Source organism: Brassica napus, chromosome C6, assembly GCF_020379485.1.
Source record: "Brassica napus cultivar Da-Ae chromosome C6, Da-Ae, whole genome shotgun sequence".
Classification (NCBI taxonomy): Eukaryota; Viridiplantae; Streptophyta; class Magnoliopsida; order Brassicales; family Brassicaceae; genus Brassica; species Brassica napus.
The window spans coordinates 35,626,879-35,770,204 of record NC_063449.1 but is presented as its reverse complement, the minus strand read 5'-3'; the positions used below and the strand labels follow the sequence as shown (position 1 = coordinate 35,770,204).

General features: G+C 35.0%; 14 protein-coding genes, 1 long non-coding RNA gene and 3 pseudogenes across 17 annotated transcripts in view; 9 read left to right on the top strand and 9 right to left on the bottom strand.

Moving 5' to 3' along the window:
- Window positions 1-875: 875 nt before the first annotated feature.
- On the bottom strand, window positions 876-1,791 carry LOC125588597. Its single transcript, XR_007324712.1, has 2 exons — window positions 1,224-1,791; window positions 876-1,152 (listed from the first exon to the last, which is right to left on the bottom strand). It is a non-coding gene; the product is annotated as an uncharacterized LOC125588597 (long non-coding RNA).
- Window positions 1,792-19,934: 18,143 nt separating this feature from the next.
- LOC106397323 (peroxidase 12-like) lies at window positions 19,935-23,022 on the top strand. The gene is made up of 3 exons (XM_013837909.2): window positions 19,935-20,297; window positions 21,891-22,085; window positions 22,189-23,022. The coding sequence occupies exons 1-3, from the start codon at window positions 19,950-19,952 to the stop codon at window positions 22,804-22,806; spliced, it is 1,161 nt and encodes a 386-aa protein (XP_013693363.1). The 5' UTR covers window positions 19,935-19,949; the 3' UTR covers window positions 22,807-23,022.
- A 2,175-nt stretch (window positions 23,023-25,197) lies between these two features.
- LOC106398695 lies at window positions 25,198-25,968 on the top strand (annotated as a pseudogene).
- Window positions 25,969-28,862: 2,894 nt separating this feature from the next.
- LOC111210754 lies at window positions 28,863-33,007 on the bottom strand. The gene is made up of 2 exons (XM_022711325.2): window positions 31,399-33,007; window positions 28,863-31,326 (listed from the first exon to the last, which is right to left on the bottom strand). Exons 1-2 carry the CDS (start codon window positions 31,987-31,989, stop codon window positions 31,207-31,209), a joined length of 711 nt encoding a protein of 236 aa, XP_022567046.1. The 5' UTR covers window positions 31,990-33,007; the 3' UTR covers window positions 28,863-31,206.
- Window positions 33,008-33,549: 542 nt separating this feature from the next.
- Window positions 33,550-40,179, bottom strand: LOC106401240 (type IV inositol polyphosphate 5-phosphatase 3). Its single transcript, XM_013841711.3, has 10 exons — window positions 40,155-40,179; window positions 37,071-37,123; window positions 36,848-36,983; window positions 36,639-36,749; window positions 36,242-36,314; window positions 35,769-35,873; window positions 34,807-35,668; window positions 34,428-34,612; window positions 34,240-34,348; window positions 33,550-34,160 (listed from the first exon to the last, which is right to left on the bottom strand). Exons 1-10 carry the CDS (start codon window positions 40,162-40,164, stop codon window positions 33,816-33,818), a joined length of 1,989 nt encoding a protein of 662 aa, XP_013697165.1. The 5' UTR covers window positions 40,165-40,179; the 3' UTR covers window positions 33,550-33,815.
- An 8,819-nt stretch (window positions 40,180-48,998) lies between these two features.
- On the bottom strand, window positions 48,999-50,517 carry LOC106397371 (F-box/kelch-repeat protein At4g39560). The gene has a single exon (XM_013837959.3). The coding sequence runs from the start codon at window positions 50,320-50,322 to the stop codon at window positions 49,132-49,134; it is 1,191 nt and encodes a 396-aa protein (XP_013693413.1). The 5' UTR covers window positions 50,323-50,517; the 3' UTR covers window positions 48,999-49,131.
- A 2,681-nt stretch (window positions 50,518-53,198) lies between these two features.
- Window positions 53,199-66,180, bottom strand: LOC106400939 (type IV inositol polyphosphate 5-phosphatase 3). 3 transcript variants are annotated; one of them, XM_048760095.1, is made up of 11 exons: window positions 66,009-66,180; window positions 58,941-58,980; window positions 56,358-56,410; window positions 56,141-56,276; window positions 55,932-56,042; window positions 55,536-55,608; window positions 55,312-55,416; window positions 54,349-55,210; window positions 53,970-54,154; window positions 53,782-53,890; window positions 53,199-53,702 (listed from the first exon to the last, which is right to left on the bottom strand). In XM_048760095.1, exons 2-11 carry the CDS (start codon window positions 58,948-58,950, stop codon window positions 53,358-53,360), a joined length of 1,989 nt encoding a protein of 662 aa, XP_048616052.1. In that variant the 5' UTR covers window positions 58,951-58,980; window positions 66,009-66,180; the 3' UTR covers window positions 53,199-53,357. The 3 variants fall into 3 exon arrangements, with proteins under 3 accessions (XP_048616052.1, XP_048616053.1, XP_013696799.1); XM_048760096.1 differs by lacking the exon at window positions 58,941-58,980 and having other exon boundaries at window positions 66,009-66,025; XM_013841345.3 differs by lacking the exons at window positions 58,941-58,980; window positions 66,009-66,180 and adding an exon at window positions 56,503-56,559.
- Window positions 66,181-70,679: 4,499 nt separating this feature from the next.
- Window positions 70,680-73,116, top strand: LOC111208458. The gene is made up of 8 exons (XM_048759880.1): window positions 70,680-70,856; window positions 70,975-71,239; window positions 71,321-71,420; window positions 71,889-72,048; window positions 72,140-72,336; window positions 72,432-72,555; window positions 72,641-72,850; window positions 72,940-73,116. Exons 1-8 carry the CDS (start codon window positions 70,680-70,682, stop codon window positions 73,114-73,116), a joined length of 1,410 nt encoding a protein of 469 aa, XP_048615837.1.
- LOC125588504 lies at window positions 72,994-80,866 on the top strand (annotated as a pseudogene).
- A 6,153-nt stretch (window positions 80,867-87,019) lies between these two features.
- On the top strand, window positions 87,020-87,607 carry LOC106432277. The gene has a single exon (XM_013873121.2). The coding sequence runs from the start codon at window positions 87,020-87,022 to the stop codon at window positions 87,605-87,607; it is 588 nt and encodes a 195-aa protein (XP_013728575.2).
- A 7,314-nt stretch (window positions 87,608-94,921) lies between these two features.
- On the bottom strand, window positions 94,922-97,925 carry LOC106432291 (polyadenylate-binding protein 5-like). The gene is made up of 7 exons (XM_013873129.2): window positions 97,424-97,925; window positions 96,459-97,228; window positions 96,296-96,373; window positions 96,109-96,198; window positions 95,726-96,025; window positions 95,427-95,636; window positions 94,922-95,340 (listed from the first exon to the last, which is right to left on the bottom strand). Exons 1-7 carry the CDS (start codon window positions 97,740-97,742, stop codon window positions 95,110-95,112), a joined length of 1,998 nt encoding a protein of 665 aa, XP_013728583.1. The 5' UTR covers window positions 97,743-97,925; the 3' UTR covers window positions 94,922-95,109.
- Window positions 97,926-98,898: 973 nt separating this feature from the next.
- LOC106353749 lies at window positions 98,899-100,321 on the bottom strand. Its single transcript, XM_013793541.3, has 2 exons — window positions 99,879-100,321; window positions 98,899-99,333 (listed from the first exon to the last, which is right to left on the bottom strand). The coding sequence occupies exons 1-2, from the start codon at window positions 100,260-100,262 to the stop codon at window positions 99,124-99,126; spliced, it is 594 nt and encodes a 197-aa protein (XP_013648995.1). The 5' UTR covers window positions 100,263-100,321; the 3' UTR covers window positions 98,899-99,123.
- A 180-nt stretch (window positions 100,322-100,501) lies between these two features.
- LOC106432298 (cleavage stimulating factor 64) lies at window positions 100,502-103,684 on the top strand. Its single transcript, XM_013873136.3, has 11 exons — window positions 100,502-100,738; window positions 100,815-100,893; window positions 100,978-101,152; window positions 101,244-101,277; window positions 101,361-101,578; window positions 101,688-101,765; window positions 101,846-101,881; window positions 101,981-102,373; window positions 102,743-102,925; window positions 103,015-103,174; window positions 103,285-103,684. The coding sequence occupies exons 1-10, from the start codon at window positions 100,705-100,707 to the stop codon at window positions 103,165-103,167; spliced, it is 1,383 nt and encodes a 460-aa protein (XP_013728590.1). The 5' UTR covers window positions 100,502-100,704; the 3' UTR covers window positions 103,168-103,174; window positions 103,285-103,684.
- A 924-nt stretch (window positions 103,685-104,608) lies between these two features.
- LOC106432301 (exocyst complex component SEC6) lies at window positions 104,609-111,647 on the top strand. Its single transcript, XM_013873140.3, has 25 exons — window positions 104,609-104,977; window positions 105,065-105,103; window positions 105,184-105,272; window positions 105,348-105,438; window positions 105,523-105,612; window positions 105,705-105,775; window positions 106,034-106,126; window positions 106,533-106,559; window positions 106,911-107,018; window positions 107,205-107,337; window positions 107,429-107,473; window positions 107,837-107,892; window positions 107,984-108,092; window positions 108,427-108,567; window positions 108,666-108,845; window positions 109,300-109,383; window positions 109,473-109,559; window positions 109,726-109,770; window positions 109,928-110,006; window positions 110,314-110,383; window positions 110,468-110,555; window positions 110,647-110,736; window positions 110,819-110,935; window positions 111,079-111,141; window positions 111,279-111,647. Exons 1-25 carry the CDS (start codon window positions 104,849-104,851, stop codon window positions 111,408-111,410), a joined length of 2,256 nt encoding a protein of 751 aa, XP_013728594.1. The 5' UTR covers window positions 104,609-104,848; the 3' UTR covers window positions 111,411-111,647.
- Window positions 111,648-132,391: 20,744 nt separating this feature from the next.
- Window positions 132,392-136,061, top strand: LOC106432272 (somatic embryogenesis receptor kinase 1). Its single transcript, XM_013873118.3, has 11 exons — window positions 132,392-132,819; window positions 133,360-133,492; window positions 133,582-133,653; window positions 133,741-133,884; window positions 133,985-134,056; window positions 134,138-134,209; window positions 134,288-134,400; window positions 134,484-134,615; window positions 134,690-135,031; window positions 135,103-135,497; window positions 135,566-136,061. Exons 1-11 carry the CDS (start codon window positions 132,744-132,746, stop codon window positions 135,878-135,880), a joined length of 1,866 nt encoding a protein of 621 aa, XP_013728572.1. The 5' UTR covers window positions 132,392-132,743; the 3' UTR covers window positions 135,881-136,061.
- A 322-nt stretch (window positions 136,062-136,383) lies between these two features.
- LOC106432270 (angio-associated migratory cell protein-like) lies at window positions 136,384-138,526 on the top strand. The gene is made up of 8 exons (XM_048760094.1): window positions 136,384-136,709; window positions 136,807-136,866; window positions 136,959-137,000; window positions 137,068-137,333; window positions 137,406-137,637; window positions 137,710-137,825; window positions 137,901-138,059; window positions 138,160-138,526. The coding sequence occupies exons 1-8, from the start codon at window positions 136,604-136,606 to the stop codon at window positions 138,397-138,399; spliced, it is 1,221 nt and encodes a 406-aa protein (XP_048616051.1). The 5' UTR covers window positions 136,384-136,603; the 3' UTR covers window positions 138,400-138,526.
- A 194-nt stretch (window positions 138,527-138,720) lies between these two features.
- Window positions 138,721-140,831, bottom strand: LOC106432288 (annotated as a pseudogene).
- Window positions 140,832-142,010: 1,179 nt separating this feature from the next.
- BNACNNG07780D overlaps window positions 142,011-143,326 on the bottom strand; it is a 1,831-nt gene continuing 515 nt past the window's right edge. The window contains exons 1-3 of the mRNA XM_022711711.2: window positions 143,211-143,326; window positions 142,653-142,726; window positions 142,011-142,548 (exon numbers count right to left, since the gene is read on the bottom strand). The exon at window positions 143,211-143,326 is cut by the window's right edge and continues 515 nt beyond it. Coding sequence (XP_022567432.1) covers window positions 142,191-142,548; window positions 142,653-142,681 — 387 coding nt within the window. The 5' untranslated portion in view covers window positions 142,682-142,726; window positions 143,211-143,326 and the 3' untranslated portion in view covers window positions 142,011-142,190. The remainder of the gene's footprint in view (window positions 142,549-142,652; window positions 142,727-143,210) is intronic.

Sequence of the window (143,326 nt, the reverse complement as noted above, 5' to 3'; positions counted from 1 at the left end):
ACATTTAAACTAAGTTTTGTGTTTGAATTTGGTGAAAGTTGACTTTTTGAATCATTTTCTTCCATTTCTAAGTACATTGCAAAAAAAAAATCTTAAACCACAAGTAAAAAAAAAAACAGATTTCACATGTAAACTAAGTTTTGCATTGCTCGTGGAATGAGAAGCAATAATAATCAAGTGCTTTGTTCTTTTATAAATTATACAAATTTTGCAAATGCATATGTTTCAATTATTAAAGTCTCATGAAATAATATTTAACAAAGTGAAAAGTAGACAAAACAATACCTTGACATGAAAATTTAAGTTTGTGAATCTTGTGAGTTGTAAATAACAGACGGCGATATTTTATCAACCGAATTTTTAACAGTTTAATATGAGTTTTAACCGGTTTAACTTTATTTAGGTTTTGGCATTAATCCAACCCGAATTGGTGTCCGGTTTGCGGTTAAACCCAGTTCATCTTTTTTGGAGCGTTTTTAATTTTCGTTGGATTCGTGCTATGGATAAGTGCCACTCGTTTTGTGGGTTCGTGCCCTTCGAGCGTCGTTGGTTTTGGGGGGGGTGTTGTTCATCGAATTGGAGTCTTGGCGGTTCGCACTAGTAAAAAAAAACCTACAGCCATGTTTTTTTCGTGGCTATGAACCAAATTTCGTAGCTATATGACGGATAAGCCACAAAATGCTACGAAAACAAAAACGTGAGTATACGATCGTTGTAAATTTCGGCCGTATCAAAATCGTAGAAAAGAAGCCACGATTTTATTATGAAAATTTTCTGAAATAGTCACGATTAAATTCGTACCAATTTTGCTACGAAACGGAACATGGCAAATTAGTGGGTATTTCAAAAAAAATTATTAAAAAAAAATTCAGAAAAAAAAACAAAATTAATTTTTGTTTTTAAATTATTATTATTATATATATTACACAAAATACACAAATACATCGTCATCTATACGGGTACAGAGGAATGTCACCGTCGGCTTCAGCACCTCCACCTCCGTAGCTTCCGTGCTTCACCACCATCTCCGTTGCGTTTCCTTCGTCACACCACCAGATCCGGCATGTCTGTTCCGTCACGATACCACCTCCAGCGCGTTTCCTCCGTCACGCCACCACCTCCGACGTGTCTGCTTCTTCTCAGATCTGTAAACTAAACAAAGAAAAACAATTAGAAATAGCTTAAGAGATGCAGAGAAAGAGATTAGAAGAGGAGTGAAACACCTTGCTTCTTCACAAACGATGAATAAAGAGGATGAAACACAGAGTCATGAAATCGGCTTTGTCTCTACGACAATGGCGACTAATGCTAACGACGGCATGTGTGAATGGAGGTAGAGTAGGGATAGACATGGAGATGAATGGAGATTGAGCAAATGATATAAGTTGAGATTGAGAAGAAGAGGAGAAAAAGAGTAGATGAGGAGCAGAAGATGGAGTACGTGAGGAGAAGAAAGAATAATCTTAGTCAAAAACAAAGAAAGAGGAGATGAGACGATGGAGCTTGTGAGGGGAGAAGGGAAGAAAAAGTTAAAACAAAACCAAATCAATCTGATCCGTTGGATCTAATATTATCAATGGTTAGGAACAGAAAACGGTGAACCACACTATTCCAAAATGAACCAATAAGAAATCAGCACTCTATTTCTTTAATAGTTTATTATTAGATTCCATAGTTTAGGATTATATTTATGTTTTTGTTGTATGTTTTGATTTCAATAGAATTGCAACTTAGATATATTAGAATTTGGGTTTGATAATTAAAAGTTTAAAGTTGAAAGTTTATATTAATGATTAAAGGTTTGGAGTTAAGAAAATAAGTAATGAGGTATATATTTATTGTATGAGTTTAAAATTTTAAAAGAATAAATTGAAAATATAAACTTGAAAAGTTCTAATAGAATTGGGGTTAGGTTTGGGTTAAGGGTAACACAACTTGATTTAATATAATTTATAAAGTTATTTAATTAGTATTGTTTTATGATATAAGGTTAATATTTTTTTATATAAGGTTAATTTGAAGTGTTAGGTTTAAGGTTTTGAGTAAATTTGAAAATAAGGTTTTAAAATTTTAGATTAGTAGTTTATGTTTAAGTTTTGGTGTTTGGATTTTATGATTTGGGTATAAGGTTTAGGGTTATAGTGTATGGTTTGGAAAATAGTGTTTGAAATATAAATTTAAGTTTTGGAATTAATTTTTTAAAAATATTAAATTTAATGTTTTGAGGTTATAGAATGAAAATTTTATGATTTTTTTGTTTAACTTTAAAAACATTAGATTTAATGTTTAGATTAGTTATTTAGGATATAAAGATTATACATAGAGTTTAGATTTAAAATTTAGGATTATATTTTAAAAAATATTGAATTTGAATTAAACTTTAAGATTTTAAGGTTATAGTATGAAAAGATTAGATTTTTAAGGTTTATTCTTAGAGTTTATGGGGTTAACAAATATTTAGGGTATAGGGTTTCATGTAGCCACAAATTTTTCGTGGCAAAATCGTGGCTATTCTGTAACACCAACGGAAAATTTCGTAGCAAAATCGTAACTATTCTGTATCCACGAATTATTTGTAGCAAAATCGTAGCTACTATGTTGCCACGTTTACATTCGTAGCAAAATTTGCTACGAAATTGATACTGTTTGCTACGAATAGCGTTTCGTAGCAAATTAGTGGCAAATTCGTGGTATTTTCGATTTTGCTACGAAATTTGTGTAGTAAATTCGTAGGTATGGCCATGATTTTTACTAGTGTCGTCTGTTGGAGCATCTTCGGTTTTCGCTGGATTCGTGCTAGGGATAAGCGTGGTTTTGTTGGGTTTGTGCCTTCGAGTGTTGTCGAAAATTAGGGTCCGTCTTAAAGTATTGTCGAAAGCCTATAATTCGTGTTTTTGGAGACTCTTAGTTTCTTAGCGCTTATACGTTTTTTGTTTCTTTCCTTTTAGATTTTATAGTTCAGATTTTTTTATTAGTCTGGATACAAATTAAACGGTTAAATTACTGATTGTTTTTGGTTCTATGTTTTTTTTTTTGGTAAAATTTTTGGTTCTATGTTTTTAACTGTTTTACCGTGGAACTAAGATTGGAAGTCTTACATATTGTTTTCACATTATGTAAACTTCAACATTCATTTTTTAATAATATTTACATTCTTAGCAAAAAAAAAAAAGTATCAAAAGTCATTTAGCGTTGAAAGCCAACTACTCCCTCCTGTCATTAGCACAAATTAAGCAGCCAAGAGAGCAGGCTTGGATCCATTGAAAAGTATTTTGTAATTTCAGTAGTGAATCTGATCATTTAATGTATGGGTTTTTAATTAAGCTGATCACTAAAACAAACTTATCTTCGAAATTTTCAAGAATTCAAGCACATTTATGGAGATGTACAAGCTTTTTCGACAATAAGAAAAATATATGTCAAAATTTTCTGACCGTAACGTATCTAATTAATACTAACAGGAAAGAGAGAGCAGAGGAACGTGGCAAACATAAACTAAGGGTCCAAATGGTGACCGCGGTTCGAACAATAAAAGCGGTGCGGAATTAAAGTGTGGTACGGTCCAACTGCGGTTCATACGGTTTGCAGAATAAGTGTGGTTTTGATAAAAAAAGTAGTGCGGTTTTGGTAAAAAAAAAATAGTGCGGTTTTAAATAAAATGTAGTGCGGTTTTGATAAAAAAAAAGATAAAATAAATATATTAATATTAAGACAAATAGAAATTATTATTTTTGTTTCATGATAATGTCATAGTAATTTTTAGTTTTGTCATTTAAATATTAAAATTTATTTGAAAAAAAAATTCAAGCTGTAAACGTCTATCACCTTCCATCTACAATTTTGTGACGAAAAAAAAAAAAAAGATTCAGTTTAATTATGAGTTCGGTTTGGGTTCAATTTAGTTTATTTGGATTTAAAAAGTTTTTTTTATCCAAAATCAATCCAAATTAATTTGGTTTTAGTTCGGTTTGGTTTGTGTTCGTTTTTTAACTGAGGCTTCTAGCTCTGGTGGTAAAGGGCTCACGGCTGTGAGTTCCGCCACCCGAGTTCGAATCCCGGCAACTTGAGAATTCACATGCGGAACCCGCCCGAGACCGAAGACCGTTTACGGTGATCCACATGGTGACTAGCGCATGTTAGGTCTTTGGTCGCTTCAGTCTCTAGTCTGGACCATTTCGGTAGAACACTCGGTTATCAAAAAAAAATAGCCGGTGTGTTTTATCATTAAAAGCATTTTTAAAGCATTTGGTTTAAGTTTGTTCAAAGCAAAAATAAATTGGTTTAAGATGTTCCAGAAAAAAAATTGGTTTCAGAAAAAAATAAAGAGTGACTTTTCATTAGAAGTTTAATTAAAATGAGAGCGATTTATAGTCGTATAGAGTTATTCATTAGATAGATGATGATGTTAAATTATTTAAAAACATTAAGGGGATGATTGGTTGAGGTTGTAGATACTCTGAACATCTAAAATTTAGTCTACAGCTATATATGTCAACCAATCGAGCTTTGCTTTCTTTAAAAAGTTCACAGCAAAAAAAATCTCTGCAAAATCAATATATGGCTGTGGAGAGCTTTATTTCCAGAACAAAAAATTAGTGTTTTACAAATCTACAGCAAAAAAAGCTACAGCAAATAAATCTACAGATTAAATTTTACAACAAAAAATATAAAGGTACATCACTTACCAATTATCCCCTAAGTTGAGCGCCGAATTTGAAATCCGCTAGGTAAATGGTGCTTGAACAAATATATACGTTTTTTAACCAAATGCATAGCTTTGAAAAACGCAAATACTCTTTTCTTGGTTTTCTAGAAAACCGCAAATAACAAAGCCAAATTTATGATTGGTGACTAAAAACGCATTAGAAAAAAATGCAGAAGAAAGGTTTTGAAAGGTGACCAAAAAACGAAAGAAAACACTGAATTCCTTATCATTTCCAAAAAAAATCACCATTCAGAACGAATAGTTTTTCCTTCGTGTTCCTCCCCGTTCTTTTTTTTTTGTAGAGAAATATAGAACAAAAGCGTTCCTTGTTAAATTTGATAAGAAACAAACATTCATTTTCATTTCTGCAATTTTATTCATATACGTTCCTTTCCTATTCGTTCTTCGTGTTCCCGAAAAGATCACCGGTCGGAGCCATTTATGTTAGCTGATTGGTAACATAAACATGGGCCCACCATAAAGTTACTGAAAAACGTCCCGCTTTAGAGAAAACGCAGTCACCATTCATTAGGCCTGAGACTTATTATCCGAGATCCGGATTCGATCCGAGATCCGCTCCGAAAATAGGATATCTGGAGTGCCCGGATCCGAATCCGGATAGTAAAATCTTGGATCCGTGCAAACCGAATCCAGATCCGGGTATCTTAATTTTTAGGTCCGGATATCCGGATCCGGATCCGTAGTTTTAAAATACATTAAATTTCTAAATTTTATTAATATTTATATTTGATATATTAATATTTATACATGAATTAATCTTATAATATTATGTTTTAGTTTTTACAATATTATAAACATATATAAATATATTTATAAATATTTAATTTATGTATTATATTAAAAAAATTAGTATTTTTTGTTAAAAAATATTTTTAATTATTTTGACGGATCCGGATCCGGATATCCGCGGATAATAGAATATCGAGACGGATATCCGAAACCCGGATATCCGGAAACCACGAATCTGGATCCGGAAATTAAATCCACGGATCCGGATCCGGATACTCTAAATTTCCCGGATATCCGGATCCGTCCCAGGACTACCATTCATTACCTAAAAGAGTCTCGAGCACATACAGATGTCAGTTTCTGAGAAACATACTTGTTTGGTGTACAATCCATGTGCTAACTTTCCATTGCATTTTTTCAAACTTCAATATCTTTCTTTTTTTTTTTCTTTTTTTTTAACTTCAATATCTTTGATCCTTTTTGGTTTATTTCTACTGTCCCGCAATCTCTGTGAAGTCCCAGTCGTCATAAACCATTTCCGATTTACTGACTCATCGACGCTGACATTATTTTCTAAGATGGACCAAGTATGTGTTGTCCATATTATTATGTGATCACAACTCTGGTTGAAATTTAGATTAGCTTCGTGATATATATGCTTGTCGCTGGTTGATAAATGATTACCAGTTAAACTACACCTCTTATCGTTACTAGGAAAATAATGTTATTAGATTAGCATTTTAGTTTTTACGAGTTGACTGTGTTTACCACGCCTTAACAAAAATAAGTCGAGTGATATTAGTTGTCGGTGATAGTATTTGTTGCCTTTGGATTCTACCTAGCTAAGACTTTTGTTGCGCTACGGCACGTAATCATCGCTCACTATTCTGGGTCTAGCTCGTTCATCACAATCAAAATGGCATGCCATAAGTCCATAACTCGTATATATACTTCGATACTACGTGCACATTAATCTTCAAATGAATAATAGCACACTATATGCGTTTTCTTATCAAGCTTTATATGTCATTGTATAAAATTGTTTTTTTTTCATACCAGATTCTAATCTTTATCTAATCATCTTAGCTTCATGAGTAGTTAGTCCATGTTCTTATAAAACTATCAGAAGGACTAAACCATCTTTATCTAAATATCGCACATGGATAGGATTTGAATTTGGGTTCAATAGCGCTGAAATAAGACCCTTCTTACCGGTTAGGTGCACACACATTATTATTTATAACATGTCACGTGACTGGGTAAATATCATATAGTTAAAGATTTACATATCCATTGTCAATAGTTTTCTTTTCTTAAAAATTTCATTGTCAATAGTTAACTTGATATATAAAACAAAATCTCCTCCCACCTCTCTGGAGCCGTAAAACTCTCTCATACGTTTCGAGCTTTCATGTGTAGATCGGCTGTGCAAGAGACCAGCGCCGGCGCTAAACTGCTGCACAGCCGGTCCACACATGAAAGCTCGAAACGGATGAGATAGAGTTTTACGTACCACTACGAGAAAACAACAAGGATTCTGAGGGAAAAAATCGTCGGAATTTCGTCGGAATATCGTTATTCCGACGACATACCGACGAAACAAATCGTCGGAAATAATTCCTCGGAATTTCTTCTTTCCTCGGAAATCCCTCGGAATTTTCCGACGGAATTCCGAGGAAACAAACTTCCGAGGAAATTCCGAGGATCACTAGTTTGTCGGAAATGTCCTCGGAATATACCGAGGGAGAACTTCGTCGGGATATTTCCTCGGACGTTCATCGATCGATGCGTTTTTGGACATATATACATCGATCGATAGGAATATACCGACGGACATATTCCTCGGAATATTCCGAGGGAAATGTCCCTCGGTATATACCGAGGGAACCGTTCCTCGGTATATTCCGAGGAACAGGTCCCTCGGTATATTCCGAACGTTTTTTTGTAAACAGATCGATCGATGGATTTATGTCCAAAAACGCATCGATCGCGTAAAAAATATAATTAATTTCCTCGGAATGTAAAAAATATTAATTTTTTTAAAAAAATAAAATTTCTGAAATTTAAATTCGAAAATATGAAATTAAAATTAAAATTGAAATCATATTAATTAATATTCAAAGTTTCACAAATAAAAATAAAACATTCCGAGTTTTTGGAAAAAATAAAAAAACTACGGGTCTGGCACGTCCGGGAACACCTCGTTCGGGTACATCCTCTGCATCATCTCCATCATTTGCTGGTTCAGCCTCCTCTGTGCCTCATAGCCCGCCTGTTGAGCCGCCATCTGGGTCTCCAACAAAGATATACGATCATCTTTGTCCTTCAACTGAGCCGTAAGTACTTCTGGATCAACAAAGGGCGGTGGTGCAGAAGAAGGAGGAACCGACCGGGTGCGACGACCCAAACCGACCAAACGTCCCTTCTTCTTTGGAACCGACTGAATAGAAAATAGCCAAATTTACAAATTTAAACCAAGAAATAAATGAATTGAACTTTAAAAAAAAAGAACTTACGGATTCAACGATTTCGTTGATTCGAAACCGGGACAAGTTGGTCGAAGCCGTCGAAGCGTCATCCTCGGTTTGAAGCTGAGACACTTCGTCTACCACCTGAGTTTGGACCAGGTCGACCACGTCCCTCACAAGACCGTCATCAATCTGGCCGGTCTTCTTGTTGGTATACGCCCTCCTCATTAGGGCGAGATCATCAACCGGCTCGCCATCATTTTCTTCCGCCTTGAAAAAAAACATAAATTAAAGAAACATTAGAAATTAGAAGAAATGCACAATAAATTAAAATTCTGAAACTTAAATAATTGAAGAAAAAGCGGTTGAACTTACCATGCGATCTCCCAGAGTGGCAATAGATTGAGCACCCAAGTTATGCTTGTAGATGCCCTTCCCTTTACGGTCTCTCCTGCGGTTGGTGGAGTTGGTGGAAGAAGTTTCTTTCGTCTCTTCCTTATCCCAATGCGCACACAACTCCTTCCAGACCGTGTCGTTCATCGACTTTGGGACCTTTTAATTAAAAAAAAAGAAAATAGTTTAATAAATTAAAAAATAGTTTAATAAATTAAAAATTGTTTAATAAATTAAATCGAATCTTATTGATTTCCCACTTCTTCTTCCACTCGTGGATCTGCTTCCTATAGTTGTCCATAACTTTATGGACGAAGTGGTGATAGATAAAGAGCGTCTCATCGGAATTCCAGTTGAACTCTTGCTGAAAAAAAAACACAATTAGTAGAAAATTTATATTAAAGATTAAAAATATAAGTAAAAAATTAGAATACTTACCGCAAACTGACGAAACCACAGAACCTGCTTGTCGGTAGGGAAGTGAGTGAAAGTCGGATGTCCACTGTCGAGGGCCGAGTACATCATACGGTTGATCCATGCGCTGATCCCGTTCCCGGATCGGTTGAACCTAATAAAAAGAATAAACGGTTAATAATGAATCCAAATTTAAAGAAAAAAATGTTTAATTACCATGTTTGACCCCGTCCATGTGGATACGGAGTGAGATACGGAAGATGGTCACGACCGGGCTGTTGAACCAACTCCGCAACACGCATCACTCCCGGAGGACCCGGAGGAACAGGAGCGGATGCAGCAGCGGGAGCGAGAGGAGCAGGAGCGGGTGCAGCAGAGGGAGATGTATGGTTGGAGCTGTGGGGCGAAGGAGAATCCTGAAAATGGCTGGAATCCCGAGACTGGCTTCCCGTACCACCACGACCACGACGCTGTCGAGGCCGGGTCTGATCATCATGAGACCTGTAAATTAAAAAAATATATTTAATAAATAGAGAAATATATAAATTAATTTTTTTTTTTTAAAATCCCAAATAATTTAATCACAAAAAAAGATTTATATATATTAAAAATATTTAATAAATATATAAAAATAGTTCTAATAAACAAAAAATAGTTTTAATAAATAAAAATAGTTTAATAATTACAAAAAATAGTTTTAATAATATATATATATTAAAAATATTTTTAAATCCCAAATAATAGTTTTTAATCACAAAAAAAGTTTTATAGATATTTAAAATGTTTTGTAAAATTCAAAAAATCGAATTTATATACAAATTTTTTTTGTAAAATCCAAAAAATCGAATTTATATAGAAAAATCGATTTGTAAAATACAAAAATCGATTTTATATACAAAAATCAATTTTATAAATACAAAAAAAATAAAAAAATTATAAAAAGATTCTAAATCAATTCAACAAAACAAATTATTCAACCAAATCATAATTCTAAACCTATTATACAACCAAATCACAATCCTAACCAATCACCCTAACAAAAATCTATCAAAACAACACAAAAACCTAACAAATAGAACCTAAGAGAGTGGGATAGGGTCCTTACATGATTTGTGTAAGAGAAGGGGGAGATCGCCGGAGATATCGTCGGATTTCAGGGGGAAATCGCCGGAGAGAAGAGAGGAGTCGCGCAGAGGAAGAAGAGAGAAATGGGGAAGAAGAAGGGGCTCGTGGTTATAAAACCTAGGGTCCGACGGACATTATCCGTCGGAATTCCGTCGGAATTCTAATTTCAATTTTCGCGAAATATTTGCCCGGTAAAATGAAAATATTCCGAGGAAATACCGAGGAACTAGTGTTTGGGGTTTCAAAACATCAATTTTTTTTGCCGTATTTCATTTCTTATACAATTGTAATGCATACCATTGAGGATTCTTTGTATAGATGAGCATAAACCATGAAATAACAAATTTCAAAACTAATTGAAAGTATTCCCTTTACCGTTCATTAAAAGGTATAAGTGTTTCTCTTATGTTGTGGGATTTCGTTCATACAATCGGAAAAGTGTTAATTATACGGTAAGGAACAAATATTTGACTTCATAATGAACGTAAGACACTTAATAAGGGTTGTATAGGTGTTATTCAAACCGCAAAACGTTGTTTTCGGTTTAAAACCCCTATTTCCTCGGATTATTCCGAGGGAACTCCGAGGAAACCCTCTTCTTCCTCGGAATTACCTCGGAATATTCCGAGGAAATTCCGAGGAACTAGTGTTTGGGGTTTCAATAGGTCAATTTTTTTTTATAAACGGATCGATCGATGTATATATATCCTAAAACGCATTGATTGATCACTAAGATGGACCGGACCGTAAGAATGTGATTGATCGATGAGATTATCCAATCGATCGATCGAGAATCTCAAGTGTTCCTCGGAATGTCCTCGGAAAATCTTGTAAGTTTTTTTATAAACGAATCGATCGATGGATATATGTCCAAAAACGCATCGATCGATCACTAAGATGCACCGGACCGTAAGAATGTGATCGATCGATGAGATTATCCCATCGATCGATCGAGAATCTCAAATGTTCCTCGGAATGTCCTCGGAAAATCTTGTAAGTTTTTTTATAAACGAATCGATCGATGGATATATGTCCAAAAACGCATCGATCGATCACTAAGATGGACCGGACCGTAAGAATGTGATCGATCGATGAGATTATCCCATCGATCGATCGAGAATCTCAAATGTTCCTCGGAATGTCCTCGGAAAATCTTGTAAGTTTTTTATAAACGGATCGATCGATGGATATATGTCCAAAAACGGATCGATCGATCACTAAGATGGACCAAAGCGTAAGAATGTGATCGATCGATCCGTATTTGTTCAAAAACGCATCGATCGATGCGTGTGCGGGAAACAGAATTATAAGGCAAAACCCGACCTTTTTTGGATCTAAACCTCAGAACTCTCATCCCCTCCGATTTCCCCTATAATTCGCCCCCCCCCCCCCTTTCTCTCTCTATAATCATCCGATTTGAACAATTTTGGGCTCTATTCCCCTGATTTTTCGAGCTCTACCTGATTCCTACACTCGTTTTCACCCTAAGACAGGTATACTCCGCGAATCTCCACATTCTGAAATCGTGTTCTTGAGCAATTTTTTGGGTTTTGTGAATTTCTTATTTCCGTGTTGATTCCTTGATCAAATATGCATGAAACAGATGTTTAAACATGGAATAGAACACAATTGTCTGTGATCAACGAGTTTGGAACAGGATTTGAGATGATTTAGGGATTGAGAATTTTTTCAATTTGGTTTTTTTTTATCACAACTCGATTTCGCCTTTCATTTTCATGTTGCTTTGAGTTCTTAATTGATTATAACCATGTTGAGAGCAATGATTCTATTTTGTAGAGAATGAAGCGCACGAAAACATCAGCAAAGAAGAACACACAAGAAGAGGGTTCGTCTCAGCGAGAGAAGCAAAGGCCAAAGAAGTGGGATAAGTCTGATACCACCCACTACAACAACATGAAGAAGGTAGCCGTTCCGGCTACACAACTAGCATGTCCTGAGACGATGACAATATTGGGAATCAAAGCAGACATTGAAGGGCTGTTCCAGAACATGGGTCTAGGCCAACTATGCAACCTCAACGAACCCACTTATCCGGAGTTGGTACGCCAGTTCATAGCATCCGCATACGTCAGCCGTCCCGATGATAGCCATCAGGAAGGTTTTCTGGCATTCGTAGTGCAGAAAGTATACTATGAGGTATCTTTCACAGACCTCTGCGGACTATTTGGATTGAGTGCAGGGGAGAGGACATCTGGTCTTTATTGGACTTCAGAGCTGTTGAACTTCTGGGAAACGATTGGCACAGGGGTTTATAGATCTTCTCAGGCAAAGGAGTCACTTATCCGGAGCCCAGTACTGAGATATGCCACACGCCTCATTGGCTCATTGCTATACGGGACAACCACAGCCGCATCAGTCACGCAATGGGAGTTGTGCCTCCTGTACCAAGGTGTGAGGCATTTGCTACCGGCATTTGGAAACTCTACATTCCCACCTGCTACTGCCTTCAACATGGGAGCGGTGCTGGCCGCAAACTTAGCAGGATACAAGGGGAAAGTAACCAAATCCAAGAGCAATGCATGTGGATTTGGTGCAGTGATTACTCGGATCCTTAGACATGTGGGTGTAGACTGCGAGAACCATCAGGTAGCACTGGACAGATCGAACAACATTGCTTGGAACTACCTGGATGTCATTTCTCTAGTAAGTAAGGAGTTCATAGCTGGTCCCCACTCGAGGATCGATCGGGATGGTCCTTACGTCTACGTATTCCAGGACCGAGCGAAGAAAACACTCTACTGCCACCTGCCTCAGATCGGCCTGACTGCTCTACTTTCAGAGGCTGCAGTTGAGTTCCTACCCCCTGCTACCGCACTAGTAGACAAGCCATCCTTCTTCACGCCAAAATATCAGACCAAAGGCAAGGCCGTGGTTGATGAAGAAGGAGAAGATGAGGCTGCACAAGCCATTCCAGATGATTCACAACCCCATCAGCTACTCCCATCAGACTCCAGCCAGTACAAGCTGCAAGAGCTTCCACCGAAACGCCACTTCGCGCCAGCAACAACATTGGAGAGATCAGAGCATAAAGACAAACAACGACATGCTACACAAGATCTGGGCTGCCATTTCACGTATCAGGCCGTGTCGTTGCCAAAAGGATGATGTAGTTCATCGGGACAACTCTCCATCCAGCTCTGGTTCGGGTTCGAGTGGTACACACAGGGTAAGAAAGAGGTCCAAGAGACCCAACGATGCAGGAACATCTGGAGCAGGAGACGAGGAGTAGGAGCTATCACCGGCCAGTATTGCCATTTGATTTCCGACCGCGCTATTTTATTTTCTTTTCTATTCTAACGTTTTATGGTCTTATTTTCTGTTAATTTTGAACTTAGTTTTTTTTTCTTAATTATGAGTTCGTATTTCTTTTACATGGTTTCTTCGTTTTATTTGGTTGTGTTTTGAGTAGTTTTTAATTCGTATTCAGCTTTGCCTTGCTAGATAAACCAAATAACTAATATCCGAGGAAAGAGGTTATATCAAGTGTTCCTCGGAATTTCCTCGGTATTTCTTAAAAAAAAAAAAAAAAAATCAATGGTAGTCTGTTTCCGAGTCATCATCACCAGATGAATCTGAATCTGGATCTTGGTGAAACTCTCCAATCACTGGTTCATCCTCTACGTGAACGACGGCTTCCTCTCCAAAGTCGGTTAAATCGACTACAAGGCCAACTCCAGCTAAATCTTCTGCTGCACTTAAGTTGCCGGATGTGCTTGGTTGTAGTGGGTCTTCCAGCTCAGAACTTCCCTGAACTCGGCCTCTCGGGTTGAGTCTTGTAACAGTAACCCATGGATCATCTCTGTTCCTTACCCGGGGGTACTTGATATAACAAACCTGTAACATTTAGAAAAATTATAAATTAATACACATGATGATGAATCATTCTGAATAATTAACATTTAATTACCTGATCGGCCTGAGAAGCAAGAATGAAAGGATCATAATATTGCAGCTTTCGCCTCGAATTTACTGATGTAACACCAAATGCATCTGTTCTCACACCTCGATCTGGAGTGTTGTCGTGCCAATCACAATAGAAAACAGTACAGCGCAATCCAACCATGCCCAAATACTTGATTTCCAAAATCTCATGTATGTGTCCGTAGTATACATCATCTCCTGATGCAGAACAAACGCCAGCATCATAAGTCGTACTCGAACGTCTCCTCTTCTGAGTTGTGAATGCATATCCTCGAGTACAAAATCTCGGATATGACTTCACAACAAAGTTTGGTCCAACGACCATCTCACGTATCCAATCGTCAAATGTTTCACCTCTGGCCAAACCAGCAGACACCTATTAATAGCACATATATATATGTTATATCAATAAATGTGAATTAGTATAAATATGTGATAAAATATATTTTAATTTGTTTAAAGCACTCACATAAGTAAACATCCATCCAGTAAATTCTCTCTGCTTCATTTCTTCTAGTTCGTCCTCTGTGGCGTATCTATACTCGAACCGCTTTTCTGCCATGAAAATCCTGTATATGATGACAATAATGTAATTAATTAAGATTTAAATTTCAACTTGTTAAAATAAAAATTTGTAAGCTCATTTATTTACCTCTCATATTGAAGAACGTCTTCGCAGTTGGTGAGCAAATATGTTTGCAAATGACTGCGCTCCTGCTCAGTAAGTCGACGGTCCTTTGGTTTTTCGCTAAGTCGTCCAACGTCTGTGAAAATGTCTGGAACCGTAACATGATATGTTGCCCGTTCGCCTCTATCATCATGCCGAGCAGGTCTTCTGTTTTTGGTCTGAACTTCTGCTGGAAAGTAGTACTCGGCAAAGTTTGAAGTTTCTTCATTGATCATCTGTGCGACTATAGAACCTTCCACCCTACTTAAATTTTTCACCATCTTCTTCAAATGGAACATATACCGCTCATACAGATACATCCATCTATACTGCACAGGACCACCAAGTTCCAATTCTCTTGCCAGGTGAATAACAAGATGCTCCATAACATCAAAAAATGAGGGAGGAAATATCTTCTCAAGGTTGCACTGAATCACGGCTATGTTAGTCTTCAAATTTTCAATACCTTCAAGAGTCACTGATCTCGTGCATAAATCGCGGAAGAAACCACTTATCCCTGCAATTGCTTCATGAACATTTCGTGGTAATAGTTCCTTGAAGGCGAACGGAAGGAGGCGCTGCATCATTACATGGCAATCGTGGCTTTTCAAGCCAGTAAACTTTCCTTCCTTTCTGTCGATACAGTTACGCAAATTTGATGCGTAACCGTCTGGAAATTCCACATCGTTTGAAATCCAATCAAAGAACGCATCTTTTCCCGCTGCATCAAGTCGGTATATGGGAAAAGGAGCCCTACCATTCTCATCAACATGAAGTTCTGAACGAGCACATATATCGACTAAATCCAGTCTTGACTTCAAATTATCCTTTGTTTTACCTTGAACATTAAGGATCGTGTTCATGAGATTGTCAAAAAAGTTCTTCTCAATATGCATGACATCTAAATTATGCCTTAGCAGATGATCCTCCCAGTATGGCAGATCCCAGAAAATACTTTTTTTGTGCCAGTTATGTAGTTCTCCAACAGCATCTACCGGAAAACGCTCATGTCCACCGACGTCTGGCGTCCTTTCTGCACCAAAATCTCTTAGTTGTATCTTCAAATCTTTCCCACAAATTTCCGGAGGTGGACTGTCAAACACCCTCTTGTTCTTCGTAAACAAATTCCTACTCCTACGATATGGATGATCAGGTGGTAGGAATCTCCTGTGACAGTCAAACCAACACGTTTTCCTTCCGTGTTTTAGTTGGAAAGCATCAGTGTTATCTTGACAATATGGACATGATAGCCTTCCATGCGTTGTCCATCCAGACAACATACCATATGCTGGAAAATCACTTATTGTCCACATTAGTACTGCCCGCATTTGAAAGTTTTCTTTACACGAAACATCGTATGTTTCAGCACCTTGAGCCCATAGTTGTTGCAACTCATATATTAGTGGCTGAAGAAACACATCAAGTGATCTCTTAGGATGCTCTGGTCCGGGAACGAGAATCGAGAGAAACAAAAACTCTCGTCGCAAGCACAAGTTTGGGGGTAGGTTGTATGGTGTAAGAATGACGGGCCATAGAGAATACTGTCTTCCACTCTTGCCAAACGGACTGAAACCATCAGTACATAATCCAAGGTAGACATTTCTTCTCTCATACGCAAAGTCGGGATACTTTGATTGGAAATGCTTCCACGCTTTTGCATCTGAAGGATGTCTGATCTCACCATCTGTTGAGTGCTCCGCATGCCATCTCATTGGTTGCGCTGTGCGTTCAGACAGATACAACCTCTGCAACCTTTCCGTCAAAGGTAAATACCACATCCTTTTATATGGCACTGGAACTCTTCCACTCGTATCTTTATAACGAGGCTTTCCACAAAATTTGCATGTAACCCGCTGTTCATCCGCCCTCCAATAAATCATGCAGTTGTCGCTGCATACATCTATTACCTGATACGATAAACCAAGACCAGCTACGAGTTTCTGAACCTCGTAGTATGAACCAGGAGCTACATTATCCTCGGGTAGAATACCTTTTACAAAATCAGCAATCGCATCCACACAGTCTTCAGCCAAATTATAATCTGTTTTAATGCCCATCAATCTTGTAGCAGATGATAAAGCTGAATGACCATCTCTGCAACCTTCGTACAATGGTTGCTTTCCAGCATCCAACATATCATAAAATCTCCTAGCTTCTGCATTGGGTAAATCTTCCCCTCTAAAATGATCATTTACCATCTGCTCAGTACCTACACCATAATCTACATCCGTTCTAATTGGTTCTTCTAATCTAACCGCTGGCTGAGGTTCGCTAGTACTACCATGTTCATAATCAGTTTCCCCATGATGATACCAAATTTTGTAACTTCGTGTAAACCCACTCAAATATAGATGAGTCCAAACATCCCACTCTTTAATAACCTTTCTATTTTTACAATTAGAGCAAGGACATCTTAACATACCTGTTTTTTCTTCCGGTTGTCGGTGAACTAACCCCATGAATTCGGTTATACCTCGTTGGTATTCTTCCGTAAGCAATCTCGTGTTCGGATCCAAATGAGGTCGATCGATCCAAGAACGAAAATAATTTGAAGAAGACATATTTTTTATGAATCAAATTCGTGTGTAAATAGAGTAAGAGGGAGGATGAAGATATGGAGTGAATGAAGAGGAAGAGGAGTGCTTGTATTTATAGTTTAAATCCTGCCGACAGACCGAGGAAATTCCGACGGAATTCCGACGGAATTCCGACGGAAAAGGCTAGTTCGTCGGAATTTCCTCGGAATTTTGTAAAATCCCCCAACGGCTCTCCAACGGCTATAATATTTTCTCGGAATTCATCGGTTTTTTCCGAGGAACCCATTTTTCCTCGGAATATTCCGACGGATTGATATTTCCTCGGAATTCCGTCGGTATATTTCGAGGAAATTCCGAGGAAACCCAATTTTGTGTTTCCTCGGAATTTCCTCGGAAATTCCTCGGGATATTCCGAGGATTTCATTTTCCGTCGGAATGTCCGTCAGAATACCGCTGTTTTCTTGTAGTACGGCTCCAGAGAGAAAGGGAGGAGATTTTGTTTTATATATCAAGTTAACTATTGATAATATGTATCAAGAGTGTTTAAGGAGTTTCTTAAAAATGTATGTTATTTTTCTCTTTCATTTTTATTATTTTATTATCTTTCGCCATTACACTATACCTGAAACTTATTATCCGGAATCCAGATTTGATCCAAGATCCGCTCTGGACCCTCTCTGAAAATAGAATATCCAGAGTGCCCGGATCCGAATATAGATAGTAGAATCTTCGATCCGTCAAAGCCGAAACCGAATATCTTAATTTGTAAGTCCGCATATCCGGATCCGTATTTTTACAATATATTATTTTTTAATTTCATTAATATTAATATGTGATATATTAAATTATTAATATTTATACACAAATTAGTCTTACAATATTATATTATACTTTTTATAATATTATACGCACATATATATATATATGTATATATCTATAAATCTGGTATAAATATTTAATTTATATATTATTTTTTGAATTTTAGTAATTAAAAAGTTATTTTTCTAACTATTTCTACGGATGGGGATATGAATACTCGCAGATAATATAATATATAGATAGACCACTACAAGAAAACAACGGTATTCTGACGGACATTCCGACAGAAAATGAAATCCTCGGAATATCCCGAGGATATTCCGAGGAAACACAAAATTTGGTTTCCTCAGAATTTCTTCGGAATATACCGACGGAATTCCGAGAAAATATTAATCCGTCGGAATATTCTTATGGAATACCGAGGAAAAATGTATTCCTCGGAAAAAAACCGATGAGTTCCGAGGATATATTATAGTCGTTAGAGAGCCGTTGGGGGATTTTAAAAATTCCTAAAAAAATCCGACAAACTAGCTGTTTCCGTCGGAATTCCGTCGGAATTTCCTCGGTCTGTCGGCAGGATTTCAACTATAAATACAAGCACCCCTCTTTCTCTTCATTCACTCCATATCTTCATCCTCCCTCTTACTCTCTTTACACACGAATTTGATTCATAAAAAAACATGTCTTCTTCAAATTATTTTCGTTCTTGGATCGATCGACCTCATTTGGATCCGAACACGAGATTACTTACGGAAGAATACCAACGAGGTATAATCGAATTCATGGGGTTAGTTCACCGACAACCGGAAACAAAAACATGTATGTTAAGATGTCCTTGCTCTAATTGTAAAAATAGAAAGGTTATTAAAGAGTGAGATGTTTGGACTCATCTATATTTGAGTGGGTTTACACGAAGTTACAAAATTTGGTATCATCATGGGGAAACTGATTATGAACATAGTAGTACTAGCGAACCTCAGCCAGCAGTTAGATTAGAAGAACCAATTAGAACGGATGTAGATTATGGTGTAGGTACTGAGCAGATGGTAAATGATCATTTTAGAGGGGAAGATTTACCCAATGCACAAGCTAGGAGATTTTATTATATGTTGGATGCTGGAAACCAACCATTGTACGAAGGTTGCAGAGATGGTCATTCAGCTTTATCATCTGCTACAAGATTGATGGGCATTAAAACAGATTATAATTTGGTTGAAGGCTGTGTGGATGCGATTGCTGATTTTGTAAAAGGTATTCTACCCGAGGATAATGTAGCTCCTGGTTCATACTACGAGGTTCAGAAACTCGTAGCTGGTCTTGGTTTATCGTATCAGGTAATAGATGTATGCAGCGACAACTGCATGATTTATTGGAGGGCGGATGAACAGCGGGTTACATGCAAATTTTGTGGAAAGCCTCGTTATAAAGATACGAGTGGAAGAGTTCCAGTGCCATATAAAAGGATGTGGTATTTGCCTTTGACGGAAAGGTTGCAGAGGTTGTATCTGTCTGAACGCACAGCGCAACCAATGAGATGGCATGCGGAGCACTCAACAGATGGTGAGATCAAACATCCTTCAGATGCAAAAGCGTGGAAGCATTTACAATCAAAGTATCTTGACTTTGCGTATGAGAGAAGAAATGTCTACCTTGGATTATGTACTGATGGTTTCAGCCCGTTTGGCAAGAGGGGAAGACAGTATTCTCTATGGCCAGTCATTCTTACACCATACAACCTACCCCCAAACTTGTGCTTGCGACGAGAGTTTTTGTTTCTCTCGATTCTCGTTCCCGGACCATAGCATCCTAAGAGATCACTTGATGTGTTTCTTCAGCCACTAATATATGAGTTGCAACAACTATGAGCTCAAGGTGCTGAAACATACGATGTTTCGTGTAAAAAAAACTTCCAAATGCGGGCAGTACTAATGTGGACAATAAGTGATTTTTCAGCATATGGTATGTTATCTGGATGAACAACGCATGGAAAAATATTCTTTTTCTTGGTCAAAAAATCATTCTTTTTAAAATAAAATTAAAACTTTCCTTTAAACCAACAAAATAAGTATTATACTTTCCTTATCAAAATATCTACTATAAACAACCCAAGGACCACATTTGGCTATAAAATGAAGTCCTCCTCCGAAGAACAACAAGAGATAGAGAAGAAAAAGCTTGGGTCGAAGAAAAGAGAGAGAAAAATGGCTAATGGTTTATCGAAACGCATCTTCACGTTTCTGATGTTGATCTCGTTAGTAGCGGTGGCACTGAACCTTCTGGCCACCGTAGAGGCTCAGAATAAGAAGAAGCCAAGGAGAGATGTTCCTATTGTGAAAGGTCTCTCATGGAGCTTTTACCAGAAAGCATGTCCGAAAGTGGAAAAAATCATCAGGAAAGAGCTCAAGAAAGTATTCAAGAACGACATTGGTTTAGCCGCAGCCATCCTTCGTATACATTTCCATGACTGCTTCGTTCAGGTCTATCTTTTTTCTTCTTTCCTCTATTTTTTGTTGGTTTTAACTTTTAAGCAACAAAGATATGATGTTTTCCAAGCCTAAACATATACACGGTTCTGTGATTAATTTATTTTTTATTATAGAAAAACTTTATTTCTTAATAAGATAACTAAGGAATCATTCAATACCCACACACAAAAAATAGGAATATCGTTGTGTTTCCTAAATATATGAAAATGAAAAATTTAAGAACAAAAAAAAAAAATTTAATATATAATTAAAAAAAAAAAGAATTTAAGAACAAAAAACAGGTTTGACTATTATGTTAAAATGCTGTCACGTGCTAAAGTAAATCCGACCAAAATAATCTTAAGAAAGACATTAAACCGTCTCGAAATTCTCATGAAAAAGAACAATTTTCTTCGTGTAAAGTGTTAACACTGATTTGTTTTTTTAAATACGTAGTAACACTCTAATTAAATGACCAAGATATTATCGAGTTGTGTTGTTGAATGTATACATGCATTAGGATAGACTTGAATATGGCAATACGTGTCGCATTAATACTTTCACTCGCTTTTCTAGGGTTAGTTGAGTCTCTTTTAATGAACGTCAATAATATCTTAATTAAGAAATAAATATTGAACCAGTGACAGCTACAAATAGGGAGATACTATAGGGTTGAACATTTTATCCGTTAAATTTGATTCGATTCGTTATTCGTTTCGATTTGATTCGAAAATTCCGATATATGTAAACTTTCGAAGCAAAACAAATACTAAAAATCAATATCCGTTAAAATCGAAACAAATCACAAATATTAAAATTTTGGAAAGCGGATGTCTGATCCGGTAATATATAAATACATGTATATCTTGATTATATTTAAAATTTTAAATGTATAAAATTATATAATTCTTATTCTAACATATGACTTGAGAAATTCTATTCACATTTTTACTTATATAAAAATATTACATAAAAGGAAATGAATAAATTTATGACAATTATAATTTTTTCTTAAATTTTGTCTTATTATAATTGTTAACTAAGTTTTAAAAAATTATAAAATATGTAGATTCAGTATTTCTTTTAATTTTTATCTTATATATAATGCAAAAAAATTATTTTACGAAACAAATTTGTATCAAAATTTTAAGATTGTTTGCATTAATCAAAACATATGAGATATCCGTAAGTATTTGTAAATATCCGTAAATATCTATTTATTTTTTTGGATATATATCCGTTTTTTCGAATATCCGTATTTTTCGAAACAAAGCAAATCGAAAAATTAGATATTCGTGGCATACAAAGCAAATCACAAATACTTTCAAAAATCCGGATATCCGATCCGTGCCCATGCCTAGCTACAAGAATCAATAAATTTGTATAAATGATATATATATATATATATGTATTTAACTGATTTATAAAATATATTAATTCATCTAGACAATCCGGATATTTGTGGTTTTACTTGCAACACACATATATTGAATCAGTGTGGAGTACTTTGATCAGACAAATAATTTCATAAGAAAATCTTGAATGTAATTTGTCATTTATGGCTTTCCTTACGAGAATTAATATTAAAAAAAAAAACGAAAACAGGGATGTGAAGGTTCAGTGCTGCTAGATGGATCAGCTAGTGGACCAGGAGAACAATCATCGATCCCTAATCTGACACTGCGTCAAGCCGCCTTTGTAGTCATCAATAACCTTCGTGCCCTCGTACACAAGCAGTGCGGCCAAGTCGTCTCTTGCTCTGACACCCTCGCCCTAGCCGCACGTGACTCTGTCGTCCTAGTAACTAACTCTCTCTCCAATCAGAACTCTCACACTACATATTGGTGTAGTTGAACACTAACTACTTAACTGATAATTACATTTTTTGTGTAAATTAATGTAGTCAGGAGGACCAGACTATGATGTGCCACTTGGCCGACGCGACTCACTAGCGTTCGCAAGCCAAAACACGACGTTAAATAACTTGCCGCCACCATTCGCCAAAGCGAGCCAGCTCATCACCGACTTCGCCAATAGAAACCTCAACATCACAGACTTAGTTGCACTTTCAGGTGGTCACACCATCGGAATAGCGCATTGTCCCTCGTTCACAGGCCGGCTCTACCCAAACCAAGACCCAACCATGAACAAGTTCTTCGCCAACAGCCTCAAACGAACGTGTCCCACCGCTAACTCAAGCAACACGCAAGTGAATGACATAAGAAGCCCCGATGTTTTCGACAACAAGTACTATGTTGATCTTATGAACCGACAAGGGTTGTTCACTTCCGACCAGGATCTGTTCGTGGACAAGAGAACACGTGGTATTGTGGAGAGCTTTGCGATTGATAAAAAGCTGTTTTTTGATCATTTCGCAGTGGCTATGATCAAGATGGGTCAGATGAGTGTCTTGACGGGGTCACAAGGAGAGATTCGTTCCAACTGTTCGGCGAGAAACACAGGAAGTTTCATGTCTGTTTTGGAAGAAGGCATACTCGAGGAAGCTCTTTCCATGATCTAAATAAAACCATAAGATCTCGACTCTTCTTTTCTTTAACTTTATTTTAGTTGTTCACACACTTATGGTTTTTGGGATGCTTAAGACTATAGTTCGACTGGTGATCATTCTGGAAATAACAGGAACGAATAGAAAAGTAACGTAAAGGAATAAAATTGCATGAATGAAAAGGAATGGTTGTTTTTTCCCAAATTTAACAATGAATATTTTTGTTCTTTATTTCTTTAAAAAAAAGAATGGTAGGGAATGAAAAGAAAAAATTATTCTTTGTGAATTGTGATATTTTTTAGAAACGCTAGGAAGGAACGAATGCATTATTCCTCGCCGTCACCATTCTTACTATGTGATAAATAAGAGCGTTGGGTTCATATAAAACTTCGTTTTTAGCTCATGCACGTGATTGGTTGGTGTGGACCATTTGGTTAAGGATTCAAATCTCATGGTCTGTTTCGGTTTAGTTTTGACCCATTGATCAAAGTTACTCACTGTACACGATTAGATTCTTAAGACAAACGTTCATCACAATATTTAACACAACCCTCAGCTTAAGGCACATTTACTCGGAGAACTATAGAATGACATTTTAATGTGGCTATCAACTCGAACCATAAGTAACTGATCAAATAAAAACTAGCCATCGATAGTAAATAGTAGAAAACAAGCAAGAAGAAGAATCTACAGTCTTGAGATCGGTTCAGTTTGAGACGGTTTTCAAGCCAGTTAAACAAAAGCAAAACAAAGGAGATGGTTTTTGTTCTTCATACGCAAAGAATCTCGCCCTGATGCATGAGTTTGACATTGCAACTCGATAACTTGTTGTAGAGTTGGAAAATCTTCGAGACAAATTTAGAAACTTCATGGTTTCGTAGCTGTGTAGAATTATTCTCTTCACAATAGACCGCCACCATCTCCTCCAGAGATGGAAAATACTCCAAAAAAATGCTCTATCATTGTCACCTCTTTAATTGTTCCTTGAAACCCATGAATCTTCACCATTTTTACTGGACAAAGTGTGAGTGAAAATCCTTTGTCCTCCCGAGAGATGCAGTCACAAACATCCCCACACTTATCTGTCACATGGTGCACGAGACCCTAAAGGCAAATGCACAAAAAGGAGTCACCCATTAACAGATTCAAAGTATTAAGTGTGGCAAAACGAGTTACCTTAATGACTAGAGTTTCTAAATGTGGACAGTTCCTTAGAAGAGCTGGAATTGCTGGCCATCCATCCTCTATCCTCGTCACTCTTAACAGCTAATGACTTGAGGTTGTTGAACACTGGCACCAATTCAGACCACACAGAAAGCACCTGACAAAAACAAAACAAAAGCATTTTGGTATTACATGTTTCAAACACCTAATATCATATATAACCAGAGAGAGAGAGAGAAGAGAGAAAACTGACATGAAGAGTATCAGGAAACAAGTCAAGATTCGTAACATTCCGTATGCCATGAAAGAGTTTCCACGCATTACTATACTAGAGAGCATCACTATCTTCAAATACGCAGAATTCGATTTTAGCATCAACCAAGTTCTCCATATTAACCAGGGGATAGTCGGATGGAACAGAACCGGAGTAGTAGTCAAACTGAAGAAGACTCGGTGCATCAAATGATAAAGTGTTCAAACAATCGCACAAGTTTATAGTCAGGGTCTTGACGCTTGCACTTGACAGTCTGACATCCTCCATATCTTTCCACGTAACATAATCAAGAAGCAGTTCCTCAAGGGAAGGCAGAGCACGAAGAGTTACCCTGCAACGCTAAAACTCTATCGACAAAGTCCTTGAAGCGCTCTGTATAATGTCGGGCCCGCTTCCGGATGCAGAAACACAGCACAGAGTCGGAAAGAGGTTGCGCCACCTCTTGGCGAGAATTGATGTCAAAGCGGCTTCCTTTGTCGTAAGGAAAGAGAGTATATGACAAAGAACCTCGTCTGGTAGATTGCTAAGACAGTCCATCTTCTCACTGCGCTATAGACGATAGTATAGTAAAGTAAGTAGACAAAGCGAACCCCGATTTAACAAGGCAAGTAGAAATCTAAACCAAAAGGAGGAAACTTTTGAAATCAGGAAGTAGCTGCTGTGGAAGATTTGCTCCTTTAGAATCTCAGCTCTTCTCTGATGTCTGCGTAAGGCTTAATTTGGAACCTGAGCGAGTCCGATGCTTGCATTGCGAATCAGAGATTACAAAGGAAATCAGAAGATAATACTAATGAATAGAGATATTAATATATATTAATTACATGACCGTCTCAGGCTTAAAGGGAGAACAGAAGAGAGATATAGTTCTAGTTAATGGAATGGAGGAGATATATATATATATATATATATTGTTTGCGTTCCAAGAAATATCATGATGGCGAAAATATATAGAAAGAGAGATTGTGTTTATGGCAAGAATCTGTTGGTTTTCTTACCAGACTCTTTCTGCAGATGATCTCCGTGTATCTGACACTGCTGCAAAACTAAGAGAGGTTCACAAGCTTGATATGCCTGGTCCAAAGAACATACTACTCCTCTAGGAAAGACTAAGGTAAGTGTAACAATGTTTTATTTCCTTTCATAGCATCAATGTTTCTTGCTCATCTCTTTGAGGGTTTTGTTCAGGACTTGGCTTAAGGAATCCAAGAACTTGCCTTCACCATTAGAGATTGATGAGTTTCGTTTGGAAGGTTTGGAAGATGAAATCAACTTGTTGGAGGAGAGGCTGACTCGAGATGATCAAGATATCGGTTTCTGTCACAATGATTTTCAGTATGGTAACGTCATAAGGGAAACCAATGCCATTACCATCATAGTGCTTTTTGTATGAACAGAAACTTTCCTTCTTCATCAAGAAAATGCTCTGTTTTTATAAGTTTTTTATATTGCAGGACTATGAGTATTAGAGTTTCAATCCAATTGCTTATGACATTGCAACATTTCTGTGAAATGGCAGCTAATTATCATTCAGATACGCCTCATACATTGGAATCCACTCTATATTTCCTTACCCGTACCGTAAATATAGACATCTACGTAGTACATTACTTTGTCAAGGTAACTCGTATGATTGTGTGTGTATTTCTTTGGATGATAAACAAACAGAAGAAGAGGAACGGAGAAGGTTCATTAGTACTGGCTTAGAAAGCCCTTGCTTCGAGATTTATCTTAAAGGATGAAGAAGATTTACATTGGAGCCAAACAAACTTATATATCTAAAATTTTCTAAAATTAGATGAAAAGGAAAGGATAAGTTTAGGTGCCTACGTTGCTATTGTTACTTCACCAATTTGTGTCCTTTCTTCCCTTTTCTATAGAGATCTGTAAACTTTCAAAGCAATGCACATGAGTTCTGTTAAACAAATTAAATATATGCAATCTTCACACGAAGCACCAGTGGTCTAGCGGTAGACCTGGGTTCGATTTCCGGTTGGTGCATACATTTTACTTTCACAGTTTTTTTAAGGGACAAAACAGAAACAAAATACATTATTTGGCCTCCTTATATTGGAACTTGGTAGTAATCTCTTGTGTCGTTGATGCAAAGTAGGGCCATGTAAACAAGATTGAAGTCGATTACATGGAATATGCAAGACAGTGATGTATACAGTACTGGTTTAGAAAGTACTTGGTTCTGGATTTACTCTAAAAGGATAGAAGAAGATTAACACCGAAGCCCATAAACAAATTTGAGTTTTAAAAGTTTCTGCAGTTATAAAAAAAATAGGGAGAAGAGTTAGGTGACTACGTTCATACTGTTAGTCTGTTACTTTCACCAATTGTGTGCTTTCTTCTTACATTGCAGATAGAGGTTTGTAAACTTTCAGAGAAGTGGACATGGCTTTTGTTAAATAAAGCTAATATATTGACATTTAAATAAAGAATCACCAGAGTTGTAGTGATAATAAAATTATATTTAACTATAACGTTATTTTGTGTTCATTATTTGTTCTACATTATATTTTACAAACATTATATATAACTATAATGTATGTTTTCTACTAACTAAATAATATCAATATTAAAACAAACCAAGAACGAGGTCAAATATGATATTAGCAAACTATACTGCAAAGCAGCTATGCTGGAATTGTCATCTTTCAGAACACGCAGCTCAAATATCATGAGGGTTTGGAGCTTAGACCTTTATGTGGAGAGACACGAGGGAGGCGATTGAGCGGTCCGATGTTGTTGTCAAAGTTGAACCTCTCGCATACTCATATATATTGTCAAGGTTTTCTATTATGCTCATGTTTATTCTTGGAATTTCAATTTTTTCATTCATTGTTTAAAGTATATATTTATGTATGTTTTATTTAGTATTTTTGTCTGTGTTTTTCTCCAATTAATGGATAAAATATTATCGAAGAAAATCAAAGATGAAAATCTTGAATTGGAAAACTTCAGTTACATGCTTGTAAGAAGACAGTTTAATCAAAGCTGATTTTTGTTTATAGAATCTTATGAGGCCACAAAAATATTAATGTGTGGTTTCGTGCTTTTATCCTATGTTTGGTGAGGCCACATATATTTACAATGAAAATGAAGATGTTATAAACTAAGACTTCTCTTTTTTTACTTTCACATATCTTCTAGAATCATCTGCATTTACTAGCATAAAAGAAACAGAGTCCACATATGCGGTAGTTGAGACAAGATAAAATAATTACGGCTATCTCTTTACTTAACTGAGATAAATGCAGTTAATCTGAAATAATGGTTGAAACTGTCGAGAATGTAAGGAAGTTGACAAATATTTAAAGGTAAACAAAGTAATTATCTTTAATAAATGGGAAATAACATTTGGTTGAAATTTATCAAAATGTCGACAAACTTAAATGAGATAAAGTGCAACAAATCCAATGTTCGTATCTATAGGCAATTTCTATTTCCAAAATACACTAAATAAAAAATAGTAAAAAAAATCATTGTAAAATATTTATTTTCTGATACCTAGCATTTGTAATTCATGCGCGTTATTGTCCATTTGTCACTAAAATGTCTTATTTCATGTAATAATGAGGCATCCGTCCAAAAATGATTTTTTCAACTTAAACATGTTCATAACCTGTACATTCCATATCCTCTATATATTATTTGAGAAACATTACAACTTCTTTTTGTAACCACGTGTCATCACTAAAATGATTCTTAGAATCATTAGAGAAATATGTTGGTCCATCTAATTATATAATAAGCATTTTATTAAACTAACCATAAATTCATTATTAATGTTCTTTATAATTTCCTTAAATAAAAATTACGGAATTGCTTAATGCGGCTAAAGTATATATGGCAATTAATGATTTTGAATAGTAAAGATTTGATAAAAATTAGTGTATCTTCTATCATATTTGTTTAATTTTAAACTATTAAACTAAATTAAACAACCACAATAACCATATAATAAAAAATTAGATTTTTCAGTATATGTTATATTTCAAATTTTTAAAAATGACTATAAATTACTAAAACTTTAAAAGTCTCACATTCAAATTTTGTGAACCATGATTTAAACTTTTTGTCATAACAAAATACAAATGATTATAAAATCATATAAGTAAAAAGTCAAATTTAATTAATTATTAAGATTGATATATAAATATTGTTTTAAACCATATCAAATACATAAATATTTTAGTTTCGAAATTTAATTTGAACAATTTTTTTTATAAAAGCTTTGAATGAACATTGACAACTTAATTTAAAAAAAAATTATAAATTACTAAAAGTATTAATCCCACAATGAAAATTTTGTTATTAGTAATTCAAAGTTTTTAATATAAAAGATACAAATGATAAAAAAAATCATATGAGTAGAAATCATCATTTAATAGACATTAATATTAAAAATATAATATGCATGTTAATATCATTTAAAATTTAATTACATATCCTATCAAATAGAAAAAAAAATATTGTTTGGATTAATAAAATTGATTTAATTATATGTTCACACCAATTTAATTATATATGTTAGTTAATGACTTTTAATTATTTAATATATATTTATTATTTCATGTAAAAACATATAATATATATAATTATTTATATATATAATGTTCATCCTGCGCAAGGCGCGGATCTTAACCTAGTTATATATTAAATCATCTATCAATGTTTGTTTAAATATTCTTTTTCAAATCACATCATTCCAAGTATAAATCAATAACATCTATGTTCAAATTTCAAACTCATATATATCATAATTACATCATTCCATGTATTGATCCATATCATCCATATACAAACTAGATCTATGTTCACCAAAACAAGATTACACATTCCAGAATATTTATTAAATCATCTATCAATTCTTGTTTATAGATTCATGTTTAAGTCACATCATTAAATTATAAAATTGTTCGGAACTCTAAACTTAGAGATATCAAAGAAATTACCTTTAATAAATGGTAAATAATTGTTGTTTGGAACTTGCCAAAATCTCGACAAATTGAATTGACATATAGAGTACACTAAATCCAATGTTTACATTCATAGATAGATTCTAATCCCTAAACACACTAAGTGAATAACAGTGAAAAAATCATTGCAAAGTACTTTTTTTTGGTAACTACCATTAGTAATCCATGTTCTTATTTTAGGTAAGCAGAGCAATTACCTTTAATAAATGAGAAATAGCTGCTGGTTAGAACTTGTCAAAAACTTGACAAACTAAAGTGAGAGATAGAGTGTACTGAATCCAATCTTCGCATTCAGAGGCATATTCTAATTCCAAACATACTACGTGAAAAATATTTAGGAAAATTTACTAGAATGATTCAAATTAATTAAGAAATGACTAGAATGATTCATAAAAATTTAAAATTACCAAAAATATTTTATGGCCGAAAATGGCCTTCTCCATAGTTATGATGAAAAAAGAATATTACAAAAATGTCATTTTAATTTATTTAGAAAACTCCGGCGGCAGATTTATCTAACGAAAAAAAAGATCTATCGGAATATAAATCTATTAATTTAAACTGCTATTGAATTTATATTTGCTAAGTATTTGGTGGCAGACTTTTGTGTTACGACAGATGGTTTTAAGATGGCAGATTTGTATGTCCGATTTAAGGTTGTCGATAGATTTATCTATTTTAGTCTGTCGAATGTAGTAACCGTTTTTTTTGTAATCGTCAGTTTTTTTCTGGAGTAGATAGAGTTTTCAGACAGATATGTTTATCGGTATTAGACTTAAGTTTTTATGACAGATTTGTTTACCCAATTTAAATTTGCAATCGACTTTTGCATCTATTTGGTGGCCGATTTTAGAAATTGTCGTCTTTGACGGCAGACTTTTGAATTTTTTTTTTAATTACTAGAGTGGAACAAAATTCGAATTTACAGCTAATATAATATTTTTCGTGGTGTAGAGAAAGTGTTGGAGAAAGTGTTGGAGGTAATATTTTTTAAATCAGGCTATGTGTTTCGTTAGACTATCTGCTAATATACTAAGCTTTAACATGTTGCAGGGCCGGATACCTATTGCTAATCTACTAAAGGTTTAAGCAATAGACATTCATCAGTCACAGGTGACAGGAGTCTCGTCTTTACATGTTGTAAATCTGACCGAGAAGAAATGTTCTTGCCGCCGATTTGATTTGGAGAAGCTACAATGTGCTCATGCTATAGCTGCTGCGGAAGCTAGAAAGATATCACGTATATCACTTTGCCACCATTACTATCGGAAGCAGTACCTATACAATGCATATTTCAATGTTCTTATGCCCAAAGATGATGCTGTTCCAATTACAGAAGAAGTTGCAAAGCAAATATGTTTACCACCTGATGTCCGTCAACCACCAGGAAGACCAAAAAAATCAAGACATAAATCTATTTTGGAGAAAGTTGCAGATAAGAAACGGCCAAGGAAGGAACACACATGTAGAATTTGTAACCAGATGGGACATAATTCTAAAACATGTCCTCTTAAGTGATAAGTATTCGATCTAGTTTCAGGCTTTGGTCATTAGATTTCATTTACGCTGGTGCTACATTTAGTGGTATACTCTTTGGTGTTGCAATACATTTACACTTTGGTCTTTGGTGATACATTACTTTTCATTTACTTTGGTCTTTGGTATACTGTTTGGTGTTGCAATACGTCTTGTGATCGTAAGAAAACATTCAGTTTGAAACGTTAAATCTACTACTCCAAGTACAAAAATAGGAGTGATCAAAGCAACCACCAAATCATACTAATAAAGAGTATTTAAATAAAACCATCCACGTTAAATCTACTACTCCAAGTACTAAAATAAAACATCCACGATACACGTCCTACAACATTATAATTGGTCAAAGCAACCAGTAAATCATCCTTCGCTTAGTAGAAGGACCCACATCCATGGTATCTAGAACACAAGGTGGGTTCACGTGACTTTTTCTCTTTGTCGATTTCGTAGCAGGCATTACCTCCCAATACTTAGGATGTCCTGAATCATGTTATCCAGCTCAGTATGTACTTTATTATCTTCCCACTTCGGATATCTATCCTCTATTGGCTTCTCAACCATGTGTCTCACACGAACCTGTGTAATATACATGATTAGTTAAAAAATAATTTAAATTTAATTACAGAAAATTAATACTTCTCTACATACCTTCTGATATGTTCTCTTTTCTTGGGCACAGAAATCTGAGAAGTTGATACGCGGACGAGATCCCCGCCATGACAGAAGAGGGACACCAGCACCTTCTCTCCGATTCCCAAATTTCTCTCCTAGACCAGGGACAAACTCAAAAACCCATATTAAGAGCGCATGAACACAGCCATGAAATGTGTAACTCTTCTTTTTATCATAGGTGAGTACTTTAATAGACTCAAGAAGGCTGGTAAATCCTACACGGCCCCATGGATATCGTTGGAAAGCTGCTGGATCCATCACTCTTTTAGCACAATGTAAAGGGATTCTGCTGTTGCTTGAAATTCCAAATATCCCAACGCATAGCAGACACAACAAACCTATCATCACTCGCTTCTCTCGAGACCAGTTTCTGCAAATAGGAAAAAAGGCTTGTAGCTCTTTCAATGTAGGTCCTTCTAATGTGGGCACGTTCATCTCCAGCCAAAAACTTTCATGCTCCACATCCCAAATCTCATTCTTGTCCAAAGGATCACAATTTAGCCCCGTAATCTCTCCAAACTCGTACAAAGAAAACCGCAGCGGCATACAGTCTATCAAGGACCACATCTCATGAATGTTGTCGATAGCCAATTGATTGGCGAGAAAATGGTGAACGCAAGAAGCAGACCAAATGTATTCCAACTCTTTTAGCTTCAGAATCACTCCAACAGCTGATTCCCTCAACTCAGATACAACATCATCCCCGGCAGCTTATAGCACCGTTTAAATGTTGGCCAGAAAACAACTATGGTTCATGCTCCTACTCTGAATTGGAGTTTTATCAACATCATACAGCCTTTTCGGATACTTTCTTGCACCCGAAGAAGAAGCCATACCTACAAAAAAGAAGAAGCAATATTACTATCCGATGAAAACATCAGACCCGAAAAGGAAACAATTTCAAACAATCAAATAGAATCTTTCACAAATCTCAATTTTTTTAATTAAATTGATTTGAAATTTGAAGTTTAGAAGAAATTGGGAATAGCATAGATTAAAGACTCACGGATTAGAGTAAGCTGCAACTGAAGCCGGATGTGACTGAGCCGAAATCGATTTGGGTTTGTCCAGAAACAAGGAGACGGAGACGAAGGCGGATGTGACTGAGACAAAAACGATTTGGGTTTCTCGGGACGGAAAAGAGAGGGTCAGAGATGGAGATGACGGAGACGACGAGGAGAGGTTTTGAGTTTCTGTCGTTGTCGAACCCCGACAAAAGGTAAATTCTTTATTCTTTTTTTTTCAATTTTGGTATAATTATTAATAATGGCAAAATCGTAAATTTTAATGTTCTGAAAGTTATTCTAGTAGTTTCAAATGTATAGGAGTTACTCTAGTTATTTAATGATTGTTTAGAGTCATTCTAAGTAGTTTCTCAAATATTTATTGCCAAAGTACTTATTTTTCATTGAGAAAACTGTGACTCCCAGTGTTTGACACCTTTAATCCATAAACTTACTTCATCTCTATTTTTTAATTCTTGCAATTGAAAACTGAAAAAAACTTTTGTTCTATCTTAACTCTGTTCTCATAGACTTGTTGAGTAACTTTGGTATTGTGGATTCAACCCTTAAATACTATCACACATTGTTGTGCACTTAAAGTCTTAATTTAGTGGTTAAAACATGATCACATCAACAAACAAAACCCTTAAAGTAATTTCACTTAGGCATGAGATTTAATACCAGAACGATTACTCAGTTGGAACCGACCCAAAATAGACATGTTCGAATCGGTTTTGGACTTAACATATTTGTCCCTCGGTTCTTAATATTAAGAATCATGGGTATCAATTTGGGACTCAACTATATTGAAACCTCTATGTTAAAATGTTAATAGTAGATAAGTTTTTTGGTTTTTAAGTTTCTAATCAGTTATTATGTGATGACCATTTGAATTTTGTGTAAATGACTAAAAAAGATGCATCAGATGATAGACTTATTTGCAAAATTTCAGAAGGGCTCATGAGTTGAGTTTTACTCATGGAGAGCAATAAAACCATCCTGCTATGCGAACTCGGGTGGGGAAAACCAATAGAGACTCTTCCTTACCACCGGCCATTTAGACTATACGTATACAAATATATATTTTTAACACTTTCTAAATTTTATCCAACCGATTCGGAACTGAACGGAAACACTTATCTTAAACGGGTCCAAGTTCTCTCTGCTCAACAGACTCCGGACTCTCTCGACGCTTATTCAAAAAAGACACTAAATTCAAGAGAAGAAAGAAGTATAACACTAGGAACGTTTTCCAGTGTGATGCATCAGTAACGACATAAGATTAAAACTATCCGTAGAAAGAGATTGTCTCTTTCGCCAATACTTCATATGCAAGATCAAACAAACATTAAGCATCAAATCTTAATCTCTTCTTTTCTTCTTATTCTCTTAAACGACTACGGCCACAAGTCCCTCGTCTTCAATCTCTGCATCTGTAAATGTCAATGCTCGCTGAAGCTTCCTCGCGGAAAACACCTCGACTTCAGCCATGTATATTGCTACAACCGGACGATGATCTGAGAATTTATTTTCGGTACGCCGGTATTGAACCAGCCTCATTCCTTTGCCAAAAGATAGTACTCTGTCACACCAAGCCGGTGTTCTCCTTGTCGCCTTTCCATCACTCCCAGTATACTCATCCGAATGCGCTTGGTACTTATAGGTTGGTGCAAATTGTAAAGTTCCTTCTGACCATCCGTCAAAAGCTCGACCTTTCTTGTATTCCTTTACCAGCTGCAATTCATTTATACGAAAGAAACAAAATAAGTAAAGTTGAGCTTAACCTTTATAAAAGATCAATAGTTATGCTTACCTGATCATATTCAAGTAACTTGGACCACTCTCTCTTGGAAATGAGGTCTTTGGTTTTCTCATACGATAAATTAAGCCGATAATTGAGGTCTCCTAACCAGATTATTCGTCTGCAAAGAGGTGAAAACAAGATAAAGTTAGAAGAATATAAATAAAAACAATTTGTAGAAGAGAATACAAAAGACAGACTCGTGATCATAGATAAGCTTGGGAAGTCCAAGAGCTGAGACAGAGTGAAAGACTGTTCTTTTATGTATCTCGTGAACATCAGCATTCCTCTTGATCTGATCAACTTCTCTCTCTCCTGCCGTCAAATGAGTGCATATGAAACAGAAGAACGTCTGGTATATCGACATACTCACAGACACAGCTCCCTGCATACCACATATCACTTTATAAAACGATTCTGAAACAATATAACATAAAAATTAATGAGTTAGAAATCATTTCTGACTAGGGTCAGGCAGTGGCTGGTCTCCACACTGTAGCACTAATTATGTTCCTACCAGGCTGACCGGATCAGCTATAAATTAAAAGAAAATTAATGAAATATATAATCTTTATATACCTTGTTACCAATATAACCCATGATGCCAACTCCAACTGTAGAGACTCTTACGTTTTGAATGTGTTTCCGCATACTTCGTTTAACCCAAATGGTTAAAAGAACCCCAACCATTTGTTTACTCACTAGCCTCACATAAGCCGGTCTTCGTTTCCTCTCCATCAGCGACGTCAGGTCCATGGACGCTAGAGCCAATACCTCCGGTGCAACCCCGTTGTTGCTTCCGGCTACATACTTAAACGAATTGTAAGCCTTGAAAGACTTTGTTGTTTGTAAGGACGCTGTTGACTTCATGGAAGGCTGTCTATCTAGAACGCAAGAAGGTCCTAACATGCTCAAAGGAGGCTCAGGCCAGCTTAAACCGATCCTTTCTTTCCCACTTAACATCCGGTTTAGCGTTTTCATACCGGTTCCAGGGGAATCCTCATCGTTCTTCCTCTTGTCAAAGCTATCAACACGTAAACAGATTTGTCTGTCTAGCTTCTTAGGAGAAGAGAACTGTCTTTTAATCTCAACAACCGGCACGCCGGAGTTAGGATCAACGAGAGTGTTGACTTCGCCTACAACTCCACCGTCATGCTTTAGCTCACCGAGGCTTTCTTCTTCCTCCTCGTTGATGGGGTGAATCTCAACGCCAGCGTCGCTATCGCTCTCGTAATCGACTTCTTCCTCTATGACATCGTGTGTTTCGTCAAAAGGTTTGAATATCCCTGGAGTTGGTGGATCACTGTAACTCTTAACCCCAGAGTTTTTCGGTCTGACTCGGTTCAATGCTTCTCTGATCAATTCTTCCCATTTTGCAACCGGTCGGTTATCTTCAGCTCCAAGTATGTTCCCAGCATTCAAAGGTACAACCTCTTGTAAACTTCAGACAAAACAAAAACATGAACATATAAACATATTGAACAGAGTTAGTTTTGTCTATGTCGTTGAGGAAAAATAAATAATTTTTTTTTTTGGTTTACCCAAGAACGTAGATATCGGCAGAATGATTAATGTCGATCCAGTCATCGATGTCAAGATCAGAAGGTTGTGATACTCCTCCTACGTTCCACGTACCAACACATACTCTGCATAACAACAAGTTCTCGTTATTACAATCCCGACATGGTAGGTCTCTTTTATAACCCAACAACTTTCGGAATGTAAGAGAATGTTTATCCGGGATCTTTAGTGGGTTTCTTAGTGCGTGGACTCCCACAAAACCCTTAAGGATCGGTTACAAAAACTACTAATTAAGAACCGATTTTAGTGAGTTTCTTCCACTGTTCACGGGCTCCACTGACTCGTGGCGGTCCACGATTGGTTTGGTTTTAATTTTTTTTTTTTTTTTTTTTTTTAAAAACTATTGGGTTTCTTAAGGATAATCATGGTCTAATAGTACTACTATAATAAAAATTAATATATAAAAAATCGAAAGAAACATCAAATGTTTTACCTTATATCTTTGTTGTTAATATACTGTGCTCTCAATGTTTCTGAATTCCTTCTCCTTAACTTCAACGGAGCATCTGATATCAGAAGAAATAGTTTAAAATATTCATTATCCAAAAAAATTGTTTCTCCAGTTTAATTTTATTAACTACATAGGAATCTTGGATCTTAAGTCTATAATCTCCTAAGTATCTGAAGTCAGTTTTTTAATTTTAATTTAAAGAATTAAGTATCAAAGATGGTTTGAATCCGGACTACTAAAATACCACTAGACCACCAATATTTTAATATGGTTTTTATTTTTAATAAAATTTCTGAATTCCAGCAAAGAGAATGAACTGAAAAACTTAGAAACCACACCACAGTGAATCTCATAAACAACCTATGCAATTCGGCATTACCATTGCTAGTAAACTCCGCGGCTGCTTCAGCGACGGTTATAGGATCCTCCGAGATCTCACTAACCCATGATTGAGTCGATCCTCTCCTTTGTGTGCTCGATTCTTCATTATCTGTTAAACCGGTTTAAACGGCTTAGATAATCGGAAAAGAAGAACTGATGAATGATTCTGGAGAGAGAGAGAGAGTGATAGATAGAAGAAACAAGAACCTTCGTCGGAGCCAGAGTCCTGGTTTTCCTCTACAACGTCCTCGTTTTCGGATTCGTCTTCAGTATCAGCACCATACTCAAGATCTCTAGCACTTATGTTCAACCACTTCCTCATAACAACCTTCGCCCATAATCTCTGTGTAAATCATCCAACACTTTTGTTTAGAACCATTCATTTTTATTTAAGACATCGTAATCTGTAAGGACAGACAACAAATATTACCTGAGATTTCTGACGACGGAAGCTCTTCCTCATCATCCCGGCAGGTTCAGCAACTGAAGCATCAAAATTGAATTTTCACAAAAGTGATATTCTTTAATAAATAAAGGAAAGTGCTGAAACTTTTGTAAATCTTTATTTTTTCTTTTCGTGTCAGACCATAAAATCCATTAGAGAGTTCGAGACGCGTGTGTCCGTCCTCGTTTTTTATATCATTTTATGCAATTTTCTTCTACATTTATGTAAGGTTAATAAAATTGATAATGACATAATTATAATTTTTTCCCTGAGTAATAGGTAATTTATTAGTTTTAAGTTTCGACATACAGATTAAAAAAACAATTAATTTTGTACATTTTCTATAAAAAAAATACTATTATCTATACACCTAATCATATTTCAACCAATAAAAAAATAAATTTTGCATAAAATTAATAAATTTTGCTTTGAAAATCGAAAACGACACTTATTTTGTAATGAAAAAATTTTTCTAAAACGACACTTAATATGAAACGAAAAAAATACTAAAATCACTATTAGTGTCACGGGTCACTTATAGAAAAAGGCCCACACTATATATAAGATTAAAATTACGATATAGTAGTAACTTGAATAATTGTTTCTAGCTAAACTTATAAGGTGAACGTGAAAACACGTATCCTACTGGTTAAAGTTTAAAGGCTTTTACATCTAGGTCTGGAGTTTGAATTTCAAATCTGGATGTAGAACTAGAGCTGTAAATTGGGCGAGCCCATGTCCATTAGCCCATATCCATTTGTCCATTTATTGTTTGCGGACAGAGAGTGACCATGTCCATTAAGAACCATGTCTATTAATGACCATACCCACTAACACCCATATTTTCATGGGCTGCCATGGGGTCCATAATGACCATATAAGAAATTTTAAATTTTAATCTATAAGCCTATAATTATATATACAGGTTCATAAAATTAAAATTCATCCATAAATTCAAAAGTACAACAATACATAAGTTCATAAGTACAACAATTCCGGTCTTGGCGGGAAAAATCAATTTTGCGGTTTTGGCGGAAAAACTTAATTTTGCAGTTTTGACGGGAAAACTCGATTTTGCAGTTTTGGCGGAAAAACTCGTTTTTGCGGTTTTGGCGGAAAACTAGATTTTTTGATTTTGGCAGAGAAACTCGATTTTTCGGTTTTGCCATGGGGTCCATAATGACCATATAAGAAAATTTTAATTTATAAGCCTACAATTACATATACAAGTTCATAAAATTAAAATTTATCCATAAATTTATAAGTACAATAATACATAAGTTCATAAGTACAACAATTTCGGTTTTGGCGAGAAAAATCGATTTTGCGGTTTTGGCAGGAAAACTCGATTTTCCGGTTTTGTCGGAAAAATTCGATTTTGCGTTTTGAAGAAAAACTCAATTTTGCGGTTCTGACGGAAAAACTCGATTTTCTGGTTCTGACGGGAAAATTTGATATCAAAATTTAAGCGAAAAAATCGATTTTACGATTTTAGCAGAAAAACTTAAATTTTAGAAACCCTAGGTTTTGTGACCATTGGACAGTCCAAGTCCATAAAGCCCAAAACCAACAAAGATCATTTTCTTAATGGTCTCCCACATTTTGTCCAATAAAAACCAATGGAAAAAATGGGTTTGTCCATATTAAGCCCGTTTGTATATGGACATGGGCAACCATTGGACAGCCCGCCCATTTGGCACCTCTATGTAGAAGCCTTCATAGGACGGCTCAGGTGATACTACTTAAATGCAGGTGGACAAAGGTGGATCCAAAGGACTAGAACTCTGTGTATTCATAGATTTGTATGAATGTAATTTTTATCAACCAATTAAAAGTAAGTTTACAAATATAAAATGAATTAGTACATAAATATGCACACGCGGTACATATTGGTAGGGACTTGGTCTTACAGCTCCCATTGGATCTACTTTTTAACCTGAGTGGTCCCAGTTGGACTTTAACTTTTGGACCGTAACTCAACTGTTTCTATAATTAATAATATACCGCTTATCCTCACAAATCACAATATTAACGTGGTAAGTCACAAAAAGCAAAGATTAATTCTGGAATACCAGAAAAATGAAAAATGAAACGCAAAGTACATGGCGCCGCCAAATTAGTCGATGGGGTGAACAAAAAAAAGCAATCTATAGGAGATCGGGTCTCGATTTCCGGTTAGAGCCCGGTTGGGGATAAGGTGTTCGGGTCGTGAGGTGCGGTATGGGACCCACAACATACACGGACCACAGAAAGCAGCATACACAGAGTTCTAGTCCTTTGGGTCCACCTACCTTTAACTAGAGTTAGTCTACGATTCAACCAGTGTGTTGTACACTTGTACTGTTGCATCAACTTTTGCGGTAAATAAATAGTATATGAACGGTTATAAATTTATAATACTTGATATAGTTCTGTATAATTTGAGGCCATAAGTTTGTTTTTCAATTAATTTTGTAAAGATATTAGGTCGATCCATCCAAATTTCGATACATCAACATCATTTTTCTTTTTGCTTTTACATATTTTTTCAAACTTAATATATTAAATTTTAAAAATTGTTATTCACTCGTAACTTAGTGATATTTAAATCCAGAAATATTTCATTATTTTGTTGTTGACGTGTATAAATTTGTTATTCTAGTCATGTTTTACTGTATTTGGAGGTCGTAATGTTTCTAAAGATGTACCATTTGGTAATATTTGACCAATATATATTATATAAAAATTAGGTTCAGTCGAATATTGAAGTATTTGTGAAATTATTTATGTCATGAAATGAATTAAAGTGTACTTTTAAAAATTATATAAGACATATCTAATTTCCATCCCACCAAAATAAATTGCAGACACAAAAATTAATATATTTTCTACAAATACTTAAATTAGTTCATAAGTGATTGATATTTTTTGTCATAAATTCTAAAAATCGTTAACTCAATGTTAAAAAATTATATTGTTAAGCATTTTCTCAAAAAAAAAATATTATACTGCTATAGGATAATGACTTTATATGTGGAAATAGATCAATGTCTTCAATGAGTAAAAAACAAACTAAGGAAGCGAAGTCACCTTTTAGCATCTAGCTAGTAGTATCCTGATTGTATCACCGTCAGCTGAGATAAAATGAAGTTAAAAGAGAAAAATCAGTAATATATTTTTATAACTGGGTGCACAAAATTTCCTGAATGTCTTCTGTACCACCATAAAAGTGGTTTGAATGATGATATGATTTGTTGGAACCAGATTACAGACGTCCAAAAATACCACATGCCCAATTGTTGGAGTCTTGGAGATATAAGGGTGCAAGCCACATGAAATTTCGTTTTGTTTTAGAAAACATCACCGATGATGAACTGAATGAAGTATGGAGCTTCATGTGATTTGCCTTTGATTGTGAATATAAGAAGAGCATCCACGACAACAAAGCTCTTAAATAGAATTTCTCATCATTAAATACCAATATAATTTGTCATAATAATTAAGTTTTAGTTAATTATAAAATAAAATCAGTAATAATATGACACCTTGCAAAATAATACTCCCTCCGTTTTTTTTATATAAGTCGTTTTAGAGAATTTTTTATGTTCCAAATTATATGATGTTTTCGGTTTTTTATGTAAAATTTATTAACACTTAATGTTATATGACCAATGAAAATATACCTTCTATTTTATTATTTGTTGATTTGTGGTTAGGTAAATAATTAATGATGTTTTTGTTTAAAAAATATAAAAAATTAATGATTTCTTAATCTATGTGCACAATTCTAAAACGACTTATATTAAAAAACGGAGGGAGTAGTTTTTTGCCAAGAGCTTTTAATCTCTTGGGAAAGACACTTATCTTTCCTCAATTTTACTATTTATCTATCTCTCTCTTTTTTTCTAATTATTTTTTATTATTATAGGTGAAAAACTTGCCGAGAACCTTTCACCAATGGTACTCTAACTCTATAACTCACTGATCTTCTGTTTGCTCGGTACTTACTCTTTTTGTTTTGCAATGAATATCACTTTTATCTTTTTTTACACAGATGGTAAAAATGATTAAACTGTATATATGTTCTTATTAATTATTCATATTTAACTAACAATATTTAAGATAAATAAAATTATTTATAAAATTAATACATTCTGTAATTAATATCGAGTTTAAAATAGGAATAAATTGTATTGAAATTTTAAAATTATTTTCTCTCAGTGTTTTTAAAACCGGACCGAAAATATTTTGGATCACGGTTCAATATGGTTCGACCGGGTCAAACCTGGTTCAATAATATGGTTTAATATTTTTTAGTACGTAAATATAAAAGTAATATTAGTAAACATGATGATAGTTAAAATATAAATCAATTTTGAACATAAAATATTATAAATATAAATTAGTTTCTTGTTTATATGGATGGTTTATAGATTTTCGATAGTTTTAGTGGTTTTTATTGGTTTAATAACTTTGAAATATAATCCGACTATGTGGCCGGTTCATGGTCGAACCAATTACTAGACCAACCCGGCTATATAACCGGTTCATGGTCGAACTCGGTCCAACCATCGGATCAGTCCAGTTTTAAAAACACTGCTTTCTCTTTATTAAAAAGGGAGTATATTTTGTTACATAAGAGTTATGAAGATATATCCAGATTGGTAATGTTTATTGGATAAACGGAGAAGACAGTGTCCGAAGAAATTGGATGTCAAATGGAACAATTCTTCTCATCAGATCATTCTTGTTAATTAATTTTGTGTTCAGATTAAACCTATCCAAACGAGAACATTGTTTGACAACTAAATAAACAAAAGAAAGTCTAAAAAATAAAACGCATCAGATCAAAGTACACTTATTTGTTGCCCAAGTTGAGCAAAGTACCTTGGACTGTGAGGAGGTGATGGCTTGAAGACGAAGAAGAAGAAGAAGGGCAGATGAAATTAGTTTTTCTTTGGGTCTTTTCGAGGTGTGAAGTGAGCTTTTTACGTTTGGGAAGGTCGAAACAAACTTTTAATTTCTTCCCCTACTTTTGCTTCTCCATTTATATTTGTGTCCGTGTATATCAAGCATATTATATCATTTTTGTACTATATATTATAGATTTCTTTCAATTTACACCTTTCCGCCACGTCTACTCCGATCCTCCGATCCTCCGGTTCGACATTATAAGTTTCTGTAACCCTGTATTAGTACATCTTGGCACATGTCATTTGACTTCGAAATCAGAGTACACTTTGATTCGTTGTTAAGTTTTGTCGTCTTTACCGTACGTGTCATATGTATATATGATCTGTGATTAGTATAAACTGCAAGACCTAAACTCAGTAATTTTTCAACAAAAAGAAAATATTATAAGAAGAGAAGGATCGGCAAAAGCAGAGACTTGTCTTACATCAGATCTCATTTTCTAACTTATCTGTACTTTAAGTTACAAAAAAAAAAAAAAAAAACTTATCTGTACAGCGATAATAACGCTACGTTATTATTTTATTTTGTAGATCATTATTACATGCATCTATCACGGGTGACGAGATAAGTGTAAATATTTGTCAAAACTGATGGAACATCCAAAATAATTAAATTTGTACCTACTAAAACTCGAATCTGAGTGTGATGTATTTGTTATGTTATTACGTTTAGAAATAAAACTTAGCATCATGCAAGCCTACCTTAATACCCATTTTGTCATGTCTATAACCACTAATCTCAATCGAATACAGACTAAATACTCTTTTGGTCCTGTCTATAACCACTGATCTCAATCTAGGAGTGTATTTAACAACATTATACTACGAGGGAGTACTAATAAATGTTTTCTGATGCTAATCAGTGAGCATTAAAACATAAAAGTTGTTTTTAAATGATTGGCTATGACTCATTGATTAATTAAAACATTCAATTCGGATAGGTGGCAAAGCGATGATTAATCATAATGGATCGGTGAGTTCAATGTATAATTTTTAATGATCATGACAATTATGTAAATTAAACTGAGTTATTATTTTGCGTGATGTTGGGTTGTTGTCAGGCCAGAACTTGATCATCATATGAGCGATAGTATCATCTCATCTTCATCTTTGTACTAATAATTTACGATTGGAAATCATGAAGTTTTTTCTAATCAATTGTCTGTATGTGTTACTTTAACTAATCTTTCATTTATTAAAAAATAAAAAAATGTAGTGTGAATTTTATTGGCCGTCGCAAACGATTTTTAAGCCACAAATTAGTATGTTCATTCAGGTTCAGAATAAGTTTATTTACTTATCAAAATGATCACTGGGTTTTAAGGAAAATTAAAATAAGGTTCAAGTAAAGGTAGATGCTAAACAGGTAGTGACAAAACGTTTAGCGATCAAATTACTCAATCCAAATTTGGATGATTCAAGCAATATAAACTTTACTAAGATTAACTATATATAATATTAACATGAAAGCGAAAAGTATTTTAATCATAGTAGATCATCTCAAACATTATTTATTCAAAGTTGATAAAGATCAAAATTCATTTGTAAACATACTGATTAAATTTGACATACCAGAAAGTGACTTAGACCATAAATTTCAAATATTAAATCATGAAAATTTTAAACTACATATACTATTTAAATTAGACGAAACATCTGTTTGAAACACCAACAAGGTTTTTTTAGCCAAAACATCAGTTTGAAAACCAATAATGTGTGTTTCGAAAAGAAAAAAAACCAATAATGTTATATCGGAAGAGGAACACAATTTAAAATATTGAGCCCAAAACACAATCATGTATACGTTTTTAATCAAATTACTAGATTTAGACCCGCCCTTTAAAAGCGCGGAATCAATTTTTATTAGAAAACATTTATTTACTGAAAATTAAAAATTTTATACATTTATTTTTATTTACAATTTTTTAAAATATAGATAATTAAATTTAAATTTACATGAATATAATTTTATGAAAATAGGATAACTCATTTTTACAATCCACCCGTATTAAATTTTACTAATATTTTAAAGCTTTCAATTATAGGAAAAATTTATTTTTAATTTCTTATATTGGTCAAAATTTATTTTATTATTGTATAAATTAAATATATCTCATTTAAATTTTTCATATTCTAATTTAAATAGATATATTAAAGTATGAAATTATTTATTAATTAATATATCTTACTTTAATATTTTATTTTAATAGGTTAAGTATATTGTAAATTCATGAATATACGTTATTATTTAATTTTATAATTTATAAAATAGTTAGGACATGGATTAGGTTACTTTATATTTGTTAATTGGTGTAGTAATTTAATTATGAATATAAATATAATAGGATTGTTATTTCTTACTCTATAAATCAAAAATGAATTAGTACTCGTTTATAATTATAGTTGATATTAATTATGTATTTTATTATTAAATCTAAATATTAAAATAAATAAATAAATATATATATTTTAAATAAAAGGCATTAAAAGATATTACTAAAATGCAATCTTAGAAAAAGATACTTAAGAATATATTTTAGATATCTTATTTTGAAAATATTAAAAGAATAGGTTAGATATGATATATATTTAATAATAATTAAGATAGTTGAGGAGATAAAATAGGAATTTTAAATAAATGTTACAGTTCAACGTAGATTTGTAAGTAGATAAAAGAATTTTTAGTAATTAAACCCCTCAAGTAAAGATGAATCGTAAAAAATCTTCAACTAAAAATCATGTGAAATAAACCTTCAACTTTAATTCCGTTAACATATATTACCCTCCGTCTAAAAAACCATGACGGAAGGTGACATACGTTAACCATTTATAAGTTGAGGGTTTATAATGTTGAAAACTTAGTTGAGGGTTTTTTTTAACGATTCAAAAATAGTTGAGGGGATTTATCACTAAAAGTCATTAAATGTTTTAAAATATTTATTATCATTTTTACATTATTTTATATTGATATAAGCCTTTAAAACTAATTTACATTACTTTATAACCGATTTATAAAGCTTCATAAATATTTTAATACTTTTACATATGATTAATACGCTTTCACAATGATTTTATAAGTTTTAACAATTTCTGCTACTTGGTAGGATAACAAAATCTAACATTATTCGTGATACTACTGAAACATAAATTAATACAATAAATCAAGAACAATATATCCCCAATATATTATTGATCAAGAAAATAAAAATATAACGTATTTAATCAGAAATCAATGAGAATAAAAATAATCATGCATTATTTATGGGGGATGGGGAGAAAGTATGACCCGAATGACGGAAATCATGAAAGTAGAAAAAAATGCATCCTACTCTTAATAGAAAGATTAACTTCATGAATGAATTATCGTCGACACTACATAAGACTTAATATAACTTAGAAATTTTAAATTATTTGATATTTGACAATGACGATATAAACACACCATTTTTTTTATATCACTATTGCCAAATATCAAATAATTTAATATTTTGAAGTTACAATAAGTCGTAAGTAGTGTTGACAATTATTAATTTAACATGTATAAATTAATTTTATAATATATTAATGTATTAAAATTTATAAATTAGTTTTAAGGGCTTATAAATTAATTTAAAACAATGTATAAATGATAATAAATAATTTAATAACATTTAATGACTTTTAGTGATAAAACCCCTCAACTATTTTTGAATCGTAAAAAAAACCCTCAACTAAGTTTTCAACATTATAAACCCTAAACTTATAAACCGTTAATATATGTCACCCTCTGTCACGGTTTTTTAGACATATGTTAACAGAATTAAAGTTGAGGGTTTATTTCATAGGATTTTTAGTTGAAGATTTTTTACGATTCATCTTTACTTGAGGGGTTTAATTACTAAAACCCCAAAAATGATTATATTTAAGTAGTATTGATTTTAATAGTAACTAGATTTTCACCCGCGCTAAAGCGCGGAATAATTTTTGATATTTTTTTATATAATCGCATTTTCTCTTCATTTAAAATAGGTTTGGGCATAAAATCTGTAACTCAAAGTTCGTACCAAACTAAAAAAAAACATGATCCATACCGAGTCCGAAATATAATAAATTCTAAAATAGTAAAATAGATCTTGTACTGTGGTACACCACATATAAAAACCCGAAAAGACAACCCGAAAAATCAAGAACCAAAAAAATATCAAAAAACCGATCTGAAAGTCCAAATAATTACAAATACATGTATTTGAAACATAAATATGTACTTCAAATATTCAATTCTATATTTATTTTGAAATTATATCTAAAATAAATATTTAAATCTTCAATAAGTATCTTAAATATCCAATCCTATATAAATAAGTTTATTTCTTATATTTTGCTTTTCAATTTTGAATTTAACTTCCAATATATCCAAACCAAACCTATATAACATGAATCAGAACAATATATGGTTACTTATGGATTTTAGATGTGCTACAATTTAGAAAAAAAATCTATTTGTTATATCTGAACCCGATCTGTACTTACAAATTTACCATAATGAAACCTATAATGTGATATAAATTAGAACCAAATTTCCAAATACCCAATCCGTATCACAACGGGTACCTAAACGCTCAAGCCTAACTTAAAGTACGTTTTATGTTTTATTCAATTAGTTTTATATTTAATAAATATTTTATATGTGTTGGAATAACCCGTGAAACTATACTAAAAAAACATCAATAATAACATGTTCTAGTATATGATTAAATATTAATGACTATTACTATTTAATTTATCATATATATCTTGTTTAATACTTTATCTATAAAAATTATATTATTATGTATTTGGTGTGGGTTTTAAAGAATTTGTTTCTTGCATTTGAAGTAAAATACATTTGTATATATGAATTAGTAGGCATATATAATTCTTTTTATATTAATAAATAAATTATAATAGATGATTTAATGAAAAGTAGTGTTAAGCTAAAATGAATTCATTATATTATAAAATTAATTGATTAGTTATTTAGTTCCTTAATTTTAGGTTAGTGTATATATTTAATAATAATTAAATTATGTATAAATAGAAATAAGAAGAAACCTAATTAAATGTACTGGTCCAACCTAAATTATTTGTAATTTATATCAAACATATGACTCTAAATTAATAGATTAGATGATGATATAATCATTTTTGGGCCAAGATAATTATTGTTCAACATCAACTTGCTAATGGGCTTCGCCCAGATCCAGTAATAAAGCTTTAGAGATTTAATTTATTATTAAAATTGTTAAGATTGAGTGGCACAAACTGGTAATTATTGAGAAAAATTCAGGATTAAATGAGTATTGATCGTAATGAACTCCACATAAAATACGTAAAATTATATAAATTAGAAATCTTAAAATTACAATATTATTATTTTAGTAAATCATTAATTTAGTAAGTCAATAATTTATAAAGTCTTACAAATATTTCTAAACATTAATCAATATTTTAATTATAAAAAGTATTATGTGACGATGCCAAATATTCTCATGGGATGAAGCATCAATGATCCAGAAAACCAGTGAACTCAGAACTGAATGATGCTTTGGTGAGACTGTGTTTTGAATAAGGAGACTATAATGTCCCGACCGTCCACGGCTAATGGGCCACCCACGCCCGCTCTCTCGGCCCATGGACCCCATCCCGTTCCAACGGTCGGTCCGTTAATTTTTTCGAGGCTCGAAATCATTGTTTACTGACCCTGCAATCACCATCCGACATTTCCCCGTGCTTTGGCCTCACTCGCACGCTATCGCGAATCACTTCCCGATAGGTCACTCATTCTTCCACTACTTCAACTCAAGCACACTTAACTCTGGAGTTCTTTTTGGATGTGTTCCGGAAAAGGTAAGTCAACTTTGGTGACATAGGTAGCCAAATCAATTCTCTTAAGCCTTTTCCATATATCACAAACCAGGATGTTCCAGAGACATACAATGGTGATGAGCATGATGGTAATGAACAATGGTGATGTTTATGTGACATACAATGGAGACCCGAGCATGCATGCTGATGAGTGGGGAACATAAGCAGAACTCTCTTCCCCACCTGGAAGTAGCAAAGGAAAGAAAGACTATAGTTCCTTAAGAATGGATAAACCTTATAGTCGGAGGGCACAATTTGTTTGCTTGTGATGATTTCTTTGAATATAATGTATTGTGTGAAGGTCTTTAGAAACACGTCACAATGCATTAGCTTTTGCATCAGAATCATCTACGAAGTGTAGTAATAGCTTTACCTTTTCGAACAATAGAATGAGCTGACTTCACTTCATGTTATATAGTAACATGAATATTGAGGCTTCAATACGCCAATGTAAGAAATGTTGCGGTACTTTTCTGAAAAGTTCATGCCATAGCCCACGGCAGTCATATGTGTCGAGCTAGATGGACTTCAAATCTAAAACCAATTGGTGATAAGTGAAGTGGTCTATCTATCTTATATATTACTTAGGATCTCTTCCAATTACCGATGTGGGACACTTTGTGTCTAATATGCCCCTCGATGTTCGTCTTTCTCTCCGGCGGGTATAAGCATGCAACAGTAACTACAAGAGGGTTATACCGCGTGGTCGCAGATGAACCTAGGAGTTGAATGTTGAAGATCCCAGATTACAAGCTTCTTGTCCATTCCACCGGTTGCAGCCATAGGGATAGTTGCGGAGCTTGGTGAAAACTTCACGCATTCAACAAACCTTTCCAGTGACTATATTCTCAATGTGAACAGAACCGTCTTTTGAGCCACTGATGGCGAGACTGGAGTTCGAGTTAATGTCAGAGTGCAACCAAAAATTATAAGTTGAGCATAGATGCTAGAAAGAAAATGAACAAAACTACATATATCTCAAGAAGAGAGTTTACCACGACCAGTTCAAAGAAATAAGTGCAACATTTATTTTGTCCTTAAAAAAGAAACTGCAAGATATATTATTAACATGGTACCATCAGACAATTAGTTAATAATTAGATCAGAAGTTGAATAGAGATGCTCATGAAAAACAGTTTGAGAAAGACACAGACAAATATTAAAGAAAAATGATATATATATAAAATAGAATAAACAGAAGACTTGGAAATTCAGCAATAGACAGGAGCAGAAAATAAGACCTTAAGGCTATATGAGTGTGAGAGAGGATCATCTCTCAATATAACACCAGACCACTCAATCTTCCCCCAAATCTGGCTTCCCTCGTGCCTTTCCAAGGAAATCTCAGCAGACTTGAGCTCCAAACCCTCAGGATATTCAAGTTGGGTGTTCCAAAAGATGACAATGTTGCCAGAAGAGTTGCAGCTGAGTTTGCTAATATCATATTTGACCTTTCTCTGGGTTGGTTTACAGGGTTCATAAACTTTTTTACCATAATCCATCACGTGTCTCAAGCCAGAGAAAGACGACTCTTGCAGCTCTTCCAAGCCCTTCACTTCCTTCCAATCCAATTCATCTGGCTCACACCACAGTATTCTCCCTCGAGTTCCACGACAAAATAACAAATCCCCAATGGCACACCAATCATTTCTGTTTCCGGGCTTACAATCTCTTTTTCCGCTTGTCCAGGAAGGACACTCACTTGGCAAAGAGCAGAAGCTTTGGTCCTCATCGTCAACAGCGTAAATCTTCTTCCCTTGTACCACCACACTTTGCTGGATACTGATGGGCGAAATAAAGTTAAGCCAAGTTTGGGTCTTTGGATCGAATACTTCTGCAGAGCTGCTGGCCTCATCTCGGCACCCTCCAAACACATATATCTTCCCGTCTATAACGTTTGCTGATGCGGAGGCACGTGCCATCTTCATCGACGGGACTGGGTGCCACGTGCGAGAATAACAATCAAGGAACCAGACATCCCGAGTCGGATTGCCGTTTACGATTCCACCAATTACATAAATGCCCCAATCCACCACTACGAAAGAAGATGATGGTCTTAGAGGCTGGTAAGGGTTCGATGGGATTTGCCTCAGCTGCCGATTACGTGTCAGGACGAACCAGCTTGGGTTTGGGTCAGGCATGATGTTCAGGCATACGTAGAGAGATGCCTCCGTGCAACCTATCAGCGACCGTGTGCGGCAGAGCTCAGGGGAAGCTACTAGCGAGCGGTGTCTCTTGGAGACAAGAGATAAGGCCGCCTGGTCTAATCTCGTGAGCCGAGCCACGATGCTCAGAGCCACCGCGTCTGGCAACGACGACCACCAGGGAGATGCCTTCTCATTCCTTCTTTTCTTCTCCGGTGGTGACTCTTCGGATCCGTAATTCGACTGAACACAACTCATCTTAGATCTCTGATTGCTTGTCACCGAGGTCGCTATTATTTTATACAACTTTATGGTTTTTTTTCCAAATCAAATAAGGGATTATTATTAAAAACCCTTTTTATTTTTATTTTTTTACTCCTTCACTTTGTCGGTAGCGTTTCTAATATCTTTGGAAAATTGGAAAATTTTAAATCATGATAAACTCAAACGTTGACCCAACTCCAAACTTTTGTTTGTTTGTTTGTTTTTGCCTTCAACTAAATGATAATTATTAAAACTCAAAATTATATTTAAAAAAAGTGGATTACAAAACTTAAGAAATCTTATACTACTACTTCATTTATGAAGCATTTAAACTCATGAAAAATAATATCTGAAATGAACTTAACTTCCAATAATTAATAAAAAAACACAAAATATCTGAATCTATAAAGAAATATATATATATATTAAAGTAATGTTTATTTAATTTTAGATATGTTCAGATTAATTTTAGATAAGATTTTATTCGACCCACTACGAATTTCCTCAAACATAATATATATTCAAATATTTTTATAGATTGCATTGGATTAAGATTCACATTTTTAATGGAGTAAGGTTTGCTTTCGGCTTTTGGTCAAAAGTTGGCGGATTCTCCTTGGAATATGTATCACAGAACAAGTACGCAATGAGCAAACAACAATTCAAGTTGGATGAGCTGAAACTCAAAGTCAAAAACTACTTCGCGGAAACTATCTCGAAGCAGATTCTAAAGTAATAACAGTTCCAAAGAATTATCGAACTCTATGAAGGCGAAGTTGAGAGGGAATAACCATAATTTCGGAGGTGCGTAGAGAATGTTGAGGTACTCAAATTAAGAATGGAGAAAGCATAACTTAGTATTTCTCAAGAGCCACGACAGTGGCCATTGGCCAACGCCATTGGTGAAGACATGTCCGACGACCGACTCAAATGTGATGGAAAAAGAATTGAGAACCCCGTTAGATCGCTGTACATACATAGTAGATGCAACTGAAGAGTCCAAGAACATACTGAATATCTTATATCTCAATAGATGAACTCAATCTCACTATTGATACGCGAACATTAACTCAAGAACAAAGAAAGTGAAGAACTTGTCTTATAAGACAGGAAGGAGGCCAACGAAGAGGGAAAGTAGAATCGTAGTAGAGGAGGATTCTGGGGAGTCTACTGAGGCAAACGAAGAGCATCATTCTAATATACTTACATTTAAAAATATTTTTATTTTAATATTCAAAGTGTACTCCTAGTAATAATAAGTTTCAAACAAAATTTAAAAATCTCTAAAATTATAAAATCTCAAATTTTATTGTAACTTTTAAGTTTAAAAACAAATTTCAAAATTTCAAAAAAATTATTGTGCTTTTCAAAAATAAAAGTAACTAACTTTTGAATGATTTTAAGTCTTAGCACTACATTTGTTCCAAGTTAGAAATAACCTCACGGCAATAAATCTGTGTTGCCATGGATAACTAGATCTGTGTGGCCATGCGGATAACTAAATCTGTGTGGATATTATTTGAGTATAATAAATGATTTATCCATCGACTGTATCTATCTCATTGTGTAGGATTAGTCTGGATCTTTTTTTTTATAAGCATAGAACTAGATTTTGACCTGCCTTTGAAAAGGCGGGTATATTTTGTTTTAATTATTTTTTTAAAAATTTAAGTTTTATAATTCTGTTTTTTCTGTATTTGTATTTGTTTTTTATTTGTAATCAAATTTGTGTATAAATTTTAAACAAAATCAATTTTATAAAATAATAGCAATTTAAAAGTTAACCAACATATACATGTTTCTTTGTAATCATATTTTTCTGTTTTAGATCTTGATCCGCGGTATATTGTTGGTTTGTAATTTTTTGTTTTTTTGTTTCTATTAATTTTTATATTTATGATATTTTTTGTAATCATATTTGTGTTTTATATTAATTTAGTTTAGTTTAATTTAGTAACTATATTAAATATGTTAAATTGCATAACTATACATTTATGCTATATGCATATCAAAAATAATTTGTAAACTTTATTCCTGAAGTATGCAACATATTATATTTTCATATTAGTTACCTAATATAATCAGTCAAGAATATTTCGTAATCAACTTGAAAATCAAAACATTATATTCTATTACACATTACATATATATATTCGAACGGTTTTAAAGTGTTAAATTCGAAAACCAATATCAAATCCAACCCGCACCAAAACCTGAAGAAAGTTTTTGAAAAATGTTTGATAAAAATAATTTTTAAAATATTCTGTTAAATATATATATATATATATATATATATCTATATACATATGGTTTAATATATTTTTTCACTAACTTTAACTAAAATCACATTTAATAATTTTTTAATCGAATAATCTATTTAAAACCTGTTAAATTATAAACCCGTCATCCTTAGAATTTAGACTAAAAATTGAACGAAAAAACACCATGCGTGAATGGATGCTGAAGTCCCATATTGACTATCATAAGATCTTTTCTTATAATTGATTTTTTCATAAGTATATATTTTTATAAATAATACTTCCATAATAATATATTGACTTAAATAATTTTAGTATTCTTAAATTTACTTCTAAAAATGTATTTTATAGATCATAACTTTAAATTTAGTATATTGGCCATATAATTAGGTATGAAATAGGAGTTTGATATTTGTTGTTTGTTGCCGTATTGATATATACATATCCGATAAAATAGAAGTTTAAGTGGTTATAGGAATGGTTACGTTTTTTCCCTTTAACATGAAGGTAGTTATGTTTTTGTAGATGCAATTATATCATATGTTATACAGTTATATTTTAAATGCAGTTATTTTTATGTTAGACTCAACATATATTAATAAGTCATGATCCTAATTTAATCCTAATTTAATAGTATTTGATACCCCAGGTTCATCTGAAAATAAAAGAACTATCTGCAGAAAGAGAATTGTCTCTTTCGCCAGTACTTCATATGCAAGATCAACAAATAACAAGCGCAAAATCTTAATATCTTTTTTACTTCTTATTCACTTAAACGATTACGGCCACAAGTCCCTCATCTTCAATCTCTGCATCCGTAAACGTCAAAGCTCGCTGAAGCTTCCTCGCGGAAAACACCTCGACTTCAGCCATGTATATTGCTACAACCGGACGATGATCTGAGAATTTATTTTCGGTACGCCGGTATTGAACCAGCCTCATTCCTTTGCCAAAAGATAGTACTCTGTCACACCAAGCCGGTGTTCTCCTTGTCGCCTTTCCATCACTCCCAGTATACTCATCCGAATGCGCTTGGTACTTATAGGTTGGTGCAAATTGTAAAGTTCCTTCTGACCATCCGTCAAAAGCTCGACCTTTCTTGTATTCCTTTACCAGCTGCAATTCATTTATACGAAAGAAACAAAATAAGTAAAGTTGAGCTTAACCTTTATAAAAGATCAATAGTTATGCTTACCTGATCATATTCAAGTAACTTGGACCACTCTCTCTTGGAAATGAGGTCTTTGGTTTTCTCATACGATAAATTAAGCCGATAATTGAGGTCTCCTAACCAGATTATTCGTCTGCAAAGAGGTGAAAACAAGATAAAGTTAGAAGAATATAAATAAAAACAATTTGTAGAAGAGAATACAAAAGACAGACTCGTGATCATAGATAAGCTTGGGAAGTCCAAGAGCTGAGACAGAGTGAAAGACTGTTCTTTTATGTATCTCGTGAACATCAGCATTCCTCTTGATCTGATCAACTTCTCTCTCTCCTGCCGTCAAATGAGTGCATATGAAACAGAAGAACGTCTGGTATATCGACATACTCACAGACACAGCTCCCTGCATACCACATATCACTTTATAAAACGATTCTGAAACAATATAACATAAAAATTAATGAGTTAGAAATCATTTCTGACTAGGGTCAGGCAGTGGCTGGTCTCCACACTGTAGCACTAATTATGTTCCTACCAGGCTGACCGGATCAGCTATAAATTAAAAGAAAATTAATGAAATATATAATCTTTATATACCTTGTTACCAATATAACCCATGATGCCAACTCCAACTGTAGAGACTCTTACGTTTTGAATGTGTTTCCGCATACTTCGTTTAACCCAAATGGTTAAAAGAACCCCAACCATTTGTTTACTCACTAGCCTCACATAAGCCGGTCTTCGTTTCCTCTCCATCAGCGACGTCAGGTCCATGGACGCTAGAGCCAATACCTCCGGTGCAACCCCGTTGTTGCTTCCGGCTACATACTTAAACGAATTGTAAGCCTTGAAAGACTTTGTTGTTTGTAAGGACGCTGTTGACTTCATGGAAGGCTGTCTATCTAGAACGCAAGAAGGTCCTAACATGCTCAAAGGAGGCTCAGGCCAGCTTAAACCGATCCTTTCTTTCCCACTTAACATCCGGTTTAGCGTTTTCATACCGGTTCCAGGGGAATCCTCATCGTTCTTCCTCTTGTCAAAGCTATCAACACGTAAACAGATTTGTCTGTCTAGCTTCTTAGGAGAAGAGAACTGTCTTTTAATCTCAACAACCGGCACGCCGGAGTTAGGATCAACGAGAGTGTTGACTTCGCCTACAACTCCACCGTCATGCTTTAGCTCACCGAGGCTTTCTTCTTCCTCCTCGTTGATGGGGTGAATCTCAACGCCAGCGTCGCTATCGCTCTCGTAATCGACTTCTTCCTCTATGACATCGTGTGTTTCGTCAAAAGGTTTGAATATCCCTGGAGTTGGTGGATCACTGTAACTCTTAACCCCAGAGTTTTTCGGTCTGACTCGGTTCAATGCTTCTCTGATCAATTCTTCCCATTTTGCAACCGGTCGGTTATCTTCAGCTCCAAGTATGTTCCCAGCATTCAAAGGTACAACCTCTTGTAAACTTCAGACAAAACAAAAACATGAACATATAAACATATTGAACAGAGTTAGTTTTGTCTATGTCGTTGAGGAAAAATAAATAATTTTTTTTTTTTGTTTTACCCAAGAACGTAGATATCGGCAGAATGATTAATGTCGATCCAGTCATCGATGTCAAGATCAGAAGGTGGTGATACTCCTCCTACGTTCCACGTACCAACACATACTCTGCATAACAACAAGTTCTCGTTATTACAATCCCGACATGGTAGGTCTCTTTTATAACCCAACAACTTTCGAAAGAATTAAAATGTATAAAAAATCGAAAGAAACATCAAATGTTTTACCTTATTTCTTTGTTGTTAATATACTGTGCTCTCAATGTTTCTGAATTCCTTCTCCTTAACTTCAACGGAGCATCTGATATCAGAAGAAAAAGTTTAAAATATTCATTATCCAAAAAAATTGTTTCTCCAGTTTAATTTTATTAACTACATAGGAATCTTGGATCTTAAGTCTATAATCTCCTAAGTATCTGAAGCCAGTTTTTTAATTTTAATTTAAAGAATAAAGTATCAAAGATGGTTTGAATCGGACTACTAAAATACCACTAGACCACCAATATTTTAATATGGTTTTTATTTTTAATAAAATTTCTGAATTCCAGCAAAGAGAATGAACTGAAAAACTTAGAAACCACACCACAGTGAATCTCATAAACAACCTATGCAATTCGGAATTACCATTGCTAGTAAACTCCGCGGCTGCTTCAGCGACGGTTATAGGATCCTCCGAGATCTCACTAACCCACGATTGAGTCGATCCTCTCCTTTGTGTGCTCGATTCTTCATTATCTGTTAAACCGGTTTAAACGGCTTAGATAAACGGAAAAGAAGAACTGATGAATGATTCTGGAGAGAGAGAGAGAGTGATAGATAGAAGAAACAAGAACCTTCGTCGGAGCTGGAGTCTTGGTTTTCCTCTACAACGTCCTCGTTTTCGGATTCGTCTTCAGTATCAGCACCATACTCAAGATCCCTAGCACTTATGTTCAACCACTTCCTCATAACAACCTTCGCCCATAATCTCTGTGTAAACCATCCAACACTTTTGCTTAGAACCATTCATTTTTATTTAAGACATCTGTAAGGACACACAACAAATATTACCTGAGATTTCTGACGACGGAAGCTCTTCCTCATCATCCCGGCAGGTTCAGCAACTGAAGACATCAAAATTGAATTTTCACAAAAGTGATACTCTTTAATAAATAAAGGAAAGTGCTGAAACTTTTGTAAATCTTTATTTTCAGACCATAAAATCCATTAGAGAGTTCGAGACGCGTGTGTCCGTCCTCGTTTTTTATATCATTTTATGCAATTTTCTTCTACATTTATGTAAGGTTAATAAAATTGATAATGACATAATTATAATTTTTTCCCTAAGTAATAGGTAATTTATTACTAAAATCACTATTAGTGTCACGGGTCACTTATAGAAAAAAGGCCCACACTATATATAAGATTAAAATTACGATATAGTAGTAACTTTTTTTTTTTTTTTTTTTTTTACGATATAGTAGTAACTTGAATAATTGTCTCTAGCTAAACTTATAAGGTGAACTTTTCAAAAATTGGCCCAGAGTAAATTAGATTGTTACTTTATTTATGGCTATTCATAGACTTTGTATGAATGTATTTTTCATCAACCAATTAAAAGTAAGTTTACAAATATAAATTGAATTAGTACTGTATAAATATGCACACGCGGTACATATTGGTAGGGACTTGGTCTTACAGCTCCCATTGGATTTTTTAACCTGAGTGGTCCCAGTTGGACTTTAACTTTTGGACCGTAACTCAACTGTTTCTATAGCTAATAATATACCGCTTTTTTTTTTCATCTGAAGTTTATTAATAGGATTAAATCCAAAATGGGCAAAGCCCAAGCCTTACAAGAATCCGAAGCCCAAAAACAGAGGCATACAACCAAGTAAAACAAACTGGGCCCGAGGCCCACACAACCAACCGAAACCCTAGTAGGCTAGACGTCGCTCTTCACGCGAAGCCGCACGCCTCTTTTCTTCCTCCGGTACCATCGACCGCGTCACGACTACTCAACGGCCACCGTCGACAGCAAAGTCGAAACCGGAACTCAACCATTCAACCAGACCTTCGAGATACTCGAATCCAACAAACACATAAACTTCAAACCAAACAGACGGATCTACGAATTACCAACAGATATTAAAGCCTACAATCGATTCATCATCTCCGACATATAAGCGGCAACAGATTGAGATCGAGAAGCGAAAACCAAATAAGCTCAAACTCGTAGATCTAAATGAGGAGAAATAAAAACCCTAAAACGAACGCCGGCGCCAGCGATGCTACGGAAGCCACCGCCTCCCGGAAGCAGAAGCCGACGATGGCGATGCTGAAGGAGCCACCGCCTCCCGGTACCCAAAGCCGGCGAAGAAGGTGCTGAAAAAGCCACCCCTTCCCATAAACAAGTCGGACGACCACCATAGAGAGGTGCGACGCCGAAACCTAGGTAAATCAAGAGACCCCGAACAAAAACCAGATGCTAAAAACGAAAAAAATAGCTCCACAACCGGAAGAGAGCCTCGCCGTCGGCCGGAAATCTCTCTCTCTTTTCTCTCTCTCCAGTAAGCGAAAATCACCGAGCTAATAATATACCGCTTATCCTCACAAATCAGAATACTGACGTGGTAAGTCACGAAAAGCAAAGATTAATTCTGGAATACCAGAAAAATGAAAAATGAAACGCAAAGAACATGGCGCCGCCAAAGTAGTCGATGGGGTGAACAAAAAAAAAAGCAATCTATAGGAGATCGGGTCTCGATTTCCGGTTAGAGCCCGGTTGTGGATAAGGTGTTCGGGTCGTGAGGTGCGGTATGGGACTGCAGCATACACAGAGTTCTAGTCCTTTGGGTCCACCTACCTTTAACTAGAGTTAGTCTACGATTCAACCAGTGTATTGTACACTTGTACTGTTGCATCAACTTTTGTGGCAAATAAATAGGCCATATGAACGGTTATAAATTTATATTACTTGATATAGTTCTGTATAATTTTAATTTGAGGCCATAAGTTTGTTTTTCAATTAATTTTGTAAAGATATTAGGTCGATCCATCCAAATTTCGATACATCAACATCATTTTTCTTTTTGCTTTTACATATTTTTTCAAACTTAATATATTAAATTTTAAAAATTGTTATTCACTCATAACTTTAGTGATATTTAAATCCAGAAATATTTCATTATTTTGTTTTTGACGTGTATAAATTTGTTATTCTAGTCATGTTTTACTGTATTTGGAGGTCGTAATGTTTCTAAAGATGTACAGTTTGGTAATGTTTGACCAATATATATTATATAAAAATTAGGTTCAGTCGAATATTGAAGTATTTGTAAAATTATTTGTGTCATGAAATGAATTACAGTGTACTTTTAAAAATTATATAAGACATATCTAATTTGCATCCCACCAAAATAAATTGCAGACACAAAAATTAATATATATTCAATACTTAAATTAGTTCATAAGTGATTGATATTTTTTGCCATAAATTCTAAAAATCGTTAACTCAATGTTAAAAAATTATATTGTTAAGCCTTTTCTCAAAAAGAAAATATATTATACTGCTATAGAATAATGACTTTAATTTATGTGGAAATAGATCAATGTCTTCAATGAGTAAAAAACAAACTAAGGAGGGGAAGTCACCTTTTAGCATCTAGTAATATCCTGATTGTATCACCGTCAGCTGAGATAAAAAGAAGTTAAAAGAGAAAAATCAGTAATACATTTTTATCACTGGGTGCACAAAATTGCCTGAATGTCTTCTGTACCACCATAAAAGTGGTTCGAATGATGATATGATTTGTTGAAACCAGATTACAGACGTCCAAAAATATCACATGCCTAATTGTTGGAGTCTTGGAGATATAAGGGTGCAAAACCACATGAAATTTCATTTTGTTTTAGAAAACATCACCGATGATGAACTGAATGAAGTATGGAGCTTCATGTGATTTGCCTTTGATTCAAAGACAAGTCACATGAAGCTCCATGCTTGATTCACTTCATAATCGGTGATTTTTTTCTAAAACAAAATGAATTTGTTATTGGTATATAATTGTCTTTCTTTCTTGTTTTTTTATGGCCGGTGACATTCGAAACTGTGTTATAGTGATTTACTTATAATCCAAGTTTATATTAATTTAAAAACCAGAAAAATTGCCACCGAAACTGAATTTTTTGTTTGTTTTTTTGTGAGAAAATTTTTTTTTGGTTGTTGAAACCCAGAATAAAGCCAGAAATAAATAATATATATATATGTATATATTCTAAACTATGTGCATTCAAAATCCTATCGACGAGGATGACCAGTAACAAAATAAACAACGAAGAAATTAAAAGAGTCTAAAATAAGAAAATAAGGAAAAACAGATGAGAAAATGGAGATAAACAAAACAGATAACGAGAAAAAGAAAGCATGTTTGGTCCCTTTGGGATCACATCAGTCCTCCTGACCACAAATCCACAATATAGACAATGGTCGACACCCAACTCCAACTTTTAGAGCAGACATTTGGCTATTTCTGTCCATATTAATTTTTAATTGTATATCCGATAGGTATTTGTGGTCAGATATAAAACTTTATTTATATATCTGATAGGTATTTGTGGTCAAATACTCTATCCGTTATATTAAGATAATTTTTTTTAAAAAAAATAGATTTTTATGTTTTTTATACAAAAGTTGCAAATTTCAAAAATATTAATTGAATTTATTGAAAGATTATTGTTTAAAAAGCATTGGAATTTGATAATTTCAAAAAACGATACATAACTAATGTGTTTTTTTAATATGTGTAAAAATATTAAAATAACTATTTTTAAGGAGCGGAAGTAGTATAAAACAGAATAAAAAAAGAAAAAAAAAATGAAAGAGCATAATTAAATTCAGAAAAGAGAGGAAAATAAAGGAATAGAAAAGAGGAAAGAAAAATAATCTACATTATAATATGTCAGTTGCATTGCATCACTCCTGATGCGACACGTCAGCGATTTGTGGGTTCCACTTTTAAAAAGTGTGAAAAAGTGTCAAGTCTGTGACTCAAACCCAGGTTTATTGAGATCTAAACAACAACATTTATACCACTGAGCTAAATGATTCTTTGTACATTGATGACTGAAACAAATATATATTTATGAAGGTCGGAAACCTTTGCTTCTTCGGTTTTCTCTGTAGGACCCACACTTATTTATTTTATCTAATGATTTAATAAATACTTTATAACTCACGTTTTGAAATGTGATTCGTTAAAAAAAGAAACCCAATAAACCTCTTCGGTCTGTAAGCGTTCTCTTCAATGGAAATTTAGGGTTTTCAATTTTTAATCAACGGTTCATGACTCATCTAAGAAACACAGATTGGCTCTTTGAGTTCCATGAATCAGTTTTTCTTCTTTAGTCTCTACATCTCCTCATCTTTAATAAATTCATCATCGGTTCTTTTATTTTGCCTGATAAATCATGATTGTGTGGTTTTAATTTTCTTTGGTCATCCTTAGTTTGCACCCTTTGATCTAACCAAGAAGAAGAAGACATTTGTCGTTTAGGATGCCATCGAGGACTCAGCTGAGTCACACGGGAGATATACTATATGTTGTCTGATTGTTCAAGAAGAGTTTATGTGTTGTGAAACATATTTGTTTCTTTTCATCAGTTGCTTTGTTTAATCTTTTTTCCTGCAAATAATGATGGCTTTGACAGTTCATTCACGGGAGCCAAGAAGTAAAAGAAGAAGAAGCCAGTGAGTGTTTGACATTTTCTGTCTTCCTGAGTTTTTTTTTCCATTCATTAAACTTGGATTTTGAAGATTATGTGTCTCACATTCTTTTTATTTTGATGGTTGTTAGGTTGAATGAAGATCATTGAATAAAGAAAATGTCGATGCTCCTGAAGATTTGGAGGGTACTTTATATTTTTTTCTCTGATAATTCTAGCGACATAAATTTGAACCTTACAGAGGGTATAGTGCAGAGCATCCTAATGATGAGGAAGAGGTGGAGGGAATTGATCTGCACCAGCAACGTTACCCGTGGGAGGGAAGTGACATGGATTACTTATACGACGAGGTAAGCATATCATTAGATGGTTTGCGGTCCATCTTTGAGAGCCGTCGATTGTAAGTGTCTATCGTTTTGAAGTTGTACGACACTAAGATGTAAAGAATTTCAAATCACGATTACCTTACTAGCAGAGTTCTTTTGCACATCTATTGTCAATGGAATTAACACTGAAAATTGATGGTGCTATATTTCATGTTCCAAATGCTAACGCAAGCTCCAATGTTGATTCTCAGCTTTAACATGCCAAAATCACAATGCAGTGGGTGTTGTTAGGTAATTCAGTAGGCACAAATGTTCAGTTGAAAAAAATTCTAAATTGTATCTGTGCATCAAACTTATCATCCGTAACATAAATAATATGCTTTTTCTGTGCTAGAAACCGTTTGTAAATAAATGTCTCGGATGTATATGACTGCTTAGTTTGTTGCTTTTGACAGTGAAATCACTAAACTTGCAATGTGTCAGGACAGCAAAAGCATCTCAGCTGATGGTTAACTTTACAATTTCGTTGGTTTCTTTTTCCTATTATGTTGGATGGATTATTTTAGCTAACAAATATCGCAACAGAGCGCTGGCAATAACTCTAATAGATTTATATATACATTTAGAATTGGAAGTTTGGTGAGAACAGGAACAAGTACTTCTGTCACGCTATTGGACAGTTATACGCCATATCAAGAGAATTGATTTCTTATATTTTCCATAATCAGTAAGATTTTAACTGTTTTGTCTACTTTGCATTCATACCTCATTCTCCATCTAACTTCTCGGTGCTACTATGTAATGATCAAGTCATTTTCTGCACAAATAGGCAAGTAGGGATGTTACGTTGGGTGTTTGGTTTATTTGGCTTGGCTATACAAAGTCTGTTGTGACTCTAAAACTTTTACCTCATTTAACATTGATTCTGGTTCTTGGGAGAATTGCAGATTGTGAATGAAAGGCACAAGCAGGGAACATATGTGTAGCTGCGTTCGACTCGACATGTAGCGGTATCTGCAGATCCGCTGATCCCATTGTGGAGGTTAACATGCAATGTGCTGACCTGAAAATCATTATTTGGAAGCTACATTTCGAGACATTTCCTCAACATATAAATAGACCATAGACATAGTTTGATATTTATAATACTAAGTGATCATGGAGTCTGCAGAAAACAGTCATTTTGCATATTCTATATGAAACCAAGAGATATGTCATTTGTTTGATGATTGTATTATGATAGCTACTAAAATAGGAGATGACTGAGAAAGAGAAATGAGTATGAAACTCTTATATGAGTAGCTTTTGTAAACACATTTGGGTTTATTAACAGTTGTGACAAGCAATTATGTTTATTGTAAAGGAAATCCACCGCATCGTCAATAACAAATGCGCCTGTTTTTTGGTTGTTTGGGGTTGAAATAGCTTATGAATTTTCTAAATCAATATAATTGATTTGACTAAATCTATCTTGGATGACAAAAAGAAGGATTGCAAGTTTAATAACTTCTACTTTAGACTTTAATTTCAACTAAATTATAATCAGTTTTTTATCCATATCATCTTAGTTATAATCGTAAGGATTTATTAGAATAAATAAACAGTTTCAACAATATTTAATATGTGATTTAATAAACAAAAGAACATGTAGAATTTTTAGGATTTAAAGAGATTGGAGACAATAGTTAATGAATATGAAAAGAATACGAAGCAGATGATGAAAAACGATTCGAGCAAATTAGTGGCAACACAGAGCTAAGCGATATAAAAATATCAATCAATAAAGAATGAAAGAAGAATGAGCAGGGTTAAGTTATTACACAAGCCAAAACTAAGACAAATCAAACGACATAACGTGAAAACAAATGTAAACAAGACAAGAGGAGATGGTGAAGATAAAATGCATTGAAAAACTGAATGCTAGATTAGTAAACAAGAAACAAAAATGGATTAAAATGCAAAAACTCTGCGCCTAGACGCGGATAACGATGCCTTGTGGATATAATACTATCCTAATAAAAATCTATAGTCTATATATGAAAAAGTAATATTTTACCTGACTGATTAGTTCTCGTAGATATAATTTAGATTCAAAGTAATACGTATTCTATGGTGGCCAACCAATCCAACCAATTTATGTTAATCAATTAATTTTTTTTTTTCAAACCAGCAAACCAAACTGAAGTCAACCTAAAAACAAAACTTAAAACTTCAGACTTTTTATTAGATATATTTTGTTCTCTTATAGAATATTTCCTACATATATAATCTGCAGCAAATTAAATTTTAGAAACACCATTTTTATTTATTTATTTATTTTACTAACTTTTTGAGTTTAATAAACATAATACCGCCACAAATAAAATAAAAATGAATATTTTTAATTGTTTTTTTAATATCACGACATATTTGTCTTTTCAATCCTAGTGGGAACGGATATACCACTTCAAACGCAGCTTTCGGTGAACTCGAACCCAGCCATGTTGAAAATGATATGAAAGATTAGCTGGATATATATTTTTAAAGGTTTTAACTCCATATCTGCTTAAGAAGGATGTCTTGAAACATATAAACTCGCTTAAACATGTCACGAACAATTGAAAGGCTTCAGATTTGTTATATATGATAATGGACAAAGACAAAAAAAACATCTTTAGGAATTAAATTAAATGACATAAAAGCTAGCAAATAGCGATGACACAGAAATCTCATCTACCAAGTTATATTCTAGTATTAGAGATTGTGTAAACAGTACAAACAAGTGCCTAGGAACTCTTCCATTGATAGAGAATAGATATCTCATCAACAACAGAAAAATATAAAATAGAGAAAAGGAATTTCTGAAAAGGCAAGCTTATAAATACACTGAAAACCTTTTTATCATATGTTGTTATGTGAGTGATTTTTTAATATTAATTTTTAATCAAATAATAAGTTTTTTATTAAAATACTAATAATATATACTTTCTCTGTTTCTGAATAAATGTCATTTTGACATTTTTCACACATATTAAAAAAATATCAGAAATATACATAAGTTGTTAATAATTATACTTCTCTAACCAATAGTATTTGAGATAAATAAGATTATTTATAAAATCAATGCAATTTTCAATTAATTTTCATCTGAAAGTAAATATAATTTGCATTGAAATTTTAAAGTGACATTTTTTTGTAACAAGAAAAAAATGTCAAAATGACACTTATTTTGAAACAGAGGAAGTATTAAACTTAGATATCAAGTAGAGAAATTTTTTGAACAAAGGTATACCATTATTTGTGAATATAAGAGCATCCCTTTAAATAGAATTTCTCATCGTTAAATACCAATATAATTTGACATAATAATTAAGTTTTAGTTAATTATAAAATAAAATCAGTAATAATATGACGCCTTGCAAAATAGTTTTTTGCCAAGAGCTTTTAATCTCTCGGGGAAGAGACTTCTCTTTCCTCAATTCTACTATTTATCTGTCTCTTTTTTTCTAATTATTTTTTATTATTGCATGTGTGAGAAACTTGATGAGAACCTTTCACCAATGGTACTCTAATGGCCCCAAGTAACACAATAACTCACTAATCTTATGTTTGCTCCGTACTTGCTCTTTTTGTTTTGAAATGAATATCACTTTATTTTTTTTACACAGATTGTAAAAATGATTAAAATGTATATATGTTCGTATTAATTATTCATATTTAACTAAAAATATTTAAGATAAATAAAATTATTTATAAAATTAATGCATTCTATAATTAATATCTAGTTTAAAATAGGAAAAAAATGTATTGAAATTTTAAATTACATTCTCTTTAGGCCTGAGACTTTTATCCGAGATCCGGATTCGATCCGAGATTCGGTCTGGATCCGATCCGAAAATCCGGATATCCGGAGGGGCCGAATCCGGATCCGAATAGTAAAATATCGGATCCGTCAAAGCCGGATTCGGATCCGGATATTTTGATTTTTTAATCCGGATATCCGGATCCGTAAGTTTTATTAATAACTATTTCAAAAATAGTAATATCTATATATAAAAACTAATTTTATTTAATATATTTTCATTTTTATAATAGTAGATGTAAATTTTATGTAAATTTTGTAATATTATACATAGAAATAATTAAAAATATTATATATTTTTTATTTTTAAATTATTTTTAACATTTTATATGTATTAATATTATTTTTTATTTATTTTAAGGATCCGGATATCCGCCGGATATTACAATTTTTAGAAGGATATCCGACATCCGGATATCCGAGAACCCCGGATCCGTATAGTAAAATTATGGATCCGCCGGATAAGGATCCGGATACCTTAAAATTTTCCGGATACCCGATCCGTCCCAAGCCTAATTCTCTTTATAAAAAAGGAGTATATTTTGTTAATCTCTTTAGAAAAAGGGAGTATATTTTGTTACATAAGAGTTATGAAGATATAACCAGATTGGTAATGTTTATTGGATACGGAGAAGACTGTTTCAGAAGAAATTGGATGTCAAATGGAACAATTCTTCTCATCAGATCATTCTTGTTAATTAATTTTGTGTTCAGATTAAACCTATCCAAACGAGAACATTGTTTGACAACTAAATAAACAAAAGAAAGTCTAAAATATAAAACGCATCAGATCAAAGTACACTTATTTGTTGCCCAAGTTGATCAAAGTACCTTGGACTGTGAGGAGGTGATGGCTTGAAGAAGAAGAAGAAGAAGAAGGGCAGATGAAATTAGTTTTTCTTTGGGTCTTTTCGAGGTGTGAAGTGAGCTTTTTTACGTTTGGGATGGTCGAAACAAACTTTTAATTTCTTCCCCTGCTTTTGCTTCTTCATTTATATTTGTGTCCGTGTATATCAAGCATATTATATCATTTTTGTACTATATATTATAGATTTCTTTCAGTTTGCACCTTTCCGCCACGTCTACTCCGATCCTCATGAGATTAAACTAGCGAGGGAAACGAAAAACCAATGTAAACCGGTTAGACATTATAAGTTTCTGTAACCCCACCTGTACATTGGACCATGTTTACCGTAAGTCTTTCGGGTTGGATCTCTTAACATAATATAAGACTAGATTTTGATCCGCACGCTTGTCCGGGTGTATTTTTTTTAAAAATATAATACTATTTTCTTTTTATGTCACTATTTAGAGTTGGACAAAAAACTCGAATTCGAAGAATCAAACCGATCACAATCCGAATAAGTAGTACTAAATCTGAACCGGAATTGATTAAATATCCGAATTATTCAAAATTTTGGTATTTGAAGAACTGGAACCTAATCCGATCCGAACCGAAATATTTTGGGTATCCAAAATAGATTTATATAATTATATATATTAATTATTTTTAGATTTAATATATATAAAAACATCTAGAATATATATGATACTTTTAAGTTCACATAAATGCTTGAAAATATATACAAATAGTTAAATGTAAATATCTTAAATAGTTAAAAAAATACTAAAAACTCAAAAAATACTTAAATAATTATTAATTATCTATCCAAATATTTAAACCAAACTTATTTAAATTGGTTATCCAAATCCGAACCAAATCCTCAAAGATCTGAACTGAATACGAAATCCCAAAAAGACCCGAGAACGAACCCGAACGCCCACCCCTAATCACTATTATATATCCTATATGTGTCATCATAGGTTACAAAATATGTGTTATCATATAATTAATTGTATTTTATACGTACCATCAAATAAGTTTTCTTATAATTAATAATATTTTATACGCACAATCATATAAATAATCACATATATTATATTTTAAAATTTAATGTGAAATATAAAGCCCATAATTTAAGTTGGTGTTTGAAGTTGAACTTTGTATTGTATTTTTATTATATATATTGAAAACATTTTTATAATAGTTATTGGAAAATATGTTAGTAAAAATCAAATTTTGAATATATATATATATATTTTTTTTTTGAATGAATTTTTTATATAAATTAATTTTAAATTATTATTTTGATTTGAATATATATATCAAGTAACATAGACCCATTACTTTTTAATATAATGGACTTCCAATTTTTTTAGTAGCATAAGCCCATTTTTTTTTCTAACTTAGTGCTATCCATGTTTCTAAATAGTACTATTTTTTTTAGCTACTATTCATATTGCCAAACAATCCCAATGTGTACTTCAACTTCAACTTTAATATTAGCAGGCGCGCGGGTGTATATTTTGAAAAATATGTTGATATTTGTTTTTCATGTAATTATTAGGGTTTTACAAAATGAATCCAAGGAACAGAATCGATACCGATCTGAAAATATAGTACCAAACCCGAACATAAATTGATTAAATATTCAAATTATTCGAAATTTTGTTATTTAGAAAACCAAATCTGATCCGAACCGAAGTATTCGGGTACCCGAATTTATCTAAAAATAGATTTATATACTTATATATATATTAATTATTTTTAGATTTAACGTATATAAAACATTAAGAATGATACTTTTAAATTGGTTTAAATACTTGAATATATATAGTCAAAAGTAAATATCTGCAATAGTTAAAGTATACTCAAATCACCAAAAATACTTAAAATAATTATTGATTTCGTATCCAAAATTTTAAATCAAGCCAATTGATATGTTAAGCTTAGGTATTCTGACATATGTTATTCAAATTTATAGGTAATATATTATTTTATTTATAGATTTTGAGAAATTTAAAATAGATAATGATTTAAAACTTTAAAAATAATTTAAATGGGTTATCCAAACGCGAATCAAACCCGCAAAGATCCGTATCAAACTCAAACCAAAATTTAGAAACATCCTAACAGGGCTTAAATCTTTGACCCTGAAAACCCTAAACACAAACCGATCAGAACCAAACCCGTATTGGTGCCCGAAATCCCATCCCTATTCATTATTATATATCGTATACTGTCATCATATAATTAATCGTATTTTATACGTACCATCATATAAGTAATCATATAATTAATAGTATTTTATACGTACCATCATATAAATAATTACATATATCTATCTTATTAAAACTTAATATGAAATATAAAAACCATAATTTGAGTTGGTATTTCAAATTGGGCTTTGTATTGTATTTTTATTATATATATTGACAACATTTTTGTATAATGGTTATTGAAAAATAGTTTAGTAAAAATCCATTTTTGAATATATGTATTATTTTTTAATCAATTTTTGATATAAATCAAATTTAAATTATTATTTTGATTTGAAATATGTGTATAAATTTTAAATTTTGTTTTATGGTTAGTTTAGAAAAGAAAAAGTTTTAGGCAATTAGATTGACACATTTTCGTATATTTTAAATCTGGGCAAGATAGATAGTTTCTTATAATATGATGGACTTTTAATTTTTCTTAATAACATAAGCCCATTATTTTTTTTCTTAATACTACTATCCTTGTTTCCAAACAAAATTAATTTCTTAAAAGACTACAATTCATGTTTCCAAACACTCCAAATTGTTTTAATAGTCCTATTCAAGTCTACAAACACTTCAATTTTGTACTTGAGTTTTAATAAGATAGATACGACATCTTACTTTTTAATTAACTAAAGAAACAAAGAAATGTATCTTAAATAAGAGATATAAGAAATATTTCTTAGCGTTTTTAGTTAAAAACTAAAAGACTGTATCTTATATTACGCCAAGGGATCCAATCTAAAAAAAACCCTGTAATAACATGCTCTTGGCACATGTCATTTGACTTCGAAATCAGAGTACACATTGATTCGTTGTTAAGTTTTGTCGTCTTTACCGTACGTGTCACATGTACATATGATATGTGATTAGTATAAACTGCAAAACCTAAACTGCTTACGTAATTTTTCAACAAAAAGAAAATATTATAAGAAGAGAAGGATCGGCAAAAGCAGAGACTTGTCTTACATCAGATCTCATTTTCTAACTTATCTGTACAGCGATAATAACGCCTCGTTATTATTTTATTTTGTAGATCATTATTACATGCATCTATCACGGGTGACGAGACAAGTGTAAATATTTGTCAAAACTGATGGAACGTCCAAAATAATTAAATTTGTACCTACTAAAACTCGAATCTGAGTGTGATGTATTTGTTATGTTAATATGTTATTAGGATTAGAAATAAAACTTAACATCATGCAAGCCAACCTTAATACCCATTTTGCCCTGTCTATAACCACTAATCTCAATCGAATACAGACTAAATACTCTTTTGGTCATGTCTATAACCACTGATCTCAATCTAGGAGTGTATTTAACAACATTATACTACGCGGGAGTACTAATAAATATTTTCTGATGCTAATCAGTGATCATTTTCGACAAACAATCAGTGAGCATTAAAATATAAAAGTTGTTTTTAAATGATTTGACTACGACTCATTTATACTATTAAAGCAGAATCCCTAATAGGATTCTATCCCTGGCTTTTCAAGTTATTTACCGCCAAATGCCATTTCCTTTAATTTTTTTTAAAAAAATCGTCAATGACTTAAGGCCCAAACCGAATGCATACTATAAAGGCACAAACCGTATGCATATCTGAATAATCCTTATTTTTTAAAAACATCATCAATCCCCTATAACATGAAACCATCTTCATTTTTTCTCAAACCCTATACTCTAAAATGAAAAGGCTTAAAAGATGAAAAAAACTTCCGAACAACTCACGTGTGCAAATAAAAATATGACTTATTTTTACTAATAATATTTTTCAAACCTTATACCCGAACGTATTCATACGCATTCTCATGTTTTTTACAGAAAAAGATTTTAAAAACATAACCTAATGGTTAGTTTATTCCATATTATAAAAAACATATTCAATATTTGTTAAATGTATATATATATCTATGAGAAATCAATTATTTTAAAAATTAACCAATCTCGTATCTAATAGATACGGTTTATTTTAAAATAACTGTTTTTTTTCATAATATAGAGTATCGATACCATATCTATTCTAACTATAATTTTAACAACATAATATTCCCTATAAGATTTTCCGATTAAAAAGGTGGAAGGTATGTAGCGCCTACAATCACGGTGCAAATAAATGTACAACCAAATTTAGAAAATGAAGATACACAATTGGCTACATTCGAAGTTCAAAAATATCTTTCTATAATCTAGATTGCGTGTAACTTACTCTCAGAATATATTTTAAAAATTTCTGGTCACTGCATTTAGTACTATTAACGATAAAGATCTCGCAAATATTTAGAGTAGCCTACAAGTTTTCAAATAACCTAATCTACTCTTCCAATAACCTCTTCCTATTATAAATACCCACGCCTCTTCCTAAAACACTCATACCGCAAAACCAAAAGAATGGCTTCTAAAGTGCTCAACAACACAGCAAATGATTCTAAACAACAAATCACCGCCATCAGCGACTTGAAGCCAAAGCACACTACTAAGATGGTTCATGTCAAGGTTCTACATTCCTGGTCACAAAACATCAATCACGGGGGGGAAACCATGGAATTCGTATTGGCTGATGAGAATGTAAGCAATCCAAACTTTTTCAATAGAATAGAGTTTTTTATAAAAAAATTGTGTAATTTGAGCATTGATATTAATTGATGTTAATATTTCTAATTTATTTAATTGTAACATGTACAAGGGGCATAAAATTCATGCAAGCTGCAAAAAGACTTACTTTGAGAGTAAAGGAAGACTTCTTCTGGTTGGAGTATGGCGCAACATCAGAAACTTCCAAGTCAGGCCTGCTGGAGGAGCATATCGCACAACAAACCATATCTACAAGATTTCATTCAATCAAGCAACAGTCGTTACTCGGTCCAATTTCATGAATGATGAGTTATATCTTAATTTGGTCGATTTTCAAAGCGTTTTATCTGAAACTCTTGATGAAAAATTGCTAATAGGTAAAAACGTGATCGAAAGTTTCTACAATTATATTGTGTACGTGCTACATTTAATAACTTTGAAAATGTTTTGATTAATAGATGTGCTGGGCCAAGTTTTGGATTGTGGTGCTGTCGAAACCATTCAGTGTGCTGGTGGGTACCAGCGTAAAAAACTAAATTTCACCCTTAGAGACATCAAGTAAGTTTTCTGTCATCTAATTCAATCCAAGCAATTTTTTTACCAGACTCACAACTAACCTCGCTTTTTGATACTTGCCGCGTAGTGATTCAAGAATTCCATGCTGTATGTGAGGCAAGTTAACCGATATTCTCCATTCTGCCTGCAATCAAGACGATGGATTGGTTACTTTGCTTCTAAGGTTTGCTAAAATTGGAAAGTTCAGAGGTACATATTTGAACTCCTATAGATGTCATTCAATAAATAACACCATTTATATACATTAGAATGTTATATATCTAATCTACTAAATGGTATCCACAACAGGAGAAGTACAAATCTCTAACTCCTTTGATGCTTCTCAAATGATCATCAACCCTACAATACCCGAGGCAGAACCTTTTAAAGATATGTAAGGGATGATCTATTGTTGCTTTAACAGTAGTTATTTGTCTATCATACTAACTTTAATCTTATGCTTTTTGTAAGGGATATTGGGGATGACAAAACTCTAATGCCGTATGAAAGTAATGAGGATAGTCAAGAGTACATCAACAAGCAAATAGATCAGGCAGATAAGCGAGGACAGCGTGATAAGTGGTTGCTATACCCTACTAAGAACATCCATGAAATGAAAGCATCAACTCAAGTAAGCAGTTTAAGTCTTTTATATTACATATGTTACATTGTATAGCTCGTATAAGTGGGTTTTAACCATTTGTATTTTTTTTTTGGTTTAGGTTGATAAATGTTTAGTGACTTGCACATTCTATGAAATTGATATGGATTGGTCCTGGTATTACTTTGGTTGTGATGCATGCCAAAAAAGGCTGATCAAAACCGGAACCAAGATTAAGAAAGTGAATGGAAACGAGATCACAACTCATATTTGGTTTTGTGAGGCATGCAACGAATATGTCTTGAAAGTTTCACCAAGGTATGACTTTAAATTTAAAAACACAACCACATGGTTTCAATATTATAGTGGTGTTGACCAATTAAAAATGTAACTGATGTCTGTCAAATCTACAGGTTCTGGCTTCACTTGATGGTCAAGGATGATACTGGTGTGTCAAAAATAATGATCCTAGACAAGGTAGCTAATGGGATTGTTTCTGAATCTCCACTCAAGTTGTTGAATGGAAGCTGGGATGAGGTAAATATTATAAAGCAATTATAGTGCTTATTTTATGCAATCCTACTGACGAAATAAAACTAATATACGAAATTTATTTTGACAGCTTGACGACACAAGCTTAATACCAGACGTTGTTACTGATTTGATTGGAAAAACTTTCACATTTGGAGTTTATGTTGAGAAGGATAATGTATCTTATGGTGCTGAGATATACAAAGTTGGAAAAATCTACAAAGACAGGATGAATTACTTAACTGGTGCAATCACACCAGTTCAATCTGATACGATTTTGACAATTACAAGTGTTGATGAGGTAAAACTGTGTCTTCTATGGTGATTTCAAGCATTTTAACCCGAGAGTTTCTTTCTTAACCCGCGCTTATCAATGTTTTTTTTATGCAGGGTTCTATATATTTGACTGATAGCCAAGAACTTAACTACTCTGTGTCAACACCATCCAGTAAGAGAAAAGAAGATGATGCTATTTCTCACCCTGACAGCAGTTCAACATCAAAGAAACCATGCCTAATGACTGTTAAAATTGAAAAGGCAGAAGAGTCTGCTAAGAAACGTGGCTAAGCAAGGAAGAAGACTGATGTCAATTGTTTTCATGCATTTGGGTTTTGTTTTTTTCTTTTTTTAATTGTTGGGGTTTTTTTGGTTAAACTTATGTTGGATTTGTGCTTTTCAATCAGTCTATTTATCCTAATGCATTATTAAGTGTTTATTTGACCCGCGCCAATCTACACAAAGTCATCTACTTCAAATTCATATACACTTGAATGAATAAAAAGTTTAAATTACATATCGACATGAGAAATAATAACTATAGCAATGTTCTTGAGGACTATATAATATTTAATATTAAAGGGGTCTAAAACAACCATTAAAGCTGTTATAGTTAAAGTAAACGATTGAAAAAAGATTTGAAACTAACCATTGATTGTATATTTTTTATAATGTATATTGTTTTTAATCTTTGCAACCAAAATAGCCAAAATAAATTATATCGCAATTTAAAAGTGAACATTAATGTCAATTATATAGAAATCAATGAAGTAGATGAATAAAACAGAAATCTAAATTATAGAGAATTACAATGTCAAACACAAACAAAGAGGTCCCTCTGCATCATCTTTGTTTAGTTTGTTTCTGTGTTTAAGTTCTAAATTAATTAGAAGACCTACTCATCAAAAGTGCTGGCCGTAATCTCCATTGTAGAGAATTACAATGTCAAACACACACAAAGAGGTCCCTCCAGGATCTGAAGGCTTGATACCCGCGCAACAGCGAAAAAGAAAGAGAACAGCGAACACCAGTGATGAAGAGAACACACAGCCGTGTGGTTCTAATTTCAACAACACTGAAACTTCTGTGCCTCTTAGCAATGTTTTTCCAAGGGTTCTAGCTGATATCTCCAATATTCATCCTAATTTGCCGTCTCCGAGAGTTAATATTGGAACCACCCCTACTAATGGTTTAACAGTCCTTCCACAAAACATCTTTGTTGACTTCATAGTATTTTTGTGCTTTACCTCAAATACCAAATTGAAAAATTTTCTTTATAGATTATGGGAAACATGAGAGTGGCCAAGGAAAAAGATTGAAGAGCAGTTCCTATAAGTTGATGTGTAAGAGAATACTCTCATATGTCTTTATATGCGTGTTTTAAACGTTGTTTCTAATGGTTAATAATGAAAAATATTATGTTTTTTTTCAATTAGCGCAATCAAGCAATCAAACTACTGTCAGCAACATCGTTGGAGGATCTAACTATGATTCAACAGTTCTAAAGAGAAAGAGATCAGCAACCATAGATGTCACTGACCATACACCGTATACGTTTTCCAGTAAGAAACGATGTGCCAAATCAGGGGTTCTAACTTATATTACCAATGTACTACCTACTGCCAGTACCTTGCCTTTGCAACTTGGAACACCTTCTACAAATGGTTCGTGTGTTACAAAGATAACTACTAAGGATAAATACTATAAATCCAAAATATTTTAAATCTTTTAAGCCTTTTCTGCAATTGGTTACTTCTTCTGATTTTAAACAAGTCAATTTTCAGCTAAAGGCAAGGGGAAAGTACTTGCTGGAGATAACAAGTTCAAGAGTAAAACTACAACCAAGAGTTGCAGGAAAACATTGGAAGCTCAATTCGAAGGTTGTGTAAATGATAATTCTTCAAGTGAGGATGATGAGGACCAAGCATACCAATGTTACTATCAAGGTCTACACTTTTTATTGTTTACCTTAGTTTTGTTCATTATCTATTTAAGTAAAAGTCGATTAACCATTTTTTGATCTGTTTTATGTATTAGCAGAAGAGTCTGAATTAGACAAAGAACAAGTTTATGATTGCAGTAGCGAAGAGAGTGACACAAGCGATTGTGAAACTCTAAGCTGCGACCCAGATACTGATCACAGATCACCCAATGTCTTATCAAAAACTAATACAAAGACAGCTTCTTCATGTACGCCGATGACCAAAGCAACATCTTCTCGGAAACAATATGGTACTTAGTTCAAGGGATGACCTAATTGATATTAAAAATGGCTTCTAAAGCGCAAATCAAAATATTTTTTTGTTTTCTTTATTTACAGCTAATGATTTGAATTTTTCATAAACAGGTTACATTGATGACGGTGATCCTACTTTCAAATGTGAGCATTGTGGGGCTATTATGTGGTATGGTGAAAGGATAAACAACAAAAAGAACACCTGTAAACCAAAGTTTGCTCTTTGTTGTGGTCAAGGACAAGTCCAACTTCCACTGTTGAAGGATTCACCAGCTATGTTGAAATAATTACTTTATGGCAATGATAAAAAAAGCATATACTTCAGAGAGAACATTCGCCAGTTAAATATGGTTTTCTCATTTACATCGCTTGGTGGTAAATGCGACCGGTCAGTTCCAAAAGGATGTGGCCCTCTAAAGATGTTTGTACTTCAAGGAGAGAACTATCATTTGATGGGTAGTTTGAAGCCTCCTCCAGGAGACCCTGCTAAGTTTGGACAGCTCTATATTGTCGACACAGAAAATGAAGTTACCAACCGTGCTTCTATAATTGGGTATAATGTTTCTCTTTATCTGAAATATTTCCATTTGATGTCAAAAGGTTGGTATATTACAGAATGTGTTATTGTCTTTGCAGAAAGTACAAGACAGCTTCAGAAACATCTAAGAAGGAGACAATTCGGAAACAAGTTATTGAGTCTTTATTGAAGATGCTAAACGAGGTCAATCCATATGTCCATCAATTTAGATCAGCAAAGGATAGATTTGACACGAATCCGGAAGAAACATTCCATATGCGCATAATCAGCAGTCGTGCAAAAGATGGAAGGACATATGACACCCCTACAGCTTCGGAGGTTGCTGCATTAATTCCAGGAGATTTCAATTTGGACATGGATAAAATAGATATTGTGCTGCAAGAGAAACAAACTGGTTGGCTAAAGAGGATTAGTGAGATTCACCCTTCTTACTTGGCACTTCAATATCCTCTAATATTTACTTATGGTGAAGATGGTTTCAGACTTGAGATTAAAAAGAGAGAGACAGAGGCTACTGCTAAACTAAAGAGACAGACTATTAGTATGAGGCAGTGGTATGCGTTTCGTCTACGGGAAAGGGAGAATGAGTGTCATACACTTCTGCATTCTAAGCGTTTGTTTCAGCAGTTTTTGGTTGATTCTCATACCTCCATCGAGTCTAACATGCTTTGTTATCTAAGGATGAACCAAAAAAGCCTTCGATCCGATAGCTATGACTCTATACAACAGGCCGGGAATGCAGGAAAGAAGGATATGCATGACCAAGGAGAGCGATTTTTGCTACCAGCCTCATTCACAGGAGGACCAAGATACATGAAGAACAATTAAATGGATGCAATGGCTATATGCAAATATTTTGGGTTTCCTGATCTGTTTATCACATTCACATGCAATCCTAAATGGCCTGAAAGCACCAGGTATCTACAAAAGCGGAACCTTATTGCTGATGATAGACCTGATATTATTGGAAGGATTTTCAAAATCAAACTTGATTCTCTCATGATTGATTTAACGGATAAAGAGCTGCTGGGGAAGACAGTCTCATGTGAGTAATTATGTGTTATTCTATTTTTTTTTATCCTTTTAACATGTTTGTTAAGTATAGATTTTTCACTCATATTTTTTTTCCAACAATGTACACCGTTGAGTGGCAGAAATGCGGTCTACCACATGCACATATTCTGTTGTTCATGCATTCTAATTCCAAATTTCCTACCACTGATGACATTGACAAGGTTATCGTTGCTGAGATTCCAGATAAGGACAAAGAGCCAGAGCTTTATGACATTATTAAAGATATGATGATTCATGGTCCATGTGGAGCTGCTAACATGAATTCGCCATGCATGGAAAATGGTTCATGTTCGAAGATGTATCCTAAAGCTTATGCAGATGTAACTACAGTCAATAAAGAAGGGTTTCCTGTTTATAGAAGACGAGAACAACCAGGCAGATTTGTTGAAAAAAAAGGTTTCAAATGTGACAACAGATATGTGATTCCATACAACAAGGATTTGTCTCTTCGTTTTCGCGCTCACATTAATGTGGAGTGGTGCAATCAGATTGGCTCTATAAAATACTTATTCAAGTATATTAACAAAGGGCAGGATCGTGTCACCATTGCTGTTGAGCCTCCAGAAAAAGGATCTGCCGATCAGAACATTTCAACGAATGGTAAGTTGAGGGAGAAGAAAAAAAATGAAATCAAGGACTTCTTCAACTGCAGGTATTTTTTAGCAGATGTCTAAATTTTATATTGAGCTTTCCAAGTCAGTGGCTGTTTAGTTTGTATTATCCTGATTGTCTTGCTATTATCCATTTTTCAGATATGTCTCAGCCTGCGAAGGTGCTTGGAGAACTTTTATGTTTCATATTCACTACAGATTAACACCAGTTGAGAGATTGCAGTGGCATCTTGAAGGAAAACAGATCATTATTTTCAAAGATGATGATACATATGAAAAAGTAACCAGCCGGAAGCTTATTGAAAATACTATGTTTTTGGGTTGGTTTGAATTGAACAAGGTCAGTTCGGTAGCTCGGACACTCACTCTAGCTGAAATTCCAACAAGGTTTACTTGGAATAAGAAAGACAAAAAATTTCATGATAGGAAGAAAGGATTCAGCATTGGGAGAATCAATTATGCACCACGTGAGATTGAAGACGCATTCTATTGCCGTGTGTTGCTTAACATTGTGAGAGGTCCAACATGTTATGAAGATATTAAGACGTTTCGAGGGGTGGAGTATCCTTCGTACAAGGAGACATGTTTTGCAATGGGACTGTTAGAAGATGATCAAGAATATATAGACGACCTCAAAAGAGCAAGTTTCACTGGCTCTGCAAGTTATTTGCGTCAAGCTTTTGTTATCATGCTCATGTCTAAATCTTTGTCAAAGCCAGAAGTCGTTTGGGAAGAGACTTGGGAGTTTCTTGCTGAATACATTGAGCATAAGAGAAGAAAGCTATTACATAGACCAGGTACAATTTTTGACTCGAATTTTTGTTTAAAATAAATTTGTGACAGCAAGATTTCTCGGCAATATAGTCTGAATTGTTAGTAACTGTATATTTTTTTGGAACTAGATCTTAGCTTGAGTGATGCAGAAAAAAAGCAGTATGCGCTTATAGAGATTGAGAAGCTTCTGAAGAGTAATGGAACTTCTTTGGAGAAGTGGAAATCAATGTCTAAACCAATTCCAGACATTGTTAATAATAATGTTTTGATTATGGAAGAGCTCAGTTACGACCGGGAGGAGTTAGAATCTGATCTTCAGCGTGACATTCCAAAACTAACAGATGAGCAAAAGAAGATATACGATGAGATTACTGATGCTGTTTTCACAAAAAAAGGAGGGGTGTTTTTTGTTTATGGATTTGGTGGTACATGCAAAACTTTCTTATGGAGATTACTTTCTGCTGCAGTACGTGTTAGAAGCGAAATATGTCTAAATGTTGCCTCGAGTGGGATAGCTTCTCTGTTGCTGCCGAGAGGAAGGGCTGCACATTCTCGATTTGGTATTCCTATCAATCCAGATGAATTTTCCACTTGCAAACTTACACAAGGAACTGATAAAGCAGATCTGGTGAAAGCAGCCTCCCTCATAATCTGGGATGAAGCTCCAATGACGAGCAAGCATTGTTTTGAATCATTGGATAGTAGTATGTTGGACATTGTTGGAGACAAGGATAAAAGACCTTTTGGTGGCAAAGTAGTTGTTTTCGGTGGAGATTTTAGACAAGTGTTGCCTGTCATTCATGGAGCTGGAAGGGCAGAGATCGTTATGGCTGCTCTTAATTCATCTTATCTATGGAAGCATGTGAAATTTTTGCAACTAACCAAGAATATGAGTCTGCTGTCCAATAATTTGTCGACTGAGGAGTCAAAAGACTTGCAGGAGTTTTCACAATGGATATTAGATATTGGAGATGGAAAGATTGGTGATGGAAATGATGGGGAATCTCTTATCGACATCCCAGAGGAGTTTCTGATTCTTGATGCTAAAGATCCAATAGAAGCTATAAGTTCAGCAGTCTATGGAGATGCTACTTCTTTACACCAGAATAACGAGGCAAAGTTTTTTCAGGAGAGAGCTATTCTATGTCCTACTAATGATGATGTCAACATGATTAATCAACATATGCTGGATAAGCTTCATGGTTAGTTACAATTTTTTTTTTTTACATGTAATATTTTTTTTCAGTGTTATATATTTGTTAACGATCAAGGTCTTTCATGCAAGAGAGGAAATTTTTTTCTAAGCTCTGATTCTATTGATGCTTCAGATAGGTTTTCTGTTAATGACCAAGCTCTTACTCCAGATTTTTTAAACAGAATCAAAGCATCAGGATTGCCAAATCACAGTCTGCGACTGAAAGTGGGTTGTCCAGTGATGTTGCTAAGAAATATAGATCCTGTTGGTGGATTGATGAATGGTACTAGACTCCAGATAACAGAAATGTATGACTTCATGATAAAGGCGAAGGTCATTACAGGGGAAAAGGAAAAAATTGGCCGAACTGTGCTAATTCCTAGACTCTCTATAACTCCTTCAGATAAAAAGTTGCCATTCAAAATGAGGAGGAGACAATTGCCTATTAGAGTAGCATTCACCATTACTATCAATAAAAGCCAGGGTCAAACATTGTCTGAAGTTGGAATTTATCTACCAAGACCAGTTTTTTCTCACGGACAACTATATGTTGCTGTTTCCAGAGTGACTTCAAAGAAAGGATTGAAGATATTGATTGTTGACAGTGAAGGTAAACCTCAACGTCAAACAAAAAACGTGGTCTTTAAAGAGATTTTCGATAATCTTTAGTTTTCTTTGTTTGTTTTATCTTTTAAAGTTTGGAACTACTGTTTTCGTTTAATTATTTCCATACTATTGTGCTTTGTTTAGTTACTGTTTTATATTAATAAGTTTTGCTTATATTATTATTGGAACTTTTGGAAAAGTTCGAAACATAGAGGATCCTAATATTTTTATTTTATGATGAGGCTGGAAACCCTCAATACCAAACAATGACTGTTAGAAACAAACATGTTTGAATTGTGCAAAAATTTTATATTTCAAAACATAACATGAAATGCCAGATAAGTCAGATGCCAGCTTCATCTCTAATCAAATTTTACACACTAAATTTTAAGTCTCTAATGTTGGAAACACGTCTACTGCAATCAACATTCATCTAAAAATCTTCCGGTTTATTCCCCTAACTACCAGTTTCAGTTCGAAGCCTAATTACTACAAATTTAAGCTTTTAAAATGCACTTACTTTAGTTTGTATTTCTTTGCTGTCATGTCTCTGTCCCATGTCCTTCAAATGAATAAAACTTCTGCCTCTATACCTTTGACTGCCCGACCTGCACATGAATTGTATATATTAAGTCAACTCACTAAGTATAAAACGTATACCGTTTCTCATGTATAACCCAAATAATAAAGCTATAGGCAGAGACTTATCTGTGTACTGTAAGGCTTTCCTAACTTTGTGTAATGTCCTTCTCAATCTCCTCTTCTGTACAACATACTGCACCACATGTACATCAATTGTATATTTGATTAAGTTAACTAACTAAAATCTAAAACATATACCGTAACTCAATTCTAAATCAACCAAATAAACCTATAGTCCGAGACTTATCTGGATCAGTGCTTTCCGAGCTTGGTTTGTATGAAGAGATACTTTATTTTATCAGATCGTCTTCGGACATAAACAAAAACATCAGATTCTCATCGGAATAAACAGATTTATCATCGGATCACACATGCAACATTATCTGAAAAAAAAAACATAAAACTTAAGTTCGTAACGAATGGTTTTTATGTGCGTACAATCTAATTACCAACAAAACGGTCGGATTCGTGTTATACCTTCGTAGATCGGTGATGATGGATCATGTCGCATCCGTTCTTCCTTTACAATTTCCAGAGAGAAGCAATTTTTACAAAAAGTTTTTTCCTTAAAAAAAACGAAAAGTAAGCAACATATTTAACTAAAACAGATTAGTTGAATCGGGCTTTCAAAACTTACATGCTTTTATAAGATCTTTGACTTCCTCTTCGATCCAAGTTCTTAACAAGATCTGAACAGATCTGAGATCTCCGTGCTCTGTTCCGTGGACTTGAGAAAGAGCTTTTACTCTGTGAGCTTTTATTCTGTCAATTGCATGTGGTTTCAATTGTTAAAAACCAAGAACAAAAAATAACAAAGATTTAATCATCGATTGAAACTATAGTAATGCTTACCTTTTATAACACATAGAGATGAACAAGACATGAGATTACTCCTTCTGATTATTTTGTTCTATCTTCGAATCGGAAACAACGAGGATCGTCGATTGCTTTTCTAATTTGAGAGAAGTTACGGAGAAAAGGAATATGTCGGCAGAGTTATTGTCTTTTTACTTTCACTATCTGATTTTTTAATAATACTAAAGAATCAGATTTTTTTGTCTTTTTAATTTAAACATAAAGAAAATATTTAATATATTTTTGGACCATCTTATAGTGTCTCAAGCCGAGTTATATATGCAAAAAAAGACTTAATTCATATTCCAGTGTGGACTAATAAGATTGAAAAATAATTTCAACATCCCATTTAACAAATCTGACAAAATGATATTAATTACACTTTAAAAAACCTTTACATAATTAACACTAATCATCTACTGCTACCCTTACATATAGATAATGATCACCCAAAAACAAAGAAGGAAACTACAAAACTATACAAAACAAATTATATTTTTTTAATTTTAAAAATTACATTTATAGTTTTTAATTATTACAAATTTGGAAAATTATAGATACCAAATTAGTTTTTAGTTTTGATAGTAAAATTTGTCTGATAGTATTTAAAAAAACCCACTTAATATTTGAACTCTTTCAAAACCTCTCAACTATAAATACATATACATATATATATATATATACACATATACATCTATACTATTATATTAGCATCAAGATTATATATTTTTATATTTATATATAGATACTTATCATCCTAATTATATAAAACCACTACTACAAATATAACATAAAAACACTAATTAAAAAATATACATGTTATAAATAAAATATATTTCAAAATAAGATAAAGCGCGAAAACGGGGGTCGAAATCTAGTTGATTAATTAAAACATTCAATCCGGATAGGTGGCAAAGCGATGATTAATCATAATGGATCGGTGAGTTAAATGTATAATTTTTAATGATCATGACAATTATACTGAGTTATTATTTTGCGTGATGTTGGGTTGTTGTCAGGCCACAACTTGATCATCATATGAGCGATAGTATTATCCCATCTTCATCTTTGTACTAATAATTTACGATTGGAAATCATGAAGTTTTTCTAATCAATTGTCTGTATGTGTTAGTTACTTTAACTAATCTTTCATTTATTAAAAAATGAAACTCCATTTAAAATATAAAAAATGTAGTGTGAATTTTGGGTTGTTGTCAGGCCACAACTTGATCATCATATGAGCGATAGTATCATCCCATCTTCATCTTTGTACTAATAATTTACGATTGGAAATCATGAAGTTTTTCTAATCAATTGTCTGTATGTGTTAGTTACTTTAACTAATCTTTCATTTATTAAAAACTGAAACTCCATTTAAAATATAAAAAATGTAGTGTGAATTTTATTGACGGGATGTGATAACTCGTTTGGTAAAAGTCTTGGGGGCCAATTGTCATGTTCTCGGGTTCGACGCCAGGCGGAAGAGAACTGTCCATCCTGTCATCAAATGCGGTACTGGGTGTTGGGTCTTGTCCCCAGCCCAGGTAAAGCGCTCCCGGGTGAAGTGGACCGCTGTCTAACCGGGCTCAGGGGAATGATCCACGTAAGTGGTAAACCCCTGGATTATAAAAAAAAACAAAAAAAAAAAAAAAAAATTTATTGGCTGTCGCAAACGATTTTTAAGCCACAAATCGGTATGTTCATTCAGGTTCAGAATAAGTTTATTTACTTATCAAAATGATCACTGGGTTTTAAGGAAAATTAAAATAAGGTTCAAGTAAAGGTAGATGCTAAACAGGTAGTGGCAAAACATTTAGCGATCAAATTACTCAATCCAAATTTGGATGATTCAAGCAATATAAACTTTACTAAGATTAACTATATATATATAATATTAACATGAAAGCGAAAAGTATTCTAATCATAGTAGATAATCTCAAACATTATTTATTCAAAGTTGATAAAGATCAAAATTCATTTGTAAACATACTAATTAAATTTGACATACCAGAAAGTGACTTAGACCATAAATTTCAAATATTAAATCATGAAAATTTTAAACTACATATACTATTTAAATTTGACGAAACATCAGTTTGAAACACCAAAAAGGTTTTTATAGACAAAACATCAGTTTGAAAACCAATAATGTTATATCGGAAGAGGAACACAATTTAAAATATTTAGCCCAAAACACAATCATGTATACGTTTTAAATCAAATTACTACATTTAGACCTGTTTTTTTAAAGCGCAGAATCAATTTTTATTAAAAAAATTTATTTACTGAAAATTAGAAAACTTATACATGTACTTTTATTTACAATTTTTTAAAATACAGATAATTAAATTTAAATTTACATGAATATAATTTTATGAAAATAAGATAATTCATTTATATAATCCACCCGTATTAAATTTTACTAATATTTTAAAGCTTTAAATTATAGTACAAATTTATTTTTAATTTCTTATATTGGTCAAAATTTATTTTATTATTATATAAATTAAATATATCTCAATTTTTCATATTCTAATTTAAACATATATATTAGTATGAAATTATTTATTAGTTAATATATCTTACTTTAATATTTTATTTTAATAGGTTGAAGTATGTTGTAAATTCATGAATATATGTTATTATTTATAAAATAGTTAAGACATGGATTAAGTTACTTTATACTTGTTAATTTGTGTAGTAGTTTAACTATGAATATAAATATTATAAGATTGTTATTTCTTATTCTATAAATCAAAAATGAATTAGTACTCGTTTATAATTATAGTTGATATTGATTATGTATTTTATTATTAAAATTAAATATTAAAATATATATATATATATATATATATATATATTAAATAAAAAGGCATTAAATATTATTAAAATGCAATTTTCGAAAAAGATACTTAAGAATATTCTTTAGATATCTTATTTTAAAAATATTAAAATAATAGGTCAGATATGATATACATTTAATAATAATTAAGTTAGTTGAGGAGAAAAATAGGAAGTTTAAATAAATGTTACATTCCAACCTACACTATTTGTAAATAGATTAAAATATATTCTACTTTGATAGTATTGATTTTAATAGTAACTAGATCTCGATCCGCGCAACCGCGCGAATTTTTGTTTTCATTTATTTTTATATAAATATTTTGTTTTCAATTCTAAATTGGTATATATTATAATATATATGTGCCTATCAATTTTTAAAACATAATAAGTTTACGGTATATTTTTCATTGAATAGATTGTTTTAAACTTTCACATGTATTTGTATCTTCTTCTATATATATATTTTCGGATTATTATTTTATTATTAAAATCATAACTATAAATGTAAAGATTAGTAAAATATTGTTTTATTGTCATATTCAAAGATATTGTAACATTTCAAAATTTTAGAAAGTTTTTTAAAAATTAAAATTTTCGCTTCATAGATTTATATTATCGAGTAAATAATTAAACATTTAGTTTTTGTTTAATTTTTAAAATAAAATATATTGTTTAAAATTTGTTTTCATTGGTTTAAGGTAGTAAAGATTAATCATTGTTAGATAATATGATTTTTGTTATTTAAAAAAAAATCTTTATAATTTTAAAAGTTAACATCGACAAATATTTAAATATTTAACATATGGAGGTATAGTATTACAACATTAAATTATATCTATTTAATTTATAATATATATAAATCCAATAGATCATATCTTATTTAAATCCAATTATTGATAGCCCAATAAAAATTTCTAGTAGGTTCAAAATTTAAATGATAAGATTAAAAATGAAATGTAACATAACTTTTTAGGAATAGATTCATTAGGTCTAATTTTTAAAAAATCACACATGAATCAAAGTTGTGACTTCTGTTACTTCTGTTTTAATATAAGATGATGATATAATCATTTTTAGGCCAAGATAATTATTGTACATCATCAACTTGCCTAGATCCACTAATAAAGCTTCAGTGATTTAATTTGTTGTTAAAACTGTTAAGTGTGGGTTATTGGTTGTTGTATTTTAATGGATTTGACTATCCGAACAAAATCTAGTGTTATTGGTTCTGTGATTTTAAAATCTGTATTAAAATCATGTGTTATTAGTTTAATGATTCATAGATTCTATATTAAATCAAGTGTTATTCAATTGTACGGATTTACTAATATATTTGATTTTATAATGGATTTGAATGGATTTGTTTGGATTTTTTAGTTAAAAATACAAAGACTCAAATCCGAGGGAAAACCTCCGGATTTGCATATTTTACTTGGATTTATAAATACTATATGGATTTCTAAATCAATCAAAATATATAAACCAATAACAGCCCCTAAGATTGAATGACACAGGCTGGAAATTATTGAGAAAAATTTAGGGTCAAATGCTACATGTACTTTTGTTTTAATAGTTTAGATTGATTAATGAACTCCACATAAAATATAAATACGTAAAATTATATAAATTAGAAATGTTAAAATTACAATATTTATTATTTTAGTAAACCATTAATTTAGTAAGTCAATAATTTATAAAGTCTTACAAATATTTCTAAACATTAATCAATGTTTTAATTATAAAAAGTATTATGTGACGATGCCAAATATTCTCGTGGGATGAAGCATCAATAATCCAGAAAATGAGTGAACTCAGAACTGAATGATGCTTTGGTGAGACTATGTTTTGAATAAGGAGACGGTGAAGAAGAATTCTGCCACGTGGAGAAAGCGCTAACACTGCATTCGCCAAATATTTCCGTGGGATGAAGCATCAACCTAAGAGGTAGCTTCGTAGCTAGACCATCTCCAATGAGACTCTATTTTTTCTCTATAATTTACATCAAAATAGAATAACTCTATTTTAATGTAAATTATAGAGGAGAAAATAGAGTTCTATTGGAGATGCCTTTAGACTGCACGGGAGGCCTCGGAGATCATGCACATGTTATAAATCTCCAAAATGACATGAGCATGATGGTAATGAACAATGGTGATGTTTGTGAGACATACAATGGAGACCCGAGCATGCATGCTGGTGAGTGGCAGAGTGGGGAACATAAGCGGAACTCTCTTCCCCACCTGGAAGTAGCAAAAGAAAGAAAGACTATAGTTCCTTAAGAATGGATAAACCTTATAGTCCGAGGGCACAATTTGTTTGTTTGTGATGATTTCTTTGAATATAATGTATTGTGTGAAGTTCTAAAGAAACATGTCACAATGCATTAGCTTTTGCATCAGAATCATCTACGAAGTGTAGTATAGCTTTACCTTTTCGAACAATAGAATGAGCTGACTTCACTTCATGTTATATAGTAACATGAATATTGAGGCTTCAATACGCCAATGTAAGATAGGTTGCGGTACTTTTCTGAAAAGTTCATGCCATAGCCCACGACAGTCATATGGACACTGAACAAATTCAGAAGGTGCAACACATGTTCAAGCATAGGCATAACATCACACAAACTGAACAAAGAGGATCAAGCTAGGAACTCACCTATTCCTCTAAAGAAAATCATATAATACTGAACCATATACTCCATAGCCCTAAGACAAACGCATAACGATATACAAATTTGAAAGGGGAGCGAGAGAAGTAATAGCTTATACTTCGAAACCCCTGTACAATATTCTTCTTCCAGTCATCTTAAAATGAACATGTCTTGGGAAGTTGACAGCGAAGAGCTCACGAACTTCTCTTCTAGCAAAACGTGGAACGCAGTTAGAAACAGGGGACCCACTCGGAATTGGACACAAAACATCTGGTTTAAGGGGCATGTTCCTAAGCATGCTTTCACAATTTGGATTGCTCACCAAGATCGACTTCCAACCAGATCTCGTTTGTCTAGCTGGGGGATGAACGTATCTCCGTTATGCTGTCTCTGCGCAGTTTATGAAGAAAGCAGAGATCATCTCCTGCTGCGTTGTGAAGTTAGTGAATCAGTCTGGGAATTGGTCTTGCAGAGACTGGGATATAATCCTTTTGGTTTTCATACATGGACAGCTTTTTCAGACTGGCTCTCCATGCGCGACAAAGTCACAAGCAGAACTCTCAAACGACTTGTTGCCCAAGCGACGATATCGAGCATATGGACAGAACGAAACAAACGCTTGCACGAAGGTGAAGCTCGGACGCCACAAGGGATATTCAGAATCATTGATCGCTTCATAAGAGACACCATCCTTGGAAAAATAAAAAGGAAAGAGTTCATGTCTCTTATGCAGCAATGGCTACGTCGTGAGTAACCTACGGGAATCTCATCTTTTGATAACTTAGCTTTGTTTTATTTTTTGCCGAAGCTGACTTATCCAAGTATTAAAACTTTTGTAAAATTTACAAACTCTTCTCACATTAATATGAAATTCACATTTTGGCAAAAAAAAAAAAAATGAACATGTCTTCTCGATGGCTTGTCGTGTTGGGTACACACTGAAAGAGAGGATTTTTTTTTTTAAAATTCAGGTGCTTGATTTGGCAGTTGTGTGTATTGTCTGTATGGCGAGGTATCAACAGTGTATGTTCGCATTTTGATAAACCAGTAGATAAAATTTAGTTCCAGAACTAAGGAGTGTGACTGAGATGCCAAATAACATGTTCAAAAGCACCAAGTTGAACAAATATTCTAATGCTGCTTGATCATCACCAGTCAGAGGAGACAGATGGAAGATAGACGGTAGCCTTACTTCTCTAGATGCAGCATCAAAGAGGCAGATTTTCTTGCATGTAACATGATTTATGCTTACATTATTACTACTTCTCTGATTTGATTTCATTTTTTTTGAGCTACCTACCTCTCTAGGCCAGAAACTTGCCGGATGTAGTTTGCGTGTGTATAGCCGCTTTAACTATTGTTTAACGACGATAGGGGTTCCTTACGTCGTTTGAATGTGTAGATGCAGTAACGACGAGAAAGAAGGATACAAAACATATAACTCTAGTGACAGTAACAGCTCCTACGCCTACTTACAAATATGTCGTTTACTTGGTAGATGAACAATGTGAACAGTAAGCAGCAGCACGAGTTGATTGAAAACATGCTTTCAAGCATAATGATAATGATATCTCATGATTTTTATAAGTTTTAGATTCATATTTTAGCTTATTATGATCATTTTAGGTTGCATTTAGGTCTTTGTGTTGTATTTGCATACTCATTTGCATATCATAGGGGTTGGAATGCTTATTTGGAAGTTTGGGGCGAAATTCAAGGGCTAAGCTGCACACTATGGAAGTCTGGGGTCAAATATGAAGTTATCCAAAGTTCAGGGACCAAGGTTGCAGTTTCAGAATATTCCCTTGGGTTAGATTGCACAATCAAAAGTCTATGGGTCAATTCGTGAGGTCATTTCTGCACATTCCAAAGTATTGGGCCGATTTGTAAAGAACCAGAAGTTCAGGGACCTGTTTTGAAAATAGGGAAGAATTGGCCATTGTTGCTCTTCGATGAGGTTTACTTCGATCCGCGACGATGACGGAGCTGAGCCGTGAGGAAAGCTGGTCGCTCTGGAGCCGGCATCGCGAGTTGCAGACCATGGCGGAGGAGAAGACGATGGCTTAGTGATGGGTTCGTGGTGGTCCGAGCACGATCTCGTCTTTGGAGAAGGAGCCTCGCCAGAACAGAGCACGACAAGACCATGAGCCACCTCCGAGAGCCTTCACGTCATTGGAGTCGCGATGTGAAGAAGTTAAGCTCGGGTCTTGAGACAAAGAAAAACGAATCGGAGCTCAAGCTCGTGGAGGTTCGTAGCGGCTTGGCAAAGCGGGTTAATGAGGTCGCCACATCATGAGCGAGTGCTGGAGCGGCCATTGGTAGCGGGGACGTGACGCCGCTCGGGAAGACGCGGATTCGCTAGCGGCCACTGGTAGCGGGACGTGATGGCCGCTACGAACAGATTTGGAGATGTTGACCGGTTTATTCCGGTTTGACCCGGTTTAATTCACTAAACCAGCTCGAGTTTGGCATGTCTTATATATAGTTTTAAACCTAAAAACCTGAGGGATATCTCATTTTTCTCTCAAGAACTTGCCTCCCTTTGTAAAAAAGCTTGGATTTTTATATCACAATCTAAGAAAGTTTTTAATTCTATATCTTGTTTCTCCTTTTCATAAACATGGTGAGCCTTGAATTCATCATGGGTTTGAGGTTTCTCATGGAGATTAGAGAGTAGACACTCCTTGGATTCATGGTTAAGGTAGATTAGGGTGATTAAGTGTAGATTTAGGGTGTTTTATTGTAGATCCTTGTATGAACTTGCTTGTTGAGTATTTTTAATGCTTGTTTAGTCTTGATCACTCTAAACCTGATTTCTAAACACTTCTCATCAGACATGATTAGATGAAGTGTTTGAATCAACTCAACTAAGCTCTAGTGAGATTAGCCAAGGACACTTGATGTTAGAATTGCTAGATAGTTATTAAACTTGAACTTAAAGATTGCTTGATTGAATTAAGCCAAAGACATTTGATGTTTAATGATTTCTAAGCAAATGGACATTTACCTAGACATAGGACTTGTCTAAAATTGTGTTTAGACTTAAGAGATTACTTTGATTGAAAGCTTGTCACCTAGATTGGATCTTAGTTACTTGAAGTCAATTCCCAATACCCATGGATTCACTTGTTTAAATTGATTAAAACCTTGTTGTATTGCTCTGTTTGCTATTGTTAGTTGTCACACACTCACCACTATTGAATCTACTTAGCTTAAGAAATGACTTGTATTCTCACTGATTCACATCACTAGGACTGGTTCGACATTCACCCCACTATACTACAACATTTGCAATAGGCAAAAACCCTATTACCAAATTGGCGCCGTTGCCGGGGAACTAAGTAGATTTGTCATTAAGATTTCAAACTTTCTTGAGATTAAGCTTTATTTTCTTATGCTTTGTTTTGCTTTTGTATAGCTACTAACCTCTTCTTCTAGCTTTTGTTATTTGTAGAGATGGCTTCAAGCTACTCTGAGAAGCCACAAGAAGAGGAAGAGACATTTGAAGATCGCATTGAAGATCAGCCATATGTGAAGCCACCACCCTTTGATATACGCATACTCACACCAGATCAAAGAGTGGAGTTACACCGGCTTCAGAGAACGAAAGAGTATTGGGGTAAGCCAATAAGACACCTAGCACAAATGGTCCGGATAAACCTTATTAGGGATAGAGCAGAGTTTGAAGGAAGAGATGTTAACCAGTATGAGTTTGATGCTGCTTGTGCCCTTGATGAGGTAATGTATTGGGTTCCACCACCCCAGCTGGAAGGTATAAGCATTTCCACTTTAGAACTTAAACTTGAGGAAATTTGTTTGCCTTGTGGTGAGGATAACGCCCCTGATCTTGATTCTCTTGTGCTCATAAATGAATGTCTTGATCTGATATGTGAAACTAGGAAACTAGATGAATTGAGAGTAGAAAAGCTTGTTAAAGATCACATTGAAGTTTGCTTTGTCAAGAACTATATTTGTGCTTCATTTGATCTTGAGTCCAACTTTTTGCTGCTTGAGAATTCTAGACCTCTTCTTGAACTTGCTGATTTAGGGGATGAACTTGATGTGGATAAGCTCTTGCTTGAGATAGAAAACCCCCATGCTGAAAACTATCATGAGAATGTGAACATTGTGAATTATTTGATTGATGGAGATAGAGTTGACTACTTTGTTAAAACTTCGTTTGAACCTGTAGTTGATTTTGTGTTTCCACCTATTGCTTTTGATTCTCATGATCATCTGAACCTCAAGAAACATTTCATAACTCATATCATATCTTTAGTGAAGCTCTTTGAGGAAAAATCTGTCTATTTTCTATGGACAGTAGTGTGTTTCTTTGCACACTTGGTTTCTTGTTCTTGTAGGAGAAAGACCAAAGGTGCATTGGCTCAGCCTTTTGATACTTATGATTAGCAAGCACACAAAGTCAAGCTAGAGACTTAAAACAAGCTCACTTGGGAGGAAGTCCCATGTCTATCCCTATATATATTATAGTTTTACTTGTGTGGTTTTTCTTTTGTGTGTTTAATAAGTGTGTTTAAAATTTTTAGGTGATTCCCCTCTTAATCAAAGAAAAAGATGGCCATCCAGCAAAGCTACAAGTGTTAAAATTATTCAACTCCATCTAGCAACTCCAAGCTAAGTGTCTCTACAACCATTGTAAATATATAGTCTTCTTGTTTGTTTCTTCTAGACCTCTTCTTTCACCTTGCTCTCACACAAGAGACTGTGTGAAGTAAGTGTGGGGGGAGAGTCTACTTATCTCACATGTTTTCTGTTTTGTTTACTTGTCATAAGCATTGCATATCCATTTGCATAGAAAATCCATAAAAAAAAAAAATTAGTTATATCATTTGCATCTTTAGGTTTGAGTCTAGATCATATAGAATGCATAGGTAAAATCCCTACAAAGGACTCATGCAATGAACTCATTGTTGATACCCTTTTGAATCATAATAAGTAGCTTGAGCTTCTTCTGAATTTCTTGTAGACTTCGAGCCTTGAAAACTCCTCTTAAGACTCATTGAATCTTACTCTTTGAAACCAACTCCGATCTTAATTGACTAAAATGAACTTAATGCTTCTTGCTTATGGTCTCTTGAGTACTAAATCATGGCTTTACACACACTTGAGCTTGTATAAACCATTTTACCAATCTTTTTGACAACTCAAGTGGTAGTCCATACCCTAAACCCTTCCCTTCTTTCAAACCATCATTAATTGTTGAGTGAGGTCTTTTTGTGAAAGCTTGTCATGTGCAAAATCTTGAGAGTATTAGGAGCGACATTGATTTGTTCTCATCTCTTGCTAGCATTAGGACCTCTTTTGGGCTAGAATCTAGGATGGTGGTTGGAATGATGTGCTTTAATTATTTTGATCTTGAGGGTTGAATTGGGAAAGATTATGTAAAGGAAATAATTCAAAAAAAAAAAAAAAAAAAAAAAAAAAAAAAAAAGTGTGTCTAAATATATATATATATATATATATATAGCTCAGATTGTGTCAATAAAAAAAAAAAAAAGGGGTGTTCATTGGATAAGAGATGAAAATGGGTATACATTTGGGATTTGAGATGAAGAAAAGAAAGGGTAGAACTTAAAAATTGTCTAGGAAAAGGGTACAATGATGAGAACCGATTTATGTATGCATTAATTGCTCCTTTTCTTAGATAAATTTTGCATCATGATCAAACTTCTATTCTTGAGTGTAAGTCACCATAGCAAAATGTATTTGGACCCTTCTCATTCTTCACATTAAGCCATTTTTTTTTTTCTCACCAAACCAAATGATTTGGACCAATTGGCAATTTGCGAGAATTCACTTATGATATTTCTTATTGAATGTGAGAGTTGTTTGATTTGAGGATTCATGATAATGAGTTAAAATATCAAAGGAATTGATAGGCCGAGAGAAGTTAGAGCTAATAAAAACATCTTGCTCTTGCTATTTGGTATGATTTTGTAAGGATATCACAACGATGGCATTGAAGAGTTTCTTAAGGTCATGAGTTTCCATTTGTGTATTGAAACATCACTTCCCATGTTCTTGAAAGTTTACTTGAGGACAAGTAAAAGACTAGTGTGGGGGAGTTGATATCTCATGATTTTTATAAGTTTTAGATTCATATTTTAGCTTATTATGATCATTTTAGGTTGCATTTAGGTCTTTGTGTTGTATTTGCATACTCATTTGCATATCATAGGGGTTGGAATGCTTATTTGGAAGTTTGGGGCGAAATTCAAGGGCTAAGCTGCACACTATGGAAGTCTGGGGTCAAATATGAAGTTATCCAAAGTTCAGGGACCAAGGTTGCAGTTTCAGAATATTCCCTTGGGTTAGATTGCACAATCAAAAGTCTATGGGTCAATTCGTGAGGTCATTTCTGCACATTCCAAAGTATTGGGCCGATTTGTAAAGAACCAGAAGTTCAGGGACCTGTTTTGAAAATAGGGAAGAATTGGCCATTGTTGCTCTTCGATGAGGTTTACTTCGATCCGCGACGATGACGGAGCTGAGCCGTGAGGAAAGCTGGTCGCTCTGGAGCCGGCATCGCGAGTTGCAGACCATGGCGGAGGAGAAGACGATGGCTTAGTGATGGGTTCGTGGTGGTCCGAGCACGATCTCGTCTTTGGAGAAGGAGCCTCGCCAGAACAGAGCACGACAAGACCATGAGCCACCTCCGAGAGCCTTCACGTCATTGGAGTCGCGATGTGAAGAAGTTAAGCTCGGGTCTTGAGACAAAGAAAAACGAATCGGAGCTCAAGCTCGTGGAGGTTCGTAGCGGCTTGGCAAAGCGGGTTAATGAGGTCGCCACATCATGAGCGAGTGCTGGAGCGGCCATTGGTAGCGGGGACGTGACGCCGCTCGGGAAGACGCGGATTCGCTAGCGGCCACTGGTAGCGGGACGTGATGGCCGCTACGAACAGATTTGGAGATGTTGACCGGTTTATTCCGGTTTGACCCGGTTTAATTCACTAAACCAGCTCGAGTTTGGCATGTCTTATATATAGTTTTAAACCTAAAAACCTGAGGGATATCTCATTTTTCTCTCAAGAACTTGCCTCCCTTTGTAAAAAAGCTTGGATTTTTATATCACAATCTAAGAAAGTTTTTAATTCTATATCTTGTTTCTCCTTTTCATAAACATGGTGAGCCTTGAATTCATCATGGGTTTGAGGTTTCTCATGGAGATTAGAGAGTAGACACTCCTTGGATTCATGGTTAAGGTAGATTAGGGTGATTAAGTGTAGATTTAGGGTGTTTTATTGTAGATCCTTGTATGAACTTGCTTGTTGAGTATTTTTAATGCTTGTTTAGTCTTGATCACTCTAAACCTGATTTCTAAACACTTCTCATCAGACATGATTAGATGAAGTGTTTGAATCAACTCAACTAAGCTCTAGTGAGATTAGCCAAGGACACTTGATGTTAAAATTGCTAGATAGTTATTGAACTTGAACTTAAAGATTGCTTGATTGAATTAAGCCAAAGACATTTGATGTTTAATGATTTCTAAGCAAATGGGCATTTACCTAGACATAGGACTTGTCTAGAATTGTGTTTAGACTTAAGAGATTACTTTGATTGAAAGTTGCCACCTTTAGATTGAACCTTGATCACCTTATATCAATTATCCTTACCATGGATCCATCCTTAGTATTTGATTGAATTCTTGCACTTATTTCTTGATTGGATTTGAGATCACCTTGTTTATATTTCTAGGATATTAGTTTGTTACAAATCTTCTATCTTCTTGTTTGCTTAAATTAGGAAGGTTTGTGTATTCTTGGTGTTATAAGTCTCTAGTTCTCTGTGGATTCGATCCTAAAATGCTACAATGACATACCATTCGATTGTGGTATTGTTGGCACATTAGGTTAATTGGTGTGTGCTTAAACGCGTAATCAGATAACAAAAATGTGTCAGTGGAGATGTAGATGATGAGGCACATTCGGTTTTCAATTAATCATAGTTAGCCGGTGACCATTTCTATCCACGTGTGATGAATTAGAGATATCTTGTCACTCATTATCTACAGTCTAATATATAACATAATACTAAAGAACAAAGATTGCAAAAGAAATTAGAGAAGGTCCAAAGAGTTAAATCATTAGATAGACTCAAAACAAAAATAAAAACAAAAACTAGTCTTAAAAGAAAAGAAAACCAAATGTAAACTAAAGTTGCAAACGGGAAGATTCAAGACGTCCTAAAAGTTTTCAAAGAGCATTTTGTCTAATAAAGCCAGAAGAAACATTTTCACTCCGTTGAGGAGGGAGCAAACTGGTCATCAACGGATGACACAGCTGATGGATTAGCAGAGAGTCTGAGGACATCCAAAGCCATAGACACTTTGGCCTTAAGAGCTTCAGGTGACTCAAGAAGGTGCAAGATCTCCGCTTGGTCCATCTCTAGCAGCATCCCTGTAACTTTGGCCACATGAACTGGCTCCTGCTTTTCCACAAGTGGGTAAAGCTGCTCTCCAAGAATCTATCATCATCAAAACAAGATCTTCAACAAATTTTATCTAATACAAGGCTCAGATGTGATGAGATATTTACACTCGAGACACAAACCTGCGAGTGATTGGAAGGGCTAGCCAGTGCCAAGGCAGAAGTGAGCTTAGAAATGGGTAGGAGAGGTGGCCTCTGTGGGTTTTGAGAAGCATTGTGAGAGATTGCAGATGCATCCACAATGCCTTGTGGGGCAGCTGCTTCCACTCCGTTCATCCTGTTACCCGGACCTCCCATGTATCTCATTCCAGAGTTTACATTGTGCTGCATCATCTGCCATTTCAAAATAACAAAAACCAAGTTGAAAATAACAAACAATTTTGCTAAAAGTCATAGAAATAATAAGGTTAAAGTTTACATACTTGTTGTTGCTGCTGAAAGTTGTGCTGCATGTTAGGAGCACCACGCCTGAACCCAAAACGAGGACCAGGTTGATTTGGCCTCTGGAGAGGGTAAGGCATCATGAAGTTAGCCGGGCCGGCACCCGGACGCACCCCAGGCATGAACTGAAGTTGGTACCCGTACCCCATAGGCTGTGACGGCACCAGACCTTGACCGTTCTGGCCCATGTACATTTGATGGTGTGGCCCTGCAGCTGGCCCTCCTGTTGGGTGATGATGGAACCCACCCATTGGTGCATTTGGTCTCATAGAAAACATAGTCTGAATAAAACATAAATAAGATGTGAGAGAACAAGTTTCAAAACACAAGTAATACAGTTCAAAGAGACAGAGGGATAAGAAACCTGAAGATGAGTCCTCCTCTCTTCCTTGCGTTGAGCAAAAGCAATGTAAAGAGGCTTCCTTCCAATCATCTTCCCATTCATTTCATTCATCTAAATATAAAAATAATCATCTCAAATGTACATGGGTACAATTAAAAAACATATAAATAAATATATAAACAGATTGTGAAAATGATTGCAAGCTTACAGCTTTTAAAGCTTCTTCAGGACTAGAGTACGCAACAAAACCAAACCCTCTGCTCAAACCTTCTGGGTTCGTCATAACCTAACAATGATTACAAACAAAACATTTTAGTTCCAACCTATGCAGTAACCTTTAAGACGTGTGTTTTAAAATCAAGAAACCAAACCTTGCTTGAGGTCACATCACCATACTCAGCAAACATCTCCTTAAGCTTCTCATCATTCACACCATCATCAAGATTCTTCACATACAAATTCGTTCCGTTCGACTTCTCCAACCTCTCTTGCTCATACTTCCTCCTCAGCTCCTCACCCCTCTCAGCCTTCTTCTGCGCCCTCCCAACGTACAACACATCCTCACCAAGACTAATCCCATTCATCTTCTCAACCGCAACCGCAGCCGCCTCAGGGCTCTCGAAGTTCACAAACCCGAAACACCTCGAGTTCCCACTCTCGTCTTTCACCACAACCGCACTAGAGATCTCTCCGTACTTCCCAAACGTCTTCTTAAGCTCATCATCTGTAATCTCCTTAGGCAGATTCTTCACGTAGACATTTGTGAAACGCGGGACAGCACCGCTCTCGCGAGTCCTGTCCTGACGACGGACAAAGGGTCCCACAAAGACTTGCTTGTCGTTGAGAAGCATCCCGTTCAACTTGTCGATAGCGGCTTGAGCGGTTTCTTCCTTCTCGAACTGAACGAAGCCGTAGCCTCTTGACTTTCCCGTACCGTCCATGGCTACCTTGCATGAGAGTATGGTCCCGAAACTCGAGAAGGTGTCGTACAAGGCTTTGTTATCAATGGTAAGGTCCAGGTTTTTGATGAAAACATTGCCTTTTCCGCTAAGTCTTGTGCTCGGGTCACGGTTCGAACGCATGATCCTTATGGGTCTGTCTTTGATCGGAGTGTAGTTGAGAATATCCATTGCTCGCATGGCTGTTACAATAATAATATTTTTTTAATAAACCACAATAATCAATATTCGAAAAAAATAATTTTTCTTTTTTAAAAAGTTCGATCCCCAGACATTCTTATAGGCACCAATCCTCAATTAAACCTAATCTTCTATTAAATCTAAATACCGCGTAGCAATAATAATAATTAATTTGAGAATTGGGGTTGTTAAAGTACCATCATCGGGATTAGCGAAGTTGACGTAAGCGTATCCAAGTGAACGACGAGTCAAGTCGCGACAAACCCTAACTGTTTGGACAGGAGCCACTTGGTTGAAGAGATCCAACAGATGTGCTTCGTTGACAGTTTGGTCCAAATCTCCGACATAGAGAGACGAGTTAGGGTGCGTTTGTAACACTTCGGCCGCCGCAGCCGCAACGGCAGCTACCTGAGTCGCGTGAGGAGGAGACGCAACTGTAACCGCTGGTTGATTAGGGATGACTTGATCAACCATCGCTGTCGTCGGGGCAATTCCAGATGCAACCGCCGCCGCCATACCGCTCTGATATTTAGGGTTTTTGTTTCGTATGTGTGCAAGACAGCGAGAGAGATTAAGTTTGTGTGTTTTGCGATCTTTTAAATCTTTCAGAGAATATTTTGCGAGATTTTTATTTATTTGATATTTTGGTTTTGATTTTGATTTTTTTCCTTTTTTGATAACTTCGGAGAAACGATAAGAGTGTGGTAGATGTGCTGTTGTGTATTTATACATTCGCTAACTAACGAATCGGTCCGTACGGATCTGAGTTCGAACTGATGTGTCTTTTCAGATTGATCGAGTTTTGTGGGCCCATAACTTAACAAATAATGTATAACATGGTGACACGTGTCCGTCTTTCTTTTGTTTTTTGTCGCCTTTTATTGTGCATCTACAAGAGTAACGTGGATATTCAATTTAACCATATATCCTCTACTTTTGCGTTTCTTATGATTTGACCTGACCACTTTACATGCGGGAAAGTACAGATAGAAGAGGATAGTACATAAGAAAAATTAGGTCAAAATTAAATCGTATAATATTGTGTTCAATTGTTTATGTTTTAAAAATCGAAGATGCTCTCTGTGATGAGTTCTTCAACGTGAGTTAATAACTTCTTCTAACATCCAATGTGGATATGATTCCAAAATATGTGAAAAGTATCAGGCAACTATTTACTTATATTTGTTACAATGTTGATGGTACTTGGAACTATCTGATAAATTCAAGTCAAATTGTGTTTTACATTTTTTTTTGCTATTTCAGTTTGTACATCCATACCAACTTTTGTAGATGAATTCATTCAATAGTTTCTTAATAACTTTTTTTTCTGGGGAAGATTATTTGGTTAAAAACATGTTGACTTTCACTTATATACTCTATCAATTTGTTCAAAAGGTTAATAAGCATTCAAAATACAAAGTTCGTGTGAAAAAAATCATACATAAAGTCAAATAATTTTAGATATTTCCTAATCATTGTCTACCAACTTTTTAAAAAATTGTGCATAACATAAACTAGTGACCGGTTGTAGATTTTTATTTTTTCTAACTGTAAGATTTTCCATCAGGAATAATACAAAAGAAAATATAACATGGCTAGGCTTGTTACTTTGACCAAACTTTTGGGTTTCGAGAGATTAAATTATCAATTTCCACTCGCATACACATGAAAATGCATAAAACTATAAAGTTCAACAAATGCAAATGGAGAAAATGATTTGCCCTCTTGGTTCTGAAAGCAAGCAATTTTTGGCGCCTCAAGGCTTAACAAAGACAACAAGTGTTTACCAAGGAAGGGAACTTGTTGGGTTTAAGATAAGAGAATCTCTATATTACATGATGACGGATTACAATTTCCAGCACATTTACAAGTAGACAAGATGTTAGGGACTGTGATATCACCAGCCACACTTCTTGAAGAAGTCTCTGGTCCTCTTCCTCGCTCGGGTGATTACTATTACTATGCACGCGAGCACCCACGGAGGAAAGTTCCCCATGGAGATAGTGTTCTTGATCCACGCTGGAGGGTCTTTCAATAGAAACGTTATTAGCAGCATAACAATCGCGACTCCAAGCACGATTCTTGTAATGGGTTTGAGCAGAGAATCCTGGAAAAGACAAGAAATATTGCAACTTTTATACGTTTTTTTTCTTCTTAATTTCTTATAACAATAGTATCCAAAGATATTGAGCCAACTGTGGCTTCCTTTGTAGTTTCTATATTTGTCTTTGTTTACCTTTGAGATCCAGAGGTGTGATTCCAAGAAACTATTTACTTGACCAAAAAGCACTAGGACCGGGATTCTGACCCAAACCAAAATTGGTTTCTGGTCCGGGATCGGTTATAAATTCCGTTCAATTAGACAAATCTTAAAAATAATTCGGTTCAACTCGGTAAGTCTTTTAAAAAATTCGGTTATCGGTTTGTTTAAGGAAAAAGTTAACCGAATTTCCGAACCAAACTAACTAAACTAACCAAATTTCAAACCGAACTAATTAAACTAACCAATTTTTGAACCATAAACCAGAACAACCTGAAATAACCAAATTTAACCGAAAGTAACCGAGACCATCGTAATTTAAACCAAAATAACTCGAAACAAATCGATTCCAACAGTCAAGAGGACTCCATCGGAAGGAAATAAATTATTACCTGAGGTTCACCGTCGATGAAAACGACGGCACTATCCCTGTAAGTCAGCACAGACCGGCCATTTCTAGGGTTAAATCGGATCGGGACGGCTCGACCTTTCTCGACGTTGAAAGCGAAGATGGATTTCAATCCGTATTTCTCAAGGATAGATCGGACTTCGAGCTGATCCTGCTCCCAGCCGCCGAGATTCGACTTGAACACGTCGACCGGACCTTTTCCGCACCGGTATAGATGGATCTCCACCTCCGGCACCTTTGCCGCCGCGTTCCTTGGCCTCGATTCACCGTCGGGTTGTTGAGAATCGTCGAGCAACGGAATGGTCTCTTCAATCTCTTGTTGTGGATCTCTCTCCTCCGCGTTTCCCGGCATCGTTTCTATTGACATGGCTAACGATTCGCCGTTCCGATGTTAAGGTTTTCTGTTTATCAAAAGAAAAAAAAAAAAAACTCTCTATTACGACGCCGTTTCGTATCAGGGGAAAATACTTTGTAGTGATTGGGCTTTATTATGGGCCTAAAGGGGATAAAGACGAAGAAAATGGCTTAGTATTCATGCCAATATAAATTTACTTTTCTCAGTAAAATTTCCATTTTTGTTTAGTTGACATAAATATCCTTCGATGGTACTAATTCGCTTCACGTTATTAATTTCGTTCGTCTTTAATTCTGAGAGCAAAACATAAAAGTCACACACACCCCCCATCGACGAATTCGAAAAGATCTCTGAGAATTTTTCACATTAAACTCGCTCGAATTCGAATTCGAATCACACGTATCTTGGAGGTAGAAGATGAAGCTGAGCTTCACCTTCTTCTTCTGTTGATTCAATGGCTTCTTCTTCCCAACGACGCTGCGTTTTCGGTACTCCCTCTCCCCTTTCACATCTTCTTCCCTTACCACTGTTCTTGAATTTTTTATTCTCATTGTATGATTTTAGTTGGGAACATTCCTTACGACGTTACCGAGGAACAACTCAGAGACATCTGTGGAGAGGTTGGACCCGTTGTCTCCTTTAGGTCAGTAGTAACGTCATTCATCAAATTAGGATTAATTGGCTTGAGGGTTTTGATAAAGAACGCACCTTTTTTTTCCTGATTCAGATTAGTTACCGACAGAGAAACGGGTAAACCGAAAGGCTACGGCTTTTGCGAGTATAAGGACGAAGAAACAGCGCTGAGTGCTCGTCGTAATCTTCAGAGTTATGAAATCAATGGCCGTCAATTAAGAGTTGATTTTGCTGAGAATGACAAAGGAACCGACAAAACCCGAGATCAGGTTCTACTCCTCTCTATTGGTCTTAAAATGTTGAACGGTCTTAACTAAATAAGTTATATAACTAAACTAGTTTTGTAATTTTGGGTTTTAGGGTCAAGGAGGACCTGCTCTACCTGCTGCTACTGGTATGTTTTGTTTCAGTTACTGACCACGATTGTCTTTAGAGAAACATAACTTATCCTTGTTGTATTTTCTTTCTTTGTGTCAGAATCTCAAAAGCAGGTTGGAAGGCCTGTAGATTCGAATCTTCATCAGCCGGTGGGTATCAACCTTGCTATATCAGCGGCATCTGTTATGGCTGGTGCGCTTGGTGGTCCCCAGGTTGGTACACAAAGTACGCTGCAGGTTCCAGCTAGTGATCCCCTGACTCTTCATCTTGCCAAGATGTCTAGAAGTCAGCTCTCTGAAATTATATCTTCCATTAAGGTGTGAATCTATCAACATGGGTTGTTTCGTCTTAAATATTTACTGACGCGTTGTTGAACCGTTGTAAACTAGTGGTTTGATTGTGATTGTGTTCTCTCAATGGTCTCAGTTAATGGCTACGCAGAACAAAGAACAAGCTCGACAGTTGCTGGTTTCAAGACCTCAGTTGCTAAAAGCTGTTTTCCTGGTACTAACTAACCCATTCTTATTGACAGAATACTTCTTATTTCACCGTTTCGTGAACATATACTTTGTTTACTGTTGTAGGCACAGATAATGCTTGGGATTGTGAGTCCACAAGTTGTAAGTTTCTGTCTCACTGAGTATTTATTTTGTGCGTTTTCCTTCTGTGTATATATTGTTCTGTCTTAAGAGGGTCATTTCCCTTCTTGAATGGTGCAGTTGCAGACGCCAAATATTGTCCAGGCCCCAAACCTTATGCCAGGGCCTTCAGTTCAGGAGACACAACTATCTGGTCAAGTATCTACTCAGAACCTATTACCGCCACTGGCACAAAAGTCACAGCAGCTAAGTCGACCTCCCCACAGTCAGTTTCCCGTTCAACAGTCTTCTAAACAACCATTTAGTCAGATTCCACAACTAGTAGCCCAACCAGGCCCTTCTTCTATGAATGCCCAAGTTCAAGGTCTCAGCGAAACCGCTCCATTCCAACGCCAAAAACAATTGGTTCCAACTTCCATCAGCATGGGTTATGGTGTTCAGACTTCAGTTCCAAATAATGCTATCCAGCCATCTCAAGTACCTCGGCCACCACTAACAAACTCTGTTATGCAGGTGAGTTTCCACAATATCTTATCTTTTCAGAGAATTAAACTATTGAGATATAAATTTAGCTCAAAATTATTAACATAGTTTAGCACCATAGTTTTCAAATGTCAACATTCGGTGTTACACCATAGGACTGCTCTGTTCTAGTTACCATATCTGACAGGGAGAGTTTATTGATAGTGGAATATGAGTTGCAAAGGGAAAGAGATTCACGTTTGCTTTTTACTTTTCAAGTAAATAGTCGAAGTTCAAATGTATATCTAGTGAGTATGAAGAACGTTTAGTGGACTATATGATCCTTTTCATTACTTTCTTTCTCTTATTTGTTTTTTAGATTTTCTATGAAGTTAACGTTTGTATTTACATACTTTACAGCAAGGTGGACATATGGTATCACTAAACTATGGCAAAAGGATAAACGAGGGACCTCATGAATCAATTAACAGACCATCGAAGATGATGAGAGTGGATGATAGGAGAACCGCTTCATTCAGTGAAGGTCATGCGTCTAACTCAATGCTTCCAAATCCAGTACAAGTACAAGAGAGAGCGCATCAGGTATAATCAGTTCACATCATTTGGAAAGTTAATTGGATAAGCAAAATCCTTTACAAACTCCCCCAATGATTGATTATCTTTCTTTACAGACACATATCTCCCCGGATGTCCAGGCAACGTTGCTCCAGCAAGTAATGAACCTGACACCGGAACAGCTAAGGTTGCTGACTCCAGAGCAACAGCAAGAAGTCAGAAAGCTGCAACAAGCGCTCAAGCAAGACAACATGACGCAGCATTCATAGCATTGAGGTTGTTGTCTTATATGCCATGAATCTCGTTTTTCTTCCAGAGCAGCCTTGTTTTTTCTCGGTGATATTTGATCTAATTCTTATTCGGTTCCTCTTTCTTCTGTCCCACAGGTTGGTTGGTTGGTTTGATTTGATTGAAACTAAACTTGCAGAGATGAAAAGGTTTTTGGCACACATATTACCATAGAAAGAAGAAGAATTCTCTCACCTGAATTGGTGAGTGATTGTACTATTAGTGTAGCATTTATTTGTGCTGAGTTTGTCTTATAGTCATAGAAGAAATATCGAGCCATCAATAATATAAAAGAGAAAGTTACAAGTCAAAAAGTCTCAGAACGACTGTGTCCTCTCTCTCTTATCTCCTTTTTTTTTTTTTTTTGCTTTAAGTAAACCATCGTTCGCATTTACGTGTTATATCATGTAGCCACTGGTTAGAACTTCAGTGATTAAACATTTTATTTCACCAAAGCTTACTAGTAAGGGAAATAAAAAAAGATGCAAGTTGATTTCTCGTTGAAGCATTGATCAAACGTGTCTATCTTTCAAGGTAATTATTTGGGAGTTTAAGTAGAGCTCTTTCTAATATCCTTCCGCCAATAAAATTGTATTATTAAAGTACGAGTGTTCTGTTAGTACATAGTGTTTCCTCGGTCACCAAGCAGATCATGGAAGTTTATATTGCGAAACTTCTCTGGAAATTGCATCTTGGAAAACATATGTAGAGGTAGGAGGCAATTGTTTGAGAGTACAACCAAAAACTCAGTACAAACACGTAGCTGCATGACTAAGACTCTTTTCTAAACCGTAAACAAAAAGGGACCTGAAAGCCTTTTCTCACAGCGCCCTTCAATAGTTAAAAGTTCAGATTCAGATAGACTCCAATGCCAAGAGTACCCCCGAGAGTTCTAAATTCTAATCCAGCACTTTGAGGTAGGCCAACCTAAATTGACCAAACCAAACTGAACATAATCGAATTTTATTGTTTTTGGTTCAAGTTCGGTTAAATTTGATAGATTTTTTTAAAAAAAGTGAGTAGCAGTTCGGCTAGTTCATTTCTTTTTCTAACTTTGAAACCCAAACTATATTCAAAATTTTAACCGAAATGAGCGAACTTAATGAGAAGGAAATGTCGTAGTTGTATTATGTTAAACTTGTGAGGATGAATAAACCAAGCAAATAACAGAATATTTCACACTTGTTGTTGATTTGCCTCTTTTTTTTTTCCAAACGTCAACGCTGATCCGGTGGGCAAACACACATAAAAACCAACACCATGGTCGTTCATGAGTAAGCATGTGATTTCGGTTTATACAAATCGGTAATTCGGTCAGTTGGATTCGCATAAATTTTTGTGGATTGAACCACCCCAAATTTAGTTTACTTTGATTAAAGTCAGGGTGATTTTAATTAAAGTATACACGATATATAGCATATGCATCGTATAAGTGGGCATAAAAAAAAAGGGATAAATCAGAAGCGGTCAAGGTGAGGATTTCAGCGTATCGGAAAGTTCCATTAGACCCGCGCGAGTGGAGAGAGAGAGAGAGAGACTAGTTCAAAATCGTTTGCTGTTGCTCTCCTCTTCCACCTCATCTCCCTTCCTTCAACACAATTGTTCTCAACCATCTTTCAAAATTAGGATTGGAGAGTTGTTAGATAAGCTAATCTAGCGAAGATGATGGTCGAGGATCTCGGTGTGGAAGCCAAGGAAGCGGCTGTACGTGAGGTTGCCAAGCTCTTACCCTTACCCGAGCTTCTGCAATCTATTTCTTCAATCAAAGCCGATTACATCGCCCGTCAACAGGTTTGAGCTGAATTGGCTTAGATTGCACCGAGTATCAGTTATCGTTAGATTCCTAATCATCATGATATTTTATTTTGAATTCCTCAGGCGAATGATGCACAGCTTAGTACCATGGTTGCTGAGCAGGTGAAGCTTTTTTTTTTATCTGATATTACTTTTGATTCTTTTTTTTGTTGTTGTATAATTGTTGGTTGACAAAACTGTAGGTTGAGCAAGCTGAGGCTGGGCTTGAGGCGCTTTCCGCATCTGAGAAAACCATCAATGAGCTGCGGGATAACTTCATCTCTATAGACAAGTATGTTTATATGCTAGAGATTTTGAGAAAGTTTTCAATTCTCCCCCTCTAACATCACTGTCGTTTGTGCCACAGGCTTTGTCAGGAATGCCAAACTTTGATTGACAATCATGACCAGATAAAGCTTCTGAGTAACGCCCGGAATAATCTTAACAAGACTCTAAAGGTAGCTCTGCATGGTCGTCACAGTTATTTAAATGCTTTCAAGTTTATATCGACTTATTTTCTATACCACATTGTTGTTTTCTAGGATGTAGAAGGTATGATGTCAATTTCTGTTGAAGCTGCTGCCGCAAGGGACTCTCTCAGTGATGATAAAGAGATTGTTAACACTTACGAGGTAGCATGAGTTCTTTTCCTGTGGATTCCACGCATTTCTGACTGCGTCCCATTTTTTGCGAAAGTGAATAACATTCCTTTTGTCCTCCATAGAGACTAACAGCACTTGATGGTAAACGGAGATTTGCCTTAGCAGCTGCTGGAGAAGAGGTTGGGCGGCTAAGGTTTGTATTTACTCCACCCTTTTCCTTACTTTTCTTTCCTACTTAGGTGAAGCGGGCCTGAAAGATTCAATTCCAGTAAACGATTACGACTGGAAGTGAAGGAAACTAGGTCCCCATGCTTAAGTAGATGAAGCAGTATATGGAACTGTTGTTTTCTATGATGATTTGGTCCCGCCTGGAGTCTGGAGTCTGGACTATCTTTTCCTTATACAGTATCACGCCCCACCAATTTCTGAAGAGTTGTTTTGATGGGTTCAGGGAGTATTTTGAAGACGTTGATAGAACATGGGAAACATTCGAGAAGACACTCTGGGGTCATGTTTCCAACTTCCACAAACTTTCTAAAGAAAGGTATTTTGAGTAAATATATACTTATGCTAAAGACCTCTCTGTTTAACTTAAATTTTCTTAAGCTCTACTGCCTCATTTTAGTATATGATCCTTGCTGGTCTTTAATAAGAATGAGGCTAATAACAAGTTAGATCAAGGAAGAAAGCAATGTCAATAGATGAGGAAGACATAGTTGGACTGTACCAATTATTCGATGGCTAGATATGGGCATATGTATCTGTGAAAACACAGTTTATGTAATGACATGTTCTCTTTGTTATATTGCCAGCCAGATCTTAGGGCTTAAATACCCATTTGGTAGCTCATAACTCTGCTAAGATATCAAATGTTACATATTTTTAGATTTATTTCAAACGTAATGATTAACTATTTACTCTTGTTACCGATGTATCTCTTTGTTCTACAGTCCACAAACGCTGGTTCGTGCTTTGAGGTATGATTCCCCACCGACGACGTTCTTCTTATTTGTCTATAGTATATATACCAATAATTTTACTTTTCAGTAAGTCTGTTGCAACTTGCAAGAAAATCTATTTTAATAAGCAATGAAGATTGTGTATAAAGTTTTCCGGTGATAGTATTAAGATCAGTTCAAATTGGTAAAGTAGTTCATTAAAGCTATTGTGTTACCGTAACAACCATTTTTGGACAAGCAAATTGTCTCTTTCGAAAATCATTCAACACACTTGCAATTGTGAATTTTATGCTGGCATTTGAAGTCCTCCAAATATCGGATGATGTCTCCGATGCTGGTATTAACTTACAGTGGTCTCTTCTTTCAAAGGGTTGTTGAAATGCAAGAAATTCTTGACGAACAACTTGCTGAAGAAGCAGCAGAGGCTGAGGGAGAAGGTGCGATGGCATCTGTAGCAAATCCTCGGAGGCCTGGCAAGTGAGTCTAATAAGTTTTTATTTATTTTCTTCTTGATATGTTGTCTCAGAGTCTCCTTCGCGTTTGCACTGTGCATATAACTAAGATAAGTTATGAACTTATCTAGTCACCCGAAAAGTAATGGTATTTTGTTGAAGATCTCATAATCACTCGTGTCATGTCTTATCTTTGTTGTGTTTAATCCAGGAAATCTACTACAACGTCAGCTTCGTCGAAGGGTCTTGCACAAAAGTTAAAAGTCCAAGGCAAAGGCTACAAGGACAAATGTTACGAACAGATTCGAAAGTCAGTGGAAGATCGATTCGATAGGCTTTTGACGGTGGGGCTATCTTTTTGAGATTTTTCATCTGGTGGCATAGCTAAAAAGTATAGTTTTTGTGAAGTCGTTCTAACCCTGAATTATTGACCAGCTTGTATTTGAAGATCTAAAAGCAGCTTTGGAGGAAGCTAGAATGGTGAGACTGATTCCCTTGCTTGCATACTCTTCTTCATCACTGTCTCCTTTTCCTTTCCTTTCTGAAGTTTACTAACTTGTTACTCAACTAATTTTGGTTATACTAGGCTTTTCAGCAGATCTCCTTTAGTTGAATTAGTTAAAAGTCTTATTCTTTTGGTTTTTAATGAATATAGTCGATGGTCAAGGTTCCAAATAGACCTCACCATTCTATACTGATGTTTCTGTTTCATAGACGTTAATCGCCAGTTTAATTGTATTATCTTCCACTTATAATGATTGATGCCAACCTCGTTTTCTTCTATTATCTTCTTTTAAAGTTAACTGCGGTTTTAACTTTCTTGCTATTGTGTTTGACAACTAGATTGGAGAGGAACTTGGCGATATTTATGACTATGTGGCTCCTTGTTTTCCTCCGAGGTTTTTTCCTACATCAACTTCCTTTTTTTTCTTCTAATTCCATTTCTCCCAAGTAAAAATTATCATCTTGGCAATTCTTTTCTGTTGGCAGATACGAGATATTTCAGCTTATGGTGAATCTGTATACCGAGAGATTCATTCACATGCTCAGATCGCTCAGTGATAGGGCAACCGATCTGACAAATATAGAGATATTAAAGGTGTGTAAAGCTTGATTCTTTGTAGTGTTCTTGCATTGTTGTATCGTAACTCAGACTTCGCATATTTTTGTTTCGGTGTGTTTACTCTGTATTTCATGGCCGAGTATGAAGGACATTTTTAACCAACCATGCATGATATTCAAGGACTTGTCAAGCTAGTGCGAGTTATTTAACAGGGAACACCATTATTTGACATAAGTAGTTGTTCACGTTTGTATTCATGCCTTAACACAATGCGCTCATCAATATGCCATATTGGTTTTAGCTTGTCTCTGTGCATCCAATATCCTATAGAGAGTGATGTATACTCTCTTTCTCTTATGGATTTTGCTAGGTTACTGGTTGGGTGGTAGAGTACCAAGAAAACTTGATTGCGCTTGGTGTTGATGATTCACTAGCTCAAGTGTGTTCAGAGAGTGGTTCAATGGATCCTCTAATGAATGCATATGTTGAACGAATGCAAGCTACGACGAAGGTAACGCCATGCACCTCCCCTTCTGGTTTTTGTGGCTTACAGTTATAATAATTGTTTTTGCTTTAACTTTTAGCTGTCAAAATCCTCTTTGATTGCAGAAATGGTACATGAATATCCTTGAGGCGGATAAGGTGCAACCACCTAAGAAAACAGAGGAAGGAAAATTATACACACCGGCTGCTGTAGATTTATTCAGAATACTTGGAGAGCAAGTGCAAATTGTCAGAGATAATAGCACCGACGTTATGCTATACAGGATTGCGTTAGCTATCATTCAGGCAAGTCAGAGGAGTTTTGGAAATACATATTTTGGTTCCCTCCCAATTTCTTTGTCTGGCTATGAACTGAAATGGGTTATAATTGGAGATCATTCATTTTCCTAGTCAGGTTTTGTAGCATACGTATGTGATGCAGCTCATATTCAAGATAAATATGATCTATATTTTAACTATTATATTTATTACGTAGTTATCTTAGTTATTTAATATTAAGATAATTATGTCTTAGATAGTTTTATCCGGTAAGTTTATATCCTATTATTTGGTGTTTATCTAGTCGTTGCTTATATAAGTGATTTCTAAACGAGTTTTATAGTTTATACACGGGAAAAGTATTTCGAAATCCTAAAGAACTTTTGATAAAGCAATGAGGAGAGTATTCTCAAACCCTAGAAGCTTCCTCTCCATCTGTATGCATGTTCTATGTTTTGATTAAGATTGTTGATTACTTCAGGTTATGATCGATTTCCAAGCAGCTGAAAAGCAGAGAGTTGGAGAACCTGCTTCTGACATTGGTCTGGAACCTCTTTGCGCTATGGTATGTCAAAACATATGACTCTTTAAATGGCACTACTATCATTCTCTCATTTTCAATAAAGAAACTATATGTGTTAATACTTCCTACAGATAAACAACAACCTTCGCTGCTATGACCTTGCTATGGAATTGAGTAATAGCACTTTAGAAGCTCTTCCACAGAACTATGCGGAGCAGGTAATCCCACTGCCATTTTCTGATCTTAGCTTCCTAGCAAATTTTTTCTTTTGATCGGAAGTGTCAAATTCCACTGCATCATCTCACTCTCAGTCCCTCCATACTCCACATCTAAATACGCATGCTAAGAAAATGCTTTGCTTTTCAACTGTGTTGTTTCTGTCAGGTGAATTTTGAAGACACTTGCAAAGGTTTCTTGGAGGTGGCTAAGGTATGTCAAAGATTCTTATTTATCCAAATGTAGTTCTTGCCTTTGTATTGTCTGCCGTTTTAGTTTCCCAGATGGTTGTGAGATGAAAAAGTTAACCCGATCCTTACAATCATCAAAGTTAAAACATGTATGTTGCCATCTGGTCTTTTGATCGCAGGAAGCAGTGCATCAAACCGTTCGTGTTATCTTTGAGGATCCAGGAGTTCAGGAATTACTTGTTAAGCTTTACCAGAAAGGTATCTTCCATCCTGCAGGACTAATCTTTGTAGATTTGTTAATGTGTGAATAGACTAGAGGCAGTTAAGGCTTAGTTATCTCATTGTCACTTTTGCTTCTGCTTTCGACTTATTTCTATATGTTTCTCAGTGTTATAAACCTGTTATTTTTTACACAAATCATTTAAGAATCAAATGATGCTCTTTCATCCTCCTAAAACAGCAATATGGACATCTTATTTCTCAGCGAGATGACATATACACGATACGTGTTCTTGGCTTTTGGTCCATGTGGTTTTGTTCTTAACCTTGTCTGTTTACTTTACAGACTGGGCCGAGGGACAGGTTACCGAGTTTCTCGTGGCAACTTTTAGTGATTATTTCACAGATGTGAAAATGTAAGTTTGTCATGTTCCCGTTTGTGTAATATAACTTGTAACACTACAACTCTGGCGAGGTTTTGGTGGTGAACGGTGATGCAGGTATGTGGAAGAAAGATCGTTCAGAAGATTTGTGGAAGCTTGTCTGGAAGAAACAGTCGTTGTTTATGTTGATCATCTCCTAACACAGGTTCCCCCTATCTATTCTCCTGTATTTACCATTCATGTATCATCAGTATGCATACGTACTGAAGCTTGGTGTTGACTTGCCGTAATTCCAGAAAAACTACATCAAAGAGGAAACTATTGAACGGATGAGGCTGGACGAGGAGGTTCTCATGGATTTCTTTAGGGAGTATATAAGTGCATCTGTAAGTTGGTTAAGCACTTAATAATCTTATTTCATTAAGTACTACTTCATAACCTGCGATATCTACTGGGATTATGTTACAGAAAGTAGAGAGCAGAATCAGAATAATGAGTGATCTGAGAGAACTTGCATCTGCGGAGAGTCTAGATGCATTTACACTCGTGTACTCGAACATTCTTGAGCACCAGCCTGACTGCCCGGTAAATTAAATATCAAATTAACAAAGTCTACTCATTTAAATTTTTTTTGTAACACAGTCTACTCATTGATTTTGCAAAGATTATTTCTCCTCAATAATATATACATAAATGATAAAACTCTTATAATAAATCAAAATCGTCAGGCCGAGGTAGTGGAGAAGCTTGTTGGACTTCGTGAAGGCATACCAAAGAAGGACACCAAAGAGGTAAACACCAAACTATTTTTAGGAACTTGTTATGTTTAGCAGTTTAAGAAACATTATATATGTCACAGTGCTGAGATTTGAGTAGGAAAGAGAGAATACAGTGTGAATTGAAATTGGTTATGTGTAAATTGATGCAGGTGGTACAAGAATGCAAAGAAATATACGAGAACACTCTGGTAGATGGTAATCCTCCAAAGACAGGCTTTGTATTCCCAAGAGTCAAGTGCTTAGCTGCTTCCAAAGGATCTCTCTGGCGTAAACGCATTTAGAATAACGTTTGCGTCCGTCTCCTATTATTTTCTTGCATGATATCTTTTCAATTTGTTAATTCTATGTTCTTTGGTTCTCTCTCAATTTTTTTTACCACTTCTGGTCTGGAACGTTTGTTGGCAACGCAAACTCTAGAACATTATTATCGTACATTTGAATTCGCTTTTTTGGTTGGGTTTAGATTTCTTTGCATTTTTTGTTACATTTTAAATTTTAAAATGTATTCTTGATTCGAATTTGATTGTTCGTTAATAACGCCTGATGGACACAAACAGAGTTTTCCATTTTTGATATTAAATGATACCATGGATGTTAAATGAATTGTTAAGTCACACACTGCATAACTACTGATTTTATAAATGTTTCCGCTTGAGTTTCTTACATCAGTATAGGTGACTTTATACTCGTAGCAGATTTTTTTTCTAACAAAGCTCACTTGTATTAACTTATCTAGTTTGTTTGTAATTGGTCATGCTTTAACTAAACAAACCAAAATTAGGTGGGATGTTATCACAGCCATTGATGTATATGTTTCACGATCTAACAGCTCAGATTTAATAGACAAAGTGTGACATGACATATATCTACCATTACACACTAACCGTTGGATTTTTTTTGTCAATCTAACATCAACGGTTTTATTGCATCTTCTACACAATTTAATTTATTTTCTTTCTCAATCTTCACATATTCTTTATGTTTACCTCTTTATTTTCTCAGATTTTATCATCTTTCATCTCAATCATAACATATTCTCCAGTCAAATCTTCGATGATGGTGGTGTAGTGATAACGTAGAAGACATCAACGGTGACGTAGACGACGGCGAAGGCTACGACACCATTCACGACGGCGACGGTAACGGTGACGTAGACGACCGTGACACCACAGTGACGTAGATGACAGTAGAAATGTAAACGATGATAAAGATACATGAAAAGGAGACGTTGGCAACATCGACGTACACGACAGCATAGATACAAGCAACGTCATGTGCTTCCCTCGCCTCCACGCGTGATACTTTGCTCTCTTCGCTGGTGTTTTCTCCGGTGTCTCCTCCACCGTTCTCCACCGTCTCCACCACCGTTATCAGTTCTCAACCATTGTTCTCCGACGTCTTGTGTATTTTTGCCACCGTTCTAGGGCATTTCCGCCACTATTTTCCGTTCTGATTTACATCCTCATGTTCATCTTTAGATTCCCACAGGTAATCTAAGGGACGAGATAGAGGTGGATAGGAGGTTAAACAATGAGAATGATTCTTGTGTACAATGATTCTCGTGTACAGTGATTCATATCTATAACCAATGACAATGATTCTCGTGTACAATGACAATGAAACAAAAGTACACTAGCTATAAACAATGACAATGATTCTCTTGTACATGTGGATATCGAACTTTTGTGTACATGTGGACATCATTTGTACACATGTACGCCATGAACAATGAACATAATAAAAAATGCAAAAGCTATAGTCTCTGAGTTGTAATAGTTCATACAAGAAGATCAAAAGGTATGCATGAATATTTTTCTCATTATTATATTGAAAGGTGAAAGTCTTTCGACACCAGTTTTAAGTGTCCATCTTTCACTTTTTCATTTTAATTTAATGTTCGGTTTTAAAGTTGTTCTATTCGCGAAAGTTGATGTATTTCGACATTAAAATGTATTAAGGTTGTTCAATTTGATATGCTTAAGCTTATAGGTTTGGACTTATCAGTGAGACATGATTCAAGTACATATGTACACCAAAAATACATAATACTGCACATGTGTACACCAAAGATTGTACATGTGTACACCCATAATTGTACGTTGCATAAATATTATGTACACATTCTCGTGGTCATCCAATGTACTTGTGTACACGAAAAAATGTACATACACAAAACACAAATCAATAAAAGTTTGTGTACTTAAAACATTAGTATCTCGTAGTTTGTTTACTTAAGAACAAGAAAAACAAAATTATATACGTACAACTTACCAAAAACATCCAAAATGTACTAAACGTTACATAACAAAATCACATACGTACAATTAATATAATGTTCATGTGAATGCATATAATTAAGGGTGATGGTAAAGGGGCTTGGCTGTAGAATTCTTAGTCTTAGGTTTGATTAACGTTCACGTCATCCAAAATTGCCCATCCAAGCGCACATTTATCTATCGTACACGCACAAAATGGTTATTAGGTACAAGTCTACCAGCCCAAACATAGCTTCCGTACGCGTGTACAGCATGGGTGTAACGTACATGTGTACACTTGTTTCTTTGTACACATTCCACGAATACACTGTTTACAATAATTTTCAGACACAACCTCCGTTTCCTCCACCCGAACATCTCCGTTTCAGACTCCACCACCGCTACATACATATCACTCCCAATTAGTCTATCCCAATACTCATAGTTTTCATCCTTATGGGATAGGTGAAAATCGATGCTATAACCATCTTCAAACTCCCCACACGGTAATCCCATCACTTCTCCGAACCCCACCAATGGGAACAGTAATGGTTTCCTACCAAAAACCAGCCACATCTCATATTTTTTTCTTACAAACGACTTGCCTTGTCATCATGCTATGAACAAATCTCCCCATCAATAGCCTCTGTGCTGGCAACTTGAAGAGCCCTCCAAAGCAAGAACCTATCAACTTTGCCATCTCTGGTGTATCGTTAAGCGCGTTTCTCACCCTCAAAAGATAATCGACGGTTGTATTAACCCTCTTGTTAAGGAACCGGTCAGTTGCAAAAAGCCGCTCCGGCAGCAATTCTTTTATATCCTCCGCCTCCACCATTTCGCATCGGTTCTTACTCCTCGAAAAATCAACCATCGGTAATACAACAGCAAACTCACCTTCGGCGATCTCCTTTCCACGCCGACTCCATCTCATAGCCATCGCAACTCGTCTCTGAAATTTTTTCCACCGTAAATCGCCTTCACCGCTTTTTCTCTCCTTCGTCAACTTTTGGATTTCTCTCTCCGGTAGCCCATGTTTTACATCCTATACCTCCACTGTCTCTGCAAAACAAACTTAATCAGAAAAAGGCAAAAGGTACAACAACATCAAAGAAAAAAACAACCGCCACATAACAAACCGTCAGCATTTTCCTTTCCACGCCGGCTGCGTCTCCTCGACATCGTCGCCGTCGTCACTCATCGCTCGTAAAACAATCTCCCTCGGAATTTTAATCTTCAGATGTCGCCGTCATCGCTCCTCTCTCCTTCGTTGTCTCTCTGGTTATTCTTGGGTTCACCCCTAAGGTTCATCAACCAATAGAATTTCATTATTTCAAATTCGATAACATTTAAAAAATGAAACAAAATATTGTCAAGTTATATTATGTTTTAAAAAAAAAAGTAAAAAAAAAATAGTAGTTACAGAAAAAAGAATTTTTAAAAAATATATTTTTAACGTCGCCAGCAAAACACTAAACCCTAAATCCTAATCAATAAAATCTAAATCATAAATCCTAAACCCTTGGGTAAACCCTAAACCTTTGGATAAATCCTAAACTCTAAATAAAAAAAACACTAAACCCTAAACCCTAAACCCTTGAGTGTTTAGTGATTTTGTTTTAGAGTTTAGGATTTATCCAAGGGTTTAGGGTTTATCCAATGATTTCTGGTTTAAGAATTAGGTTTTAGGGTTTAGTGTTTTGCTGGTGACGTTAAAAATATATATTTTTTTAATTCCTACTATTTTTTATTTATTTCTTTTTACCTTTTATTAAAAACATAATATAATTTGACAATATTTTGTTTTCTTTTTTTAAAAGATATCGAATTTAAAATAATGAAATTTTATTAGTTGCTAGGGGGTGAACCTGATGCAGGACTTTTCAAGGGTCCAAGATCAAATCAATGTAGTATAAAAGATTGTTGAACCCACAGAGAACTAGAGATTTATACACCAAGAATACACAAGCTTTCTTAATCTAAGCAAACAAGAAGATGAATGATTTGTAACAAGCTAAGATCCTAGAAATATAAACAAGGTGATCTCAAATCCAATCAAGAAACAAGTACAAGAACTCAATCAAATGCTAAGGATGGATTCATGGGTAAGGATAATTGATATAAGGTGATCAAGGTTCAATCTAAAGGTGGCAACTTTCAATCAATCTATCAACCTTATGTCTAGACACAACACTAAGCAAACTCTTTCTCAAGATGGAAGCTCAATTGCTAAATAACTCAAGCATAAAATCTCTTTGGTTGAATATTACTAGAGCAATCATGGAGAACAAGTCTAATAGCAATCCTAGCACCTTTAACATCAAATCTCTTTGGCAAAGCAAGCTAAAAGCCTTGAAAAGTTGGTTCAGACATTTCATCGAACACCTCTCGGGCGTGAAATACTTAGAGATCTATCTTAGATAGGCCAACTCTAAAATAGAATTGTGATCACTCAACAAGCAAGAAATAAGAAGGATCTACAATAAAACACCTTAGATCTACGCTTAATCACCCTAATCTACCTTAACCCATGAATCCAAAATGTGTCTACTCAATAATCAACATGGAAAACCTTAAATTTATGGGAGATTCAAGACTAATCATGTTTATGAGAATGAGAAACAAGATATAAGATGAAGAACTTCCTTATATTAATGAAAAGATTCAAGCTTTATAAAATGAAGCAAAATGTGTTTTTGAGAGAAAATGAGATAAGTTCCAAATTGGGAGATACAAAAGTATTTATATGAGGCTTGGAAGCCCTCAAAACATCAAGAGAAAAGACCAAAGGGCCTTGGAAACACTTTATTTTCGACCAGATCTCATAAAAACGAGTGGGTAAGGCTACCCAGCCAGTTCTACCCGGCTAGAATCCTCGACCAAGGTTGATATGCATCTAGTAAATTGATCGTAACTCTTCCAATACAGCTCCAAATGACTTGAAACCACTTCCATTGGAAAACTAACTCAATTTCCTATGTCTTCCCAGAATCTTAGCAACAGAAGACATCTTTAAGGCCTCCATCCATGTTCATCTTTCACCCCCTTTTGGATCACAATGCTCCCAAACATCCCAAAACACTCCACATCATACTCCAACACCTAATAAGGACAAATGAATGCAATACGGACCTAAAGATGCCTAATACTTAGTCTAAATGCTCAAAATGCATAAGAGTGAAAGGCTAAAATTAAGTAAATATGCAAGATATCAACTCCTCCACACTAGTCTTTTACTTATCCTCAAGTAAACTTTCTCAAAAACTCAAGGGGGAGAGATATAAAGATGGGAGCTTATAACCAAAAGAAACACTCATAGCACTCAACTTGACATCCTAAAGAAACATAGCAAATAGCATGAGCACACTCTCTTATTATACTCTAACTTCTCTAGGCCTATTAATACTCTTATGCTTCTACACAAGATGCAATGCCTATCAGCCAACATGCTCTCTTTACCAGCTCTCACATTGATTCACACACACACACACACACAAGGTGAATTCTCACAAATGGGCACATGATCTCAGTCATTTGGCTAGGTAAGCAAATGGTCTAATATGAATGAGAGGAGGGTTTAAATGCATCATTTCAAGGTGGTTATCACTCAAGAACAAGGAGCTTGATCATTATGCAAAATTTATCTAAGACTAGAAGCAATTCATGTATACATAGATCCATTCTCATCATTCTACCTTTTGCTTAAGTGATCCCAAGTTCTATCCTCATATTACATCACCCAACACCCAAAATAACAATAACACCCACTAACATCACTCACCCAATGAACAACTCTCTTTTTATTTTGACTCAACCAACTAGAGATCTTCTTTTCACTTCTTAGCTCTAACTCTTTTTCTTTGCCCTTCCCCACTATCTTATTGAGACTTTCTTTTTCTTTTTCTTTTCTTTTTCTTTTCTTTTCTTTCCCTTTTTTTTATAGGGGAAAGGTCTCAAATGACATAATCTAGAGTTTTCTTTCTTTCTTTTGGTCCCTAGGGTTTTTCCTTTTCTTTTACACTCTCTCGTTCATCTTTCTCAACTTTCTCACATCCCAAACCCAAGACATTAAACCTTTAGAGCACATAAACCCACTCACCATCCTAGATGCTAGCTCAAATGAGGTTCCTATGCTAGCAAGAGATGAGAACAAATCTATGTCGCCTCCAATACTCTCAAGATTTTGCACATGACAAGCTATCAAAAGAGGCCTCACTCATGCAAATCAATGTTTGGTCTCAAAAGAATGGCTAGGGTTCAAGGGTATGGAGTGCCATTTGGGTTAACAAAGAGCGGTAAAATGGAATAAGATAACCCAAATGTGTATGAGATCCATGACTAAGTATGCAAGTGTCCATATGCAAGAGAGATTAAGTTCATTCAAGTCTAGATTCAGGTTGGAGCTGGTTTCAAGAACAATGCCAATATCAAGCAAGCAAACATGTTTCAAGAACAATGCCAATATCAAGCAAGAAAACATGCTTCAAGAAGAGTTTTCAAGGCTCGAAGCATGCAAGGATTTCAAGAGATGCCTAAGCTACTTGATATGTTTAGCTAGAGTGTCAATTTCAGTGCAAACAAGTGTTCTTTACAATTCAACTGCTGCTCCATATGCAAGTGAATGCAACCTATATGCTTTAGACTCAATCCTAAGAATGCAAGTGATGCAACTACATGATTCTTTTTGTATTTTTCAAAATTCTCAATTTTTTTGGTTTTTCTATGCATATATGTATGTATAATGCAATGCAATGCATGAGACTCAAAATTATCAAAGCAAACATGATCAAATACTTTGTACCTCCCCCACACTTAAATCACACAGTTTATGTTTGAGTAAGAGAGAGATACCCAAAAGAAAGCTAAATGCCAAGATAAACTTGTATGTACAAGGTTAAGGTGAAGGAGTACCTCTGATGGAGTGTTGGAAGAGGCAGTGGTGTCTAGGGAGCAATGTCTGGCTGCCTTTCCTCTCTTATTGGCTCTAGACTCATCCTGAAAAGCCTCAGCCATACTTATTAAATAACCAAAAAGAAGGAAACATAAAGAAATATATACAATGGATAAACATGAGACTTCCTCCTAAGTGAGCTTGTTTTAAGTCTCTAGCTTGACTTTGTGTGCATGCTAATCATAGGTATCAAAAGGCAGAGCCAATGCACCTTTGGTCCTTCTCCTAAAAGAAAAAGGAACCAAGTATGCAAAGGAGCACACTACTGTCCATAGAAAATAGACAGATTTTTTTCTCAAAGAGCTTCACTAAAGATATGACATGAATTATGAAATGTTCCTTGAGGTTCAGATGATCATGAGAATCAAAAGCATTTGGTGGAAACACAAAGTCAACTACAGGCTCAAATGAAGTTTTAACAAAGTAGTCAACTCTATCTCCATAAATCAAATAAAACATAATGTTCACATTCTCATGATAATTTTCAGCATGGGGATTTTAATTTCTATCTCAAGCAAGAGCTTATCCACATCAATTTCATCCCATAAATCAGTAAGTTCAATAAGAGGTCTAGAATTCTCAAGCATCAAAAAGTTGGACTCAAGATCAAATGAAGCACAAATATAGTTCTTGACAAAGCAAACTTCAATATGATCTCTAGCAAGCTTTTCTACTCTCAAGTCATCTAGTATCCTAGTTTCACATATCAGATCAAGACATTCATTTATGAGGAAAAGAGAATCAAGATCAGGGGCATTATTCTCACCACAAGACAAGCAAATTTCCTCAAGTTTAAGTTCTAAAGTGGAAATGCTTGTACCTTCTAGCTGGGATGGTGGAACCCAATACATTACCTCATCAAAGGCACAAGTAGAATCAAACTCATACTGGGTAACCTCCCTTCCTTCAAACTCTGCTCGATCCCTAATAAGGTGTATCCGAACAATTTGTGCTAGGTGTCTCATTGGCTTGCCCCAATACTCTTTCATTCTGTTAAGCCGATGTAACTCCACTCTTTGGCCTGGTGTGAGTATGTGTATATCAAAGGGTTGTGGTGGCTTCACATATGGCTCATCTTCAATGTGATCTTCAAATGTGTCTTCCTCTTCTTGTGGCCTCTCAAAGTAGCTTGAAGCCATCACTACAAAACAGAAAATCTAGAATAGAAAGTTAGTAAATGTACAAAAGCAAAACAAAGCAAGAAAATAAAGTTTAGTCTCAAGAAAGATTGAAATCCTAATGATAAATCTACAAGTTCTCCGGCAACGGCGCCAAATTTGATGCATGACTTTTCAAGGGTCCAAGATCAAATCAATGTAGTATAAAAGATTGTCGAACCCACAGAGAACTAGAGACTTATACACCAAGAATACACAAGCTTTCTTGATCTAAGCAAACAAGAAGATGAATGATTTGTAACAAGCTAAGATCCTAGAAATATAAACAAGGTGATCTCAAATCCAATCAAGAAACAAGTACAAGAACTCAATCAAATGCTAAGGATAGATTCATGGGTAAGGATAATTGATATAAAGTGATCAAGGTTCAATCTAAAGGTGGCAACTTTCAATCAATCTATCAACCTTATGCCTAGACACAACACTAAGCAAACTCTTTCTCAAGATGGAAGCTCATTTGCTAAAATAACTCAAGCATCAAATCTCTTTGGTTGAATATTACTAGAGCAATCATGGAGAACAAGTCTAATAGCAATCCTAGCACCTTTGACATCAAATCTCTTTGGCAAAGCAAGCTAAAAGCCTTGAAGAGTTGGTTCAGGCATTTCATCGAACACCTCTCGGACGTGAAATGCCTAGAGATCTATCTTAGATAGGCCAACTCTAAAATAGCATTGAGATCACTCAACAAACAAGAAATAAGAAGGATCTACAATAAAACACCGTAGATCTACACTTAATCACTCTAATCTACCTTAACCCATGAATCCAAAATGTGTCTACTCACTAATCTCCATAGAAAACCTTAAATCTATGGGAGATTCAAGGCTAATCATGTTTATTAGAAGGAGAAACAAGATATAAGATGAAGAACTTTTATAGATTAATGAAAAGATTCAAGCTTTATAAAATGAGGCAAAGTGTGTTCTTGAGAGAAAATGAGATAAGTTCCAAATTGGGAGATACAAAAGTATTTATATGAGGCTTGGAAGCCCTCAAAACATCAAGAGAAAAGACCAAAAGGGCCTTGGAAACACTTTATTTTCGACCAGATCTCATAAAAACGAGTGGGTAAGGCTACCCGGCCAGTTCTACCCGGCTAGAATCCTCGACCAAGGTTGATATGCCTCCAGTAAATTGATCGTAACTCCTCCAATACAGCTCCAAATGACTTGAAACCACTTCCATTGGAAAGCTAACTCAATTTACTATGTGTTCCCAGAATCTTAGCAACAGAAGACATCTTTAAGGCCTCCATCCATGTTTATCTTTTACCCCCTTTTGGATCACAATGCTCCCAAACATCCCAAAACACTCCACATCATACTCCATCACCTAATAAGGACAAATGAATGCAATATGGACCTAAAGATGCCTAATATTTAGTCTAAATGCTCAAAATGCATAAGAGTGAAAGGCTAAAATTAAGTTAATATGCAAGATATCAGAACCCAAGAATAAGTCTTCTCTATCGGATCTCGGTAAAAGTTACGGGAAGTGAATTAATATTTCTACACGTCCGGTAAATTAAAAAAGAAAAACAGGTTCAATTCTCATCGGGCCCTCCCCGTTATTTTTAAAATTCAAAATGTAACCAGAGGAATAAAGTCCCAACCAACAATATGCGACCATTTACCATTTTCCAGAGGCAATTTTTGACTTTTCACACAAAAACTACCTTGGTAATATTAACTGTTTTATCCTATTAAAAAAAAACTCAAAACTGCTCTGCAGTGTAAATTACTCTTGAAATAATTACACTCTAAGACAGTTTTAAGTTATTTATAACATTCTATGGCAGTTTCTTCTACTAGCACACTTTATCCTAAAAGTTTCTTCCTTTTCTAAACTAACTCGCTAACATCTGACTATCCTAGTTACTAACTAAATGTAATATTAGCGGGAAAACATCTCAACCGCACATCTCACTCCCTTCTCAATGGCCCAAATTATTTTTGATTTTTATGACAAGATTTATATCTGTCTCGTTTCACAACCCTTGGATATCCTTTATGGTTTATAACATCGACGGTCCAGATCTATAGTATTGGAAAAAGTAAATTTCATTTATATATTTAATGGTTAAAATACATGAAAAATAAAGTGGGTCCCTCTTCCGTTCCCCTTCGCCTTCGTCCTTCTAAATACTCTATTTCTTAGAAAACTGAAATCTGCTTCTTAAATTTATTTTTTCAAATTTTTTTTTACGAAATCATTTTCTCTATTACACGATCTATCTTTAGAGATATGTGAAGGTGCATCTCCGATGTTGGTGTACAACATCTTTGGTGTACACGAACATGATGTACATAAAACATCTCAAGTGTACAACACGCTACATAACAAGAAAACAACCATCCAAAACCAAGTTTCTTTCTTTATAAATTCGTAAATGTCTAATTAAATGTTGCACCATGGTAAAATGTACATGTCAATATTGGTAAACAAACATGTAGATATGCTCATTATTGGGCTACTTTTAATATTCCAAGATGTAATGCATTTCAAAAAATTTTCTACATTTGTAACTTTTTTTGAAATATGTTCATACACTATCATCAAAGTGTACATTATCCATTAGACTGTACATGTATATACGAAATAATATTTTCTATTACACGATCTATCTTTTGAGATATGTGAAGGTGCATCTCCGATGGTGGTGTACATCATCTTTGGTGTACACGAACATGATGTTCATAAAACATCTCAAGTGTACAACACGCTACATAACAAGAAAACAACCATCCAAAACCAAGTTTATTTCTTTATAAATTCGTAAATGTCTAATTGAATTTTGCACCATGGTAAAATGTACATATCAATATTGGTAAACAAACATGTAGATATGTTCATTATTGAGTTATTTTAATATGAAGAATTCATGAGGGTGTATAATATGTAAGGAAGAAAGGCTGAACGCCCATTTGTACATGTGGATATGTAAACCAATTTACAGCTAGTTCGCACACACCATTTTGTACATGTGGATATGTAAAACGATGTACACATATATATCATTACAACATTGTATATATGGAAATTTTAAATGCGATTTATACTTTTACTAGTCTATAATCCTCTCGTCTCCGCATCAACCAAACTAAATTGGATAAATTTGCAAGTTTCAAAATGTGTACAACCATATTATGTTCACGTGAAGACACAAAATTTACTATCATGTACAATGATTCACTTCTATAATAGTGTCCATGTGTACACTGATGCATAGACATCCATGTTGTCATCCAATGTAATCGTGTACACTAACATTATGTACACATCAACGTCTTCTAATTTTTTCTGTAATTTTTTTTAATTAGTGGCAATTTTGTAATAATTTCATCATCTTTCTATTAGGGTTTTTTGAGTTTCCTGCAAATATATCTCAAAACCACCATTGATTTTTATCATGCAATCTTCATTATTTTTGCTTTTTTACCTCTGGAACTTACAAATATTATATATCTTAACCGATTAAAACCCAAAATTAAAAAAAAACAACAAATTTTAATTTTCGAATTTGGACAAATTATATCCAGATCGTCATAGATCTTCTCCACCAAAATGTTTACCCGTTGGTTCCCCAATCGTCTTTGTCGTGATGCCACTGCATCCTTCACCAGCTCGGTTGAAATTCCGCCACCATTGGCGGCTCTGAAAGTAAACAGAGATTTGTTTTTTTCTTCTCTACAAAAACACAAATAAAACAAAAGAATTCAAAACACTTACCGTAGACATTTGCGGTGTTCCGTTGTGCGTCTCTCACCACCAATAGATCCTCAACCTCCGTCGTCTTTGCTCCTACAAAAAACCCCATAAACATCAAATACATAATGCCTTAAGATCTACAGCAAGCACACAAATGTTAGGACACTCACCTCGTCCTTATCTTTTCCATGCCGGTTGTGTATCCTCGACATCCTTCTCCGAGAAACTTTCTGAGATTCTCTTTCGCCGGAATTCGCCGTCGTCTCGCTTCTTCTTCCTCACTTTCTAAGTTTCATAATTATTTTGCCTCGGTGCCAGTTACGAAACCAATTAAAAGAAAAAAATTCAACTCGCTTTTAGTTAATGAAAAGAATAAAAGGTTAAGTTTCACATCGGGCCCACCACTAATTTTTGAATTTCTAAAACGAAACCAATTAAAATCCATCTAACTAAAATCCAAATCACCAGTTACGCTTTTATGAAGTTAAGTTGGGTCTTTTCACCCATAAACTATCTCAGTGGTAGAAACTGTCTCACTGTATAAAAAGAAACCGTAAACCGCAATTGGATGTAAATTACTCCAAATAAAATGCAAGCATTATCTTGAAAAAGTGCCTGAATGACTAGTTTTTTTTTTACTTTAATTTTTGTTCTAGAAACCTTTTCATCATAATGAGAATAAAGAGTCCACCCACATGGGACAAGAATAATGTGTGATATTCACAGGGTAACAAATATATTTACTTTATGTTATGAAAGTAAGAAAAAGAAACACCGAAAGTGTTGAAAATATAAAGGATGTAGGGCCCGCTGCACTATTTGTACAGTGAATTTCTCTTCTATATAAACGATCGTTTCGATCAATTGTAAACACACCATTCCTTCTCCTTTTAATAACACATCCTCTCTTGTTATCAGTGTTATCTTCTCCTACGGGTATAAAATTTTGCCTTTATTTAAATTTCTTCGATACAATAAAATTCTAGTTTTTTTATAACACGTTATCAGCACGATCACTTTGCAATTCGGTAAAATTTATTTGTATCATTTATACCCTGCTATAATGGTCGGTATACCGCCTCTACTATTATTTATATCATGTTAAAATGGCCGGAATACCGCCTATATTATTTATTGATAATTTAATTAATTTATCGGTCGGCCGAGCCGCCTTATATTCTGTTTATTGTTAATTGGTCGGCCAAACCGCCTTATATTCTGTTTATTGTTAATTGGTCGGCCGAGCCGCCTTATATTCTGTTTATTGTTAATTGGTCGGCCGAGCCGCCGTATAATTTATTTATTACTCTGCATTGACCGGCTGAGCCGTCGCATTATTTGTTGTCATAACATAAATATTTCATTGCCATAATTGTTTACTTTTATTAATTTTTATGAAATTTTATAGATTTGATTGACCGTTTAATACAATATTTTCAGACTGGTTTTTGGTGCACTCGATTTAACCCCAACGGTCACAAAGAAAAAATTTCAAAATTTTTTCCCTTTCCAAACGGCTATGAACAGTATTTTTCATCTATAAATACACTCATTTTCACTCTATTTTCTCATCCAAAACATTTCATCTTCTCTCAAATATCTTCAAATCGCTCTCCTCCGATTTTTCATTTCAAGAAAGATGATTCGCGCATTTTTGTTTTTATGTGCCATTTTTATTTGTGTTTCTATTTATGGTTTATTCGTTGGAGAATTTACTCCGGGTGAATTTAAGATGAATATCGGTTTACTTTTCTTTACATCGCTTCTCCTTGTAATTGATTGCATGATTAATGTAAACGGTTCATTTTAATATTAATAATATTCTAATAATTTTTATTTATGTGCTTTAGAAATACAAATGACAAACATCGAGAAACTTCAGTTCCCGGCGTTAAAAATAACTGGCGAAAATTACGCCGGATGGGTCACAAACGTGAAACCATATCTGGTGATAAAAAAGATAACCGAAACAATTGTAATCGGTAACAAATCACCACCCGAGCATATAGCCGAAGCGATAATCTTCCTGAAGAAGCATTTAGATGAAAATCTAACGCACGACTATGCAAGCGTCGAGGACCCAGCTGAACTGTGGCAAACTTTAAAAGAAAGGTTCGATAACCAGAGACAAATCAACCTCCCTCACGCTCTAGAAGAGTGGAAAAATCTGAGGTTCAAAGATTTTCAGAAGGTTGAGGATTACAATTCGCTGTCCTGAGGATAGTTGCACTCCTGAAGTATTGTGGTAATCCTGTCTCTGAGGCAGAAATGATGAATAAAACATATATCACTTTCCACAAACAGTTTCACTTCTTGTCCGAAATTTACAGAAAATGCGGGTACACGAGATTTTCTGAATTGATGGTTGCGCTCATGTTGGCTGAAAAGAACAATGAGCTCCTGATCAAAAACCACAATTCCCGACCTACGGGATCCAAAGCATTCCCTGAAGTGAATGCTACGGCGGTAGAAAATTCGGAAAGAAGGAACCAGACCAACCGAGGTTATGGTCGTCGTTTCAATAATAAACGTGGAAAAACTTACAATCCCAAATGGAAGGGATCTAACAAGTGGGTTAGATCCAGAAAAGTTTCTAAGGGTAAACAAACTCAAGAGGATACCACCCAGAAGCGTGAGACAGTGTGTTACAGATGTGGTTGTAAAGGACATTGGTCCCGTACCTGCCGTACTCCTCCACATCTTTGTAAGTTATATCAAGAGTCCACGAAAGGCAAAGCTAAAGAAGTGAACCTCATTGAAAACTTTGAAGGGACATCGTACCTCGATGCCTCCGACTTCGCTAATGAGCTGGACTAAGATTACTCCTGAAGAGAGCTGAAATAATATGACTATTGAATAGTTTTCAATATTGTCATGTATAATTATTACATTTCCTGTTTTAAACAAATAATGATGTTTTAACACCACCTTAATGTATAATTATTGTGTTTTTCCTTATATGAATGAATTTTATGTTTTCTTTTATTAATATTTATGACAATTTCAGAAATGAATCAAAATGCTAATGGAGCAAAATCCAAGAAACGGATTCGTGAAATATGCATATCATATAGAGGAACAACGCACACTATTCTGAGACAAAAGAGATATTTCTCTGATATAAAATCGACAAGAATTGTCGTCAATACAATATCAGGTCCTGCAGACGTGATTGAAGAAACTGGTAAAGCAAACTTTACGTTGTCAAATGGAACAAAATTTTCCATAAATAATGCTCTATATTCTCCAAGTTCTAAAAGGAATTTGTTGAGTTTCAAAGACATATATCTTCACGGATATGATACTCAGTCTGCAACTGAGGATGGAAAGAAATACATGTATGTAACTTCTGATAAATGTGGCAGAAAACACATATTGGAAAAGTTTCCAGAACTTTCTTCGGGACTACATCATACTTATATCGATGAGATCGAATCAAATCTTATAGTAAAACGGAACCCTAAAGAGTTCACATTATGGCATGATCGCCTTGGCCATCCAAGCACTACAATGATGCGTAAAATCTTAGAAAGTTCACATGGTCATTCACAGAGAATCCAGGAGATTTCTCAAGGGAATAAAATGACATGTGTTGCATGTTCTCTAGAAAAATTGATCGTAAGGCCATCGCCAACCAAAATAGATAAAGAATCACCAAAGTTCCTTGAAAGAATTCAAGGCGATATATGTGGACCTATACATCCACCTTGTGGACCATTCCACTTTTTTATGGTATTATTTGACGCATCCAGTAGATGGTCACACGTTTGTCTATTATCATCTCGAAATGTGGCATTTGCGAGATTTCTAACTCAGATAATCAAACTGCGAGCACAGTTTCCTGATTATACTATTAAAAGAGTTAGACTAGACAACGCTGGTGAATTCACATCCCAAGCATTCAATGACTATTGTATGGTAATGGAAATTGAAGTTGAACATTCGGTTGCTCATGTTCATACGCAAAATGGTTTGGCTGAATCTTTAATTAAGCGTCTGCAATTGATTGCAAGACCATTGATCATGAGATCAAAACTTCCAACCTCTGTATGGGGACATGCCATTTTGCATGCAGAAGCACTCATTCGGATCAGACCGAGTGCATACCATAAGTATTCCCCACTACAGTTAGCGTTTGGTCGAGAACCAAACATTTCCCACTTTAGAATCTTTGGTTGTGCGGTATATCTGCCTGTAGCACCACCACAACGTAAAAAGATGGGACCACAAAGAAGATTGGGAATATATGTTGGTTGTGATTCTCCATCATTTATACGATATCTAGAACCACAGACTGGTGACGTCTTTACGGCTCGTTTTGCCGATTGTCATTTTGATGAGAAAGTATTCCCAGTTCTAGGGAGAGAAAACAAAAATGTAGAAAATGATATCAAATGGAGTGTACCTTCATTACTATATCTTGATCCTCCTACTAAAGAGTCTGAACTAGAAGTTCGACGAATCATGCATTTACAGAGTATAGCTAATCAGCTACCTGATGCATTTTCGGATACCAAGACGGTAACTAAATCTCATATACCAGCCGTGAATGCTCCTGCTTGTATCAAAATATCAAATGAGCAAGGAAAAGCGGACGATACACGAGAGTCTAAAACACGCCTGCAGCGTGGCAGACTTACTGGTTCTAAGAATAAAAATCCTAGAAAACAAAAAGATGTCAAGGTAAATGACACATCCAAAATAGCAGAAAGTATTTTGGAAGAAACAAATAATGAGGATACTTAGAAAGTTGAGCATCATGAGTCGGAAAATAATCATGAAATTTCTATCAACTACATCCATAATAAAAGGATATGGAATAGAAATAAACAAAATGATCTTGAAGATGTTTTCTCATATATTGTGTCAAGTGAAATAAATGAAGAAATCGATGATCCAGAACCAAAATCTGTCTATGAATGTCAAAAGAGACATGATTGAGAACAATGGAAAAATGCAATACAAGCTGAACTTGATTCGCTTAATAAACGAGAAGTATTTGGATCTATTGTGCTCACACCTGCAGATGTGAGACCAGTTGGATACAAATGGGTTTTTGTTCGAAAACGAAATGAGAAAAATGAGGTTACAAGATACAAAGCCCGTCTAGTGGCTCAAGGTTTTTCTCAAAGACCTGGAATCGATTATGAAGAAACGTATTCTCCAGTTATGGATGCCATTACGTTTAGATTCCTGATGAGTCTAGCAGCTGATAAAAATCTAGAGATGCGTCTCATGGATGTTGTTACAGCCTATCTATATGGATCATTAGATACTAATATCTACATGAAAATTCCTGATGGATTTAAAATGCCATAAGCATTAAGTTCCAAGCCTAAAGAGTTATGTGCAATAAAATTGCAAAGATCATTATATGGGTTAAAGCAATCTGGACGTATGTGGTATAATCGTCTCAGTGATCATTTAATAAAAGAAGGATACGTGAATGATCCTATATGCCCATGTGTTTTCATCAAGAAAACAATATCCGGATTTGTAATAATCGCGGTATATGTTGATGATCTTAACATTATCGGAACTCAAAAGGAAATACAAAAGGCATCAGACTATCTCAAAGGAGAATCTGAGATGAAAGATCTTGGACAGACACAGTATTGTCTTGACCTACAAATAGAACATTCACAAAATGGTATATTTGTGCATCAATCCACATACACTAAAAGAGTATTGAAACGATTTAACATGGATAAATCAACTCCTCTTAGCACCCCGATGGTCGTTAGGTCACTTAATATTGAAAGTGATCCATTTCGACCACCTGAGGAGAAAGAAGAGATACTTGGTCCGGAAGTACCATATCTAAGTGCAATTGGAGCGCTGATGTACCTTGCAAATTGTACACGACCTGATATATCATTTGCTGTGAATCTTTTGGCAAGATTCAGCTCATCTCCAACTCGAAGACATTGGAATGGGATTAAACATGTTTTTCGTTACCTCCAAGGGACCATTGATTTAGGCTTGTTTTATCCTAAAAGTTCAAAAGGTCAAATGGTTGGTTTTGCAGATGCAGGATATCTTTCAGATCCACACAAAGCTCGATCGCAAACAGGATACGTTTTCACGACACATCTGTTCAAGTAGTGGAATTGACAAAAATATAGAGCCAACTATTCTATATGAAGATAATGCAGCATGTGTTGCTCAAACAAAGGACGAATATATCAAAAGCGATAGAACAAAGCATATTCATCCGAAATTCTTCTCATACACTCAAGAGCTCGTGAAGAAGAAAGAGATTGAAGTAAGATATGTCCAATCATGCGACAATGCAGCTGACCTCTTCACAAAATCACTTCCGACTTCAGTATTCACAAAACATGTTCGTAACATTGGAATGCGTCATCAGAAGGATCTATGACTGCTCATTCGAGGGGGAATTTACGTAGTTGTACTCTTTTTACCTTACTATGGTTTTTCCCATTGGGTTTTTCCTAGAAAAGTTTTTAACGAGGCAACAAAGACGTTAAGCGAGAGTGGATAGTGACACCGGTCCCCAAGGGGGACTGTTATGAAAGTCAGAAAAAGAAACGCCGAAAGTGTTGAAAATATAAAGGATGTGGGGCCCGCTGCACTATTTGCACAGTGAATTTCTCTTTTATATAAACGATCGTTTCGATCAGTTGTAAACACATCATTCTTTCTCTTTTTAATAATACATCCTCTCTTGTTATCAGTGTTATCTTCTCCTACTGATATAAAATTTTGCCCTTATTTAAATTTCTTCGATACAATAAAATTCTAGGTTTTTTATAACACTTTATGCATTTTGTTCATTAAATGTAAAACACAAATTCAATAAGAAGACAAGTTTATGTAAAATTGTATTGTGAAACAGTCTTCAAGATCATATGCCATACTCCTGCACAGTGGAACCTGGCCAAATTTTGTATTTGCTATCTCTATAGTTTTTTTCCACCAAAATGTTGACAAAACTCAAATTAAAGGCCTCTTTCAATTTCTTCTCGGCGAAAGCTACGTCTGAAAAGACAAAATAGCATACTACGTGTTTGGACAACCCGAAATTTTGGAACCCCCTCTAATCTACTAGGGCAGATGAGTAACACATGTCTTATATTTTTGAATTGTGTCGCCTGTTGTTGATTAAGGCAATGGTAGGGTTAAAAGAAGCTAAAAATATTAAATATCATTGCTCCTTCAGGGTTAAAAAATACCATATAAAATTGTTTACAAAAATTGTTTGGTTAAACAAAAATGGTTTTAAATAAATGAAAACTAAGCTTATAAAATTCAAAACTAAATATAAGGTTGGGTTTGTTCTTTTTGGTGCTGACAGGTTGGGTTGTTTTCCTCAGTTTAGTATTGAGCGTTCAACTTCTGTTGTCTCATGTGATTTAATGTATGCATGAAGTATAGGTTTCACGTTTTTATTTGCTTCGGTTATGCAGAAGAATTCGGTTGGTCCTTTATTATCGTATTTTCGTTCGTCAGTAGATTGGACGAAAATTTGACTCTTCTCCACGTGATCCATTAAGATGATTTGTAATTTGAAATCTAAACAAACAACAATCTTATCTCCGTTCAGACGACTTATATGGTTGGTGAAACGAACATCGCCTTAAACATATTTTCTATTTCATTTTTATCATATTAGTGTTAAGTCGTTCTAAGTACATGTTTTTTTATTTTATTTTTATTTTTTGCTTATGTATCTATTTTAGTAAGAAACCGTTCTTTATTTTTAGTTTTTCCGTGTTTGAGATTTTAATTTCCTTCTATTTAAAATTTGTCTATGAAGATTTGGAACTTAACGATTTGTGTATTCCATGATTGTATTTCATTTTGTATATCAATCATTTTTGACTATGAATGAAAAAATTAGTATTAAAAACTTAATTTTGAAGTAGTTATAGTCATCATAAGCTCTATTTTACTGTTGCCTAAAGTACTTGTTCTTTTTTTCCAACACATAAACACAACTTTGAATATAACAATTAGTATTGTAAAAATGAAGGTATGAGATTCTACACATAATTGAGAACTCTTTCCAATCTAAAAGGTTTAAAATGAAGGTATGAGATTCTACGCATTTTATACCTGCATAAAACTCCTCACTTTTGTTAAAAACATTTTAGAAACCTCTAACCTATTTGAACTTTTGAAGGGGTAATAAAACCTCAACTTTTGATAAAAAGTAAAGTAAAAGAAACACATACGCTATTTGCTAACAAAACCTAAAATGAAATGATGATTTTTGTATAAGAAATATTTAATTTATTATTTCTTTTTCTAAAATTAAGTTACGTCTATTCTTATTATGCAATCTGGGTCTTCCAATTCAAAATTATTATTTGTCGGTTTTGTGAAATTAGGATACTAACATTTACAGAAAATTCTAGAAATTTTAGAAAATATGTTTTTATACTTCCATGAATTCTTACAATGCTATTCTATTCACAAACTAATATAAAATCAGATCTCTCAAATTTTTAATTTCCGTATTGATTTTTGGCAATGGTTTGTTTGATCTTTTTCCAAAATTCAAGGTTTTAAATCCCAAAAATAAGCTTTAGGGGTTTATAAAAATATGAGTATTTATTTATTTTTTAATTAAGTGGTAATAATTGATTTGGGATAATGCTTTAAATTTCTCAATTCTAATTTATTTTTACCTAAAACAAAATTATTGGTATTTTGTCAAACAAAAGCTGAGTTATGTCTTAAGACTCTGTTAGAAATCTAGAGTTGAATTAGTTGTTAATTAGTGATGTACCCTTAAAAAATTAGTTGGATTTAAGCTGAGATATATGTATATAAAAAATACTCATTTCATAATTAACAAGGCTTTCAAGTTTTTTTTAAGTTAATGGTTTTAAATTAAAAAAAAAAAGAAAAGAAAAAAGGGCCCGCAGAGGTTTGACCAGGACAGGAGCAACGGGTGAGGAGCTGAGCTTCAACTACTGCCCAAAATCCAAGTGACGTCGTTTTCAACGATCTCTCGCGAACACATTTATTTGACTAGCCAAATAGGGCAGAGCGGGCAGCACCGTTCCGGGCAGCTATATTCCTCGTCTTCCTCACACTGCATGCCTCCATAAATAAAGCCCGTTGAGATCAAAACTCAAATAAAAACAAATAAATTTATTTATTAAAAATTAAAAAACTATTTTAAGGGAAAAAGGAGATAGATTGAAAAGGAGAGGACGAAGAACACTAATGATAGTTTCTTTGGCAGGCTTGTGTTAACAACATTTCTACAACAAAAAAGCTCTTTTTATTATTACTTCACGTTTTATTTCTCCAAAAGCTCAAATCTTTTTTCTTTGTAACTTTTATCTTAAAAAACAAAACTTTCGTTTCGAAGTGATAGAGAGAGAGAGAGAGAGAGAGTGCGAGAGTGTGGAGACGACAAGAACGCCGAAAAATTTAGGACTTTTGGTTTATGCTCAGTGTTTCAGCTAATGGGTTGATTAGGGATTTGATTTTGAGTTGAGGGTTTAGGGTTGATGCTAGATCTTTAGAGATAAATCTTTGTCGCAAATGGAGACGATTCATGTCGCTTTTATCTTGCTTTCTCTCATCTTACTGCCCAATCATGCCTCTGCTAATCTTGAAGGTTTGTTGTAGCTACTGGTTCTTCACTGGTTATGTTGGAGCCAATCTCTTATCACAAAGTCTGCATTTTGATTTTGAAAAATGGTTTTAATCGTTATAGTTTGTGGATTAGTTTTTGTGTGCTCGGAAAGTTTTGTTCATTGTTTTTTTCTAATTGTGAAATGATGTTGTTCTTTGTATGTTTAGAGTTAGTGGGGTTTAACAGTGAATCCACTATTGCTTTTTCTTGTTCACATTACTATACCAAGTTTGCAACTGAAAGCCTGAATGAGCCCTTGTTCATGTGCTGCAAAAAGTTTGGTGAAATTGGCTTTTAGCGACTACTTTGATTAGCTTTAGGCTTTGTATTGTTTCCCTGGTGGTGGCTGGATTTTGAAACTATGAACAGCTTCAGATTGATGCAAACAGTCTATGATTTAGACTTCCTTTGTTTTTGATTTTATATGCGTAGTGATTATTAGTCTTTTAACACTCTCAAAGATACCTGTTCGGCTAGTTCTCTTGATGCTAATCTTGTAGATTTTTGTGGTTCTTGTTACAGGTGATGCATTGCATACTCTGAGGGTGACTTTAGTTGATCCCAACAATGTCTTGCAGAGCTGGGATCCTACCCTTGTCAATCCTTGCACTTGGTTCCATGTAACTTGCAACAACGAGAACAGCGTCATAAGAGTGTAAAAAAAGCTTCCTACTTACTAAACCCCTCTCGTTTCACTTTAAATCTTCTCAATTTGTGTTCTGGTATTGTTATCTCTTCTTACAGTGACTTAGGGAATGCAGAGTTGTCTGGTCATTTAGTTCCGGAGCTTGGTGTGCTCAAGAACTTGCAGTACTTGTAAGTCACACTTTGGCATCTTTGTTTTCATCAAAACAAACCGAATATTTTTATAATCTTCTTAACTAGTCTCTTACTTTCTTGCAGGGAGCTTTACAGTAACAACATAACTGGCCCTATCCCTAGTAATCTCGGAAACCTGACGAACTTGGTGAGCTTGGATCTCTACTTAAACAGCTTCACCGGTCCCATTCCAGAATCATTGGGAAAACTTTCAAAGCTTAGGTTTCTGTGAGTACACTTGCTTCACCTGCTCAGTCACATTATTGTTTAAATCTTGGTGTAGTCAACAGTTTCTGACTCTTTGCTTAAATTTTTCATGCGAGAATAGGCGGCTTAACAACAACACTCTCACTGGCTCTATTCCCATGTCACTGACCAATATCACCACCCTTCAAGTCTTGTGAGTTTTCTCATTTATGCCTCTGCCTTAATTGTTTTGTATGAGTTTAAATTCTTATAGTTTTGATGTATAAAACGGCAGGGATCTATCTAATAACCAACTCTCTGGTTCGGTTCCTGACAATGGCTCCTTCTCACTCTTCACGCCCATCAGGTTACATTCCCTATCTTTTACTGGTTTTATTTGTTGAACGTAGTATTGGCAATTGAAACTCTCATTTCCCTTATGCAGTTTTGCTAATAACTTAGACCTCTGTGGACCTGTTACAAGTCACCCATGTCCTGGATCTCCCCCGTTCTCTCCTCCGCCGCCTTTTATTCCACCTCCTCCAGTTTCCACCCCGAGTAAGTTGTCTCTTTGCCTCTCTATCAATCTGGTTCTCATATAAACCATCTTGACAATAAACAAAATGATATTTGATTTACAGGTGGGTATGGTATAACTGGAGCAATAGCAGGTGGAGTTGCTGCAGGTGCTGCTTTGCTTTTCGCTGCTCCTGCAATAGCCTTTGCTTGGTGGCGTCGAAGAAAGCCACATGATATCTTCTTCGACGTGCCTGGTGAGTTCAATAGAGAAGTCATCGTCTTTTGAATCTCCAAACTCTTTCTAAAACTGTAAACTCTCTTTATGTAGCCGAAGAGGATCCGGAGGTTCATCTGGGACAGCTCAAGAGATTTTCTCTGCGAGAGCTACAAGTGGCAAGCGACGGGTTCAGCAACAAGAACATTCTAGGAAGAGGAGGGTTCGGGAAAGTCTACAAGGGCCGTTTAGCAGACGGAACTCTAGTTGCCGTCAAAAGACTAAAGGAAGAGCGAACTCCAGGAGGGGAGCTTCAGTTTCAAACAGAAGTAGAGATGATAAGCATGGCTGTTCATCGAAACCTCTTGAGATTAAGAGGTTTCTGCATGACACCAACAGAGAGATTGCTCGTCTATCCTTACATGGCCAATGGAAGCGTTGCTTCATGTCTCAGAGGTAAAAGAAAAAAGAATAAAAACATCTTTTAAAATGTTTTTTTTTTCTCTAATGGGTTTACACAAATGCAGAGAGGCCACCGTCACAGCCTCCACTAGATTGGCCAACGCGTAAGAGAATAGCGCTAGGCTCAGCTCGTGGTTTATCTTACTTACACGATCACTGCGACCCTAAGATCATCCACCGTGACGTTAAAGCAGCGAACATTCTACTGGACGAGGACTTCGAAGCTGTGGTTGGCGACTTCGGGCTAGCGAAGCTGATGGACTACAAAGACACTCACGTGACAACAGCGGTCCGTGGCACGATAGGTCACATAGCTCCAGAGTATCTCTCCACCGGAAAGTCCTCGGAGAAAACAGACGTGTTCGGTTACGGCATCATGCTTCTGGAGCTCATCACTGGACAAAGAGCCTTTGATCTCGCTAGGCTAGCTAACGACGATGACGTCATGTTGCTTGACTGGGTAAAAGTTTTGTACTTTTAAGTTCATTTATTGTTGAAGGTGCTAACTTTGTGTTTTGTGTGTTTAAGGTGAAAGGGTTGTTGAAGGAGAAGAAGCTAGAGATGTTGGTGGATCCTGATCTTCAGACGAACTACGAGGAGAGGGAGCTGGAACAGGTGATACAAGTGGCGTTGCTTTGCACGCAAGGATCACCGATGGAGAGACCAAAGATGTCGGAGGTTGTGAGGATGCTGGAAGGAGATGGGCTTGCGGAGAGGTGGGACGAGTGGCAGAAGGTTGAGATATTGAGGGAAGATGTTGATTTGAGTCCTAATCTTCACTCTGATTGGATCGTTGATTCTACTTACAATTTGCACGCTGTTGAGTTGTCTGGTCCCAGGTAACCCATCATACAAACAACAAAATCATATTTTATCTAAGGGTAGGTAGCTTTTTTTTCACCGTAAGTTTTTTTTTTTGTTTTTTAATGAAACTGACATTGAAAGATATGTGATTTTGTGTAAGTTGTGCTACGGTTCTATAAAAAGGGAAAAAAAAAGAAGCATAAGCTTAAGATTTGTAAAATTGTGTTGTGTCATGTCTTTTTTTTTTAATCATCTGGAACTTTAAAAAGTTGTAAAAAGAACCTTTGATAAACCAAAACTCTAACAAACTGACAAACTTGTGAAATAAAAGATATCAACAATTGAAACTAAAAAAGAAAAGACTAAATATGATGGAGAGTCCAAAACATTGGGAGTCAAACTTAACTGTTGCACAGTGTCAACTTACAATCATTTCGAAAGGTGTTAGAAGCAAAAGCTCGTGCAGACCCAACACTACAAAGCGAAGAGTGATCAAAGACGAATCCAACGAACATCAGTGAAACGACGTAGTTGTTCTCTTATAAATAAAAAAAAAAGGTTTTATTAAGGGTTTTGTAAGGAAAAAAAGAGGCAAAAATAAGGGTTTTGTACTCTCTGTCTCCTCCCTCCTCTAACGCCGTGACACGTCACGCCTCCCCCTCCCCCTCCGTCCGCCGCCTCGTCGCGTCTGTCTTCTTCTTCGCTGCTGCTGCTTCTTTGTCGTGTTAGTTGTAAAAAGATTCTGTGATAACTGAGGAGAAGATGAGTAACAGGGATATGAATAATCCAGCAATGGAAGAAGAAGACGAGGGAGACGTTTTCCTCGGTGAATCCGATGTCCTCCATGAAATCGATGTCGACGGAGAAGGTTTCTCCTTTTTCTTCATCTTCATCTCTCTCCTTCTTAAAGTCTTAACCTTTTGAATCATATGTACTTTTGTATGACTCTTGTTATGTAAACTCAGATCTTCCTGACGCATATGATGAAGATGATAATGACAACGACAATGAGGATGAAGTGTTTGGTACTATCTCAATCACCACCTCTTGTGTTAGTAGCTTGTGTTTATAACATGTGTGTGACTCTTCCTTCGTTCTTATTGCTTTGTTTCCGTAGATGAAAACGATGACTCAGTTCACACATTCACCGGTCACAAAGGTAAACCACTTTTATCACTTCAATGTTTGTTGTTTTCGTGAAACTAAGAACGATTTTCTTTACGCAGGTGAGCTTTATGCATTGACATGTAGCCCTCTAGACCCCACCCTTGTAGCAACCGGAGGCGGAGATGACAAAGCCTTCCTCTGGAAAATCGGCAACGGAGATTGGGCTGCTGAGCTTCCCGCTCACAAAGACTCTGTTTCTTCTCTAGCTTTTAGCTACGACGGACAGTTACTTGCCTCTGGAGGGTTGGACGGTGTCGTTCAGATCTTTGATGCATCCTCAGGGACTTTGAAATGTGTTTTAGACGGTCCTGGTAGTGGCATCGAGGTATTAGAAAAACTTGTCCTTGATAACAATTAAGTCAGAAGATTATACTTACTGTGTTATCTTCTTAATCAGTGGGTGAAGTGGCATCCGAGAGGACACATTGTGTTGGCTGGTTCAGAAGATTGTTCTATGTGGATGTGGAATGCTGATAAAGAGGCTTACCTCAATATGTTCTCTGGTCACAATCAGAGTGTCACTTGCGGTGACTTTACTCCTGAAGGTAAACTAATCTGTACCGGCTCTGATGATGGTAGTTTGATTGTGTGGAACCCGAAGACTTGTGAAAGCATTCATGTGGTTAAAGGCAAGTTAAACTCACTCCCTCTATTGGTTTTTACATGTTGCTGTAGAATGCTAACCTTTGGTTTTCATGTAGGTCATCCGTATCATACGGAAGGGTTGATATGCTTGGACATTAACTCCAACTCCAGTCTCGCTATCAGTGGCTCAAAAGACGGTTCTGTTCACATTGTCAATATAGTCACTGGAAAGGTTTGTTTTCATTGCTTCATCTCAGTTATCAAATTCTCTGCGTATGTCTGTGTGCGTCTAACTTCATAACAACAGGTTGTGAGCTCTCTGAGTTCTCATACAGAGTCAGTTGAATGCGTGAAGTTTTCACCAAGCTCCGCAACTATCCCTATGGCTGCAACAGGTGGGATGGACAAGAAGCTTGTAATCTGGGATCTGCAACACTCAACTCCTAGGTTCATCTGCGAGCACGCGGTATGATCCTCACTCTTTTAGTTTTCTCTTATGAGATAGAATACTAAACAGAGATTGGAATGTAAACAATAAGCCCTTCTTCACTATTTCTTTGTTATAGGAAGGTGTGACATGCGTAAGTTGGATAGGAACCTCAAAGTACTTAGCCACAGGCTGTGCTGATGGTACAGTGAGCGTTTGGGACAGCTTATTAGGCAACTGCGTCCACACCTTCCATGGCCACCAGGATGCGGTCCAGTCCATCTCAGTTTCCGCCAACACCGAGTTCATTGTGTCGGTCTCTGTTGATCACACTGCTCGTGTCTATGACACATCTGAGTTCCAAAACAAAATGGAATAGGCAAGTGATAGAACACTTAACATAGTGTTATTTATTACCTCTTGCTATTGGTTCAGACATGTGATTTATCTGATAAAGATGTAAAACATTCTACTTTTCAATTATATTTGATAGTTTTGTTCTCCTCTACAGGATAAGCAAATACTCCATATGTTCCATAACGTAAGATGCTTTGGCTAAAATCACAAGAATTAGTAAATTTACTTTTTTTAAAAATAATCCAAAAAAGTATGCTTAGGAAGTTCCTTCGCTGAGCACAAGAGAATGAAGAGAAATTTGTTAAAATCACTATTAATAGTATAAGTTTAAGATGAATTAATCAATCATAAATATTGGTTGACCAGTTTTTAATAAAATTAAAATTGTTTTGAAAGTAACAAAAGATCTTCTATAAGACATCCATCTTATATTATGCAACTGAAAAAGTATCAATTAGCACATAGCAGTTTAGTTAAGTAGTAGCACACATCACTATTTATTTAAACCGGCTTAAAGCACGATATAGGATTTGATAACTCTTTGGCTCATAAAGGCTCACAGAGGCTGAAGCATTACGGGTAAGCCGTACTGAGGAGTTAGAGTGAGGTGATCCACCGGCGCGTGTTTATACTCGCCTGAGAGGCTAAGCCTGAACCGTTGAAGGATCATGGTGAGCACGACCTTGGCTTCAATCATTGTAAAGTTTTGGCCAATGCAAGCTCTTGGTCCCATTGAGAACGCGAGGAGAGCGTTTGGGTGACTAGCGGCTCTGGAAACGCCGTTTTCAAATCGCAGCGGGTTGAACTTATCAGCGTCTGATCCCCAAACGGCCTTGTCGCTGTGCATCTTCATAAGAGGGAAAACTATCGTTGTGCCCTTGGGGATCTTTAGGTGCCCTAGCGTCAGATCCTTTGTTGCATCTCTGGAGAAATATGATACTGGTCCGTACAGGCGAAGCGACTCCAAGAACACCATGTTCATCTACAAGAGATAAATAAGTTTCTTCAACCACAAGGAAAACCTTTACTTGAACCACAAGTAAACATTTTATTAACAGTTTGAGTTTGGAGAAAGTGTCTGAATCTGGCGTCTTGTCTTTACCGCACTCTTCGAAGATTTCGTGTCTTAGCTTCTCCTGCCAGTCTTGGTGCAAGCTCAGCAACATGGTGGTCCATGTCAATAGATTCGAGTTAGTTTCGTATCCCCCGAAGAAAAATGTCTTCCATTCATCTATGATCTCTTCAATGCTCAGCTTTCTTTCGTTCCTTTCTGACTCGCAAGATTTCAACATGATTCCAAGAAGATCGTCTCCATAATCTTGTTTTGATGCTAGTCTAGAATCTACAACCTTCTTGACTGAGTTCTTCATCTTCCTATTTAAGCTTCCAGATATGAATATTCGAAGGCGTAGGAAGGTACCTTGGACAACAAGAAACAAGAACTTGAGAATCTTGTCTGAACAGAACAAAAAAAAACATGAACTGAGAGTTGTGCTTACCGAGTTCCAGGGATGTAGAAGTTAGTGAGACATGTAACAAAACACTTCTTAAGCTCTTCTTGTGTCCTAAACACTTCGATTCCTTCGTTGTAACTGCTTCCAAACGCAGCGGTTGCTATAATATCAGCCGTTAATCTCCTAAACTCTCTGTTCATCTCCATTTTCTGCTCTCTTTTAACATTACTCCACTTGTCCAGCACCCTCAGTGTGCACTCCACCATCACTTTCGTCATGACCTTGAGCCTATCGATGGAGAAAGCAGGGTTCAAGATTCTCCTATGGCGAACCCAGTCAACATCTTCGACAAAGGCAAATCCCTTCATGCCGACAAGTTTAAAGAACTCTGGCCTTATCTTTGATTTAACAAAGAAACCTGACTTGTTTGACAAGATTTGCTTGACGAGTTCAAGATCTGAGATGCATAGCATTGGCTCTGTTCCGTTCCAGTAAAGAAACGTATCTCCTAGTGACATATATACCATATAAACAAACGTGTGTGTCACGCATAGTTAAAAAAAAACACATGAGTAGAAAGATTGAGATGGTGAAAACGGCACCGTATAGAGTCATCCATTGTTGGTAATGAGGGAAAATACGAGGAAAGATGTCATTGGAGTTTGGATCAAGAATCGAAAGGTGAGATTCTATCTTCATCTTGTTTATCTCGTCGATGTTTCCGTACAAGAATCTGTACCTTGGTCCTGAGATTCCTTGTTTCTTGAATCTTCTTGTCAAGACAAATGGCTGCCACACAAGGATGATAAGAGCGTTGTACATCTTGGGAACAACAAAGAGCAAAACAAGCAGTGCTAAGATAGGATTCATCAGGGTTATGAGCTCCATTGAAAGAACAACACAAGTGTTTTCTGTGTGTATAATTGCTGGTTTAGTAGTGTTTTTAAGTTTTACATTGTGAATGAGATGAATATATAGATACACTTCATATTGTAAAATAAGTATGAGGCTAGTTATTACGACCTGAGATTTAGGGGGCTATAAACGATTTTTAAAAATTTCAGCAAAATTTTTTTTTTTTGGTAAACTTGGGAGCCTAAAAAAAATTTGTTGGGGGTTTTTCTATGTAATTTTTTCCAAAATTTTTGGGGACTTAAGGCCAATGTTTCGTTAGGTTTTGTCGAGGATCTGTAGTTAATTCAATGATTTCTATTTTAAAGATGAAGTAAGCACGAACACGTATTCTTCATTTTGAGCAAAAAAAGCAATTAATTAAATATAAAATGTGCTTTATATGTGGTAAGATGATAGAGTGGATTCTAAATTTGTACATGGCATATATTGTTACGTAATCATAATATTAGTAAAAGGTATGAAGATGAGTAAGTCTTCTAGATTCATAAAATTATTCACGAAAGTGAAATTATTCACACTTTGATGTATATATAGTAAATTAATAAACAAAATCGTTTTTTCTTTTCTTTATTATTCACGTTTAATTATTCACAAGTAGATGTTATTTTTATATAGTAAGTGAATTTGTTAAGACTTAACTGTCGACTTTCTTTAACTTTAATATATAGGTTACTTTTGAACAAGAATCACTTTCTTAAAAGAAAGAGCTTTCACATGATTTCTTCCGCACATCCGAGTAGATGGTCTTGAAAATGATTTGTTGTTAATATATCCAGATCATATGATATTTCCAGAAATTCTTTTGTTACAAAAAATAGTGTAATGTAAGTGTTGAAGTTTGCTTTTGTGATTATATGATAAGATGAAAAGTGAAAACATACTAGTTATCAACTATCAATAGTTTTGTTTCTCGTTTAGCTGCTATGCAAAATATCATTATATCAATTATATCAATATACAAATATCAAGTAGCACATTTCCTTTCTTGTAAATACTGTAATCTTAAGAACTTAGTGTATGTTACCTCTCTTACACATTTAAAAAGGAAGGATGATAGAACTTTTATATTATAGGAGATTATGGTAAGACTTAACTATCCACTTTCTTTAACTTTAGTATCTTTGGTTACTTTTGAACAATAATGCAAAAAAAATTAAAGAAAGAAACATCCACATTAGTTCTTTCACAAATCCGAATGATGGTCTTGACAAATGTTGTTAACATGTCCAGCCTAGACTCATATGGACCAAATTAAACGGTCGGAAACATGAAAGATAATATTATAGATTTATTGGGCTATAAAGAAGTAGTGAGAAGAGTACAAAATTTGACAAGTGATGAATGTAAGATCGTTTGAGCAGAACTCAGAAGATAGATGGCTAAGATCTCCCGAATGATGAACAAACTAACACTAGTCTATAAGAGAAGAGAGTCAGATTTGGTTTTAAGGCCCTGCCTCGATTTCGTTGAAGTTCCAGTCTCTTCTCCCTGCACGGCTTCGCACTAACCGTGGCGAAGCTCTTTGTGTTATCATCAGATCACCTGCCTGGAAATTTGGCTGTGGTGTTACCTTTGAGGAAGATGCAGGGAAAGTGTTGGATCTTGCAGCTTGAATGAGTGATTTTCTAGTGAGGCAGCTAGCAATCACGGAGCATCTTCCTTCGTTGTCTGAGCTAGATACAGAGTAGCTTCTAAACGAGTGGGACGGGCTCTCTACACTGTGACACACAAGGCACGCAAAGCTCATCCTTCTTGTGTGCGGCTTTGATTCACAAGAAAGATCACTTGGTTTTTCAGGACTCCTGCATCTTGACAAAAGCCAAATTGATTCAGAAAACTCCATTTCTATGGAACAAGAACTGCAAAAGTAGCTTAAAGAAGAGCAAGAACTAAGCTAGCCGTTCACCAAAGTTCAGTAAAGCAAACTCCACCCATGACAAGCTTGTTATATAAACACCCGATTCAGCACAGCACTCTTGTCTGATTGACACAGGCATCAATAACAACATCATGGCGAGGATAATTTTTCACTAACCACAACAAGAAAGTAAAATAAAGAAAACAAAGACAATAAAAGCTCATTACTTTATCAACAAAGAGCTCATGAACACTTATCACATAACTGACTAGCTCTCAAAACTATATTACTCTCAGACATGACATCGACAGAACAAGACTCTAATCACAGCACCAAAAGGAGGCCAAAGTGAGAATAAAAGGCCCAATTTTTAACGTAGCCATGAATCAAAAGGTCTATCATTTGAGATACAACACCTAAACCCTAAACAGAAAATTCAACCTCCAACAACATTCCGCTGAAACCCATCAACTGGTGAGAACATTTGTATAATAAATTGGAAAGATCCATAAAACTCCAATTCAAATTGCATGTTAAAGAGAGAGAGAGAGAGATGATGATTCGAGGAGAGTGAGAGAAATTGAGATCTGGAGACCGGAAGCTTACCCTTAAGAGATTCTCGAAGACGAAGAAGAAAGCCTCGTGGCGACGACAAGTTTACTTGATGCGAAGACCCAGAAGAAGCTCTGAGTCGCGGCCGATTGATTATTACTAAACTACTA

Coding starts and splice junctions, on each gene's coding strand:
- LOC106397371 (XM_013837959.3), bottom strand. CDS start 50,322: ATGAGTTGTGTTCAGTCGAATTACGGATCCGAAGAGTCACCACCGGAG.
- LOC106401240 (XM_013841711.3), bottom strand. Junction 34,613..34,806: donor TGGGTTATATTGGTAACAAG/GTATATAAAGAT, acceptor TGTGGTATGCAG/GGAGCTGTGTCTGTGAGTAT. Junction 34,161..34,239: donor AGTTACTTGAATATGATCAG/GTAAGCATAACT, acceptor AATGAATTGCAG/CTGGTAAAGGAATACAAGAA.
- LOC106397323 (XM_013837909.2), top strand. CDS start 19,950: ATGAAGTCCTCCTCCGAAGAACAACAAGAGATAGAGAAGAAAAAGCTT. Junction 20,298..21,890: donor TCCATGACTGCTTCGTTCAG/GTCTATCTTTTT, acceptor AAACGAAAACAG/GGATGTGAAGGTTCAGTGCT. Junction 22,086..22,188: donor CACGTGACTCTGTCGTCCTA/GTAACTAACTCT, acceptor AAATTAATGTAG/TCAGGAGGACCAGACTATGA.
- LOC106432270 (XM_048760094.1), top strand. CDS start 136,604: ATGAGTAACAGGGATATGAATAATCCAGCAATGGAAGAAGAAGACGAG. Junction 137,001..137,067: donor CACATTCACCGGTCACAAAG/GTAAACCACTTT, acceptor TTCTTTACGCAG/GTGAGCTTTATGCATTGACA. Junction 137,826..137,900: donor TCAATATAGTCACTGGAAAG/GTTTGTTTTCAT, acceptor TCATAACAACAG/GTTGTGAGCTCTCTGAGTTC.
- LOC106400939 (XM_048760095.1), bottom strand. Junction 55,417..55,535: donor ATTAACAACAAAGAAATAAG/GTAAAACATTTG, acceptor GTTGTTATGCAG/AGTATGTGTTGGTACGTGGA. Junction 53,703..53,781: donor AGTTACTTGAATATGATCAG/GTAAGCATAACT, acceptor AATGAATTGCAG/CTGGTAAAGGAATACAAGAA.
- LOC111208458 (XM_048759880.1), top strand. CDS start 70,680: ATGGCTTCTAAAGTGCTCAACAACACAGCAAATGATTCTAAACAACAA. Junction 71,421..71,888: donor TTCACCCTTAGAGACATCAA/GTAAGTTTTCTG, acceptor GCTTTTTGTAAG/GGATATTGGGGATGACAAAA. Junction 72,337..72,431: donor GTCTTGAAAGTTTCACCAAG/GTATGACTTTAA, acceptor TCAAATCTACAG/GTTCTGGCTTCACTTGATGG.
- LOC106432298 (XM_013873136.3), top strand. CDS start 100,705: ATGGCTTCTTCTTCCCAACGACGCTGCGTTTTCG. Junction 100,894..100,977: donor GGACCCGTTGTCTCCTTTAG/GTCAGTAGTAAC, acceptor TTCCTGATTCAG/ATTAGTTACCGACAGAGAAA. Junction 101,153..101,243: donor CCGACAAAACCCGAGATCAG/GTTCTACTCCTC, acceptor TTTGGGTTTTAG/GGTCAAGGAGGACCTGCTCT.
- LOC106432291 (XM_013873129.2), bottom strand. CDS start 97,742: ATGGCGGCGGCGGTTGCATCTGGAATTGCCCCGACGACAGCGATGGTT. Junction 96,026..96,108: donor AGAGGAGGACTCATCTTCAG/GTTTCTTATCCC, acceptor TGTTTTATTCAG/ACTATGTTTTCTATGAGACC. Junction 95,341..95,426: donor GCCCTTCCAATCACTCGCAG/GTTTGTGTCTCG, acceptor TGATGATGATAG/ATTCTTGGAGAGCAGCTTTA.
- LOC106353749 (XM_013793541.3), bottom strand. CDS start 100,262: ATGTCAATAGAAACGATGCCGGGAAACGCGGAGGAGAGAGATCCACAA. Junction 99,334..99,878: donor TCATCGACGGTGAACCTCAG/GTAATAATTTAT, acceptor TGTCTTTTCCAG/GATTCTCTGCTCAAACCCAT.
- LOC106432301 (XM_013873140.3), top strand. CDS start 104,849: ATGATGGTCGAGGATCTCGGTGTGGAAGCCAAGGAAGCGGCTGTACGT. Junction 109,560..109,725: donor CACAGAACTATGCGGAGCAG/GTAATCCCACTG, acceptor TGTTTCTGTCAG/GTGAATTTTGAAGACACTTG. Junction 110,384..110,467: donor TATTTCACAGATGTGAAAAT/GTAAGTTTGTCA, acceptor ACGGTGATGCAG/GTATGTGGAAGAAAGATCGT.
- LOC111210754 (XM_022711325.2), bottom strand. CDS start 31,989: ATGTGGTCCTTGATAGACTGTATGCCGCTGCGGTTTTCTTTGTACGAG. Junction 31,327..31,398: donor AAAAGAGAACATATCAGAAG/GTATGTAGAGAA, acceptor TATATTACACAG/GTTCGTGTGAGACACATGGT.
- LOC106432272 (XM_013873118.3), top strand. CDS start 132,744: ATGGAGACGATTCATGTCGCTTTTATCTTGCTTTCTCTCATCTTACTG. Junction 135,032..135,102: donor CGTTGCTTCATGTCTCAGAG/GTAAAAGAAAAA, acceptor ACACAAATGCAG/AGAGGCCACCGTCACAGCCT. Junction 135,498..135,565: donor ACGTCATGTTGCTTGACTGG/GTAAAAGTTTTG, acceptor TGTGTGTTTAAG/GTGAAAGGGTTGTTGAAGGA.
- LOC106432277 (XM_013873121.2), top strand. CDS start 87,020: ATGTCTTGGGAAGTTGACAGCGAAGAGCTCACGAACTTCTCTTCTAGC.